Source organism: Macrotis lagotis, chromosome 5, assembly GCF_037893015.1.
Source record: "Macrotis lagotis isolate mMagLag1 chromosome 5, bilby.v1.9.chrom.fasta, whole genome shotgun sequence".
Lineage (NCBI taxonomy): Eukaryota > Metazoa > Chordata > Mammalia > Peramelemorphia > Peramelidae > Macrotis > Macrotis lagotis.
In genome coordinates this window covers 191,399,945-191,543,823 of record NC_133662.1, presented here as the reverse complement: position 1 = coordinate 191,543,823, position 143,879 = coordinate 191,399,945, and the positions used below count along the sequence as shown (strand labels likewise).

Here is a 143,879-nt window from a genome sequence, read left to right as displayed (position 1 = left end):
GAGACAAAATCAATAACTGGATTGTGCAGCTTTCCAAGATCATCCCAGACTGTTCCATGGAGAACACCAAGTCTGGCCAGGTTAGGGGAAGACCCTGCTGGGGCTTCTGGGCATTTCTCCTGATGGTGGTAAGGTAGGGGTCCAGGGCCACTTTGACATCTCTCCCTCATTTCTTCCTAAGAAGTGTAGGGTTAAGAGAGCACTTTGTATTCCTGCGTCTAATGTAGATGCTCCCCTTGTACTCCAGCCTGAGATCCAAAGTAGGGAGAGGCTCTCAGCAGACACTAAGCACCTTGAAATCAGGCACCTAACTCATCTGTTGTTTTCTATAGAGTAAAGGTGGCATCCTGTCCAAAGCCTGTGATTATATCCAGGAACTTAGGCAGAGTAACCATCGTTTGTCAGAGGAATTGCAGGGGCTGGATCAGCTGCAGCTGGACAACGAAGTCCTTCGACAGCAGGTCAGACATCCCCAGGGATGGGGTCCTCTATTCTATCCTCTCCCTTTCCCAGATTCCCATCTGGCCCAAATTTCCAGGGGCAGATACTAGAACTTTTAGAACATTCTTGTGTTGGGCCTAAAGAGACTTATCCTCCTCACCTTCATTTGGTCTGTCAGTCAGAAGGCCTGGGGGTCCCTGGGCCTCCTTCCTAGGAATGGACAAAGTGCTTCCTGATTCTCCTTGGAGTTCCTCTTTGACCTCCCTTTTTCCCCCTGCCAGGTAGAGGATCTGAAGAATAAAAATCTCTTGCTACGAGCTCAGTTGAGGCACCATGGAGTAGAGGTTGTCATCAAGAATGATGCCAATTAAACCCTGGGGAACTTTTGCATCTGGCTTGGGCACCAGAGCCCCTTCCCTAAGACTGCAGGCAGCCTGGGAGCACTGGACTCAACCGTACCTCCTCCTCCCACCGCCCTCCTGTGGAGTGGGCCTGGGAGAGCTGCCGAAGCACCCGAAGGAACTGTGGCCCCGTGACGCCCTGGGCCTTCAAGCTTTTGAGTGTGGCACAAAAGGACAGGTGCATCCCTGCAAATGGCCTGCCTTTTCTCTCCCTTCTTCCCAGGCCCCTGTGCTTGTCTTGCACATGCATGTGCTATTTCTACTCTGGATATCACACTCATGGCCCATTATGTGACTACTCTGAGCATGTAGCTAGAGAGATGGACAGGTGGTAACTCTCTGGGTTGCATTTGAGGACTGGAGCCTCCCTTCTCTGACCTGTTGAGGAGGCACAATTGGAGGCTCTAAGTTCCTGTGATTGAGTCCCCTAAGGGGATAAAGCTTTAGCAAGGGTGGGGGAGCTGAGGTACTGAGTGTTAGAGTTGGAAAAGGAAATAGGGCAGGGATTTAGACCCAGAAATCTCTGGGATGGGAGCAAGAATAGGCAGAGGTGCTGTTCTTTGCTCTCCCTTTCTTGGGGTTCCCCCCCCCTTTTTTTCTGTTTTTCTTTTTTTTTTTCCTTTTTTTTTTTTAGAGAAAGATAAAATTGTTCAGAGCCACAGTTGTCTCTGGTGTTCTGTGGGGTGTTGGGGTGGCCGGGGGAGGACTGGGCTTGGGGGTCCGATGGGAAATGAGTGCAGGGTCTCCTGGAGTTGTGGCACTGCCGCTCCGGGCCGGACTTGAGGGCGGGGAGTGTCCCGTGGGCCCGGCTGGGTGGGCAGGTGGAGACCACTGACCCTGGAGCCGGACTTGAGGCGGGTCGGCGGCCCCCGGGGCCCGCCCTCGGGCCGTCCTGTGTCCTGTGCGCCGGCGCCCGCCCTGGGCTGGGCTGGGCTGGGCTGCGCGGCCGCGGCCGCCGTTGCCAAGGGGACGGGGGCGGGGCTTGTCGGGCAGTGCGGAGCCGGGGCTTTTCCGAGACCAACGCCGCAGTCCGGAGCGAAGATGCTGCCCAACCTCAACTGCGGGGGCATCGAGGCCGGGCCCTTCGCCCTCCCCGAGGGGGGCCGCTGTGCCATGGAGATCCGCAACATGAGTCGAGGTAACGGGGGTGCGGGGCCCGAGCCGGGGGAGGGGGCGCGCCAGGAGGATGCTCACGACCCCCCTCCCTCGCCTCAGCTCCGGCCATGTCGCTCCCGGAGCTCCGCTCCATCCTGGCCACCGACCGGGACCGCGTCCGGCTCATCGATGTGCGCTCCCGCGAGGAGTCGGCGGCGGGGAGCATCCCCGGGGCGCTCAACATCCCGGGTACGGGCCCGGGCCGGGCCGGGGAGGCTGGGCTGGGCTGGGCTGGGCTGGGCCGGGGGGGTGGGGCCGGGCCGGGCCGGGGAGCCTGGGCCGGGGAGCCTGGGCCGGGGAGCCTGGGCCGGGGAGCCTGGGCCGGGGAGCCTGGGGGACGCAGCTGCAGCTCCGCAATGCGGCCGGGCAGTGCGGGGGCGGGGCGGAGCCCGGCCAAGGGGGAGGGGAGGGATGCAGGGATGCAGGGATGCAGGGATGCCCCCGCTTCTCCCGGGGGAACCATGGGTGGCAAGGCAGCTCCCAGGCTGTCTCCAGCTGGAGAGCTGGAGCCTGTTTCTTATGGGGTTTGTGTTTGTGTGTGTGTGTGTGTGTGTGTGTGTGTGTAGCAGCACACATTCCTATCCGTGTGGTTGTGTACAGAAAGAAGGAGAATCTGGGGGGTTTTGGAAGCCATGCACAGACTGATCTGGCACCACCTTGCTTAGCTGTTCCTTCTCCATTCTCTCTTCCCATCTTCCTTCCCAGTGTCAGAACTGGAGAATGCCCTTCGCATGGATTCTACTGATTTCCAGGCTACCTACTTTGCAGAGAAGCCAATACCAGAAGAAGAGAACCTAGTCTTCTTCTGCCAGATTGGCAGCAATGCATGCCATGCCATGCAGACTGCCAGGGAGCTTGAATACTTGGGGTATGGGAAAAGGGTACAGGGGAAGGAGTGGGAAACTTCCAGGGTCCCTGGTTTGAGATGGTGTGTTTCTTTACTCCTTTCCCTCTCTCACTCTCCTGTCATTTTCTTTCCACAGGGCTAATTACGAAGATGCCTATAGGGCCTGGCAGGCAAAGGAGGGTTAGTTAGGAGGAAAGAACATCAATACCCTCCTTCCCTCAACCTTAATGTATACAGGCATAGTGTTGTGCCCTCAAAGTAACCTAATAAAGAGTATTTAATGGAAAAATCTGCACATGTTTTAGTCTGTTATTAAAACTGACCCTTGGTCCTTGTTCCAACAGAGGTGTTTCCAGGCCAGCTCTGGGCTGTTTGTCTTCTCCTCTTCATTTGCTCAGATCCACACATGTACATATAAAATTCTTTGAGAAGTATGATGATTCTTTCCTAGGCACTGCCTCTCCAATTCAGGTTCTCCAGTGGCTGAAAAAATTGCTTCCTAACAAATATATTATGTAGAGATAGATGGCAATAGAACATGTGTATATGTGTGGAGAGAGTTGTTTCAGTCATATCCTACTCTTGTGACCCCCATTTGGGGATTTTCTTGACAAAATACAGGAATGATTCCTGATTCCAAGCCCACTGCTGTAACCTTCCTGCCTCCCTCCTCTTTTTTCCACATACATATGTAATTGAATATTATATACATATACATGCATATAATTGAATATGTGTGTATAAGGCAGTGGAGAGAGTGCTGAGCCTGGGCTTCCAGACTTAAAATCTAGCTGTGTGACTCTAGGCAAATCACTTCACCCTACTTGCCTCAGTTTCCTCATCTGTAAAATGAACTGGAGAAGGAAATGGCAAACCACTCCAGAATCTTTGCCTAGAAAGAGTTGAACGTGAATTAAAAGACTGAATAACAACAAATTAAGTATATATGTATATGTATACTTATAATTTGTGTATGTACATACATACACATACATGGGTGGGGATAGCTATTCTAGGAAAGACTCCTGTAGTATCAAAATAGAACTCAGGTTTCAATCATACCTCTGAAGTTCCCCCAAAATCTCATCTGATTGATTTTTGTTTTGTCTTTAAACATTTCCTCCTCTTACTTAAAAAAGAGAAGTCCAGATGAAGGATAGGATCTAATCTCTGATTTCCCAAGACCCTCCTTTGTCTTGTTTTATTTCCCTTTATCTTCTCTCCCTTGCATAACCATATTTCTGTGGAGTTTTAAGATTTATATTGTTATATGCAATCATTGTTATCCCCATTGGGAGGGGGGGAAACTGAGATTCCAAAGTGCTTTGCCCAAGGTCACCAGGGTAATTAAGTCCGGGTTTGTGACCTGAATCCAGATCTCATGACCAAAACCTGGTACTTTTTCTACTACACCAGCCTCTCCTTTATTCTGGTCCTTTATTTCCTTGGTGCACTTTTGAATTCACTGACTTTTGGAAGCTTTCTCACATTAAGGAAAAAGGAAATTCTACTCCTTTGAACATCTTGCTTTTTTTGTCACATAACTCTTGCCTCTGACTAACCAAAATATAAGATCACCAATTTAGAACTGAAAGGAACCTCAAAAGGCCTTTGGGCACAACACCTTCATTTTACAGATGAGACTTCAGGTTTGGAGTAAGTGACTTAGTCACAACCTTAATCCAGAAGTTAGCCCCAGGTTTTTTAATTAATTCAACATCCAGCACACTTGCCACTGTATTACTTCATTGTCCGATCCTTTCAAAGACCTTCCTTGCTACCCTTAAGACAGCTCCAAGCCTGCCCTAAGTAGAGGGTTCTTTAGACTTCAAATAAGTCCAGAGAGGATGCCACAAGTTTCTGATTTCCTCATTGCTATAATGCTCTTCCTGATACCAAAGTCTCTTGTTTAAATCCTAGAATTTTTTCTTTCTTCATTCGTGACCTGCAAATACTTGCAACACCTTTTTAATTACCTATGCATCATGAACATGGTTGGAGAAAGTCCTAGAACAAGATGATTGAGCAAAATTGTTCATATTCCCTAGCTATAATTATATCCTTTCCCCACTGTAAGATAATGTTACTCTTCCCTGTCTTGCCAAACAAGCCCTTTTGGCTGCTAAAAATGTTAACCGAGTTTTTACTAAGCTATATCTAACCTATTCATGACAAAGTAGGCCAGAGACAGAGTGTTAGTATATCAAAAGCAGTTTATTAATTTGCAAATCATAGGATTACTCCATTCCTTGGAGTTCCTCCTAGCTATTGTGGAGTCAGATATTTCATATATAGAATCATAAGTGGATCGTACAACAATCAGATTTGGGACTTGAGTGATCTTCCCAGGACAAACCTACCATTCAGGACCATGCAACAATTACATCATTTGTGACTATCCAAGTTGGTGTCCTGTGGAAACAGCTGGATTGATTGTATAATTTTGGGGTTGCAAAACAGAACAGACCTGAAACACTTACTTAATCCAGGTAAGCACAATTCAGGGCAGGCCTTGGCATCATTGACAGATAACTTCTGTTCACTGTTTTCCCAGGCCAGAGCTTGTCTGAGAAAAAGATTTCTAGAAACAAAATTATTAGTATTAAATTCATTACACATATCATATTAATATAAAAATAACTTTTGACAAAAACCTAAAATTGAGCCCCTTTCTATCTTCCCTATGGGACCATGAAAACATCAATTCTGAGTTTTCCTTGACTCTCCACTTCTCCATTCCAAAGTTTCTTAAGATTTCCTTCCTTTGGAGGCAGTTAGGTGATGCAGTGGATAGACCATCAGCCCTGGAGTCAGAAGAACCCGAGTTCAAATGTGGCCTCAGATACTTAATAATTACCTAGCTGTGTGACCCTGGGCAAGTCACTTAACTCCATTGCCTTACCAAAGAAAAAAGCAAAATAAAATAAAACAGTAAAAAAAAATTTCCTTCATATTTCCCAAATTAGGTCATATCAATTTATATATATATATATTTTTTTTTTTGTACTAGTTTCCTTAATGGTTTTTCTGTCAACAAAATCTTCTCAATTCTCATCTATCACTGATATTATTACTAAACAAATTTTCCTGTAGCATCCCTTTCCTGTCATTATGGGAGTAGGGAAGGGAATAAGCATGTTTATAATGCCTACCACACATCAGACATTGTGATAACACTTTTTACAGATACCTCATTCAATCCTGTGAGGTAGCTGCTGTTGTTATTCAGAAAAGAAAAAAGATCTATATTGCCTGTTGATTTTATATATCATTTTAATGATTGCAAACATATAGATTGATTTTCCCAATAATGATGTGAGGTAGACACTATAGGCATTAGAACTTTTTGTTTTTTACAGATTAGAAAACAGACTCAGGAGGTAACTTTCTTGCACATGGTCATATGGTTAATAATGAGTATCCAGGTCAGGATTTGATATCAATCGCCATGTCCAGCAAAGTGGATAGAGCACTCAGGAGGACCTGAGTTCAAAATCCAGCCTTAGATACTTGATGCTTCCTAGTTATGTGACCTTGGACAAGTCACATGCCCCCTCAATCCAACAAATAATTTCCTTATTCTATTATCAAAGCCAAATCCATGATTTAGTTCCAACTTCTTTATTCAACCTTATCACCCACTACTTCCCATCATCAGTCCTTTGTTCCAGTGGCCTAGATTTTCTTTCTTTCCCAGTTCAATACCCATGTTTAATTTTCTACCTTTATATAAACTGTTTCCCTTCTTTGGAACAACTCCAGTCTCTTCCCCATCATCCCAAATCCTCTGTTGTATTTGCAGCTTAGTAAATAATTGGGGAACTGGACCTTGAATCTGAACAAGAAAACTTTATACTCAAAATGAGGGATGGGATAAAAATGCCCACTAATTCCTCCAAGCTAAATTTTACGAAGTTGTAATTATAAAATCCAGGAACACTCAATGTTTGCCCTTCATTCTTGAAGAAGACTACAACATCAGGGAAGTGATGCCATGACAAGCACATGAATTGGATTTTAGTTGGGGGAACTGTGCTAGGTCACCCCAGAGTCATCTGGGTCCAGGGGCCAGATATGAATCAGGATGACTGGAGTTGGTCCTGGATGAGAGGCAATCAGGGTTAAGTGACTTGCCCAAGGTCACAGAGCTAATAAGAGGCAAGTGCCTGAGGTGGGATTTGAATTCCATCCTCCAGATTCCAAGGCAGTGCTCTATCCACTGCCCCACCTAGTTGCCCTTCCAGGAATAACAGTAACAATGAAGATTAATGATTTATAGAAGCCAAGAAAAATGGTAGCAATAAAACCTCTAACCTCAGATGCATACATACATGTTCATTAAGTATGGAAGGTAGGTGGCTTAAAGATCTTAAACATTTAGATAAGTTTGATAGGTGCAAAGGGAAGGAAACAATCATTTTTTAAAATTTTAATTTAGTTTAATTTTATCATCCCCCCAGTTACATGCAAAAAAAGTTTCAACATTCACTTCCAAAACCTTGAGTTACAAATTCTCTCCCTTCCTCCCACCCCACTCCCCCTCATTGAGAAAGCAAGTTACTTGATATAGGTTAAAAATGTGCAGTCATGAAAAACATTATTACAATAGTCATGTTGTAAAAGTAAATATAATCTCCCCCAAAAAAAGAGAAACCTCAAGAAAAATAAATTTGGGGGAAAAAACATGCTTCAGTCTGTATTCGACACCATCAACTCTGTCTATGAGATGGATAGTGTTCTTTATCATAAGTCCTTCTGAGTTATCTTGGGTCTCTGCTTTGCTGAGAAAAGGTAAAGCTTCACAGCTGATCAACCTGCAATATTGCTGTTAGCTTGTATCCAATACATTTCCTATTGCATCTGCTTGTGTTGTTTTTTACTGAAAGTATCCTGTTCATCTTTACCCACAACAGAACAGCATTTCATCTCAATCATATGTCACAATTTGTTCAGCCATTTCCCAACTGCTGGGCACCCCCTCAATCTCTAGCCCTTCCACCAGGGAAGAGCTGCTATAAATATCCCAATACATATAGGTCTTTTTCCTTCCTGTTTTTCAAATCTTCTGGAATATAGACCTTTGCAGTGGTATCTCTTTGTCCAAAGAGTAGGCATTTTAAAGACCTTTGATTTTTTTTTTTTTAGGTTTTTGCAAGGCAAATGGGGTTAAGTGGCTTGCCCAAGGCCACACAGCTAGGTAATTATTAAGTGTCTGAGACTGGATTTGAACCCAGGTACTCCTGACTCCAGGGCTGGTGCTTTATCCACTGCGCCACCTAGCTGCCCCTTAAAGCCCTTTGAGCAGAGTTTCAACTTCTACAAAATTATTGAATCATTTTATAGCTCCTCCAAAAGTGCATAAATGTCTCAATTTCTCTACATCCCTTCCAACATTTGTCATTTTCTCCTTCTGTCCTTTAAGCCATTTCAGAACCATTCCAACCTGCATTTCTCTCATTAATAATCAGGACATTTATAAAAATGATTTAAATAGATTGCATTGATAAGCTCATCTGAAAATTGTTTATATCTCTTGTTCATTTATCAATTGGGGAAGGGCTCTCATTTTTTATAAATTTGACTCAGTTCTCTATGTTTGAGAAACTTGTTTCAATATTTTTTCCCACAGTTAGTATTGCTAACTATATTTCCCTACATCCTATTTCTCCCACCTCCATTTATTTTATTTTCTCTCTCCTTTCACCCTGTCCCTCCTCAAAATTTTTGCATCTGACTATCCCCTCCCACAATCTTCTCTCCCTTCTATCATCTACTTCCTCCCTTTCCTCTTCTACTTTCCTAAAGGATAAGATAGATTTCTATACTCAATTGTGTGTGTTGTTCCTTCTCTGAACCAATTTAGATGAGAGTAAAGCTCACTCACTTCCCCTCACCTCCCCCTTCTTCCACTCCAATGAAAAAAGCTTTTTCTTACCTCTTTTATGTGAAAAAACTTTCACCATTCTACTTCCTCTTTCACTTTTTCCAGAACATTCTTCTCTCACCCAACTCCATCAACTCCAACTTTTTAATATAGTATATCATTGAATTCAACTCCCTCTTGTGCCTTGTCTGTGTATATATGTATATATATATATATATACTGTTTTTAATTGCCCTAATGAGAAAATTCATATGAGCTATCAGTATCATTTTCCCATACAGAAATATAAGCAGTTCAACATAAACAATCTCTAATGATTTACCTTTCCTAAAACATTTATTAAGAGTCTACATGTGCCAAGTACTGTGATAAGTGCTTTAAAATATTATACTATTTGATATTAAGTTATAAATAAGTAAATATATGAAAATAACATTTCCTGACATGATTTGTTGTTCAGGCGAGTCCAGTGATTCCATTTGGGGTTTTCTTGGCAAAGATGCTAGAGTCCTTTTTCATTTTTGTCTCTGGATTATTCTACAGATGAGGAAACTGAGACAAGCAAGATTAAGTGACTTGCCCAGAGTCACAAAGTCAATAAGTATTTGAGGCCAGATTTGAATTCATGAAGATATGTCTTCCTGACTCCTGGTCTGACACACTATCCACTATGTCAACTAGTTAAATATCAAATACTTTGCTAAGTACTGGTGATAGTTATAAAAAGATAGTCCCCGCCCCCAAGAAGTCTGTGTTCTAATATGATAGGCAGATCTTAGCCTGTAGTCAACCAATTTATTAATTTTTTTGCAAGGCAATGGAGTTAAGTGGCTTGCCTAAGGCCACACAGCTAGGTAATAGTCAACTTATTTTTTTTTAGGTTTTTGTAAGGCAAATGGGGTTAAGTGGCTTGCCCAAGGCCACACAGCTAGGTAATTATTAAGTGTCTGAGACCAGATTTGAACCCAGGTACTCCTGACTCCAGGGCTGGTGCTTTATCTACTGAGCTACCTAGCCATCCCAGTCATCTTATTTTTAAAAAATATTTTGATAACTTCATTTCACTGTCATTGGCTTTCTTTGCAATTCTATTCTTGATTTTGTGCTAGAAAGGCTGGGTCATAATCCTACATGAACCCTAAATTTAGGCACAGCCAGAGTTTAGAGGAAAAAACAGGACTTTGTGCCATAAGATTCTACAGCTGGCTCCAAGAGGGATGTAAGATTCCAATTCAACAAACAATTGCAGGAAAGAAGAAAAGAAGGAACCCTCTAAAGAGCATGTGGATGGACCTAAGAACCAACTCAGAAATTATTTAAAAAAATATATGTCAAGAAGACAGAAGCAAGGAAAGATGTCTTGTAACAACTTTTTGGTCAATATATAGAGACATAGACTAAATGTTAGGTGAGTGAATGGTTATACCCAAAGAGTAATGATTAATAGAACATAAGTTTCCTGAGGTTAAAGATTGTCTCACATTTGTGTAGACACCCTCCCCCTTCCCACTTAGCACAGTTCTTTGCAGAAAGCAGATGCTTATTGATTGATTACTGATTGCTTGATAGTGTAATAGTGACCTCCTGAAGGTTAGGTGAATTAAATTTCATCTCTTCAGCTGAGAGCAACATCCTGGATTCTATGATCACTTGAACTCTACCACCTGAAAAAGAGTATTGAAGCTGACCAAAATCTCAAGCTCAGCACCCGGAGCCATAGGGCAGCTAAGTGGCACAGTGGATAAAGAACTGGCCCTGAAGGCAAGAGGACCTGAGTTCAAATCTAATCTGAGACATTTGACACTTGGACAAGTCACTTAACCCTGATTGTCACACATCCAGGGCAATGTCCAGTGGTCCTGATTCATATCTGGCCACTGGATCCAGATGGTTCTAGAGGAGAGAAAGTGAGGCTGGTGGCATTGCACAGCACCCCTTCACTCATATCCAATTCACTTGCATGTCATGACATCACGTCCCCGATTCATCCTTTGAGAATGGAGGACAGACAAGAAAAGAAAGGGGGTAGGAAATAGGCCTTCTTCAAAGATACACTCAGGTCAGTGAATCGTGTCTAAAGTTCAGAACACTACCTTCACCTCCCTAGACAAGGCCAAGACTATGGCAGTCAGGCAGTTTTAAAGACACATCCTATACTGGCTATATTCTCAACCACAGGATGTCTTTCACTGAGAAGATCCTTGCCATCTCCCACATGAACACAAATTTTGGTGAACTGCAAAGTTGAATTACAGTATCTTCTAGTCAAGTCAACAAGCAAAGAAAATTTTTAAATGGTCCAAGTTGCTCACATTCTAATGAGAGATATGTAAATAAAGTATAAATAGAAATAGAAACAGAAATATATATATAATATATATATACATATATATTATATATATATTTCTGTATTGGGAGATTGAGAGATTGGTCATTGAAGATGCAATCCTGAGAGTATGTGAAGGGGTCTTATGGGGATTTTTACTGAGCCTACTTTTGGAAGTATTTGATGAGGTAGAACATAGTCTAGATTAGATCTTCAGATCATGGGAAGGTATTCTATGCCTGTTTTCAATCTGATTACTGATTTTTAATTAATTGTCTGCTGAGCCAAGCAGAGATGAAAATAGAAATCACTAATTGGCCAAATTACCTTTCTCCCGCCCCCAGCTATTTGCATAAAGAAGAATCAAACCAGCCACAGCACATGAAATAATACATTTTTTTTTATTTCAAATCACTCCCTACAATCATAGACCTAGTCTCTCCAACATAGCTTTCCATGGTAGGAAACAATGGGCCTATGGTCAAGATACCTCCATTCATTTCCCTACATAATGGAACTATAAGTCTTTCCAAAGACAGGAGGCCACTAATTCCCCAACTCCCTGTAGCTTGAGGGTGGGAATGGGTTAAGGAACTATAAGTAACTCCTTTATGAAAGGGGCACAAGACCCTGATACCGATTCTTCAGTGGGTTTCTGGAACATTTACTTCTCACAGGAATTCGGACTGAATTCCCATCAATTTTTTCAATTAAAGCTATCTCAGCCTTTTGTCTGCCCATAAGTCTGTCCCCTTACTGTGCTTGCCTCTGCTAATAGACCTATATCCTGGGGCAGGCCCCTGATGCTAGGTGTATCCCAAGGACTAGTTCTGTCTGAATTAAACTTCAGATGATCCAAATCCTGACTTTCTACAGCCTGAAAACAGAAGCTGGGGGTCAGAGCCCATGAAGTATGAATCTAATTAGAGTACTGCTAGGGAGACAGCTAGACAGAAGATGGAGCCTGTTGACCTCCAATCTTCTAGCCCTACTCAGAGCCCTTCCCCCTCCACAAGGCCACACGTTCCTCAAATGCATAGGGAAATGACAGTGTTAAGAGGCTGGGATTTTCCAAGTGGCAGGCTGTTGGCTCTGGAGTCCAACCCCTTGCTAATCTGGGAGTGGTAGCTCTAAGCAACTGGGAGTCCAAGAAGAAGAGACTGGGGGGGTAGGATGGAAAGAGATATTGGGAAGGAGGCTTCCATCCCCATCCCCAATACAGGTCTGGGTTCTCCTGATGTCTTGAACCCCCGTCCTTTGCCTCTCTTGTGTTAATACAACAGTAACATCAAAGGAAAGGCTACCTCCATTCCTCCAGAAGGAAAGGGAGGCACAGATCCCATGAACACCCTGTCCAGGTGTTCCATCAAGCCTGCCAGCCTGTGGGCATGGATTTTGCTTCCCAGTGTGCTTGGTATCTTAGAAAACTGTGGCTTGGGGAAATACTACAGGTACATCTTATTTTTAATCTAGGAGGCATGAATGGATTCTATCTTTTTTCATTTTGTCTTATGGGGGGAAGGGGGATCCCAAGTTCTATATCCAAATCTTGCACCTTTCTCACCTACTACCTCTCCTAATACCAAGGAATAGGTAAGAAAGATAGCAAAAAAAAAGAGAAGATAGCAAAGAAACCCTTTTATCCAAATCATAGCAAAACAAATATCAAAGGAAGTTTATTACTGTTTGTACTTCCTTTTTGAAGAGGACCACTGAAAACACAGGCTGATGTCTTGACTCTTTTGTGAATTGTATTTAAATGAGGCAAAAGTGTACAAAGTCATCACCCTTCCAGTCATCCAAGTCCAGTGACAAGATAAAAAATCAAGATGGCTGGCAAAGACCTGGGATGAAGTGGATGTCCTTGGTATCTTCAATATTTATCAAAGAAGCTCTATGCACTCCACATGTCCTGCTTTAGTTGCCTTCATGGCCAATAGAACTAGTTATTCTCATCTGCTCATTCTACTGGGGGAAGTCTTCAGATGCTTGGGGTAGACATCCCTCTAACTCAGCAAAGGGTTTTCTGTCAGTTATCTTCAAACTGGTTTAAACCTTCTACAACAATGGTTTTGTGTGTGGCCACTGCACTAGCCAAAGCTTCTTGGAGCTACAATTTGGAGTTGAGTATTAGGTAGATGCCAAAGATGGATGAGCAGCCCTGAAAAGGGCTCAGCAAGCCCTCAAACCAGAGGTGCCTATTCCTCCTTGAACACTCCATACATCAAAGAAAGTATACAAAGGAGAATATGTATGTGTGTATTACATATGTAATACACACATACATATGTTACACACACATACATACATCTGAAGATTTATATCTCAGACAACAGAGTGTGAAGGAGGTTTCCACTGGAAGCAAGCAAATAGTTCAAACAAGAGACAGGGTCCTGGATCTCATCTAGGGTAAAACTACAGAATTTCTAGCAAGCTGGAACTAGGGACATGACAAAGATTGCTGATTTCTTTCATGTTTTTCCAGAAACTTAGGATTTATTTTTTTATAAGGATTTACTTTGTAGCCTGCCACTTTGCTAAAACTAGTAATTGTGTGCAATTTTGTTGATTCCCTGGGGTTTGTCAAGTAAACTTTCATATCATCAGCAAATAGGCACAGTGTTATCTCTTTACCTATTTTTATCATTTTGATTTTCTGATCTTATTGCTATTCCTAATTCTTTCAGAACTAACTATGTCAAATAACAGTAAGGAGAGTAGGCAAACTTGCTTCACTCCCATATTTAATGGAAAAGGTTCTGGTGTAATTCCATTGTATATCATGCTTGCTTTTAGTTTTAGACAGATGCTCTTTACATTGAAACATCACTTGTACAAAAAATATTTATAGCAGCCCTGTTTGTGGTGGCAAAGAATTGGAAATCAAGTAAATGTCCTTCAATTGGGAAATGGCTTAGCAAACTATGGTATATGTATGTCATGGAACACTATTGTTCTATTAGAAACCAGGAGGGACAGGAATTTAGGGAAGCCTGGAGTGATTTGCATGAACTGATGCTGAGTGAGATGAGCAGAAACAGAAAAACACTGTACATCCTAACAGCAACATGGGGGTGATGATCAACCTTGAAGGACTCACTTATTCCATCAATGCAACAATCGGGAACAATTTTGGGCTGTCTGCAAAGGAGAGTGCCATCTGTATCCAGATAAAGAGCTGTGGAGTTTGAACAAAGTTCAAGGACTATTCCCTTTAATTTAGGAAAAAAAAACAGATATCTTGTCTGATCTTGTTATCTCTTAGACTTTTTGTCTCTTCTCTAAGGATATGATTTCTCTCTCATCACACTCAGTTTGGATTAATGTACAACATGGAAACAAAGTAAAGACTGACAGATTGCTTTCTGTGGGGGCATGGGGGAGGGAAGTAAGATTGGGGGGGATTGTAAAACTCAAATAATATTTTTAATAAAAATAAAAAAATATAAAAAAAGTTTGATAGAATTCTCCAAGGAATCCATCAGGATAAGGAGTTCCTTAAAACTAGAACTAATTCCTTTTCTGAGATTAGATTATTTAAGATCTGTTTGATCTTCTGATAATTTGAATATTTTATATTTTTGAAGATATTCCTCTATTTCTTTTGTGTTCTCAGCTTTGTTAGTATATAACTGTGTATAATATGCTCTGAGCATTCTTTTTATTTCTTCTGGATTTGCTGATTTTACCATGCTTATTTGCAATTTTATCAGTCTGTTTCTTCTGCTCTCTTCTTTTAAATTAAGAATCAAATTTATTAATCTTCTAGATGCTGAAAAGTGAGGACCTTTCACATATTTGAAAACAGTCATTAGTTTTCTCTTAAGTCTTCTTCAGGTAAAAACATGCTCAATTTCTTCAACCTTTCTTCAAGCTTTGATATTGCAAGGATGCCAGTGGAACTGGTGACCTGTCTATAGATCAGCCTTTCAGTTGAACTTTGTGACCAGTCCATCTTTGTTTCTTATAGATTTCTTCCATCCTAGACAACCTTTATACCATTACTTCATAATTCCTTTTTTTTGTAATGTTTTATAGTCAGGGTCTATTGCTTAATATTTAGCACCTGGTTTGGGGGGAAGGGAAAGTTATACATGATACACATTTATATTTAATCTGTATTATATCTGTTTTGTTCTTCAATTTATTAGGTCTGGGTAATCACAAAATGCCCCAATTTGTAGCATTTGCCAGGACCAAGGTATCAGTTTGCACACTGAAAATTTAACAAGTTCTGGAGCCAGTTGGAGCTGGATCCAACATATCACTGGTTTTTTTTTTTTAGTGAGGGGGAGGGGAAGTATGAGATTTTCCCCTCCTACCTTTCCAGTTTCTTTATGCCATGTTCTCCACCACATACTCTTTCACAGTGACAAAGGCCTTTTGGCTGTGTCTCCAAGATATTCCAGTTTTTGACTCTCTGAGCATTTTCTCTGCCTATCTCCCCAGGCCTGGAATGTTCCTCCTCAGCTGTGTCTCCTCCTGGAATGCCCTCCTCATCTGTATCTCCTGGTTTCCTTTCTTTTTTTTTTTAAGGTTTTTCCTAGGCAATGGGGTTAAGTGGCTTGCCCAAGACCACACAGCTAGGTAATTATTAAGTGTCTGAGACCGGATTTGAACCCAGGTACTCCTGACTTCAGGGCCAGTGCTTTATCCACTACACCACCTAGCCACCCCCCTGCTGGTTTCCTTTCAATCCCAACTAAAATTCTTTTAGGGAAAGCCTTTCTCAACTCCATTGCAGTGCCTTCCCTAGGGATGGCTTCTTTGTACTTGTTTGCTAGCTGTTTCTCCCATTAGATTGTGAGCTCCTCAAAGGCAGGGTCTCCTTTTTTTTTTGGTATCTCCAATACTAAGCAATGTTTGCCACATAGGATGCACTTAATAAATGTTTATTGACTAACTGATATTCCTAGAGCAACTCCAGGTGGGGTCAATGAGTCAAAGTGTGGAAATGGCCCTCATGCAGGAATGGAACTCCACTGGAGCAGAGTACAGAAGGTATTACAATACTCAGAGCAATGGAAGTAAGAGGGAGGATTCAGATCAAAAATATATTGGTGGGGGTGGCTAGGTGGCTCAGTGGCCCTGGAGTCAGGAGTACCTGGGTTCAAATCCGGTCTCAGACACTTAATAATTACCTAGCTGTGTGGCCTTGGGCAAGCCACTTAACCCCATTTGCCTTGCCAAAACAAAAACAAACAAACAAACAAAAAAAGAAAATATATAGGTGATTTGAAAGTACTTGAATTGATATTAGGGGTAAAAGAGAGGGAAAAATAAAAGATAACTGAATTTTTGGGAGAGTAGATAGGATGATGGGGCCAAGAACAGAAATAGAAGGGAAAGATTTTGGAGAAGGATGAACTGAGTTGAATTTGAGGTGCTTCTGAAGAGCCTAGTTAAAATTAATAAGAAGTTGACAGGGGCAGCTAGGTGGCACAGTGGATAGAGCACTGACCCTGGAATCTGAGGGGACCTGAGTTCAAATCTAACCTCACACAATAATTACCTAGCTGGTAACCTTGGGCAAGTCATTTAACCCCATTGCTTTGACAAAAAAAAACAAAACAAAACACAAAAAGAAGTTGACAGAATGGCATCTTTGGAAAGACAGTGCTAGGAGTCATTTTCCTAGAGGGAACAATTAAAGCTGTAATAGACAAGAACATTAAGGCAGAGTAGAGGGAGAGAGAGAGAAGGCCCTTTCCAGTCAGTCACTGGACCCAGATGGCTGGCTCTAAACTGAGTAATAGGAGCAGCCCCATAGCTGCAAGTTGAGTTACATAGTTCCCTTCATCCATCCCTCCCTCCCTTCTTCCTTTTTTCCAGTACTGGTTCAGAATGAATGTAAACAGCAATAGTGTGGGCCCAAAACCCAGGTTTTACCCTACCAGCAAGTAGGAAGTTTTTATTATTATGCAAAAGGGGCTCTTTTTGCCTCTTTTGTTTCTTACCAGCCTTAAAGGGCAAGTCACTAAACCCTGACTTCCTCCCATCCGAGGCCACCTCCAGTCATCCTGATCCATATCTGGCCTTTAGACCCAGATGACTGGAGGGGAAAGTGAGGCTGGTGATTTAGAAGAGCCCACCTCACTCAAATCCAATCATCTCCCTGGTGTCTTGGTCTTCTTCAAGAACAAAGGACAAACATCAATCAGAAAAGAAAAGGATTTAGGAAAAAATTTAGGAGGTGGAAGGAAATGAGTTATTCAAAAGGACAGAAAAGAAGGATCAGTACCTGCAGGTAACAAAGAAAATTTACAGAGTATCTGGCTTTTCCTAAGTGCTGGGAGTTAATTACAAAAGAAAAGAAAGTCAGTCCCTGCCCCCAAGGGAGCTGAAAAGTAGGCAAGGGGGTGGAAGAAGAAGGTACAATCAGGGGATGTTAGTGGGGAAATACAAAGACTGAAGGGGAACCTGAGCCCCTCCCCAAAATGGAGGTCGCCTAAGGAACTTGCCAATGAAAGAAAGGTCTGCAGGGCAGAAGGAAGTTCTAGGAGAAATCCCCCAAACACTAAGAGAAGTTCCAAGGAAAGAAGTCAGCTAAGGCATGGTAGTGATGGTCAGAGATTCCAAATCACAGCTATGATGGGAATGAAGTACAGAATCTTGAAAGTCAAAGAGAAGCCAGTATCAACAGGAAGAGAGTAGTTAAAAGTGTAAAACTATTCAAAGCCCTCAAGGAAGTTGAGAACTCAGAAAAGGCATTTGGATTTGTAGATAAGGTTGTACTTAGTGACCTTGGAGATAACAGTTTCTGAGGAGTGGTGGGATGGAAGCCAAATTTCCAAAACAGTGAATGGGTGGAGGGATAGAAGAGAAGGAGAAGGCCAATCTAGATTACTTTCAGAAATTTGGCAGGGAAGGGAGGGAGGGAGGGAGAGAGGGAGGGAGGGAGAGAGAGAGAGAGAGAGAGGTTTATCAAAGCAAAGGTTTATCAAAAAAGCTTATAGGATGACAGATTTAGAGCTGTAAAATTTAGAGTTTGGAGATAATATAATCTAACTCTTTTTACAGATTAGGAAATTGATGGTCTACATTGACTTTGATTTAACTAAGGTCATGCAAATCCTGTAGCAGAATTAGAACTTGTATTCAGGTCATCTGACTCAAGATTCCAATTCTTTTCACTACAGACTCCAGGGAGACCCAAGCATATTTAATAGGTAGAAAGAAAGGAGTCATAAGAGAGAAAATAACCTAAGATACAAGATATAAGAATTTACTACCTATCCCTACCCTCACTCCCAGTGTAAGTGAGAGGATCAAAGGAAATACTATATGTAAAGAATGCTAGGATCATTATTAATCAGTTCTTACATCAGGGAATCCAGAACATCACCTAGTACTCCAGATGAAAATCTAGGATGGGCAGAATTAGGTCTCACTTAATGCAGCCTAAATTTCAATAGATTTTTGGGTGCCATATCATACCATTGACTTATATTGAAATTTCAGTTCACTAAAATTCTATATCTTTTTCAGATGAGCTCATGCATTTCCTGTTCCTGTATTTTCACTGATCTCTTTCATAACTATTACATTCATTCCTATTGAATTTTATCTTTTTTTTTGTTTGTCTGTTTGTTTGTTTGTTTTTGCAAGGCAATGAGGTTAAGTGGGCTTGCCCAAGGCCAGGCAGTTTAGGTAATTAAGTGTCTGAGGTTGGATTTGAACTCAGGTCCTCCTGACTCCAGGACCATGCTGTATCCACTTCACCACCTATCTTAATGGATTTATTCTAGTCTGTCAATTTCCTTTAAAAGTTAAATTATATATGTATATATATTTTATCAACAAAAATATGCCTTCTTTGTCTCCTACCTTTTTATCCCTCTCCTACTGAGAAAAAAACAAGTTATTACAAAAGCTGGTATATTAAGCGCTTAAAGATATGCAAGGTAATTTTCAAATATCTCATTTGATCCTCATAACAATCTTAGGGGGTAGGTTCTAATAATAACAAATAATACAAAATAATAAATAAAAATAAAATAATCCCATTTTATAGATGAAGAAACTGAAGCTGATAGATTGAATGTCTTGAGTCACAAAGCTAGTGAATGTCTGAGACTACATTCAAACTCATGTCTTCTTGAATCTAGGAGTCAGCTCACTATCCACTGTGCCATTCCTGTTTTGGCCCAGTCCAAAAAATATGACTTAATCTGCACTCTAAAAATATCACCTCTCTATTATGAAGTGGTTAGCATGTTTCTTCATGAGTTCTCTGAAATCATGGTTTGTCATTGCATCCATCAGAATTCCTAAGTCTCTCAATGTTGTTTGTCATTACAATTTTGTTGTTATATATAATATATATTTATGTACACATATACATATATGTATATATATGTTATATGGGCAGTTAGATGGTATAGTAGGTAGAATGTCAAGTCTAAAAACAGGAAGATTTAAGTTCAAATCCTGTTTTCAGATACTTACTATCTGTATGATCCTATGCAAGTCACATGGTTTGCTTTTTGCCTCAGTTTTCTCAGCTGTAAAATGAGAATATCAGCACCTATCTCACAAGGCTGTTGTGAGGATTGAATGAGATAATATTTATGACAGTGAAAGCTATATAAAAATTCTTATTCCTATTTTCCCTACATTGACCACCTTAGAGGAGGTTGAATTATCAGTTGTTCCCCAACCCTCTTCTCTTGTTTTGTATAAATTTCTATTTGTATCCCATTGTGACATAATTTCCCATCTCCTTCCTCATTCTTTTTTCATCCAAGTGCATTCTTCTTCCCCCCCCTTTCCGTTTTTTTCATTCTTCCTTGAAGATAATCAAAATATAATAGAGTTACTTCCAGACTGTTGGTCTATTTATATCCCAGTCCAACTATGACCTCTGATGATGATAGGGCTATGAAAGGATACATGTATCATCTCCTATGTTATAACATTTAGTTTTCTTTTTCTTGCTTCCTATGTTTGCACTTTGAAGCTCTGGTCTTTTACTCAGAAATACCTCATTATTCCCCCAAGTAACATTAATTTGGCTTTGCAGGGTAATTTAATCTTAGTTTTACATCTATAGACCTTTGCCTTCTGGAATATCATATTCCAAGCTCTCTGGTCCTTTAAATTGGTAGCTGCTAAATGATATGTGATTATGACTGAGGTTCCTTGGTATTTCACTGCTTGAATAATTTTTTTTTCCTTTGACCTGAACTGGATTCTGGCTATAATCTTGCTATGGTTTTCATTTTGGGTTTGAGTGGTGAGCAATAAATTCCATTTTTACTTTGCCCTCTGGTTCTAAGAGATCTGAGCGGTTTTGTTTCATGATTTCTTGAGAAATAATGTCCAGATTCTTTTTTTTTGTTCAGGTCTTTCATGTAGTCCAGTGATTCTTAAAAGTATCTCTCCTAGATTGGTTTTCCTCATCAGTTGTTCAGTTATTTTTGCTATTATTGTATTTGCTATTATTCTATTGCTATATGTTTTATTCTATTTTTTTCAGTCTTTGATTTTTTTTTTTTTTAGGTTTTTGCAAGGCAAAAGGGGTTAAGTGGCTTGTCCAAGGCCACACAGCTAGGTAATTATTAAGTGTCTGAGATTGGATTTGAACCTAGGTACTCCTGACTCCAGGGCCAGTGCTTTATCCACTGAGCCACCTAGCCACCCCCCTTGCTATGTTGTTAATTCCTATTCCAATTTTTTCTTTCATAGCTCTCATTTCTTTTCCAGTCCCCCCCCATTAGTGCCCTCATTTCATTTCTATAAATCTTAAAAAAAAAACCAAAACAACAAAACTCTTGCTTCATGTCTTTCAAGCTATGTTTTTCTTTAAACCTTTCTTGCAGATGTTTTGGAGTTATTCTCTCTGGATTTCTGTCTTAAGCAAATCAATAGCTTTTATGGGGAGCCTCCAATTTGATTTGCCCATTTGTGGTCTATTTCCTGACTTCAGACTTTATGTTAGGGACAAGCTCCGAGGACTTCTAGAGGCCATGTTTGCATTGATCTTTTGTCCTCTAGATTTCTCTGTTATCTTTCTGGACTAATAAGTATTGCTTTATTCCAGGATCTCTGTGAGAGCTCATGCTAGGCCCTGTAAGCTTTCAGTGCTCCCAAAAAAGTCTCATCCTGGAGAAAGTCATCAGACTTCAGCTCTTCCAGTTTTTGACCTAAGGTGGTTCAGATCAACATATCTGTGAACTTGGCCCATGCTGAAGTTCCAGTAGACTGCTGCTGGACTCTGTTACTCTTAGCCATCTGCAAGGCTCTGATTTTTCAGAGTGACAACACAGTATATTCTGGATTCCTACCCTAATAATTCTTCTAAAGATTTCAAATTGGGCTGAGACCTGGAAATGAGACCCCACTCTGTTCTTAAGATCAGAGTCACAGAGCTTGTTTTGAACAAGTTCCTTGCTCAGTACACAGCCTTGTGTCATTCCTGAAGAAAACTTATCCCCAGCATCAGAAGACTTCTCTTTTGCTTCATCATGCTTACCTGGGCTGGAAAATTCCTCACTTAGCTTTTTCTTAGATTTCCTAATCAGAACTTGATCCGGTATAATTTCTAGATCTGCAACTACCCAGCAAGGCTGAATGTCCTCTTCCAGGGAAAAAGATGGACTTTCAATGAACCAGGGGAATTTCAAATGTTCCTGTTGGAATGGCCAGAGCTGAACAGAAGGTTTGATCTTCAAATACAGGACTCAGGTGAAGCATAGAGATTGGAGAAGGGGAAAATATCTGGGACTTGATGATGAACTGCATGTATTCCTGCATAGAAAAATGACACTGATAATACTCATATGAACCTTTTCAGTTAATAGAGCAGGTAGAGGGAGCTTTTGTAGTTGAAGCACAGGAGAAAGCTGAATTTGAAGATAAAATATGGTGTAAAATGGAGTCAATAGAAAAAATGGAAATGTAATGGTAGAAAGAAAAAGGAGAGGGGGGAATAGTTCAAGATATTTCATATAATAAGATTTTTCTTTATTACAATGAGCTATTGCAATGATATGGAAGGGGGGGAAGGCAAGGGGGAATGAAGGAATCTTTGCTCTCATCAGAGGTGGCTAGGAGGAAACAGCATATATACTCAATTGGGTATAGGCATCTGGAGTAAGAAGGAGAGGGAGGGGACAAGGGGAAGTGGGAGATGTGAGTGATGGAGGAGAGGATGGGGGGGAGAGTGGTCAGATATAACACATTTTCTTTTTTATTTCTTGCAAGGAGCTGGGATTGGAAGGCCTGCCTGGGACCATAGGGTCAGGTGGAAGCTAAGCCTAAGGGGGTGGTATGGGGGCTTGGGGCCTCTTGGCCCCAGGGCCAGGGATCTGTTTGCTGTGCCACTCAGCTACCCTACAGCAGAGTCAGAGTGAAAGGAGAGAGAAAATATAGTACGTGGTAGTGGAGAAATACAAAAGGAGGGAGTTTCAATCAGCAATGGCAATGGTGGAAAAATATGGAAGTAACTTTTGTGATGGACTTATCATAAAGAATGTGATCCACCCATGACAGAATTGTTGGTGTTGGAACAAAGACTCAAGCACATTTTTTATTATTATTATTTTGGGGGAGGGTGCAGGACAAATGGGGCTGGGTGGCCTGCCTGAGGCTGCATAGTAGGGTGATCACTGAGTGTCTGAGGCCAGATTTGGACCCGGGTGCTCTTGGCTCAGGGGCCAGTGCTCTGTCCGCCACCCAGCCACCCCTACTATTATTACTATTTTATTTTATTTTGGGTCTTTTTTTCCTTTTTTTTGGTTTTTGCAGGGCAGTGGGGTTGGGGTGGCTTGCATGTCACATGGCTAGGTGATTGTTGGGTGTACAGGGCCGGATGTGGGCTCGGGTGCTCCTGGCTCCAGGGCTGGTGCTCCATCCATTGCGCCACTTGGCCATACCTACAGTTATTACTATTATTTTTTTTTAATTTTAATTTTTTTCTCTCCCCTTTATCGCTCAAGCGAGCCTATATTTTTTTGGGGGAGGGGGTATTTTGTTTACTCTTAAACAAGAATATTTTATTAATGTATAAAAAGCATTTGTACAAAATGAGAATAAATATTAAATAAGAAAATTTCTAGATCTGTCTGGAGGAGTTGTAGGGTAAAGCCCCCCCCCTTCTTCCTCTACTTCCTGGTATCCCTGCATTTTCACTCAAAATCCCCCATGCCAGAATTTCTTTCTTCTGTCAAGATCTCTGGGGATGCTGACTCTTATCACCTAGTGTGTGTTTTTTAATCTGTCCTAGCTTCTAGTCACATGCAAATTTGATGTGTATACATCAACTATGCTTTTGTCCAAATCTTTAATGAAAAAATTTAATGAAAAAATGGCCAAGGACATAGCCTTGGAGCATTCCATTGAAGATATTCTGCCACTTTGACATTGAAACATGAACTACATTTTGAGTCTGAACTTCAAACCAGTTGTGAATCTTTTTATCTCTCTATATTCTCTTTTGTAACAATATATAATTGGAAAGAAGATTAGGAGAAATTAGGCATGGACTAACACCATACATTATATTCCACAATACTTTCTAATTAGATACACAACCTTAATACTAAAGATACTACAATTAAAAAATTAGAAATAGCTATGTAGGAGATGAATTCTTAAGCAAAAGACAAAGGCAAACAGAAAAGATAAAATAGATAACTTTGATTACATGAAACTTAAAATCATCTGCACAGTCCTTTGCTTAAGGATAATCAGAGAAACTTTCAAATGGGAAAACAGATTTGTATCAAATTTCACTGATAAGGATCTGGTATTCAAGATACATAAACAATTGACTATATATGTCTGTCTGTATGTGTGTGTGTGTGTGTGTGTGTGTGTGTGTGTGTGTGTGTGTGTGTGTGTGTGTTTAATAGCCATTCCCCAGTAGATAAGTGATTAAAGGTGAACAGTTCTCAAAAGAATTGCAAAGTATTTACAACCACATGAAAGAATTCTCTAAATCACTAATAATAAAGGAAAAACAAAGCAAAACAATTTTGTTTAACCTTGCACTCTATAAAATGGCAAAGATGATAAAAATGGCAATAGCTAATGTTGGTGGGATTGTAGTATGATAGGCACACTGATCCATATTGATGGAGCTGTGAATCAGCAAACATTTTGAAAAACAATTAGTAATTACGTAAATAAAGTGACTAAATAGTCTGTACCTTTTAACCTATGGCAGCTATTGATAAAATAAAAAGGTCATTGATATTGAATGTCCCCATTTCAGTAAATTTTATAGCAAAACTTTTTGTGACAGAAAAGAATTGCAAACAAAGTGATTATGTTTGTCCTTCATTCTTAAAGAAGGCCATGACAACAGAGAGGTTATACCATGACAAGCAAGTGAAATGGATTTGAGAGTGGAGGTGTGCTAAGTTACCAACCTCACTTTCTTCTCCAGTGTGATCTGGGTCCGGTTGCCATATATGAATCAAGAGCACTGCAGACAGCCCTGGATGCCAGGCAATCAGGGTTAAAGTGACTTGCCCAAGGTCACAGCTAGTAGTAAGTGTGAAGATCTGATCTAAGGTCTCCTTGACTCCAGGGCTGGTGCTCTATCCACTATACTAAATAACTTCCCAAACAAAATAGATGCCCCTCAAATGAGAAATGGCTAAACAAATTATGAAGTATAATCAATAAATATTCTGTTAAGAAATGGGAAATGTGACAAATACATAGAAGCATGGACAGACCTATATGTACTGATGCAGAAAAGTAAGCAGACTCAATAAGATAATATACACAATGACTCCAACAAATAAACAGAAATAATAAACCACAAAGTAATGAAAACAAATGTTGTAAAAGTATAAAAATAAAACCTGACTTGAAAGGAAATAGGAAAGGACTCTCAACTCACTTTGGTGGATGGAGCAGGTCTATAAGTGCTGTATTTGCACATAGTTTTGAATTATTTCACAAGGTGGTAGGGTTACACAGGTCACACAGCTGGGTAATTGTTAAGTGTCTGAAGTTGGATTTGAACCCAGGTACTCTTGACTCCAGATCTGGTGCTGTATCCACTGTACCACCTAGCTTCCCCCTGAACTTTTTTTTTAGTTTTTTTGCAAGGCAGTGGGGGTTAAGTGGCTTGCCCAGGGCCACACAGCTAGGTAATTATTATGTGTCTGAGACTGGATTTGAACTCAGGTACTCCTGACTCCAGGGCCGGTGCTCTATCCACTGTGCCACCTAGCCGCCCCCCCCTTGAACTTTTTCAAGGGATTGATCATTGTACTGATTTTTTTTCCTTTTTTATCTACTAGTTTAATAATCCTGTCAAAAAAGGAAATGAATTTGGAATGTCAGGGACTGTTCTTTAAAAGCCAAATTAGTTCTTTGTAATCACCACTTCCTTTTTTTAATTATTTGCCAAGCGCCTCTTTTTACATCTGATTTAGATTTTTCCAAGGAATCAAAGGCAAACCCAGCAGCCCATACTTTGCATACTCTGCCCTCTTTCCAGACTTATTAAAAAAAAAACCCAATGGAAACAATTCTCCTTCTCCAATCTTGTGTGAGAATTATCACAAGATTGGAGAAGGGCAAATATCTCCATTTCCAAAAGCAAAGTATTATATTGTAAAGAATGTTAGATTTATATTTAGATGACTTGGATTCAAAGGTCACTTCCTTTATGAAACTGGGAAATCAGTGACTGAATCAACAAGTGGTTTTTTTTTTAAACTTGTATTATGACAGGTTCAGAGGCATACAAATAGGAATGAGAGAAATCCTATTCTTTAGAGGAAGTCACTCACATACTCTGAGCCTAACATTCTTCATGTATAAGATGAGGTTGGACTGAATGACTTTTGGTCGATTCCAGCTTTAGAATAATAATTCTCTGAGTCTATGATATGCCATTCTATGAAGGGGAAAGGTCATGAGACAGGAGAGACTGTGATGATTTGGGTTGGGGATTAGTCACCTTAAGAAACACATTAAGTAACAGTATTAGAGCTTATAAGTGAACTTTTAAAAAAATATTTAATTTTTCAACTACATGCAATAGTGGTTTTCAACAATCTTTTTTCTTTTGCAGAGTTTCTTCCTTTTTTTATTAGAAGCCATCTAATAACAAGTATAACCAATCTAAACATAGATCCATATTAATCGTGTGAAAAAAGAATCAAATCAAAATGGGAAAAACACATTAAGTAGCAGCATTAGAGCTTACAAGTGAACTCGAGAGATTTGACTGAACTTCCGTACTTTATAGAAGAGGAAGGTAAGGGTCAGAAAACTGAAGTTCATACCTCAAGGATGTAGGATGGGTCTCGGAGAGTGACAGAAGAGGGCAGAGTTGAGAGCTAGAGCTGTATGACCAAGAAGCGCTGAGCTGCTGAGAGCCATGGGAACAAAGGTGAATTTGGGAACTTGAAGAGAAAAGGTTTGGAAGAGGTCCTATGAAGAGTGTGATAAAATGAATAAAATGAATAAAATAATAATAATAAATAATAAAATAATTGCTTTGAATGAAGAACGACCTTCTAGAGGTTCTACAGAATAGACCGGTAATGAAAACAGCCTTCTCACGGTCGAAGGGTTTTTTTGTGCAGTATCTAGGAGGTGCCCGGTCCTCCAGGGACGTCACCTAGAGAATTCCCGGAGCTGGGGCTCCTCCCCTACCTTCTCACCTGAAACCTTAGCTAAATCGCCCCGCCTCTTCCCAGCCAACAGGAATACCATCTAGTCGGATTGGCCCTCACCTGGAGAAGGCTCCGAGTTAGTCAGAAGGAGTGACGTTCGCTTACACCAACCAGCAAAGTAGCGGTCTTGGCCCGGTGCCCATCCTTAGGGAAGTTCGTCCTGGGTGGGGTCGCACCTGGCCGCGGTGAGTCACTCAGGGTCCGAGGCAGCTCTGCCCACCAATCAAGCTGTAGCGGGGAGGAGCGTCAGCCAATCGGGAGGGGCGGGAAGTGGGGGGCGGGATCCCACCTGGTGGCCGCGCTTCAGTGCGGGCGCGGCGCTTGGAGAAGAGGCGGCTCGCAGGCTCCGGGCGGCGATCGGAGATCGGATCGGGACCGGGACCGGGACCGGGACCAGGACCGGGATCGGGATGGCGGAGCGGGTCGGGCACAGGCACCTTCTCCTTTTCGTAACGGCGGCGAGCCTATGTGAGTGTGCTGGGCTTTGTGGAGGATCCTTGCGGGTAGGATGGGGGGTCGGGCGCTCCACCCTCTCCCAGGCTCTGCCCCCTCCTAGGAAAGTGTTCTGGCCCCTCCCCCAGAATGCCCAGTCCAGTTCCCACCCCCGTCCCCCCATCTGCAGCCCCACTAAGGGCTTTGTTCCCTTGTTCACTCTCCTTCTGCCTCTCCCCTCCCTTTGCCCCCACGCACATACATGCATACATGCATACATACGTGCACAGCCCCAGACATAGCCTGCATACACAGGGAGTTGTGCCACTCGCCCTGTGAGAGGGCTCTGTGGCACACGAGCATTGTGTCTTCCCACCACCTGGCTGGGGAGACTGGGAGGAGGGGGCCAAGATTTCTGCCCTGTTGCTGAGGAGATCTTTTCTTTAGCCCGCTGCCCGATTTCATGGGAATGCGCCTTCCCTCCCCCCTCTCCTTTAGTGCCTTCACCATTTGAAAGTCACGGTTATTGCTTCTGGGGGCCACTTAATTCTCCAAGTTGGGTTAAAGTTGAAATTTGGAATTCCATTACTAGGCGGAGCTTGCCTAGGTTTCTCTCCTACTGTTCCACCTTGGGAGAACTTTATCTTTGTTGTTGACTCACTGACCCTTCCCTTGGGGAGGGGGGAGGTGTTTGTGGATTGGGCGGACTTTTTTTTTCCCAGCTCAGAAGTACTCTGCCCTTCCTCCACCCTAGGGTCAGAGTTTTTGTTTCTTTCAAACTCTTTCCTCTGGAACAATGGGAAACACTTGGTGGGGCCTAGCCCTTTGCTGTGTCCCTTTCTCTTAGTCTGTGTACTGGTTAGTCTGTATCTATGTACCTGTATCTTATGTGTGAAAAAAGGTCTTGGTGTTAGAATGATCTAAATATTTATCTGTCTTATCTGAGTGTCTGTGGTGGTGGTGGTGGTTGTAAACAGTCTATGATTTTGGTTTTTTTTCCTTCTCTCATTTTTCTCCCCTTTCCCTTTGGTTTCCCTTTCATTTCCTTTTTTTCTTTTTCCTTTTCCTTTTTTTCATTTCCTCTGATTATACCTTAGAATTGGATTGGTTTTGCAAAGTTTCTTGTGCCATAACTTAAAATTCAAGAATTTGAAGGAGCCCTTTCAGACAAAATGTCTTCTCTGAATGACCAAAGGCAACCTGACACTCTAGCCTTCCTCTTTGTCTAGGCAGTCAAAAGTTAAGGGGTCAAAAGTGACTGAATCACAGACTCGTATTTTTTTAAAAAATGGTTATTTATTTTTTTCAACTACATGCAATGGTGGTTTTCAATAATTTTTTTTTGCAAAGTTTTGAGTTTCACATTTTTCTTCCTTTTTTTATTAGATTGCTTTCCCAGAAACCACGTATATAGGTATAACCAATCTAAACATAGATCCATATTAATCATGTGAAAGAAGAATCAAATCAAAATGGGAAAAAAGCAGTAGAGAGGGAAAAATAAACATGATACATAAGATAACTGTTTTAAAAAACTTTTATTTATTTAAGACAATGGGCTTAAGTGACTTGCCCACAGTCACACAGCTAGGAAATTATTGAGTGTCTGAGGCTGGATTGGGCTGGTGCTCTATCCCCTATACTACCTAGCTGCCCCCATGAGATAACTTTTAAAAATTGAAGATAGTTAGCTTTGATCTTCATTTAAACTCCACAGTTCCTTCTCTGGATATACATGGTATTTTCCATCCCAAGTCTTGTAGAATAGTATTTGATTATTGTTCTGCTAAAACGAACAGGCCTCATTTTTTCCTGTTCTTTCCCTCTAGTTTCTTTTACATCTTTTGGGGATGCCTAGGCATTTTGACCCAAGTTGGGTAGTACTGTATTAAACCTTGTAGTCAGGTTATTTATTAACCTAGTAAGATGAAAGAAGGAAAACATGGACTCATGGTCAAAAATATGGCACCTCTTCTTATTAATTTTGCAAAGAACCAGAAACTAAAGGAATGCTCAGCACTTAAAATATATGAATATAAGGGAATATTATTGTGCCATTAGAAATTATGAAAAAAATAGTTTCAGAGAAATCTGGGAGATCTTAAGTCAATTGATGTAAAATGAATTAAGGTGGACTGAAGAACAGAGAAAGAGCTATTGTAGTCTGAGGATCTTCAAGGTAATGGATGAGGTAAAGGGACCTTAAAATTGAGGGGTATAGTTGAGAACAGAACATGTTCAGAGGATAGTGAAACTGAATAGGACTAAGAGTCAGGAGACTAGGATCCTTGAGTAAATCACTTAACTTTAAAAAAAAAATAATGAAACTCAGACATGATTCTGTCCTACCTCACAGATTGGAGGTGGGATGAAATAAGATAATATTTAGGTGTAAATGTAAGATAGTATTATTAGAGGATCACAGCCTCAGAATTAGACTTTTTTTTTTAACTTAGGTTCCTGAAATGGACTTGGCGGAATAATGCGATGACTGTTTGAAATCAGTCTGGGGAGAGCTTCAATGGATATTTAATGGGTGAAGCAGAAGGGGAAATTATATATATTTATTTATTTCTAACTCTTCTCTGGTAAGATGCAGAAAATAGGGATGCTTCCTGGGTTTTTAGTCTGGTGTTTGACTGCTTCTCTATTTTGATTGCTTCAAGCATCTCCTCAGGCCTGTGTTGGCTTTTATTTCCTCATTCTTTAACCCATGCCTTCACCTTAAATTGTCAAAGATGAGTTCTTGGAGGTTCCTATTATGGGTTTATCTGGACCTAAGGTTTTGAAAAGAGCAGGGTTCTATGAGAAGGTCAAGGAAGGAGTTGAAATTCAACAGTGGATAATTCAACCAATATTTATTAATTGCCTATTATATATAAGATACTATACTAGTCACTGGTAATACAACCACAAAAATGTAATAGTCCTCTGGAGCAAGTGGAGAAGATAATAAGCTTGCCCAAGTCTCTTAAATTGCTAGCCGTTTGAAGTATAGGAATTGTGTTGTTATTTGTGCTATATTATTTATTTACAGCAGGGACTTAATAAATGTCTGCTGAATTTCAGTCTGGGAAGTTTCTTTGTGTTTATTAAATGGAGGAAGGGCACCTGCTATTCTCATTTCCTCAGAGGACCAAATTAGAAGGAAAGTTTGGAGATTACAGTAACAGGAAGATTGGGGGCTAGAGATGGAGAAAGTGGGGGCTGTGAACTAGCAGAACTGGTGACCAGATAAGGTTGTTAGAATCTCCTTTCTAGGAGTTCTCTGAACACAGGAGAGACCCCAGTAGGCTGGGCTAGCCTAGGGGAAGTTCTGCCTAGAAATTGGATAGAATGACCTCTGAATTTCTGGTATAATTTTTAATGGGAGAATGTTTTGTGGGATTTAAGGGATTGTAGATAATATGGGGCTTGAAAGAACTTGGACTGAAACTCTAGGACCTGTCCAAACTGGAATAGATAGATAGTTTTCTGTTTCCTGGCATTTCAGGTAGAGGGCTTGCTGCCCAGGTCCTCTGTTAGCTGTGTTGACATGTTTCCTGTTCTGGATATGATTTTTTTGGCCTTATTTCCTGAATTCCATGTAATTGTTATGGAATGTTTTTAGGCTACAGATGGGTTCTCCTGGTCATTCTTACTGGCTGGCTATAAGATGAGAGATAGGGTTAATGGTTCATTAGCTTCATTGCTTTTTTCCTACTTGGAGATGTGGGGGGGGGCCCTATCCTGCTCTGAACTTTTTCCTTGAGTGGGAGGAGACAGGACACAGATGCCAACAGATTAACTAGGAATGAAGGTCTGGGGAGGTGAATTAGTTCTCTTCCTCCCTTCTTCATTCTCCCATTCACTTTTGGCATATCCTTGGCAAAAATTTCCTTAAAACCTGTGGCAAGTAATAAGAAAATAAGGAAACAGCACCTACTGTAGGTCAGGAGCTTTACAAATATTATCTCTTTTGTTCTTCAGAAGAGCCCTGGGAAGTAGTTGCTTACATTTTGTAATTGAGGAAACTGAGACAAGCAGGTTAAGTGATTTGTCCAGAGTCACAGAGCTAATTCACTTGTTGGAGGCTGGATTTGAACTCAAGTCTTCCTAACTCCAGGTCCAGCATTTTCTTCACTGCCACCCTTTCCTTCTGGCTTTTCTTTTCTTTCTGTTTTTCCCTGGTGCCTTTATTCTGTTTTTTTGTTCCAGTTTCCAGTTTTCCTCATGCTCTGGGGCTGTCCAGTTGGGCTCAAATTGGAATTAGCTTTTTAAGCTCTGTCTTGTTAGGAGTTTTCAGTGTGAACAGTCTATTTTAGGCATTTGGACTATAGCTAAATAAAGGTTGTGTTTTGGACTGAGATCTTTGATGATAGAACTATCCCCCCCCTTTCCTTAACCCGCAGACAGCTGAGCCCAAGAGGCAGTGTACAGTCAATCTATATCCTTTCTCATGTTTGTACTTGCTTTGTGGACAACATAATAAGTTTGATACCTCTTCTATCACATCACCTTGTAGTGATGGTTTTAGGAAATGGATAACATGTCATAAGTTAAAGATCAAAATCACTTCCCTCATAAACAGAGGAATTGGGGAGTTATAAGGATTTAGATCTGACTATAGAATCTGTTTACTTTCCAGAAGTTTGAACAAAACCTGAATGGTCATCTTCACAGAGGGGTTTCTTGCATTGAGTAGAAAGTTGGACTAGATAACCTCTAAGGCCTTTTTCAGCTCTCAGATTCAATGTCTGACTGATCTTGGTCAGGAACCATGTGATAGCTGAGTGGCCAGCCCCAGGAACAGTCATGAACTAAAACTAGCCTTCCCTGGGAATTCTGCCTGTGACTCCCTGATAAGTGAGGTTTCTGTCTAAAGTCCAGTTTAGGTAATCTGTTTAGTAAAGGGGGAGGGTGGGATGATGTGGTAGGTTGGGGAGGGGCAGGGACAAACAGGAAGTATGGCGTCAGGCCCCAGGACTGAGTCCTGGGCGGGTTCTCTTGTCTTGATGCCTGGACAGGTCTGTCCTAAACCCCAGGGAGGAGGGGCTGAGCAGGTAGAACTGGAAATTCCACCAAGAGGGTGGGATGGAGAGTGCAAGTGAAAACTCTAATTTTGCTGCTACTACCCTTCTTTGCCATCGACCTTGTATCATGCCAGCTCCTATGTCACTTAGTATGCAGCCAAAGACAGCTTAGACAGCCCAGCATGTTGGCAGGCATGAGTTTTCTCATGATATTCATTCCTACCCAGCCCTGCCCTATACCTTCCTTGTTTTTTTGGAGAGTACCTGTTAGCATCAGACCCTTCTGGCACAATTGGAAGGGCTAAGCCTGGTTTTAAAGAAAAATATTTTTGCAGTATAATTAAGACTCCTGGGAAGGTAGGAGAAGAACAGAAAGACATGATAGAAGGTAAAAACCATAGGTTCAGATCCCAGCAATATTGATCTTCTTGAAATTTCTGCTAAGAACTTTTCAAACCCATGTTATCTTGCTCTCTGGCTCTTACTTTCTCTCTGTTTCATTTACTAGACTTGTATACACACTAATTTTTTTTTTCTGCAAGGAAATGGGGTTAAGTGGCTTGCCCAAGGCCACACAGCTAGGTAATTATTAAGTGTGAGGCTGGATTTGAACTCATGTACTCCCGACTCCAAGGCCAGTGCTCTATTCACTGCACCACCTAGCCACCCCCTACACACTCTAATCTTAATTGTTATTTGGTCTCATTCTCATCCACTATTTCCTCTCTGATTTTTTTTGTTTTGTTTTTTTAACTTGTATCCCTTGATCCCTGCTTTGTATACTTCCTATTCCCTTTGTTTCCCCACCCAAGTCTTTTTTTTTCTTTTTAGTTTTTGCAAGGCAATGGGGTTAAGTGGCTTGCCCAAGGCCACACAGCTAGGTAATTATTAAGTGTCTGAGGCTAGATTTGAACTCAAGTAGACTAGATTTTTGACTCCAGGGCCGGTGCTCTGTCCACTGCACCACCTAGCAGCCCCTGAAGTCTTTTTTTAACTTTTCCAAGAACAGCTTCTAAATAATACCACCCTGCAAGCCAGGGTCTACTTGATTTACTAATATCAAATCTGGTTCTAGACTATTTTTGCCTTGGCAGTTTATTACTCTTTAACCTTACAGATAATAATGTTAGCTAGTTTAAAGAACTAGAGTCCTTTAGAGCTTTAGCTTCATTTACATTCTTTTTTTTCTCCCAAACACTCATATTTTTACCTGAATTTTCCCCTTACCACTGCTTATTCATTATGAAAATGAATATAGGAAGATTTTCTTATAATACAAGCATAATTGTTTACAATATTTATAAAAATGAGTTGTGAGAAATCATCATACTAAAATTTTGTCCTTACTGTTTCATGAATCTATATTGGTTTCAAATGGTCCAGACTACAGGCATCTGGGTGGCCCACTGCATGGCTCTGGGGTCAGGAGGACCTGAGTTCAAATGTGGCCTCAGACACTTAACTGCCTGGACTTGGGCAAGTCACTTAATCCCATTGCTTTTCGAAACCCCCCTCCAAAAAAACCCTCTCAAATGGTCCAGCTTGATGCCTAAAGACATAAGCCCTCTTTTTAGTTTGGCCCCTCCAGTCTGCCTTTATTAAGATTGCTTCAAAAAGGTATATTTTCTTCCTAGGATAATCACAGACTTTTGGCTCTGGTCAGCATTTTAGTCCCTGGATTTAATCTTGGTAGATTTATGATTGCTATTTCATGGCAATAAGGTCCTCAGACAAAATAATTCTATTTGCCTATCTCTAGTTATATAAAATCAAAGCAAAGTTAAGTAATATAACTCAACATTGATACTTTTTTCCTTTGTTGAATTTATGATTTAATTGGTTCAGAAAACTACCAATGCATATTGGTACTTCTCATCCTAAAGAGTTTCCTGGAGAATTAATTGACTTGTTCAGGGTCACACAGTTAATGTTTCTGAGACAAGATTTGAACCCTGGTTTTCCTTACTCTGAGCCTGGCTTTTTAGCCACTTTGCAGTTCTACCTCTCAGAGTCATTAATTGTTCCTCTCCTCTTTTTTCTCAATTCACAGATACCCATGCTACTTTTCTTTATAATCTTTATAATCACTTTTTTTAGGGTCTACTCTCTTTTTATATCCTCTCCTCCTTGGGAATAGAAAAATAAACAAAATTATGTTTCATTAATTTAATAGTCTAGAACCTTCTAATCATTCTGTTTATAGGAGTAAGACTGGGTCAAAGTTAATGTGGTTAATTTGTAAAAATTCAGCCCAGAATAGGATACAGTGCTCTGTTTAATAATTTTAGAGACTTAGAAATTTAGAAACTGAAAGTCAACATTTGAGGTATTGTTTTATACTGTTGTTTGTTGTTGTTATGCCCAGCAACATGAATATGTAGTATCTATAAAGAGTGGAATTTCATAAGAGGAAGGAATTTGAATAATAAGAGGAAGTGAAAATGCAAGAAAGATTCTATTATGATAAACTTCAGGGGAGTACGGGTAGTGTCCAGACTTTTTCTTTGAACCTTTATTTCATTGTTAAAATGCTTACTGAACTTGGAGTTGGTCTTTGGGAATTACCCCAAAGCATCTCCCCCCAGTTCTGAATTTACCTATTATTATAATCCTTTTTTCTAACCTTCACTATATAAAAATAACAAAGTTTTATCTAGGAAATTGTGTCACTTAAGGGGGCAGTTAGATGGCTCAGTGGATAGAGCACCGGCCCTGGAGTCAGGAGTAACTGAGTTCAAATCTGGGCTCAGACATTTAATAATTACCTAGCTGTGTGGCCTTGGGCAAGCCACTTAAAACCCTGTTTGCCTTGCAAAAACCTAAATAAAATAAAATAAAATAAAAAATGAAATTGTGTCACTTCAATTAGTTGTTAACCATTGACTATGTACACTAGTCAGTGAGAAGAGTGAGAAGAAGATATAGAGGAATAAGCTTGTTTTTGTCCTTCCTCAGAACTTGTGGACTAATAGATAAGCAAATGTATATACACAGTCAACTAAGGTAAAACAGTTAACCAGAGAACTATTGATGGGTATGTTTCCACTGCTATGATGGGGATCAGCTCAGTTCTTTCCACCTTCTGTTCTGTTTGGGACACTTTGGAATGAATGATCCCCTTCTTCCCTTCCGATTTTATATCTTTGAATGGACTGTCAGAAATTTTATGATACTTATACAGACACACACACACACACACACACACACACACACACACACACACTTTAAGAGATATTTTTCAATGGTCTGTAAGATAACCAGACTGAAATTCTCAAATCCATATACAATCCTAGTTTCTCTCCTGAACATCAGTTCTGCTTCACCAGCTGCCCTTTGGACAGTTTGAGTTAAAAAATCCCTAAGTATCTCAAATTCAATGTCCAATGCTGAATTTAACTATCTTTCTTTTTTTTTCACTTTGCATTCTTTTTTTGTTTGTTTTTTAGGTTTTTGAAAGGGAATAGGGTTAAGTGGCTTGCCCAAGGCCACTCAGCCAGATAATTAAGTGTCTGAGGCCAGATTTGAACTGAGGTGACACAGGGCTGGTGCTCTATCCACTGCGCCACCTAGCTGCCTTGAAATTGTATTCTTTTAAAAAATTTTAAATTTAGGGGCCACTAGGTGGCCTAGTGGATAGAGCACTGGCCCTGGAGTCAGGAGTATCTGAGTTCAAATGCGGCCTCAGACACTTAATAATTACCTGGCTGTGTGGCCTTGGGCAAGCCACTTAACCCCATTGTCTTGCAAAAAAAAAATTAAATGTTATTTTTGTCCAATTAACATGCAAAGATAGTTTTCAACCTTTATTATCCTTTTGCAAGTTTTTGCAATTTTTCTATCACCCTCCTTTCCTTCCCCCTTCTCCATGGAAGCAAGCAATCTGATATAGGTTGAACATGTACAATCTTGTTCAACATATTTCCATATTAATCAACCCATTATCTTTATTTTAAAACTTACACCTCTTCTGAATTTTCCTATTCCTGTTGAAAGCACGACCTTCCTTTCAGTTATACTGGTTCACAACCTTGATGCCATCTGCCATTCTTCACTCTGGGTCATCTCACTTATCCAAATAGTTGCCAAAAAAGTTTCTTTCTCCACATCTTATGAATATACCCCTTCTCTACTCTCAGTTGTTATATTACAAGATCTTCCTAATTGATCTCCCAACTTCAATTCATTCCCAACTCCATTTTATCTTTCATATGGTGGCCTAAGTAATTTTCTTATGGTGTATGTCTGACCATGTCACCTTTTCCTTTTTTTCCCCACTCAGGAAATTTCAGTGGTCTCAGTAACTCTTAGGTTCAAATATAGCTCTTCACTTTAGTGTTTAAAGTTCTTGACAGCCTGGCCCAGCCCTACTTTTCTAGACTTCATATACATCATTTTTCTCCATATAGTATATAGGCCTGCCATCCTGGTCTGCCTCCTGTTACTACCTTTGTGCTGTCTTTCCCCTATGCTTAGAATTCTTCCCCCTTACCTGCAGATGGCTTCCATAGTTTCTTCTAGCTCTGTATCAGTGATCTCTTTGAGGCATCTCACCTCTGCTTTTTGGAATCTCCAGTTTCCTTTAAGGCTTCCCTCAAGTGTCATGAACTGCAACTCTCTGCTCCTCCCAAGTGCTAATTTCTTTCTCTATTGTTTCCTTGTGTCTGCTTTATATATTAACAATTATACCTATAGATTTCTATGTTGCCTCCTACCTTTGAATGTAAATTATTTGAGAGCATGGACTGTCTTTATTTTTCTCTTCCCAATTGCAAACTTGTTTTCTTGTTGTTCAGTTGTTTCAGTCCAGTCTGACTCTTCATGACTTCATTTGGGGTTTTTTCTTGGCAAAGATATTGAAGTGGTCTGCTTTTCCTTCTCTAGCTCATTTGACAACTGAGGAAACTGAGTTAAACAGGGTTAAGTGCCTTGCCCAGGGTCACACAACTAGTAAGTGACTGAGACTGGATCTGAACCCAGGTCTTTGTGGCTCCAGTTCCAGTACTCTATCTATTTAATAAATGCTTGCTTGGTTGATTGGCCCAATCAACCTCCTAGAAACTAGAGTTATTCTACAGACTTACAGAAAAGGGAAAGTGTACCAGGTATTGAATTCATTTCTACCCTTTAAATGTCTTGACTTGTGGTTATGGTGATGGAAGCCTGATATTTTTCTCCTTTGATCTTTAAAAACTTGTCCACTTTAACTGTCACTTCTACTATCATGAAATACTTTTAAGTATTCACCCTTCCTTTGCACATATTTTCAGGGATTATTTACAAGGGAAGAGTATATTCATACATATTACAAATGGATACCAGGAATCAGAGGGTATAGAAGCTTCTGTAAGATACATTGGTTGATTCTGCAGTTTGTTAAGCCTGTCCTGAGTTAGCTTTCCATCTACATTCTTAATTTTTTTTATTAAAGATTTTATTCATTTTGAGTTTTACAATTTTTCCCCTAATCTTACTTCCCTCCCCCCCACCCCCCACCCTCACAGAAGGCAGTTTGTCAGTCTTTACATTGTTTCCATGGTAAACATTGATCCAAATTGAGTGTGATTAGAGAGAAATGATATCCTTAAGGAAGAAGTGTAAGAGATAGCAAGATCAGACAGTAAGATATCAGGGTTTTTTTTCCTAAATTTAAGGTAATAGTCCTTGGACTTAGTTCAAACTCCGCAGTTCTTTCTCTGCATACAGATGGTATTCTCCATTGCAGACAGCCCCAAATTGTCCCTGATTGTTGCACTGATGGAATGAGCAAGTCCATCAAGGTTGATCATTGCCCTCATGTTGCTGTTTGGATGTATAGTGGTTTTTTTCTGGTTCTGCTCATCTCACACAGCATCAGTTCCTGCAAATTCAGGCTTCCCTGAATTCCCATCCCTCCTGGTTTCTAATAGAACAATAGTGTTCCATACATATACCACAGTATGCTAAGCCATTCCCCAATTGAAGGACATTTACTTGATATCCAATTATTTGCCACCATAAACAGGGCTGCTATGAATATTTTTGTACAAGTGATGTTTTTACCCTTTTTTCATCATCTCTTCAGGGTATAGACCAAGGAGTGGTATGCTGAATTAAAGGGTATGAACATTTTTTTTTTACAAATAATGCTTTTTATACATTAATAAAATATTCTTGTTTAAGAGCAAACAAAATACCCCCTCCCCCCAAAAAAATATAGGCTCCCTTGAGCGATAAAGTAAAGGGGAGAGAAAAAAATTAAAATTTTTAAAAAATGGTAATAATTGTAGGTATGGCCAGGTGGCGCAATGGACAGAGCACCAACCCTGGAGCCAGGAGCACCCAAGCCCATATCCGGCCCCATACACCCAACAATCACCCAGCCATGTGTCATGCAAGCCACCCCAACCCCACTGCCCTGCAAAACCCCCCCAAAAGACCCAAAATAAAATAAAATAGTAATAATAGTAGGGGCAGCTGGGTGGCCGACAGAACATTGGCCCTTGAGCCAGGAGCACCTGGGTCCAAATCCAGCCTCAGACACCCAGTGATCACCCTACTATGTGGCCCCAGGCAGGCCACCCAGCCCCATTTGCCCTGCACCCCCCCAAAAAAAAAATAATAATAATAAAAAATGTGCTTGAGTCTTTGTTCCAACACCAACAACTATGTCACAGGTGGATCACATTCTTTATGAAAAGTCCATCACAAAAGTTACTTCCATATTTTTCCACCGTTGCCATTGCTGATCGCAACTCCCTCCTTTCGTATTTCTCCACTACCACGTACTATATTTTCTGTCTCCTTTCACTCTGACTCTCCTGTAGGGTAGCTGAGTGGCGCAGCAGACAGATCCCTGGTCCTGGGGCCAAGAGGCCCCGAGGCCCCCTACCACCTCTTAGGCCCAGCATCCACCTGGCTCTATGGTCCCGGACAGGCCTTCCAATCCCAGCCCCTTGCAAGAAGTAAAAAAGAAAATGTGTTATATTTGACCACTCTCCCCCCATGGTCCACCCTCTCCTCCATCACTCACATCACCCCCTTCCCCCTGTCCCCCCTTTCTTACTCCAGATGCCTATACCCCATTGAGTCTATATGCTGTTTCCTCTCCTAACCACCTCTGATGAGAACAAAGATTCCCCTCATTTCCCCCTTGCCTTCCCCCCTTCCATATCATTGCAATATCTCATTGTAACAAAGAAAAATCTTATTATATGAAATATCTTGGCCTATTCCCCCTCTCCTTTTTTCTTTCTTCCATTATATTTCCTCTTTTTCTATTGACTCCATTTTTACACCATATTTTATCTTCAAATTCAGCTTTCTCCTGTGCTTCAACTATAAAAGCTCCTTCTACCTGCTCTATTAACTGAGAAGGTTCTAAAACATGGTTAGATGCTGCAGAGTAGGTGGCAATGCCTTAACTGTATATGTGCTGTAAAGGCCACTAGGACCTCTTCCATCCTTATCAAAGGGAGTGCTAACCTTCTTTCCTTTCATATAACACCCATCTACATTAGATTCTGCAATAGTTGAAGGGATTGAAATGGGAAGGAAATAAGGTCATGCTTACCATTTAAGTACATATTTATAGCATAGTTGAGAGGAGAACTATGTTGTGATGACTAAAAAATGATGAATCACGTAATCTTGGCAGAGAATGTAAAGTACTTTCTTAATGAAAAGCTTAGACTTAATTTAAGTCATCTATTCTACTAATGAACTCTAGTTTGAGTCAGAAGACCCAGGTTACAGTCCTTTCTACTGGATGACCTCAGACTAGTCACTTCATCTCTTTGTCTTTATTTCTGCTGTGAAAGGAAATAAAAACATGTTTTGATATTGCCATTATGCTATTACTGCCCTGCCCCTCCGAAAAATACCTTGTGATTATTTTGTATTAGAAGAGCTTGACATACTGGAAAGAGAGTCAGTCTCTAAATCAGGAGAACCTCAGTTCAAGTCCCACCTGTGATATATATATATATATTGACTGTGTGGTCCTAGGCAAGTCACTTAACGATTTTGTATCTAGGTGACTCTCTTAGGCAAGTCATGAAGAATTTATTAACTATATTATTCACCCTGGGCTAGGACTTGGCTCAGCAGTAGAGAAAGGCAAAAAAGAGCCCCTGCTCTCTCAAGGAGCTCACAATTTAATAGGGGAGACAATATATAACACAGAAGTTAAATACAGAATAAATTGTAGATAATTTTTGAGAGAAGGCACTAACAATAAGGGGGATACAAAGGTTTTTTGTTAACATTTAACTGAGACTTGAAGAAAACTACAGAAGTCAGGTGTGGAACTAAGGATGGAAAGGAGGAAGGAACAAGACGGGCACTGTTGGGAGATGACATCTGATGTCTAAGGAAGGAGACCAATGTCATTGGTTGTAGAGTTTGTGAAAGGGGAGTAAAATGTACGGAGACTGGAAAGATGGGGACCAGGTTGTGAAGGGCTTTAAAAGCTAAAGGATTTCATATTTAACCTTGGGAGGTGATAAGTAGTTGACATCTTTGAGACTTTGGATTTAGAAGTAGCTGAACAGAAGATGGATTCCAGTGGAGATAGACTTGGGTCAGGCGAAGCAAACATCAGCCTATTGGAGTAATCAAAATGTGAGGTGAAGAGTGACTTCACTAGCAATGTCAGAGGAGAGAAGGAGGTATATTTGAGAAATGCTTCAAAAGTGAACTGGAAAAGCCTTGGTCATAGATTTTATGGGGCTGTTGAGAAAGTGAGGAGTCAAAGATGATACTACGGTTGCATGCATAGGACCTAAGGGAGGATAGTAGTTCTCTCAGCAGTAAGAAAGCAGCTTGGCAGGAGGGAGAGTTTTAGGGGAAAGAAAATAAGTTCTAAACAAACGGTTAGAGCAGTTTAATCCTAATGTTTAAAACCAGAAATGTCACTACTCTATCTTTAAGAAAGAGCAGAAATTCTTTTTTTTTTTTAGGTTTTTGCAAGGCAAACGGGGTTAAGTGGCTTGCCCAAGGCCACAGGGCTAGGTAATTATTAAGTGTCTGAGACTGGATTTGAACCCAGGTACTCCTGACTCCAGGGCCGGTGCTTTATCCACTACGCCACCTAGCCGCCCCATCAGAAATTCTTTTTAAAAAATTATATAAATATTTTATTTGTCTTCCAATTATATTCAATAATAGTTCCTGCGTATCATTTTTTGGTAAGGTTTTGAATTTTACACTCCCCCTTCTCCCCTCCCCCCAGAAAACAATCTGATAATCTTTTTTAAGTTTATTTTTTTATTTTTTTTAATTTTGCCATCTCTTATATTTAAGAACTTTTTTTTAGGGTTTTTTTTGCAAGGCAAATGGGGTTAGGTGACTTGCCCAAGGCCACACAGCTAAGTAATTATTAAATGTCTGAGTCTGGATTTGAACTTGGGTCCTCCTAACTTTAGAGCCAGTGTTCTATCTACTGTGCCACCTAGCTGCCCCCAGGATATAGTATTCTTTATCATAAGTCCTTCAGAGTTGTCTTGGGAAACAGCATTGCTGAGAAAAGGTAAGTCATTCACAGCTGATTATCCTATGGTATTGTTACTTTGTTTACAATACATTTTCTATTGCATCCTTTCATGTAAGTTTTTTTTTATTGAGAACATCCTGTTCATCATTTCTTGTAACAAAATAGCATTCCACATACTACAATTGATTCAGTCATTCCCCAACTGATAGGCATCCCCTCAACCTCCAGTCCCTTGCCACTAGAAAAGAGCTGCTATAAATATCCTTATACATACACTTCCTTTTCTTTCCTGTTTTTCATCTCTTCTGGAATAAAGATCTAGGAATGGCACTGCTAGGTTAAGGGGTAGGCATGGTTTCATAACCCATTGGACAAATTTGATGCAGTTGTCTGTGTTTGAGAAATGAGGTCTTTATGAGAGAAACTTGTTTCAATACTTTTCTCTCACCATTATTATTGCTAATTGTATTTCCTTCCATTGCCCCCATTTATTCCATTCTCTCCCTCCTGTCCCTCCTCAAAAGTATTTTGTATTTGACTCTTGCCTCCCTTCCATCATCTCCCCTCCTCCTTTTTCATCTGTCCTTTTCCCCTCCTTACTTTCCTTTAGGGTAAGATAGATTTCTATAGATTTCTATATTGAGTGTATATATTATTCCCTCTGAGCCAATCCAATAAAAGTAAGACTCACTCATTCCTCCCCCTCCCTCCTTCTTCCAATGTAGACACTTTTTCTTACCTCTTTCATGTGAAAATATCTTATCTCATTCTATCTCCCCTTTCCCTTTTCCTCAGTCCATTTGATATACATTATTAATTACATATTTTTTCTTTTTTTAAAAACTTATTTTCATTCATCTGTACATGCATATTTACAAGTTACAAAATTTCTCTCCATACTTCCCTCCCATCCCCATCCCCTCAGCAGGGAACAGTCTGGTTAGCATTTTACATACATATTTTGTTAAACATATTTACAAATTAGTAATTTTTGATTTGAGGAATTAGGATTAAGGGAGAGAGATACATAAGAGATAATTTTTATAAATTGTTCATCAGATTCAGAAAGGTTGTTTTTTTTCTGTGTGTTTTGTTTTGTTTTCTTCCTCTGATTGGGGATAATGTAGTCCATAACCAGTCAAATACAATTGTCCTAGCTCTCTGGACTAACGAGAAATTGCTTCCATCAAGGTTGTTCATATCCTAATGTTGTTGATGTGTACATTGTTTTCTTGGCTCTACTCCTTTTGCTCAGCATCAGATCCCGTAAGTCATTCCATGCTTCTCTAAAGTCTGACCACTTATGATTTCTTATAAAACAATAGTATTCCATAGTATTCATGTACCATAACTTGTTTAGCTATTCTCCAATTGATGGTAATTCCATATTTTTAATATATAATTCCTTCATACTCAACTCATACCTTTTCTATATTTGCTCCTTCTAATTACTCTGATAAATGAAAAAGTTCATATGAGTTATCAGTACCTTTTCCCATGCAGGAATAAAGGCAATTCAGCATTATTCAGTTCCTTATGATTTGCCTTTTCTGTTTGTCTTTTTAATGTTTCACTTTAAATCTCATATTTGCAGATCAGATTTCCTGTTCAACTCTGATTGTTTATCAGGAAAGTTGAAAGTCCCCTATTTCATTGAATGTCCATCTTTTCTCCTGAAAGAGTTTGTTCATTTTTAATGTAATTGATTCTTGGTTGTTATTCATGTTCTTTTGCCTCCCGGAATATCATCCCTAAATGTAGAAATTGCTAAATCTTGTGTTATCCAGACTGAGGATCCACAATATCATGTTTCTTTCTGGTTGCTTTCGGTATTTTTCTCCTTGACTTGGAAGTTCTAAAATTTGGCTATAATATTCCTGGCAGTTTTCATTTTGGGATCTCTTTCAGGAGGTGATAGATGAATTCTTTCAGTCTCTAGTTTTTCTTGATAATTTCTTGAAAAAATGACATTTAGGAAAAATATTCATGTTTGTGTTGGCAAAGAATTGGAAATCAAGTAAATGTCCTTCAATTGGAGAATGGCTTAATAAACTGAGATATATGTATATGATGGAATACTACTGTACTATTAGAAACCAGGAGGGATGGGAATTCAGGGAAGCCTGGAAGGATTTGCATGAACTGATGCTGAGCAAGATGAGCAGAACCAGAAGAACATTGTATACCCTAACAGCAACATGGTGGTGTTGATCAAACTTAATGGACTTGCTCATTCCATCAGTGCAACAATCAGGGACAATTTTGGGGTATCTGCAGTGGAGAATACTATCTGTATCCAGAGAAAGAATTGTGGAGTTTGAACAAAGACCAAAGACTATTACCTTTAATTTAAAAAAAATCATTATCTTAATGTAATTTTGCTATCTCATACTTTATTTTTCTTCTTTAAGGATATGATTTCTTTCTCATCACATTCAACTTAGATCAATGTATACCATGTAAACAATGTAAAGACTAACAGACTTCCTTCTGTGGGGGTGGGGGAGGGACATAAGATTAGGGGGAAAATTGTCAAATTCAAAATAAATAAAATCTTTCTTTTTTAAAAAAACAATAAATTAAAAAAATTATGTCTAGGCTCTTTTTTTTGGATCTAACTTACTTTCAGGTAGTCCAATAATTTTTAAATTCTCTTCTGGATCAGTTTTCCAAGTCAGTTTTTCCAAGAGATATTTCATATTTTCTTCTAGTTTTTCATTCTTTTGTTTTTGTTTTATTGTTTCTTGATTTCTTCCAAAGTCATCAGTTTCCTTTTGCTTCATTCTATATTTTAAGGAATTATTTTCTTCAGTGAGCTTTTGTATTCCCTTTTCCATTTACCCAATTCTACTTTTTTTATGGCATTCTTCTCTTCCTTGGTTTTTTTGGACTACTTTTCCTATTTGACCCAGTTGAGTTTTTAAGATATTATTTTCGTCAGGGTTTTTTGTAACTTCTTCACCAAGCTGCTAACTCAGTTTTCATGTTTTTCCTGCATCACATTTCTATTTTCCAGTTTTTCCTCTACCTTCCTTATTTGATTTTCAAAAGTCTTTTTGAGTTCTTCCATGACCTGAGATCAATTCATATTTTTCTTGAAGGCTTTGGATACAGAAGCTTTGATTTTTATCATCTTCTAGGAATGTATTTTGGTCTTCCTTATTCCCATAGTGACTCTATGTGATTGATTTTTTTTTTCTCATTTGCTTAAAGTGGGGCTCTGCTTCTAGACTGGAGAACATACTATCCCAAACGTTTTTGTATCTGTTTCCAGAGATACTTCTAGGAACCTACAGGTTTTCAATTCTTCCAAGGCCTTTTGCTGTAAGGAAGATGTTATGACTCCTTTCGTGATCTGTGTTCTGGTCTGTGGGTGAGCACAAACACTCCTTTCTGCCCTGGAACTGTGAGGAGGGTCCCTCCTCCTTTGGGGCAGTAAGCTCTGTGGTGCTTCTGCTTCTCTTATTGGAACTGGGACCCAAGAGTGCTACCCAGATCTGACTATGAGAAAAGCAAGAGTCCTGCCTCAATAATAACAAAATTTACTTCTGATTCCCTTACTGTCAGTGGACTGAGAGCTCTCTGGAAGCAGCTGCTGCTGCTGATTCATTGGCTCCCAAGGCTTGATTGAATCTACACTGCTGAGATCTGTACTGAACTGTGTGTGGTACAATTTCACCTTGATGCAGCAGAGTTTTCCCGCTGATCTTCCAAGTTGTCCTTGACAGTCTTTGGACTGAGAAATCTGGAAACTGCCATGCTGACACTGACACAGTCACTCTGCTCTTTGTCCCTGGATTACTGGCACTGGTCACTCCAAAGTGACCCCTGCTGCCCTGTTTCTCTTTCACCCTAGTGCAGCTGACCCTTCCTGCCAATCTTCCAAGATGTCTTGGCTGAAAAATTGTTTTCCTCTATCTTTCTGAGGGTTCCTCCACTAGAATTTTTTTGCAGTCATTTTTTAGAGTCAGTATTTATAGTGGCTTGGGGAAAGACCTTGGGAGAGTACCTGTCTTTATGCTATCATCTTAGCTCTACTCCCCTCAGAATCATTATCTATTTTATCCTTGTTTAGTCCTTTATCATTGTTCATTAATATTTACCTTCTTAAGTTGCTCTTCATGTCTGGGTTTGAATTTTAAAATGTTTTCACAGCACTGATCTTTTCATCAGGAATTCTTAGAAATCCTTTATTTTATTTAAAGTCTATTTTCTAATATTCTCACTTTTGTTAGGAAAATTATTCTTGGTCCTCATCCTTTGCTTCCTGGAATAATGTATTCCAAGTTTGCTTCTCCTTTATATAATGATGGCTGCTGTCATGAGTGAGCCCGACTCTGTTTCCTCAGTGCTTGAATTCTTTTTCTTTTCTTCTTGCTGCTTGCAGTCTTTCTATGACATGGAAACTCTGAATCTTGACTCTGCTGTTCCTTGGAATTTTCATTTTGAGATTTTTTTCGTGAGATAAATGGTAGGTTATTTCCCCATCTTGCCTTCCACTTCTAAGAAACCTAGGCAATTAATCTTTTTTTTTGTCATTTATACATAAACAAATTTTTTTTTCATTTTTAAAAATTTTGAGTTCTCAATTCTCTTCTTCCCTCTCTCCCCTTCCCCTCATTTAGAAGGCAAGCAATTTGATATACATTATACATGTGTCACACAAAAACATTTTCACATTAGCTATGTTGCAAAAGAAAACAAAAAACAAGAGTAATAAAGTAAGTTATAAACTGTATGCTTCAATCTGTAGTCATGCATCATCAGTTCTTTTTCTGGAAGTGGATAGTATTTTTCTAATTCAGTCCTTCAGAATTGATTTGGGTGATTCTGTTGCTGAGAATAGGTTAATTATTTACAGATGATCATTGTACAACATTGCTGTTACTGTGTATATTGTTCTTGTTCTGCTTATTTCACTTTACATCAGTTATAATAAGTCTTTCCAAGTTTTTCTGAAGCATCCTGCTTATCATTTCTTATCGCACAGTAATATTCCATCACAATTAATACCACAATTTGTTCAACTATTCCCCAGTTAATGGGCATCCCCTCAATTTCCAATTCTTTGCTACCACAAAGAGAACAGGTATAAATATTTTTGTATTTATAGGTTTTTTCCTTTTTCTTTTATCTTTTTTGTGGTACAGACCTAGTAATGATAGTGCTGACCAAAGTGTATACACAATTTGTAGGCCTTTGGCATAGTTCTAAATTGCTCTCTACAATAGTTGGATCACTTTACAACTCCACTGGCAGTGCATTTGTGTCCTATTTTTTCTGTATCCCCTCCAGCATTTGTCATTTTCCTTTTTTTTTGGCCATAACACATTTGATAGATGTGAAATGGTACCACAGAATTGTCTTAATTTTTCATTTCTCTGATCAATAGTGATTTAGAGCATTTTTTCATATGTATATATAGCTTTGATTTCTTCATCGGAAAACTGCCTACATATCCTTTGACCATTTGTAAATTGGGAAATGATTCATATTCCTACAAAATTGACATAATCCTCTATATATTTGAGAAATGAGACCTAACTTGTAAATTTTTTTTCCAGTTACCTGCTTCCCTTCTTATCTTGGTAGCTTTGATTTTTCTTTTGCAAAACCTTTTTAATTTGATATAATTAAGATCATCTATTTAATATCCTGTAATGTTTTCTTTCTCTTCTTTGGTCATACATTGTTTCCTTTACCGATAAATATGACAAGTAAAATATTCCATGCTCCCCTCTTTGCTTATAATATTACTATTTATTTATTTATTTAGGTTTTTGCAAGGCAGATGGGGTTAAGTGGCTTGCCCAAGGCCACATAGCTAGGTAATTATTAAATGTCTGAGGCCTGATTTGAACTCAGGTATTCCTGACTCCAGGGCCAATGTTCTATCCACTGCACCACCTAGCCACCCCATAATATTATGTCTAATATTATGTCTTTATGTCTAAATCATGTACCCATTTTGATCTTATCTTAGTATAACATGTGAGGTGTTGATCTGTACCTATTTTCTGCCGAACTGCTTTCCAGTTTTCCCTGCAATTTTTGAGTGGTAGTGATTTCTTGCCCCCAAATCTTGGATATTTGGTATTGTCAAACACTAGATTACTATGGTCATTGCTGTATATTATGTACCTAATCTGTGCCACTGAACCTACCACCAGTACCAGAATGTGTCATGATTACTATTTTGTAATACAGTTTGAGATTTGGTACTAAATCACTTCTTCACATATTCCCTTGATATTCTTGATCTTTTATTCTTCTAAATGAATTGCGCTTTTCTCTAGCTCTAGAAATAATTTTTGGTGATTTGGTATTGTAAATGAATAAGTAAATTTAGTTGAATTGATATTTTCATTATATTGCTTTGGCTACCTATGGAATTTATATTTCTCTAGTACTTTAGATCTGAAATGTATGAAAGGTGTTTTATAATTATGTTCATCTAGTCCCTGGGTTTGTCTTGGCAGATAGACTCCCAAATATTTTATAATCTCTGCAGTTATTTTAAATGGAATTTTTTTTCTTTCTTTCTCTTGCTGCTGGATTTTGTGGGTGATATATATAGAAATACTAAGGATTTCTCTGGGTTTACTTTATATCCTTCAACCTTGCTGATTATTACAACTAATCTTTTTTATTACAACTAATCTTTTAGTTTATTTTCTTGAATTCTCTAGGCACTCATATGCAAAGAGTGATAATTTTGCATCTTCATTACCTATTTTAATTTCTTTCATTTCTTTTTCTTGTCTTATTGCTATAGCTAACATTTCCAGAATAATATTGAATAATAATGGTAATAATGGATATTTTTGCTTTACCGCTGATCCTTTTGGAAAGACTTCTAACTTATCCCCATTATAGATTAAGGATACTCTTGCTTTTAGTTGGATGCTATTTGTCATTTTAAGTGTTTTTAATAGGAATGGATGTTATATTTTGTCAAAAGTTTCTTTTGTACCTATTGAGATAGTCAGACTTTTCTTTAGGATGTTTAACCCCCTATTTTTAGTCATGTTATTTAGATAATGCACTGATTCTGAAATTTTTTTCTCCTTAATCTATTTTTCAGTTGTTTTTATTTTCTTCTATATGTTCAGTCTTTTGACTTTGTTAAATATTCTTGTTATCTCATGGAGTTATTGGGTTCTATTTAATCCATTCTAATTTTCAGAAGGTGTGTTTTATGTGCAAGGTTTTGTATCTTTTGTGCCAAGATGTTGATCCCTTTTCCAGTTCTTTCTTCCATAGTTCTCATTTCCTATCCAATTTTTTCCTTTAGTGCTCTCATTTCATTTTTTTAGCTTTCTTTTTTTTTAGTTTTGAATTTAATATTTATTTATTCTCATTTTGTACCAATAATTTTTATACATTAATAAAATATCCTTGTTTAAGAGTAAACAATACCGCCTCCCCCAAAAAATACAGACTCGCTTGAGCGATAAAGGGGAGAGAAAAAAATTAAAATTAAAATTAAAAAAATAATAGTAATAGTAATAGTTGTAATAGTAATAGTAATATAGATATAGTAATAGTAATAATTGTACGTATGGACAGGTGGTACAGTGGACGGAGCACCAGCCCTGGAGCCCGGAGCACCCAAGCCCATATCTGGCCCTGTACACCCAACAATCACCCAGCCATGTGTCATGCAAGCCACCTCAACCCCACTGCCTTGCAAAAACCAAAAAAAGAAAAAAAAAGACCTAAAATGAAATAAAATAGTGATAATAGTAGGGGCGGCTGGGTGGCGGACAGAGCACTGGCCCTTGAGCCAGGAGCACCTGGGTCCAAGTTTGGCCTCAGACACCCAACGATCACCCTTCTATGCGGCCCCAGGCAGGCCACCCAGCCCCATTTGCCCTGCACCCCCCCAAAAAATAATAATAATTAAAAATGTGCTTCAGTCTGTGTTCCAACACCACCAACTCTGTCACAGGTGGATCACATTCTTTATAAGTCCATTGCAAAAGTTACTTCCATATTTTTCCACCGTTGGCCATTGCTGACTGCAACTCCCTCCTTTTGTATTTCTCCACTACCATGAACTATATTTTCTCTCTTCTTTCACTCTGACTCTGCTGTAGGGTAGCTGAGTGGTGCAGCAGACAGATCCTCGGCCCTGGGGGCAAGAGGTCCTGAGCTCCCATACCACCCCTTAGGCCTAGCATCCACCTGGCCCTATGGTCCCGGACAGGCCTTCCAATCCCAGCCCCTTGCAAGAAGTAAAAAAGAAAATGTGTTATATCTGACCACTCTCCCCCCATGGTCCATCCTCTCCTCCATCACTCACATCCCCCCCTTCCCCCTGTCCCTCCCCTCTCCTTTTTCTTTCTCCCATTACATTTCCCTTTTTTCTATTGACTCCATTTTTACTCCATATTTTATCTTCAAATTCAGCTTTCTTGAGGTACTTCAGTGTGAATTTGGTGATGCCCTGGTATGGATCTGAGACCTTGCTTTGGTGTTATGACTTTGCCCTGGACATGTTGGACATGTCCTCCTGGTGAGATCTTGTGGCCAATGTCAGCAAGTCTCCATCTCCCTATGTGGAGCTGGGCTCAAAAAACAACTCACTTGGACTAGAAAATGTACCAGGCCAAAATCTTGATGGATTTCCATATCAAGATTTGGTCTAATACATTTTCTACATATATTTGGAGAGAAGTTTGGCTGTACTGTTTCCTAGTATGCTGCCATCTTGGCTCTGTTTTCTATAGTTCTAATTCAATCTGAGAAACACGGACCAATCATAATTCCAAAAGACTCATGATAAAACATGCTATCCATCTCTAGATGGAGAGCTGATGGATTTAGAATACAAATTGATATTTATTTTCTTTTTTTTTCTTCCTTTCTGATATGGTTAATTGTTTTGCTTGGCTATACATATTTGCAATGATTTTGTTTTTTCCTGCCTTCTCAAAAGGTAGGAATGGGGTAAGATAGATTGAACTAGAACTTTAGGAAATTATTGTGGGTTTTTGTCTTGAGTTTCTCTTGTCATTATAATAACTTTTTCTAGTGGAGTTCCTTTTTTTGTTTATTCTTCCAGTCTATTTCCTGATTTAAGACTTAATGTTTAAGCTGATCTCTAAACACTTTTGGGTGAGGTGGGGTGAATATCTGCTCTGAGCTTCTATTCTCTTCTTTCTTTTGGCTATTTTCGCAGCTCAGGCTGGGACCTGTAAGCTTTTGGAGTGTCAAAAGTGACGATTGTGGATGAATCCTCATTTCCTCTTGGTTTGAACTCTTAAGTGCCTGAACCGGGTTTAGGTAGACTGCTATTCGACTGAACCATTATTAGCCCATTGAGAGGCTCTGTAGGTTCAGAGCCATTGAACTACAGGTTTTGAGTTTCATAGAAGTCAGAACTGAATCCCCTCACTGATCCTGGGATCAGAATCACACTCCCTCCTTCAGTTTCCCTGGGCAATTCCTGGAGTCCTGGAGCACTTGGCTCCCTCCTGACCAGACCCTGACCCCAAGGATCCACAGACCTCTTTATCTCCCCAAGTCACCCAGTCCAGGCAAAATGACTCACTGTAATTCCTAGTTGGAATTCAGTCTCAGTGCATTTTCTAAGTGTGTGTGCACGAAGTTTGGTGGAAGAGTTCAGTTTTACTGTCTCTTCTTCTAGCCATATTGACTCCACCTACAGTATTTAATTGAGTTAATTACTTAAGCAGTCTTGGAGCTAATCAAATGTCATTTAAGAGATGGTGCCTGGGTAATCATTCATTTGAATTTTTGCTGTCATAGGGAGACAAATTACAAATGAAAGACATTTTGTGAAAAGCTGTTTTTCTATCTTCACTGAGGGAAGAATTGACCTAAAATTGTAGGAAATATTTAAGTTTAGGGATAATTTCCTAATGAAAATGGTTGCTGTAAGACTTAGAAAATGAAAGAGAAAGGGATAGAATCTTCTTCCTTGGAAATTTCAGTTTAAAAGAGATTCTTCAACAGATTATTATAAGGGGCAGCTAGGTGGCACAGTGGATAGAGCATTGGCCCTGGAGTCAGGAGTACCTGAGTTCAAATGCGGCCTCAGATACTTAATAATTACCTAGCTGTGTGGCCTTGGGCAAGCCACTTAACCCCATTGCCTTGCAAAAACCTTAAAAAAAAACCCCCAACAAAACAGATTATTGTGGCAAAAAATGTTGGATTTAGAATGGAAATACTTGAGTTCAAACTTGGCACTGATATTTGTGCCCCTGGGCACATCATCTAACTAGCTACCTTGGCTATTTTCTCACCATCCCTTAGGATCTATGATTCTTATACCAGTCCCCCATCTTAGAGTTGAAGGCATAGGAAGAATTGCTGAAGTTACAGGTCTTCTTGGAGTCTGGAGGCAGCAGAATCCCTTCCCTGAACCATATATATAAAACACCAGTAATATACTCAGTACTCTGCTGCGTGCTTTACAAATATGAACTATGGTGATCCCTATAAAAGCTTTGGGGTTAGGTGGTATTATAAATCTCCATTTTACAGATGAGGAAACTGAAAAAAAAACCAGTTTAAATGACTTGCCTAAGATCATACAGCTTAAGTATCTGAGGTTAGATTTGAATTCAGATCTTTCTAATTCTAGGCCTGGCCTACAATAAATATTTAAAATAATAATTTATTTTACCCAATAATAATTAACTACCTGTTTCACAGGTTTGTTTTTGCAAAAAAACACTTTGCAAACTTTGAAGCTCTATGTAAATATGAATTATAAAACTTTTACTTTGTAGATTAGAGATTGGTTTGAATAGTTTGTTAGTGGTTCCTAATGGTTATCATTTCTCTAATTTTTTTGGTAGCTAGTTGCCCTCCCCAACCCCTTTTCTCTCCTTTTTTTTTTTTTTAGGTTTTTGCAAAGCAAATGGGGTTAAGTGGTTTGCCCAAGGCCACACAGTTAGGTAATTATTAAGTGTCTGAGACCCGGTTTTGAACCCAAGTACTCCTGACTCCAGAGCCAATGCTTTATCTGCTGCACCACCTAGCCTTTTCTCTCCTAATCTTATTTCTTCTTTTGAAATGCATTTTCTTCTAGCTCTGATCCTGTTGTCTTTTTCTTCTCCAGGTTGTCCAGCATTGGGCCGAGTCTCAGTTTCTACACCTGCAGGAGAAGTTAGAGTAGGCGAGAATGAACGTGAGTAGAAGAGGCTGGAGGAGATGGAATGGGATGGGAGTAATGGAGGGGTGGGGGCAAAGGAAACAGAGCCTAGTGTGGGGGGTATCAGGGCTTCCCTTTTCTCTTTACTATTGCATCTTAGCTTCACTTGTCATATTCCTATAGCTGTCACACTGCCGTGTCACTACAGTGGCTTCTCAGTGCCCCGTGTGGAGTGGAAGTTTGTCCGGGGAAGCACGACCAGCCTGGTTTGCTACGACAACAAGATTACTGGTGAGTCACTAGAGTCCTCTTGTCAACTTCCTCAAAGTGTTCAAGTCTGGTAGAAGCAATTGTGTCATAATCTCAGAGAAAAACATGAAGCCAATATAGATTCTAAAGTTTTTCTGTATGATATTATGGAGGTGGTTGGTGAGGGCTCTCTGGGCCCTTTGGATTCAGGGATGTTTATTAATTTTTGGATGACATTTCTTTTCGTATTTGGATTTGAAGATTTTTATTTATTTTGAGTTTTTAAATTTTTCCCCTAATCTTACTTCCCCTCCCCCACCCCCACAGAAGGTAATTTGCCAGTCTTTACATTGTTTCCATGGTATACATTGATCCAAATTGAATGTGATGAGAGAGAAATCATATTGGATGACATTTCTACTTTCAGTTTTAATCTTTCTCCTTTCAATGTTATCTCCTGGCAACCACAGCTTCCTATGAAGGCCGGGTGTCCTTTTCTCCAGCTGGTATTTCTTTCTATTCTGTGACCCGAAAGGATACAGGAACATATACATGTATGGTCACTGAAAGTGGGGGAGAAGAGTATGGAGAGGTCAGCATGAAGCTCATTGTGTTAGGTATGAAACAACCCAGGTAAACCTATATCATAATCTCTCTTAACCCTCCTTCTTCAAAGTTCATTGTCTTCTTCCTGTATTTTTTTTTTTTTGCAAGGCAAAAGTGGCTTTCCCAAGGCCACACAGGTAATTATTAAGTGTCCAAGGTCGGATTTGAACTCAGGTACTCCTGACTTCAGGGCACACCACTTAGCTGCCCCCTTCCTATATTTCTAAAGGAAATTCCAGGACTTAGAATGGAGTTGATTGTTGAAAATGCCAAAGGAAGAGGGACTCAGAAATGAAACTTTGGTGCTTGGGGTAGGAAGGAAGAGGGAATCCTCACATCACATAGAAACTGAGGGGCATCAGCTAGAAGTCTAGGGAGACTGAAGAGTGTTATGGATGGAATCTAGAATAACTGGGTTCCAGCTTTCTGTCATGGCTAAGCCTGACATGTCTACAGTCAAGGATAGTCTGTTGTCAAGAATCAAGCAAGATCTTATATGTAGAAATATCTATATCTGTATGTGTAGCTGTATATACACACTTGTTTTATTTTATTTTGTTTAAATTTTATTTATTTTGAATTTTACAGTTTTCCTCCCAATCTCGCTTCCCTCCCCTCACCTCCCATAGAAGGTAGTCTGTTAGACTTTACATTATTTCCATGGCAGACAGTGATCTAAGTTGAATTACACACATTTTAAAAGATAAAACATGCCAATCAAGATCTCATTACTGCTCCTCTTTCCCTTTTTATTTCTTGTCTTTTGGTATGTGTGGGTTTTAGTTACCTAGCCCCCTAAAGGGGCATTGTTTGTCAGGACCAACTATCTTCTCATCCCCCACCTTGTACTTAAGATCAGTGTCCCTCTTTCTCTTCCTAGTGCCACCATCAAAGCCCAAAGTCAACATTCCGTCTTCAGCTACCATTGGGCAGCGAGTTGTACTGACTTGCTCTGAGGAGGATGGTTCTCCACCCCCTGAGTACAAATGGTTCAGGGATGGGATTCTGCTGCCCCAGGACCCCAAGAAGACCCGTACCTTCAGCAATTCTTCCTATACCCTCAACTCTAAGACAGGGGAACTGGTATGAGAATCATGGGTCCTAAGGGATGGTGAGAAAATAGGAAGCAGAAATTGAGGTGAATTCTTTTACTTTTGAGAGAGGCTTGGACCCTCCTTGGAGCAAGAGGCTGACTTATCTCTTTCTCTCTAGGTGTTTGAACCTCTGTCAGCTTTTGATACAGGGAAGTACTCCTGCGAAGTAACAAATGGGATTGGGACTGCCATGCGCTCAGAAGTTGTGTTTATGGAAGCTGGTGAGTAAGGTGATATGGGGATGTAATACCAAGCCACAGTGAGACAGGGCTGAGGGTTCATGGTTAGTGTCTGACCTTGAAGGTGACTAGGTTGTCAGGACTGGTAGCTAGGTTAGTTAATTAGAAAAAGGCCTTGGGGAACAGGTTCCTAATGCCTCCAGTTGTATTCCACAGCGGAACTGAATGTAGGGGGCATTGTGGCAGCTGTTCTTGTGACACTGATCCTGCTTGGGCTCCTGATTCTTGGTGTCTGGTTTGCCTACACTCGAGGCTATTTCAACAGTAAGTACTTACTTTTCTCCATTCTTGTTTTTTCCTTCCCCTCTTTCCCTACTATTCATCCCTACCTCCTATAAGGTGATGGACCTTGTCTTGGATTTTGGAGCAGTTTATATTATCTAGTTCTCTGTGGGTGTTGGGGAGTTGGGGGATAGATATCCATCATGTGGACCTGAAAGACCATCATGCAGAGAGTACTGCCTGATCTTTATGGCCTCATTTTTCTTTTTCTTTTTAGGAACAAGTAAAGGGTGAGTGAGGTGCTGGATTCTCCTCCCCTAGCAAATGCTTTTGGTTTCCCTTAAGCAACAGGAGTTTCTGAAGCTGAGAGCCAGCATACAGGAGCTACAACCTAGACCTGTGATGGGGTTGGGGATGGGAAATGGGGATGACGGGAGGATCCTATCTTGGGAAGGAGGACTACTGAGTTTCAGGGCTTCTGTATATTTTGAAATATTCTATTCCTAATACTCTAAGATTGGAAGTGGGAATTAAAATGACTTGTAAACTATATTTCAGGGGTTAGAGGACTGACCATCTATCTTGGTTGATTTATTTTCAGGAATACCAGTAAGAAAGTAATATACAGTCAACCCTCTGCCCGCAGTGATGTGAGTGTACTGGGTTTGGAGAAAAAGAGTGTGGACCTTTGGGGGAGGAAGGGGAGGTAGGGGTTTTCTTGCCAGAATGGATGGAGTTTCTAATTTATGAGGGTGGGACTGTTTAATCAGTAAGAATTACAAGGAATTTACTTAAAGTTCTGTTTTCCTAGGGAGAATTCCGCCAGACATCATCATTTTTGGTGTGACCTCCAGCCTCTTTTCTTATCTTCTGAGTTTGTCCTTTTTGGATTCTGTTGGACTCTGACCTCCTGATATATGAATTTCACAGGATGCCTTCTTTTCTTAATCCATCTCCTATTAGAATTTTTTTTAATGATGACTCTCCAGCCAAGACTGAAGCAATAATACCCTCTCCTGCCTTTCCTTCCTCCATCACTGATGGGCTTGGCTGGACCATATTGATGCTTTCTAATCCCCATCTCTTTAGAATCAGGCAGGTTGAGTGATACCTGTTCCCCACCACTAACAACTCCTTACCAGCAGGAGTGGCCAAGCTCCCAACAAGGAATAGCTTCCTTTATATGTTCTGAATTTAACCCTAACTTGGGGTCTTAAGATGTTTGGACTCCCTGAGGACTGGGGAAAAACTGGGGCTTAAGGTCAGAACTGTCTTTCTCATATAGTTTCAAGAGACTTTAAGCTGTGGACTCTAAATAGTAGATTGGTGGTAAAATGTCTCTTCTGTTTCTGGACCCTCCTCAATTCCTTCCATGAGAGATGCTTCTAGTGAATCTTGTCGCATCTTCCTGGCTTTGGAATATTTGGCAGTTCAGCCACTTCTGCAAGACTAGCTGGATCTTTTTTGTGTAAAAGGTCATGAGCTCTCAAGGAAAAAAACAACACGATGAGAATATTGAAGACCTACTGATCTACAGAAAGAAAATCTGGGACTGGAGACTCAAAGCATTTAGCCTTTTGACTGGGACAGATAGGCTTGCCTTTTCAGAAAGGTGTATGTGCTTTGGAAAACCTCAGCTCCCTGCTGAAATACAGGGTGTAGTAAGTTTTGTGTATGAATGTCATTTTAAATAAAAATTTTTGTTTTGTCTAAGAATGTTTTGTGCATGTTAGGGGTAAGTGGTCTTAACTTTCAGGCAAAGGACTTCACTGGTTTTCCTGGTTTTTGTTTACTAGAGGGGACATCTTTACTCAAGGATAGGCCTCGACTGCCCTCTAGTGCTCAGCATCATCCCAGCATCATGTTACATGAACATAGCAGTGACTGAAGGAGAGTGGTGGATGTGATTACATATTTTATGCCAGCTTTTGGAAATTGGAAGGCAGGGTTAAAACTTCACATGGTTCCATGAAGCATCTAGATTATTGGAATTGCAAATAATCTTGCAAAATCTTTTGATCTTTAAAAAAATTCTTTGTGAATTTAACAATTATCAACAGACATTTCAAAGCATATAGTTTATATCTATCTATCCATCTATCTATCTATCTATCTATCTATCTATCTATCCATCTATCTATATATATATATATACAAAGAAGAAAAAACTAAATTGTTTTATGAAGTTTTTTTTTTTGCCCTGTGCTTTTAAAATTTTATTTTGAGTCACTTAAAAATTTTTAAGTGGTTCCGTGGTTCTGATAAAAATCATGGATGGCATGCTTATAAATTTCATGAATAATTATAAATCTGAGAAGACCAGTTAAAATGCTGGAGGACAGGATGGGATCCAAAATGATCTCAACAGATTGGAGCAGTACTCCAAATTTAGTAAGATGATATTTAATAGAATAAATGTAAAATTATACCAAAAAGCAACTTCACAAATACAAGATGGGAGGAGGCATGACTAGATAACAATTCATTTGCAAAGATCAGAGAATTTAATGACTATACTCAATGTCAGCTTTCAATCAGCTTTATTGTTAACTTATTTATGATAAAGACTATCCTAGATTCCATTGAGAGGAAATAATAAGATAATGGAAGATATTATTCCTTGTATAGTCTTTCTGGGTTAAATTCGGAGTCTATTATAAAATGGTTATTGATAACCTGAAGAACATTGTAAGGAGGATGATTAGGATAGTGAAACACTTAAGTCATACTAAAATATATATTTGAAGGGAATAGGTTAAAACTTAAAGGGGCCATGACAGTGCTCCTTGGATATATGAAGAATTATTATTTGGAAAGGGAATATAATTCATTCTGTCTGCCTCCAAAGACTAATACTTGGAACAATAGTTGAGAGATGTTGAAAGTCATACTTTATCTCAATCTAAGGAAAAATTTCCCAAGACAAGATTATTCCTAACTGGAATGCTCTGTCTCATTCTTGCTAAAAGTTCTTAATTCAAGTCAGATGACTGCCTATTGGAGCTGTCCTAAGAAGATTCTAATTTGTATCTGGATTAGTCTAAGATTAGCCTGAGATTCTGCGAAAGTATGGACTGAAAAGCATCATTAGTTTTCATGTATTAATGGAGAGGGGAAAAAGGATATTACTAATCCTGAAACAGACTTGAGGGACAGCATATGGACAATTTGGAAACTAAAGTGCTGTCCAAAAAATTAGTAATGGAACTAAAGAAAGACCTCTAGCACATTGAATAAAATTTATAAAAGAAACAACATTGCACAGTATTAGGTGGCATGGAGGGGTTGAAATTTGCATAGTGGGTCTAAATACCCACACCAATATCAATGAGATTGGTATTCAAGAAGAATTGATGTCGGAGGAAGAAATAGGAGTGGCAGGAGTAAAGTCAATAGGAAGTAGAACTAGAATTTGAAATGAGATAATTGGTAGATGTCCAATCAAAAAGTCCCAGTATTTCTATAATCCAGCTCTACTCTTTTACCCAAAAAGGGATGGGCAAACCTGAGACCTCACCATTGTCCTCTTTGAATTAGAATTCTGAAATTCCTAGCTTTGATTAAAATCTTGTCTTTCCAATTCTTTACCACTTTTTCTAAACTTCTTTATCCTCATTATAATTTTAATTTTCTATATTCGTAATGTTTTCTCAATTTATGACTGCTATTCTCCCCTTTTTTTATAGGCTTGACTTTACTGAGTATGAGTATGATACACATACACACACACACACACACACACACACACACACACACACACACACACACACACACACACCCCCTACCCTTTTTAATTTCTCCTCCCCCTAGTCAGAGAGCCATCCTTTTTAACAAAGTATATGAGAAAGATAAGAAAAAAGTAGTTCAGCAGAACTCAACATCAACTAAAGCTAGCAGTATATATGTACACTCTTTCATCCTCAGCTCTTCACCTCTGTCAAAAACAGAGAGGTCCATTTAAAAAAATTAATCTTTAGGGTCAAATATGGTCATCAATATTTAGCATTCAAATTTAACTGAAGAGGGGGAGAGAGTTCTTTCCAATTGCATTATTGTCATTGTATAATTTTCCTGGTTCTGCTTATTTCACTTTGCATCTATTCGTATGCCTTCCTCTGCTTTAGATTTATTGTTTCTTATGGCAGTCATGTTTTTATTATATTTATATACCATATTTTGTTTAGCCATTCTCCAATTGATAAATACCTACTTTGTTTCTAGTCCTTTGCTATTATAAAAAATACTGTAATAACTATTTTCATCTATATGGAACTTTTTCTAATGTGAAAATTTTATAGTCCTCATATATTGGTGATTGTTTAATTAGCATAGGTTTATGGAGTAAATATGTAATAATAAAATTATAATACTTGATGATGGGAAGAAATATGAGAAGTAGGAGTCAATTTAGTGGGGAATGGTTTTGGTATTTGGAGTGAGATAATTGAGAGGTGTCTATTCAAAAGTTTTGGCTTTCCAGTTCTGTTTGGTTTCTCCAGTTTGGTTTCCATTTAGCTTTGTAGACCTTTTGAAATAATTCCAACAATTTCTTAAGTTCTAAATCTCATGTTTCTGAAGCTTTTGATGCCCCTTTTCTCCTGAATATTCTTTCTTCTTATGATCATTCCCTCTTGGTTCTTCTACCTGCCCTCACTTTCCACTGTTGGTTCATCATCCGTCTTGACTCCTAGAGATGTTTCCTAGCACTCTGTTCCAGCTCTCTTTTTTCCCTATACCTTGTCTTAATGAATTCATCTGCTTCTTTAGGTTTAATCATTTGCATGCAAATGATTCCCACATATATAGAGCCAGACCTAATTTTAAAAATTTTTACCTTCCATTCCCATGAGAGAGTCTTCCTTTTTGGAAAAGGCACTGACTACAGTCAGAAGGCCTAGATTCAAGACCTGAGTCTACTTGTATGACCTTAGGCAAGTCATTTTACCCTCATGTGCCTCAGTTTCCTCATTTACAAAATGTGAAATTAGGATTTGATGTCTTCTGAAAGTCCTCTAGGTTTAGATCTATGTTCTTATTGTTCCATGATCTGCGATACTAAATAAAATTAAGCAAAACAAACCAATCTTAGTCATGTTGAAAATGGATGTGCCATTCTATATCTTTATAGTTCATTACCTAATTAAATTATCTCATGATATGCATGCACATCATTTTGCACACTCTAAAGAGCATTAAGAAATATTACATATTAACTCTGTTTTAAAAAAGGAGACACATATCAATGACAGTATATACTTCATTCTACTGCATTAGTTCATGTAAGTCTATAAGTCTTTTTTAGATTCTTCATATTGTTTATTGCAACTTATATTTTATTATATTGTTACATGTATTTTGCTTCCAGTTCTTTACTAACACACACACTCAGTCTGCTGCCACATTAATTTCTTGTGTGAATTCCAAGTTCCTATATCTAAAGGCCTGTTAGATACCTCTTAGAAATTCCATCAGTATATCAAACTCATCTAACATGTTTAAATAAAGCTTATCTTCTGTAAAATAGGCTCCCCTCCAGCTTTTCCTGTTTTATTTTAATTCTTATTTCTTCACTCCCTTCTAGTCAACAAGGTCATCTCAGACTTTCTCTTTAGCCCTTGAGATACTCAGTTAAATTGCTGAATATTAGATTCAGTTTTATTGTCTTTGTTTCACCAGCACAATAGTTTTTATATACACGTTCTTTTTACCTGCAAAACATCAATCACACCCATTCTCTTCTCTATATATAAGTTCTTACTTAGTTCAATCTCTCATCACTACTACCATGGATTATTTGAATGACTTTGTTTCTCTTCTCCCTCCTCTAACCTATCTTCCATAAAACTTCCAACACAATCTTCCTAAACTTTGTTTGACAATACATTTTCCACTCAAACTTTCAGTGGCAAACTGTACAAATTAGAAACTCCTTAGTCTAGCATTTAAGGTCCTCCACATCCTGACAACTCATGAGTAGCTTGCCAGTGGATTGATTACATTAGAGGCTTTCATTGACAGTAGTACTATTGCTCTTTCTAGGATATTGAATGCCTACAGCCTATCTGAATTTTCTGTTGTTTTACACTCAGATGCCAAATCTTTTCCTTTTATACAAAAGTGACTTCTAAAGGTTATGGTAATAATGCCTTTTCTTGGTTTATTCTGTGGGGTGGGTGTCTGTCTTCTAAATTGGTTTGGCACATGGTGAGTTCATAATCGTTTTACCTCCTCACCTCCTGTGATATTTAAGTGAGTGTCTACTAATGTCAGAATCTCCTATTGAGTCCTTTTTCTGAAATGTTCCTCCGATTTTCAAAGTTTTACTTTTGTGCTTAGTTTGAGATTATTTTCTAGGGTTTTGTTTGTATACTTAATTAATCAGTCTTTTCTCTATGTTATTTAAGTACCCAGGGATAAATATTTATTTTTCCCCCAGGATTACTTTTTTTCATCCCACAAATTTTGGTAAGTGGTATCTTTGTTATTTTAAATACATAAACAAACATGTTTATGGTTAATATTTCTCTCAGTGAGAATTAATTATATTATGGTTTGTAAAGGATAAATTTAATTGTAACAGGATGAACTGGCCTGTGGAAGTTCAGTCCTTGGAGCATGTACAGATTTTCTCTTCCTGGTTTCAGCCCAAACAATCATATAGAAACTTGGGGGAGCTGGCATCTGGTCATTTGTGACTGAGGGGCTTATTTATGTGGTGATGAAAAATCTTCCAATTGTTTATTGAAGAACTGATAACTCAGTTGCTGAGATGGAATTGAGTGGTGGGTATAAAAAAGAGGTGACCCATCTTTCTATAACTCTCCTTTTCAGATGGAAAAAAAAAAGGCAGGACTATTTTTAATTGATCACATGAGTCTAGGATAGAGATCCAAAAAGAGGTCTCATTAATGTTTAGAAATGAATGTTAGCATTAGAAGCAACCATCATAGCAATAGTAATAATGTTTGTTCATTTTTTTAAAAAAGTTTTTGCAAGGCAGTGAGATTAAGTGGCTTGCCTAAGATCACTAGGTAATTATTAAGTGGCTGAGGCCATATTTGAACTCAGATCCTCCTGACTCCAGGGCTGCTGCTCTATCCACTGCACCACCCAGCTGTCTTGCATAACAATAGTAGCAATTAGCAGAAAAAGTGGCTCCCATTGGATATGGATAGACAATCACCCAAGTAGAACAGGGCTGGCAATGGGTTCTAGGAAAATACTAAGCCTCCGAGCTTAACAGAAAACTACACTTAGAGGGAAATTCATGAGTACCCTGCAAAAGAGAAAAAAAACTTAGTAATTTGCTATTGTATATTGTTACTTATTTTTGCTCTGTTTCCCTGATCTTTCATTTCTTAACAAATACCAGAGTTTGATAATACTGCTTATAAAATAGTTAGATCTGATACTTCTAAACTTCCCTCTTTGTTTCCTTTGATGTTCTTGTCCTTTGTTTTTCTAAAAGAATTTTGTTATTTTTTTCTAATTCAGTAAAATAATTTTTTGGTAATTTAATTGGGATGGTATTGAATGTACATTAATTTAGGTAAAACTTTCATTTTTATTATATTGGCCCTGCCTACCCATGAACAATTAATATTACTTATATTATTTTTATGTCAGAATTTTTTGGAGCTATTTGATTTAAAGATTACTCTCTTCTTTTCACTGAAAATTTTTTTATTTTTCAAATTACATGCAATGGTAATTTTTCAACATTCATCCATTTGCAAATTTTTATTTACCACCTTCCCTTTCTTTCCCCCTCCTTATGGTGGAAACAGTCTGGTAAAAGATGCACATGTACATTTGTGTTTAACATATTTACATTTTATTCATTTTGTGAAAGAGAAATTAGAATTAAGGAAAAAGGGAAAAAAACCATGAGAAAGGAAAGAAAAACATAAGAGAAGTTTTAAAAAAGTGAACATAGTAAGTATTCAGATTCTGTGGGGAGGGGTTCTCCCCACTCTGGATATGAATAGCATTTCATTGTCCATAGCAGGTCTCAGAGTTGTCCTAGATCTCTGAACTATTGATAGAACTGCATTCATCATAGTTGATCATCTCACAACATTGTTGTTAATGAATATAATGTTGTCTTGATTCCGCTCCCTTTATTCAGCATCACTTCGTCTCAAATTATTTAAATATAACTTTATATGAAAAGTCTTTTTTTTTGTAATTTTGTTCATATAGTTCCTGGGTTTGTTTCAACTGATATACTCCCAGGTATTTTAAACTATCTACAGTTATTTTAAATTTAAATTACTATCTCTTCTTGCAGGATTTTGTTGGTGATATATAGGAATCCTATGATTTGTATGAGTTTATTTTTATATCCTGAGAGGTGATTATTATTATAATAAATTTGGAAGTAGAGAGAAATCTTTTCAAAAGGTCAGAGATATAAAATGAAAGAGTAAAATTGCAATAAATTTTCTAAATAAATGGGGAAAAAAAGGAAAAAATTTTTTTTTTGCAAGACAAATGGGGTTAAGTGGCTTGCCCAAGTCCACACAGCTACGTAATTATTAAGTGTCTGCAATCGGATTTGAACCCAGCTACTCCTGACTCCAGGGCTGGTGCTTTATCCACTGCACCACCTAGCCATCCTAAAAAGAAATATTTTAAGGAAACATTTATTATCCTTTAAACAGATTTTTTTTTTCCCACTGCCAAAGGAAATGACCTTAAGGAATAGCTGGGGGGTGGAGGGGAGGGAAGTAAGAGGAAGTATTAGGGTCTTTGTCCAAAATAGTTTGCAACTTTCCCTAGGGATTCTATTTGTGAATTTTGACTTAGTTGGAGGAAAACTTGTTGAGGATTCTAATGTTAGGGAGAAGTACTAGAATCTTTGTCCAAAATAGTTTTCAGCTTTCCCTAGGGATTCTATTTGTGAATTTTGACTTAGATGGAGGAAAACTTATTAAGGATTCTAATGTTAGGGAAAAAAGAACTCACTTTATATAAAGAGCTATGTACAATATTAATTTGTTTGTACATCCAAAGGGCAACAAAAATGTGCATAGCGTTTGATCCAGTAATACCACTACTGGGTCTATACCCTGAAGCGATGATGAAGAAGGGTAAAAACATCACCTATACAAAAATATTCACAGCAGCCCTGTTTGTGGTAGCAAAGAATTGGAAATCAAGTAAATGTCCAATTGGGGAATGGCTTAGCAAAATGTGTGGTATATATATGTTATATATGTTATGGAAACCAGGAGGGATGGGAATTCAGGGAAGCCTGGAGGGATTTGCATGAACTGTTGCTGAGTGAGATGAGCAGAACCAGGAAAACACTGTGCACCCTAACAGCAACATGGGGGCGATGATCAACCTTGATGGACTTCTTATTCAATCAGTGCAACAATCAGGAACAATTTGGGGCTGTCTGCAATGGAGAATACTATCTGTATCCAGAGAAAGAACTGTGGTGTTTGAACAAAAACCAAGGACTATTTTCTTTAATTTAGGGGAAAAAAATCTTATTGTCTGATCTTGTTATCTCTTATACTTAAGGATGTGATTTCTCTCTCATCACACTCAATTTGGATCAATGTATACCATGGAAACAATGTAAAGAGTGGCAATTGCCTTATGTGGGGTGGCGGGAGGGAAGTATGATTAGGGGAAAAAATAGTAAAACTCAAAATAAATAAAATCTTTAAAAAATATTAATTTGGGGCGGCTAGGTGCCTTAGTGGATAGAGCACCAGCCCTGGAGTCAGGAGTACCTCAGACATTTAATAATTACCTAGCTGTGTGGCCTTGGGCAAGCCACTTAACCCTATTTGCCTTGCAAAAACAAAAAAACCCTAAAAAAAATATTGTTTGCATTCTTAGTGGAAGTCATTTTGTAAGGTAAAATATTAGTGACTATCTTCATATAAATAGGGGTCTAGAACTACAAACCAGTTTTTACGGAATGGATTGCTGCTGTCCTAGTTTTGTGGAGATCAAAATAATGTTTTAAAATGTGATTGTTTTATGAAAAGGCATTGTTGACACTAAATAAGACTTCTTAAAATTCCTATTCCAGTCATTAAAGATCCACCATAGCTCCATTTCCTCACATTTTGTTTAGATCCTTAACTTCTCTCCCATTTCTATTTTTTTTTGCAAGACAATGGGGTTAAGTGGCTTGCCCAAGGTCGCAAACTAGATAATAAAAATAAGAATAATAATTATATATAATTAATTATTAACAATTAAGAAATCAACACCAATATATAATCAATATTAATAATTATAATTATTATATAATCAATAATTTTGCATATAATTAATAATATAATAATTATATTATTAAAACAAATTTTAGTTTTTTTTCAAGGCAATGGGGTTTGAGTTCTAAATTCACTCCCTTCTACCCCTCCTGTCTCCCTTGAGAAGGCAAACAATATATGGATTATAGATGTGAAGTCACACAAAATATATAATATTACCTACTACCACGTGGTCATGTCAATTTTCAGTTCTTGATTGAAATATGTCACCATAAATTTACCCTCATCCATTATGGATTTTTTCCCTTGCTTCCATTTTTAAACTTACTAGCTAGCCGCCCCCCATTTCTATTTCTTTGAGAGTTGTTTGCCTCAGTTTCCTCATCTGTAAAAGGGAATCATAAATGGCAGCTGTCTACAAGGGTTGCGAGGATGAAATGAGAAATGTAAAGCAAGTGGCACGACTGCTAACTGCTAGCATTTGCAGATTTTGCGTGCTGCCTAGATAAGCCCGGTCCCGCTCCGCACCCCGGGAGCGAAGAAGCCCGGAGGGGCGGAGCGGGGCGGAGCGTAATGGCTCTGACCCGGAACCTACAGTCCAACACTCCGGAAGTCCTGCGCGCGGCGGACCCGCTTCTCTGCAGCACGTTTCCGCAGCGGCCGGCCATTTCCGCTCCGCTGCCTTCCGGGGCACGTGCGAGTCGCTCCCGCGGGGTTTCCGGCGACGTTGTCATGGCGTCGGCCGCGGCGCCGACCTCGGCCCCGGCGGTGGAGCTGGGCTTCGCCGCGGAAGCGCCGGGCTGGCGCCTGAGGAGCGGGCAGTTCCCCAGCAAGGTGGGCGGCCGGCCGGCCTGGCTCTCCGAGTGCGGCCTCCCGGGCCCCGCGCAGCTGGCCTGCCCGCTGTGCCGCCGGCCGCCCGCCTTCCTGCTGCAGCTGTACGCGCCGCTGCCGGAGCGCGCCGACGCCTTCCACCGCGGCCTCTTCGTCTTCTGCTGCCGGGAGCCTCCGTGCTGCGCCGGCCTCCGAGGTCAGGGCCCGCCCGCTCCCCGCCCGGTGCCGCCTCCGCCGTGGCCCGGCGCGAGGAGCCCCCCGACAGCTAGGAGCCCTTATTGTGCCCTTATTCCAGCCGAGGAAACCGGGGCAAACGGGGCGAGGGACTCGCCCAGGGGCGCACAGCTAGCACGCTTCTGAAGGCAGACTCGAACTCAGGTCTTCCGACTCCGGGAGCGGCCCCAGAGCAATGGGGGAGACAGTGTGGGGGGTTTTTCTTAGGTTAATTTTTTAAAATTTTTTTTAGATTTTAGTTTTTGCAAGGCAGTGGGGTTAAGTGACTTGCTCAAGGCCACACAGCTAGGTAATAATAATTATTATTATTAATTAATTTTTTAGGTTTTTAAAGGCAGAGGAGCTAAGTGACTTGTATAAGGCCACACAGCTAGATAATAATAATAATAATTATTATTATTAATAATAATTTTTTTAGTTTTTAAAGGCAATAGGGTTAAGTGACTTGTGCAAGGCCACACAACTAGGTAATAATTATTATCATTATTATTATTAATTATTATTTTTAGAAGTAACAGTAGCGATGATAATAATAACAACTAATCAAAATTGTGTAGTGTTTTTAGGTTTACAGAACACTTTAGAAGTATGATTAAAGGCAGTGGGGTTAAGTGACTTGCCCAAGGCCACACAGCTAATCATTATTATTATATTTATCCATTTATTTTTAGGTTTTTGCAAGGCAAATGGGGTTAAGTGACTTGCCCAAGGTCACACAGCTAGATGATGTTGATAATTATTATTGATAAGTGAATAATTTTTTAGGTTTTTGCAAGGCATTGGGGTTTTAAGTGGCTTGCCCAAGGCCACACAGCTAGGGAATTATTAAGTGTCTGAGGTCAGACTTGAACTCAGGTCCTCCTGACTCCCAGGGCCAGTGCTCCACCTAGCCACAGGAGAATGTGTTTTTGAGAAATATTTGGAGGGCTGTGCTGTAGAGTGCGGGCTTGCTTCTTCACTTCACTTTTCCTAAATTATTCTTTTTCATCTTGAAAACAATCTCATTTGCTGGAGCAGCTTGGGGAGGGGGCGAAGTAGATAGAGCACCAGCCCTGGAGTCAGGAGGACCTGAGTTCACATTTGAATTCAGACACTTGACACTTACCTACTACCACGTGGTCTGAGCCAAATCACTTAACCCCATTGCCCCCAAAAACCAAAACCAAAAAAAAAAAATTTAACCCCTTTGGATTTTGACTCCTTAAAAAAAAATTTAATTTCATATGTACCAAGAGTTCAAAAATAGTTGCTACTTTTTTACTTTAGAAGTGAATAAACAGAGGCTCAGAAAAATTAAATGAATTGTCACAGGATCTGACAGTAGCTGGATGGGGACAGCCAATAGAAAGTGCTGGGCCTGGTGATGGAAGACCTCAGTTCAAATTGGACCTCACAAGCTTACTAGCCAGGTGACCCTGGGCAAGTCCCTTAACCTTTGTTTTATCATCTGCAAAATGGGAATAATAATAGCTCTCACCTCCCAGGGATGTTCAGAGGATCAAATAAGTTAAGAATTGTAAAGTCTCGTGCACATAGTTAGTGCTATTTAAAAATATTAATTATATTATTAGATCTCATCTTCATTGGTAGAGTGCATTGTGTTTGTGAGTCTGTAGGCCATGTGGTTTCATTTCAAGAATTTGAAAGGTTGATGTGAAAGAAGTAGCGATGATAATAATAACTAATCAAAATTGTGTAGTGTTTTAAGGTTTACAGAACACTTTAGAAGTATGATTTCATTTGAACCTCAAAACAAGCCGTTGAGGTTGGTACTATTAATACCCTAATTTTATAGATAAGAAGCTAAGCTAAGTGACTTGCTATTAAATGGCTTGAGGAAGAATTTAAACGAAGATGGGGCGGCTAGGTGGAATAGTGGATAAAGCACTGGCCTTGGAGGCAGGAGTACCTGGGTTCAAATCCAGTCTCAGACACTTAATAATTACCTAGCCCTGTGGCCTTGAGCAAGCCACTTAACCCCATTTGCCTTGGAAAAACCTAAAAAAAAAATTTAAGTGAAGATGTGTCTTACAAATCTGTGGCTTTTATCTACAAGTTTGGATTAATTCCTCAGAGGGTATGTCGACTCAAAGGCAGTGCAGCAAAGAAGCAGATTTAGGGTTAAATTTAGAGAAGTAAATATACAGTAATAGTAGAAGCACCAACATGGGGCAGTGAGGCAAGAGTTGCAGGAAATCTTTAGGAAAATCAGTTTGACAAATAGTTACTAGAGAGGAAAGATAAAAGCTGGGAGTCTATTCCGTAGTCCAGGTAAGAGCTGATGAGAGCCTGAAATAGGGTGGTAGTGGAATGGAGAGAATGAGAGAGATGCTGTGGAAATAAAATTCATGACTTGACCACCAAATTGATATGTAGGGTGAGTACAAGGAGAGCGTGCCATTCACAAGGTTGGTGCTTTATCCACTGCACCACATAGCTGCCCCATTTTTTAATAGTTCAAATAGATTAGTTATTTATATGTTGAGCCAAAATTTGCCTCTGCTAAAAAATTGCCACTTGTTTCTCTATGTGACAATATAACAGAATCTAGGAGTTGCAAAATGACCTGTTAGATTATCAATTTATACTTAAGCATGAATTCCCCACTAATATGTTCCTAAAATGTTGCCTAATAAGTGTCATCTCCAGGAAAAAAGTTCATATCAGATGGGGAAAAAATAATATTATACCTGATAAAGAAACAAATGAAATGGAAAACTTTCTATAAAGGAATGTGTGCAATGTAATGTTGCCAGGCTAAACTGGAGGCAAGAGCCTATAACCAAACTCTGTTTGTGATTAAGTAACAGATTCTTTGGCATTATGAGAAACTCCAGAAGCATTAAAGAGCATCAGTGTTTACCCTATTATCAGCTTTCTGTGGATATCATAATTTTTTCTTTGGCATAATTTAGGAGAGCCTCTTTTTTAGTGGCATAATATTTTTTAACTTTATTTTGATTATTTTCATTCTACTTTTTTAGTTTTTAGGAATCAGTTACCCAGGAAAAATGACCATTACTCTTATGAGCCACCATCAGAAGAACCACCAGATGAAGAAGATAATTCTCTATGTGTAAGACTTCAATCTGGTGTTCATCTCTGTAGAGTCTGTGGTTGTTTGGGTCCCAAAGTTTGTTCCAGGTGTCATAAGGCCCATTATTGTAGTAAGGATCATCAGATTCTTGATTGGAAATTGGGACATAAGCAGTCTTGTTCAACATTAGGTAAGTTAAATATTTTTTTTTTAGGTTTTTGCAAGGCAAATGGGGTTAAGTGGCTTGCCCAAGGTCACACAGCTAGGTAATTATTAAGTGTCTGAGACTGGATTTGAACCCAGGTACTCCTGACTCCAGGGCCAGTGCTTTATCCACTACGCCACCTAGCTGCCCCTGTCCCTTCATTCTTGAAGACCATGACATCAAGGAGGTGATGCCATGACAAGCACATCGGATTTGAGTGTGTGTGTGGGGGGCTGTGCTAAGTCTTCAGCCTCATTTTCTTTTCCAGAGTCATCTGGATTCAGTGGCCAGGATGACTGGAGGTGGCTCTAGATGTGAGACAGTCAGGGTTAAGTGGCTTGTCCAAGGTCATACAGCTAGTAAGAGTCAAGTGTCTGAGGCTGGATTTGAACTCCTATCCTCCTGACTCCAAGGCCAGTGTTCTATCCCCTGTACCTTCTAGCTATCCCTTATATCTTCTCAGAGTACCTCTCCCTCATTTCTCTCCCAGAGTCAGACTTCTTATGATAATTAGAAAGAGAAAAAATTATATCTAAGTAGAATATAGAAAAGTCTGATATTATACGAAGTATTTTACATGTCCACTTTCCTTTCTTTTGAATGGGGGGGCACACTTCCTTGTAAAGTGACAATTTGACTCAATGCTGGGGGAGATGATTACTTCCTATGAAATTTGTTATATGATGCAGTTTGATATCTTCCTAGAAATTAAGTGCTTAGAGGTAGATGACATTAATTGAAATTTTAAAACATGGGTTAAAATTTCTGATAACATTCCTTAAGAATTTAAATATGGGGTGGCTAGGTGATGCAGTGGATAGAGCACTAGCCCTGGAGTCAGGAGTACCTGAGTTCAAATCCAGCCTCAGACACTTAATAGTTACCTAGCTGTGTGGCCTTGGGCAAGCCACTTAACCCCATTTGCCTTGCAAAAGAAAAAAACCTTGAAAATTTTAAAAAAAATTTATATATATATTACATTACTTGCTTTCATGGGTGAAGGGAAGGAGAAAAATGTGGAGCTCAATCTTACTCAGAAAATGAATGTAGAAAACTTATCTTTATGGGTAATTGGGAAAAAAAATAAAAGTCTTGATGTTTAAAAATAGGTAGATCTCTTTGAAATCTTAAGGATTAAAGAGGGAGGTAAGGACCTATTCTACTAGGTCCTTTGAAGCCTTTCCTCAATATTCATCATTCCTGAACCTAACATATAGTTTTATTTGAAGGGCTGCAGTATATAGATTGTGAACTCCTTAAGAGTTCCACAGATTCATTTTTCTGTTATTCTTGAGTTGATTATCTATACCTTTATATTCTAACCAATTGCAGATATTTTCTTTTAGATAATTTGAATAGTTCAATCCCAGACCACAAGTTCCTTTTTCCGGAATATGAAATTGTAATAGAAACAGAAGAGATGGAGCCTGATAGTGTTCCTGACAGCATTCCTGAAAGCCTGGAAAAGTGTGAAGGCTCAGAGCTCATAGGAAGTATGGGTAAGAAGTAAATTTTAAAAAGGCAGTTCATTTACAAATAAAGAGACCATCAAGAAAATTTTAATCCGTTTGTCATGCGAAGCATTTTCTAATTAATGGTGACCATTGAAGGTGGTTAGAGAGTTATAATCACCTATAGAAATTAGATATTTTGCTTTAAGTAGTTTACCCTAATTTAACCTATTCATATAACCTAAGTTAATACCTTTTATAAATATCTGCCAGTAATTTGAAAAAATAAGCCATTTCAGGGGCAGCTGGCATAGGTGGATAGTGTACAGCCCTGGAGTCAGGAGGACCTGATTTCAAATCCAGTCTTAGACACTTAATAATTACCCATGGTCAAGTCATTTAACTCCATTGCTTTGCAAATATATATATATATATATATATATATATATATATATATGCGCCATTTCAAGGCAAAAAAAAGAATAAACCATTTCAAGCAAATTTGAGATGAGAGTACAGGTTTAAATTTAGTTCCAGAATTATGTAGAATTGAGAAAAAATTGAGTTTTCTGCTATACAGTGGAATAAAACATTGAACAAAATTATAAAGTATTTGAAAATTACATAGTGAATTACATTTTCATAAGTATTTTTTTTATTGTTTTTTTGGCAAGGCAGTAGGGTTAAGTGACTTGCTAAAGGTCACACAGCTAGGTAATTATTAAGTGTCTGAGGTCGGATTTGAACTCAGGTCCTCCTGACTCTAGGGCCAGTGCTCTATCCACTGTGCCTATAAGTATTTTTTAAACTACTGTGATATGAAGATTATTAGTGCTGAAGATTATTAGTGCTAACTACATATACTTTGAACTTAAAAAGAGCCAGACTTGAAGACTGATTTAGCTTTGATTTTTCTCATTTCAGAATATCAGGTTTCATTTAAGTTCTGTAGGTCTTGGGAATTTAGAATTCTTAAAAGCTTTCCCTCTTATTCTGTTATTGGACATGAGTTACTCATCTTCTATCTTTAGTATTAACATTCTTCCCCCCCCCCATTGATCCCTTTTATCCCATATTTTTGCTACCACAAATACATATATATATATATGCCTATCAATGTTTTTATTTAAGTCCTCCATTTGTCTTTGACCTCCTTGGGGTATATGTCCAGTAATAGTATTTCTGGGTCATAGAGTATATCTAGTATATCGACTTCTTTAGTATACTTCCAAATTGTTTTCCAGAATAGTTGGACTAATTTGCAGCTACCTTAGGAGAATTAGTGTGCTTGTCTTCTTAAAGGTCCTCCAGTATTAATCGTTTTAATTTTTTATCATCTTTACTTATCTGTTGGATGTGAGGAGACACCCCACTTTGTTTTAGCTGTATCTCTTATTTGTGTTTCAGAATATTCTTTCAAGTGACTGTTCATAATTTCTATTTTTTCATTTAAAAACAGTTTATGTCCTTTAACAACTCTTGGGAAATCATTGATATCTTCCCCTGAGTATACAAATATGTCCAAGCTTCTCTCTTGGAGGGAACATTTTATTTCCCTCAGCTCTCAGTCTTTAATCCTTTCATCCTTTTACTGTCAGATTTTTTGAACAAGTAGTCTATATCTGCTCATGGTACTTCTTCACTGCACTGAAATAGCTCATGGTTGGACTGTTATTGTAGTTTGCTAGATCTTTTTCCTTTTTTAATTCCTTTGGCACCTTCATGCCAGCTTAGATGGTTGAATGTATAGAGTGTTGGGCTGGGAGTTAGGAAAACCTGAGTTCTGATCCAGTCTCAGATATTTCCTAACAGTTTGACCCTGGGCAAGTCACTATTAGTCTTGTCTCTTTCCTTGTCTGTAAAATGATGATAATAACAACACCTACATTGCAAGGTTGGTGTAAGGTCTGTCATCATCATTATTAAAGGCAGTTCTGATCCTGTCAATCTCTGATCTGAAAACCTCTAATGGGATCTCATTGCCTGCCCAATAGTCTTGACTTCTTTGCTTTATCATTCAGGTCTTCTCATAAACTATGGGAATCTTCTGCTTTAGCTGACTTGTCTTCCCAGTTTTCCTGAGCTCTCCTTTGTCTCTCAAGCACAAGTTTCTCTTGTGCTGTCACCCCTGCCTGAAGTTCCTCTCAGACTCCCTATTGCCCTTTCTGCCTGTCATTTACCTGTCTCACAGGTCCCAGCTTACATCTTTGCTCTGATCCCCCAGACAGAAGGCTATTGCCTTTGTGAGGTATAGTCTTTGTCTTCTGTTATGATCAGTTTTGTCTGAGCAAACCACTTTACCTCTTTCTTGTTTACTCTGAAAAAATTACTACCTTGTAGGGTCTTAAAGAGTGTAATGTCTTGAGGAGGGGGGGGCTGTCTAGGTGGTGCAGTGGATAGAGCACAGGCCCTGAAGTCAGGAGTACCTGAGTTCAAATCCAGCCTCAGACACTTAATAATTACCTAGCTGTGTGGCCTTGGGCAAGCCACTTAACCCCATTGCCTTGCAAAAAAACTTAAAAAAAATGTAATGTCTATATATTGCTTTGTAAACCTTAAAGTGCTAGGTAAAGGTTAAACCTTCCTGAGACTACATAAATAACTCTTTGAGGCTACAGACTAATATACAGAAGAGAAACAGAACAATTAACTCTTATATTGATCTGCTACTCTATTTACAGTCTTAGCCATTAATATCCAGAAAAGAAAAAAGGCAAATATTAATAGTGGAGGTAGAATTTGATTCATGGATATGATTCAGATTCTGAGGAAGGGAGTGAAAATATCAAGCTTTCAATCTGTAACATGCTTAAAGGAAAATAAAGGCATGACACCTCTGCTGTTTATCCAGATTGGGAGTCTAGAACTTGTATACCCTATTAGCTTCAATTCATATATTGGTTCATTTTGCAGAGTTTTTTTATTTTATTTTATTTATTTTTTTATTCTTTGTTTACAAGGGATGACAAGGGATAGGAGAGAGGTAGGAATATTTGAATCAATTATTGAATGAAAAAGCATTTTTTTTAAAGTTTTTTGTAAGGCAATGGGGTTAAGTGGCTTGCCCAAGGCCACACAGCTAGGTAATTATTATTAAGTGTCTGAGGCCGGATTTGAACTCAGGTACTCCTGATTCTAAGGCCAGTGCTCTATCCACTGTGCCACCTGGCTGCCCCAAAAAAGCATTTTTGATGGAAGGTAGGAAACTTTGATTAAGTGCTTACTACATGTCTGGCACTGTTAATAAGAGCTTACAAAAACACATATGATCCTCACAACAACCCTTGGAGATAGTACTATTTTATTCCTCATTTTGCAGGGAAGAAACTGAGGCAGACAGAGATCAGGGAACTTGCCCAGTCACACAGTTAGTATTTAATTTGAACTTAGATCTTCTGAATTCCAGGTCAACACTATCCACTCCATATGCCTCACTTAAATGTTTAGAAATTAAGGAGATGTAAAAAATAGAAGATAAGATTGTTTAAAAAAAAAAGTAAGTGCATGAAAACTACTTTGAATAGACTTACCATGCTATGGTATATAGGAGGAAGGACTCCCTAACAAGTTACTTATGTAGCCTACTCTGTAAAATGGGAATTAATATCACTAATAGTTACCTCAGTTGTTAAAGCTCTCTAGAAACTATAAAGTGCTAAATAAGGGGATTGTTATTGTTGTATATTTGCTGACAATAGAATTTGTTGGCTTCTTTCAGATGAAGCACTTGAGGCAGAATTGGATTCTATAGCAAAGCATGAATCTAGGGAAGATGAAATCTTCCAGAAATTTAAAGCTCAAATAGCCCTTGAGCCAGACCAGGTAAGGTAGAAAAAGCATAATTTTGTTGTACCACTTACCTTGGAAAAATAGTTTTTGAGTAATTATCATAACAGGCAAAATCTAACACAACAAATATTTTTACAAAGGACTGTGTCTTGGGCAGCCTATAAAAAATGATATTCTGATAATAGGATGTTAATTCTTTGAAATTCATAATCTTTAGCAAAGAGAAGATCATGCACCAACAGTCCCTCCACTTTAGTCTTGGTTTTCAGCCTTTTCAAGTTGAAGAATTTGCTGTTAGTATGGTAGCTGATCTTGAGGCCATGTTTATCCTCAGTGAAGGCATTTGATAACTTGTGAAAACATCATTCTCAAAAGCATGGGAGCAAGGACGCATCCCTGTTTCATTTCATTGGTGACTGAGAAATCTCAAGAGCATCGTCCACTAGCCAGAACCTGGGCATGCACACTGTCATGGAATTTTCCATAAACCCTCTTGACTGACATTATAACGACTGTTCTGCAACCCTTTCTGAAGTCACACTGGCTCCCAGGGAGATGACCATCTTCCAAGTGAAGGATCAGCCTGTTGAAAAAGACTCTGGAAAGAATCTTATCAGCATTGACTATAAAGAAAAATACCTCTAATCCCTTTACCTTTATAGAGATGGACTATGGAGGCATCTTTGAATTCTTGGGAGATAATCTCTTCATGCTATATAACCTGGAAAATTTCAGTCAGTTTTTGGATGAGCAGTGGCCTCCCCCTTTCCACTTCGTAGATCTCAGCTGGAATAGAATCAGCACCAGGTGCTTTTGACTTTTTTTTTTCCCAAGTCCACACAGCTAGGTAATTATTACTTTCTTTGCCTCTTGAAAGGAGTCTAAAGGCATTCAAAACCTCTTCAGTTGGAACTTCAGCTAGGAACTGATTGACTTTAACTTTGAAGTAAATGGCCAGTGGCTTCTGCATTGATTGATGATGATCTGTTCACAACACTAAGGAAGTGTTTAGCCCATCTCTCTTGGATCATGGCCCTATCATTAATCAATGTGGAAATATCAGCACTGAGTAGTTGAGATGCACCATGTCTTTGGCCCATAAATAGACTTCAGGGCATCATAAAAACATTTTAGTTTGTTACTGTCTGCATAAAATTGAATTGTATCTGCCTTCTTACTGAGCCAATAGTCCTGCATCTCTCTAAGCTTTACTTGTACTTTACTTTTGATGGAATTAAATATTTCCTTCTGGTTAACCATGTGGAGTTCTCATTTTTTCATTAACAGCTTCTGTATTTCCCTGTCATTTTCATCAAATCAGTCTTGGTGTTTGCAAATGTTCTGGCCCAGATGAGCAAATGCAGTGCTGTACACCAGATCTCTGAAAGCTATCTATTCCTTTTCTGCTCTACTGTTGCCAACTGTGTGTTGGCCCAGTTTCTCTCCAAGTTAGCAACAAACTATTCTGCTCAAAGATATACTCTAATCTCTTTTTTTAAATTATTTTTTTTGCAAGACAATAGGGTTAAGTGACTTGTCCAAGGTCACACAGCTAGGTAACTATTAAGTGCCTGAGGCCAGATGAGATACTCTAATCTTTTGACATTAATTCTTCTAATATTCATTTTGCCTTGATGCCAAGGCTTTGTTTGAAAGCATGAGTCTGTGATCAATCTGGCACTCTTCACCAAACATTGCTTTTGTCGCTCTCACATCCTGTCTATCTCTTCTTCTTAGGATCACATAGTCTAATAGTGCCAATGTTTGCTAAAGGTGCATCCAGGAAGTTTTATTGTATTTAGGTAAATGGAAGACATTTTTTATGATGAGAAGGTCACAAGATGCACAAGTCTTCAATAGAATATGACCATTGCTTTTACTGTTTCCAGCTCTATTCCTCCCTAGGATTCCCTGCTACATCTGGTAATCTGAGCCTACTCTAGCATTAAAGTCACCTAGAATTATAAACTTGTCCTCTTTTGGTACATTAATGTTAAGGGTTTCCAGGTCTTCATAAAATTTTTCTTTAACTTCATTAGTGTTCGTCATGGTGGGAACATAGGTACTGATGATGGTGGCATGGCGTTTTCCTGGAAGTGATGATCTTATTTTCATGAAATTTGTCATTCCCTCCTTTTGGTGGGCATTCAAGAATGTTGACTAGTTTTGATTGAAAAACCTACCCCAGCTTTACAAATTTCCCCCTCACTGAAGCCACTCTAGAAAAATGTATATCTAGCTCCAACTTCAGTAAATTGTACACCAGATCTTGTATATAGACCTCTGTTCTATTCCTGGCATTTTTTTTTTTTTTTTTTTTTTGCAAGGCAAACGGGGTTAAGTGGCTTGCACAAAGGCCACACAGCTAGGTAATTATTAAGTGTCTGAGACCGGATTTGAACACAGGTACTCCTGACACCAGGGCGGGTGCTTTATCCACTGCGCCACCTAGCCGCCCCTATTCCTGGTATTTTTTCCTGGAGTTTCATTCCAGGGTTTGTTTCACTCGGGGCTGTTATTTGGATGCCATACCTGGTCTATTGGATCTTGTGTTGTCTATGAGAGTGCACTAGTTCCATGTACCAATTGTGAGTGGAATCTTCTTTGAAGAAGTTGTAGATTTTTTTGTGTCTCAACCACACTGGGATTCGCCCACCAGACCAGGGTTGGGCTAGTAGACAGTTTTTAGGGCACCTTTTCTCGCCCCTTCCTCACATCAGGATCAGTGTGATCCTTGGACTGCTTAGACACCCAGGGGGCTCCCAAATCTAACTGCTGCTTTTTTTTTTTGCAAGGCAATCGGGTTAAGTGGCTTACCCAAGGCCATACAGCTAGGTAATTATTAAGTGTCTGAGACCGGATTTGAACCCAGGTACTCCTGACTCTAGGGCTGGTGCTTTATCCACTGCGCCACCTAGCCGCCCCTTCACTACTGCCTTCAATGGGAAAACGACCCTATGGCCCAGACAGGGTTGTTACTATAGCTTCCACTGTATGTTCACCTGCTGATTTGTCACTTGCTTGTTGCCATAGGATTTTGAGGAATGGTTATGAGTGATGTCTTTTGTTGAGGGTGGAAATTAAGTGAGGTAGAGCTGCACAAAGTCAGCTGCCTCACTCTCTCTTCCAAAGTCATTATGATCCAGCATAGCAAGACAGTGGATGGCCTTGGCATCTTCAGTGTCTAACCAAGCTCTAAGCACTTCATGGCACCTGCTTCAGTTGGCCATTGGAATGAATTATTCTCCACCATTCCACCAGTGGAAGATTTCACATGCTTGGGGTAGATACCCCCACTACTCAACAATGAGTTTGAGAGTCTCTCGTTTACCCTCAACCTGGTATAGCCTATCTGCTGAATCAGTTTACCAGGTTGTGGTCACTGTGCATGCTACAGCTTCTTGGAGCCACAGGTGAGAGTTAGGTGGCTCAGGTGAACAATGAAAGGTGGAAAGCAGCCCTCGCACCAAGGTACTAGTCTTCCTTGAACACACACCCAATACTACCCTTTTCACCCTACACCTTTGATAATGAAGGACAAGAACCAATCATGTTGCACCATATTTTCATATTAGTCATACTGTAAAAGAAGAATCAGGACAAAAAAGGCAAAAATCACGAGAAGAAAAAAACAAATTTTTAAAAGGTGAAAATAGTATTATTTGTTTTGCTTTCAGATTCCATAGCTTTTTTTTTGTTTGAATGGGGATGGCATTTTCCATTGCAGGTCTTAAATTGACTTAACATTCATTTTTGTAAGTTTTTGAATTTCAAATTTTTCTCCCTCCTATCATAGTGCCTTTATTACTTTTTTTAGGTTTTTTTTTTTTGCAAGGCAAATGAGGTTAAGTGGCTTGCCCAAGGCCACACAGCCAGGCAATTATTAAGTGTCTGAGACCAGATTTGAACCCAGGTACTCCTGACTCCAAGGCTGGTGCTTTATAACACTACGCCACCTAGCCGCCCCCCTTTATTACTTATTAACTAAGTTGTTTGGTCGACCTTAACATTACAATTTTGTTTTGTTTTGTTTTGTTTTTTTGTTTCTGTTTTTGCAAAGCAATGGGGTAGGTAACTTAAGGTCACACAGCTAGATAATTATTAAGGCAAAGCAATGGGTTAGGTGACTTGCCCAAGGTCATGCAGCTAGATAATTATTAAGAACGCAGGTCCTCCTGATTCTAGGACTGATATCCACTGTGCCACCTAGCTACCCCCAACATTACAATTTTAAGAGAGCGTTACTAGTTCATAATAATGGATTTTTTCTGGGAAATATCAAATACTACATCAGATTATTTCAAATAAATATTTCTGCCATATTTTAGAGGAAATTTTCAAACATCTGTATACTTTTCAAAAACCACTTCCTTGATGAAAAGATCTTTTCCTCATAACTTTTTGTAAGATTTGTGAGTGAATATGTTAGTAAATTTTAGAACTTTCCTGTTTGATTTTTAGATTCTTAGATATGGCAGAGAAATCCCCCCTATCTGGATTTCTGGTGAAAATATTCCTCAAGAACAAGATATTCCAAATTGCCCGTGTGGTGCCAAGAGGATATTTGAATTCCAGGTATGAGTTCTGAAATAAGGAATGATTATGGTTAAAAAGTTGTCTGTTTTCTGAATTATTATTATTTTTTATCTGTGTATCTGTCATTGTCTCAAAAAGGATGAATTTGGATATGGGATATAAAAGTTAGAATCATATGGGATGAGAAAATGTTGGGGAAAAATGATCTGCATCAGGGGAAGGGAGTACAGTAATAGACTATCAGGAATGTTTGCTCTATAGTAGTCAGTTGAAAACAGGATCCTTTTCAAGCAAAAGGACTTCTATGTACAAAAGTATTTTATTTGTGCTGTAAAAAATGATGAAAGGGAAGATTTCAGAAAAACCGGGAAAAACTTAAGAGTTGAAGTGAACCTAAGTAAGAGAATAGCATACAATAATAACAATATTATAAAAACTAGACTAATAGACTAAAGATTTCTAAGCAATGCAGTGACCCATTAGGGCTCCAGAGGACCCTGGAGAAAACATGCCACATACTTCTTGAGAATGGACTTTTTTTTTGGACATGACCAATGCAGAAATTAATCCTTCTTGATGGTGCATATTTGTTATGAGAATTTTGTTTCTTTTTTTTCAATGATTAGAGGCAACTGAGAGGAAGAAAACTAGATCTTAAAAAACTCCCAAGTAGGGATTTTTATATCATATGCACTAATACCATAGAAATCTATATGCATTTAGTAGAAATGCCCTGAAAATAGTTTTGTTATTTGGTGACGAATAGGGATTATTCACACTTTTTTTTTTTTGAGGATTTTTAAGTAGGAATTTTGCTTTTTTCAGAAATCAGCTTGAGACTGATTTTTAAATCACTTCATAGCTTAATCAAGTTGAAGTGTGTCTCCTGGTGGGTTATTTTGGAATTGCAGTGATTTTTAGATTAACAATTATATGAACACAATTTCAAGTAGAACTATACAGCCATAATTCTGCTCTACCTTTTGACTCTCCTCAAAAATAAATCAATAGATCATAATTTCTTTATTTGTTGTTATTAATAGTATTCTTTCCTACCATTAGAATATTTAAAAATTTAACAAAAATTTATTTTTTCATTCTCTAATGTCACCCCCAATGGAGGGGAGATGAAGGCATCAAAATCATTGTAACAAATATACACAGTCTAGGGGTGGCTAGGTGGCGCAGTGGATAAAGCACTGGCCCTGGAGTCAGAAGTACCTGGGTTCAAATCTGGTCTCAGACACTTAATAATTACCTAGCTGTGTAGCCTTGGGCAAGCCACTTAACCCCATTTGCCTTGCAAAACAAAACCTAAAACAAATATACACAGCCTAACAAAACTTTATTTTTGCATTGGCCATGTTTAAGAAATATGTCTCATTCTGTACTCTGATTCAGGAGATGGGTGGCATGTTTGCTTTTGGGACCTCTAGAATTGTAGTTGTTCCTAAGAATTTCAAAGAATCTTTTCTTTACAGTCTTTTATTTTTGTATAAGTAATTCTCTTAGATCTGCTTTCTCAATTCTTATCAGTTCATACATGTTTTTATATGTCACATGCTTTGATTTCTTTTATGTATGTATTATTAATTTGATCCTCAAATGATGGGCATCTCTGTAAGTTTCCAGTTTTTGGCTTTCATAAAAAGCTCCTATATCTGTTTTTGTACATATAGGTCCTTTTCCTTTTTCTTTCATTTTTTGAGTTTTAGTCCTAATAGTGATATCACTGGATGAAAGAGTTTGCATGGTTTAGTAGTAAATTTTAGGTTATAGTTCCAAATTTTTTGTACAGAAATACCAGGCTTATTCATAGTAGCTTCACCAGTAGAGCATCAATTTACCTGTTTTCCCACAGTCTCTTCAACATTTGTCATTATAATTTTTTGTCATTTTTGCCAGTCTGATGGATGTGAGTTTTGGGATCTTAAGAATTGTTTTAATTTGCATTTCTCTATTAAAAAATCTGAAGCATTTTTTCATATGGCCTTCTTTAGGAAACTGCATGATTGTATCTTTTAGTCAGTCAATAACTTGAGGTAACATTTTTATTCATTGTTAGAGCTATTTTTCTGAAAACAACAGATGATCTTTCCTGTGGATTGTGAAGCAGATTTTCACCTCCTTTCTTGACTGCTCCTTCCTAATAAATAGGCATATACTAAGTCAAAGATCACATGGAGCCCACGGCAAGGGAATTTGCTGAAAATTTAGTTATATAGTAACTGATCTTTCTTAAAGGGTTTAGTAATTTAAGATAAAAATGATAAAAATCAAACTTGTTATAATTAACCTCAACCTAAAGAAGAATGGGGTGTATTGCATTACAATTTCATATTGTCTTTTTTTCAGGTTATGCCACAGCTTTTAAATTACCTAAAAGCTGACAGATTGGGCAAAAGTATTGACTGGGGGACTCTGGCTGTATTTACCTGTGCAGAGAGCTGCCACTTGGGCACCAACTACACAGAGGAGTTCATTTGGAAACAAGACTTCACAGACACAACTTAAAATCATGAAAGGCAAATCTCTAGTTGGGTGATTTTGTACTCTCCACATTTTAGAATTTCCAAGCAGTCTTTATGTTCTAATAATCTAGAAAAAAATTCATCACAACAGCACAGTATCAGATGCCAGGCCAACTCTAGTGGACACTGAGTTTAATGTACATGCTGGTGGGCCTGCCAAAGCATGGGAGGAAGGATTTATTATGGTGAACTGCAAAGTGGATCTGTCTTTTCTGTCTTTTCCCATTTATCTTATCTCCTTGTTTCTCCAGTTTGGTTACCGTTCAGACACACTTTCCTAAACCACTCCTTTTTGCCTTAACTGACAGGAAGTTAGGAGCTAAATTCAGCTCTTATGGATTAATGGATCTTAGCACCTCTGTTGCTTTTAAGAGATTAAAAATTTCCTGTCTTTTGTCTTGACGATATACATGGTTTCAGACTGTCCCTGAAAGAAGCAGGGCTGTCAGTCATAAATTTAGAAACATTCTCACTTAGCTTTCTTCCCCCTCCAGTATTGATCATAAAGACTGGATTGGAATCAGTGGGTTTAATCCCTGGCTCTATCATTGGGGAAGCTGTTTAGCCTGTCCAGACCTCATTTTTCTCATTTGTAAAATGAACTGATTGAACTGTGAAACCTGTAAAGGGTTTTAATCCCATGATCTGGGCCATTGTCAGAACCTGTAAGGGTTTTAATCCTGTGATCAGGGCCATTGGACAAATTAAATTCTAACTAGTGTTTTCCCTTAAGTGATAAATTTTTCACAAAATGAGATCATGGCCCCAGATTTTGCTTACTTGTAATTGTATCAGCTGTATCTTGCTACTTAGGTCACTGTTCACAAGAATTTTCTTTTTTTTTTTGTAATTTTTGAATTAGTAATTTTATCAGTTTGAATTTTACCTCTGATATAGATCTGACCTTCTCTTCACTCCCTTATATCTTGTTATCCTGATTACTTTTAACCTTATTCCTCATAAATATTCCAGATGAGCTTATGGTTGCTGGAGGCAAAAAGAAGGAAGCTCATTGGGCTTATAATAAAAGGAAACTTTTGCTATTAGGATTAATGTCTGTCTCTGTGAACAGTTTTTTCTGTTCAACCAGATCAGATGCTATATTTTGATGTATTTCACTCCACTTGAACATAAATTGTCACTGGTAAACATGATATGTGACTTTGTCATGCTTTTATTTTCTGAATTATATTCTACCAACATTATGGTGCTCCCCAATTTACAAGCCAAAAAGTATCACTGGGCAACTAGCTGGCTCATTGTATAGAACATTGACTCTGCAGGCAGAAAGACCTGAGTACAAATTTGACCCTAAGACAACAACCCTTTGCCTTAATTCATTGGAGCAGCAAGTGGCAAACCACTCCAGAGTATAGGTCATTGGACACAACTAAACAATAACAACATAGCATCACCAGAATATTGTTTTAAAGAAATGAGCTTTTAGAGATTTTTAGAACATTGAAAGTACTCCATGGAATTAATGAAGCACACTTCATTTTGATCATCCCTGCTCATTGTTCAATATCTCCTCTTATAAGCATACAGAATTACAGTATTAAAAGTAATTTGGTGAAATGTTTTGTATTTTGAATAAAGGGAAGCAGTTATTGGGGGGGAAACAGCTCCTAAGAATTAGGAGTACATTACTTCAATATTTTAGAGACTGGGGGTTATACTCACCACTGTAACAGATCACATCCTACGTACTTTTAAAAATAAAGATCACTGGTTAACCATCTGGTGATGAGCCCTCAGCACTTACCTGTATTTCCCTATGTATGAGACTCACCTTTTTCCAAAAAATTTGAGGTCTGAGAACTGGGAGCATCTTATACAGTAAGTGTAGATTTTTTTACTTGCGTTTCCTGCTTTTTTGCACTTTTGTATCTTTATGCTCATTGTTTTGCATTTGTTGCCAGTAAATTAGGTTATGTTTTGCCACATTCTGTTTAGCATTGTCTCAGAAAAGATTTTTGTACAGTGCTGAATTCAAGTTCAAAGTGATCCAATTTGCAACAAAAGAATGGAAATCATGCTGCTCAACATAAGTTTGGTCCTCCTCCAAATGAGAAAACAATTCAAGACTAGCTACAGGAAGAAGAAACCCTACCGAAAATGCCACAGCAGAAGGCAGCCATGAGAGGCAAGTCAATCAGATGGCCTGAGGGAATTGGACATAAGAATTGAAGAGCAAAAGGCAATTGGAATTCCTGTGTCCACAAAGATGGTTTAGCATGAGGCAAGAAGAATTATTGATGAAAAGAAGTTACTGCTTTCAAAGGAGACACAACTGGTACTTCAGGTTCATGAAACAGAATGGATTAAGCATGCCTTCATGCACCAGACGTGCAAGAAGATGCCTGAAAGGTATGAGCAGCCCTTGAATTTCATGAGGAATCAAACTTGGGTTGAATAACTTTATATAATGTTTTTTTTTCCAATTTCGGGCCCCAGAATTAAGGTGCATCTTATACATGGGGAAATATAGTACATTGGTTCATCTGAAAATGGATATTCACTTTGTGAAACCTGTTTTGTAAAGTCTAAATGAGGGATTGGGATTTCTTCAGAATTTGCTTTGTGGGCCCCCATCCTTTTATGCAATTACTGATGCATTTTTAAAAAATATCCACCCTGCCTATTTTCCCCAATATCCCATAGATGAATTCTTGTAACAAAAAGCAACCAAACCTTGTAATGTAACATTCTGCATTGTAATCCTCACCTGAGAATAGGGAAGCCTGAATCATATGTTTTTCTAGAAAAGCTTGTCACCCCATCTAGCCTTCATGAACTCAGGGTCAGCTACATTAGGATGATGAGGGAAGTGAGTAGCATCAATTTTAAGATTATCCGGGGCAGCTAGGTTGCATAGTGATTAGAGCACCAACCCTGGAGCCAAGAGGATGGGAGTTCAAAACTCATCTCAGACATTTGATAACTGTGACCTTGGGCAAGTCACTTAACTACCTCACCAAAAGAAAAATTATCCTTGCAATTGGAAGAATGGAAAAATACTAGTTTCATTTTTAAAAATTTTTTTTACTAGTTTCATTTTTAATGGTTTATATTACAATAATTTTGTGAAAGTAAATTTAAACCCTCCTCCCTCCAAAAAAGATAGGAAAAAACCTCAAGAATAGAAAAAAATGTACTTCGGTTAGAAAAAAATGTACTTCGGTTTGTGTTCAGATTTCATCTTCTCAACTCTGGTATGAGTTGCCTTTATCATAATTCCACCAGAGAAGCTGTTTGATAACTTTTCCCACAGTCACTATTAATAGCTGTATTTCCCCACATTTCTATTCCTCCCCACTCTCATTCTATTCTCTCTCATCCTGTCTCTGCTCAGAAGTGTGTTGTATCTGATTACCCTCTCCCAGAATCTTCCCTCTCTTCTATCACCTATCCCCCCTTTCCTCTTCCATCTCCCTTATCCCATCCCTTTCATTCATTTCATTTTTAAAAAGTATCTTTAATCAAAGTAATAAAGATTTTTAAAAATCTCCATAATGAAGAACTGCATAGTGTATGGGATGTATTTAACCCCCTTAAATAAATTTCGGAAATTTCTCAAGGTATGAAGAGAAAAAGCCTTTATATGATTATCAAGAAGCAGGCCCCACTCAAAACAAAGATGGAGAATGAGGCAAAGGGACACGAACCATAGGGGCCATATATCCTAACTCGATACCCCCTCCCCCCACTGACCCATCCTCATTAGTTAAGAATGTGGTCTTAACAATCTAAGCCCATAAGCTAATTTAAAGAAAAGCATATAATTCAAACAAGTTTCTCCTCCAGCCTAATGAACATCTGGACTCAATAGATAAAGAGCAAGGTCAGTTTGGTCTTTACATTTCAGTCATGGTAACATTCACCAACATCCCAGAAGTTGCTTGTCAGGGGAGGAGGGGCAGAAGAGACATAACCTATAGCTCAGCTTATTCCAATCTATAATATCCTCCTGAAGAAATATCAGACTTTATTCCATTCAATAGTAACCACTAAAGTTAAATTTTAACTACTCAAAATTATATAAGACTTCTTGACCATTAAATTGTATTGGTTTACAATTTTTTTATTGATTTATTTTTAATAATCCCTGACCCATTCCATATAAAGATTTTTTTGGAAAGAAGGAAGTGGAAAACTATTTGGAAAATCTGATTTGCAGTGTTTTAAATCTGGAACTCTCCTACACCCTTCCAAAGGCAGCAGGGGGCATATTTCTTTGGAGTCAAGTTTATTATTTTGCAGTTACTTCTATTTGTTAAAATTACTTTGTATTTTTTCCTGAACCCTGCATCAACTCATTTAAGTCCATTCTTCTCTGTAGCGTATCATAGTCAACGGTTTTTAGAGAGTAATTTGTTAACATTGTTACAAATCTTTGGTATTGAAAAAAATGTTGCTATAAATGTTTGAGGCCCCTCTTTTTAATCATTGACCTCCTCTCTGGGTCACAGGGTTAACCAAATTGCTTTTCAAAATGGTCTTATCAAATTCACAGCCTTACCAATAATGAATTCCTGTATCTATCTTGTTTAAACAACTCAAACATTTCCTTTTATTTTTGCCAATTTGCTAGGTGTGAGGTGAGAAATTTGCATTTCTCAGTGATTTGGAACACTTCATGTGATTATTAGTTTGAAGCTCTTGGTACCCTTTGAACACTTTTATGTATGTGTGGGGGGTGGGTGAGAGGAATGACTGAGTTTTAATATTTTCCATTGAATAGCTAGTTAGCTTTCCAATCAATGGGAAAGGATTTAAAAAAATATTTTTTTGATCTTCCCTTAAAAAAAAGGATGGAGCTACCTTTGGAGTTAGGAAGACCTGGGTGCAAGTTCACAGGTTGAGATCAGCTGGATCATTTAACTTGTCTCAGACAAATCTCTTTAAGACTAAATTGATGAGAGCTTGCACCAGGGTAGTGGCAGAATCAAAGGAAAGAAAGAGGCATATAGGAAAGAGATTGCAGAGGTGAAAGACTCAGGTAACAGATTAGACCTGGTGGATGAGAGGTATTGGGGAGTTGAAGACACAAGGTTTCGAACCTAGGGGGACTGGTTGGTACCTTCAGCAGTAATAGGGAAGTTAGAAGTTAGGGAGGGTTTTGGGGAAAAGTTCAGTTTTGCGTATTTTGAGTTTAAGATTACTAGGGAATAGCTAGTTTGCAAAGTCTGAAAGAGGCAAAAAATAAGAGATTGGAGATTAGCAAAGAGACATTAGCACATAATCTTGATAATCCCATTTGAATCAGATGCCCCAATACTGGGTTTTTACCCCCCAAAAAGCCATCTAGTAAGATGACTATCACGTATGCCAAAATATGAATTGATGCACTCAAGTATTGGAAATAAAGTAGATGCCCATCAATTGGGGAATGACTAAAACTAGAATATGGAAGCTCCCAAACATGGAATATTACTGTGCTGCAAGAAATGTGTATGAACACAGAAAATCAGGAAGTTAGCAGAGCCAATGTACTGTAACCCAGTAACATGACTGTAACAATGAATGGAAACAATGATACCAAAAAATAACATTTCAAAACCACCTCTTTGTGAAGGTGGTTGGTCCAGTATTTTTTCCCTCAAAACCCTAATAGTTTTAAGGGATGGCTCTCTGACCATCCCCACAGTGTGTGGAAAAGGAATACTTGGGATAATCAATACATAAGAAACAAGCTATCAATATTTTATAAAAAAATGAAAATGATCATTAGTAAATTTGGAGGGAGCAGTTTTGGTAGAATGAGGTTGGAAGCTGCATTGTAAGGGGTTAAAAAGTGAGAAGGGGGGCCTATTGAATTGTAGAATGCTTTCTCAAGGAATCTGGCCATGAAAGGCAGAAGAGCTAATGGGAAATGGATCAAGTGAGGATTCTTTGAGGTTTGGGGGAGCCATGGGCTGGCAGTAGGGAAGTTCAGCAGACTGGGAGAGGATGAAGATAACCAGAATCATATGATAGTGGGTAATCTGCTGGAGATAAGGTTTAATGGGATTGCTTTTGTAATTGGATGGGTGAACCTTGGTAAGGCTACTTGGAGGCAGCTCACAGCAGACTCTGTAATGTCTCCACTGAGAGTGTTGGAGGTAGGGTAGGGAGGGGAGAATTTGCTAAAGGATGAAAAGGTCTGAAAGAACTGCTATGTAGGAACTGAGTTGATGTGTAATGCTTGGTGGCAGTTTAAGAGCTCAGTTGATTGTGGATCCAGCATGGTTGCATGATTTTCTTCACTTACTTTTAGTAGCACATGTGTCAGAGTAAAGGCAGAAGATAGGATCTGATGCAGAAGCTTGGCAGGGCATAACCGGCAATATGCTGAGGGGGTCCTACTGAAGACCAAGTAAGAGTTTAACTGGCTCAATATGGGGGAAAAAGTGAATGTGGTTAATGCTTGGGAGAAAACAGTTTGAGGATTAGAAATTACAATATGGGGGTGGCTAGGTGTTGTAATGGATAAAAACCGGCCCTGGAGTCAGGGTTCAAATCCAGTCTCAGACACTTGATAATTTACCTAGCTGTGTGGCCTTGGGCAAGCCACTTAACCCCATTGCCTTGCAAAAAATAAAATTATATCAATGAGGAATAGGGTTTCATAAGGGAAAACAGGAAATGAAGCCAATAGTTAATAACTTTTTTTAAAATAAAAGATTTTATTTTTTTACAATTTTCCCCCAATCTTGCTTCCCTCCCCCTACCCCCCCCCCAGAAAGCAGTGTGTTAGTCTTTACATTGTTTCCATGGTATATACATTGATCTCAGTTGAATGTGATGAGAAATCATATCCTTAAGGAACAAAAATAAAGTATGAGACAGTAAAATTACATAAGATAATGATTTTTTTATGGGAGAGCCAGGGAAATGGCTAGCCTTTTATTTAAGGGAAGAAAACAATGCATATATCAAGTAACCAGTCCTGGGGCTCAGTGGCGCAACTGGTGGGGTACCAGCTTGTAGTGAGTTCCAATTTGGGCAACGCTGTGTCTCGCCTTTGTGAAGCCAGAACCAGATGACTGCACTGTTGTCCTCTTCACAGATACAGCCCACTATTTGCTTGTCAGTGATGGAAGGGACCAGGTTGGGCTCCTCCTTAGTTCCTGGAGCTGCCTTTGGGGCTAGAATATTGTATGGATCCAAATCATTCCTGGCAGCCATCATAATCTCTCTCCAAGCCAGTGGCCTGCTCCTCATCAGATGGGATACCTCCTTTGCTTGACATCGAGCGCGCAGCTGCCCGGTCGGGCCAGAGGCCCCCAGGGCCTGGACCACCAGGGCCCTGGCACCCCGCAGTAACCTTGAAGACCGAGACAACCCTGACCAGCTGCTGCAGCAGTGCTTCCGGAATGAGAGATGATTTTTTTTTTAAATTAAAGGTAATAGTCTTTGGTCTTTGTTCAAACTCCACAATTCTTTCTCTGGATACTGATATTCTCCACCAGATACCCCAAAATTGTCCCTGATTGTTGCACTGATGGAATGAACAAGTCATCACCCCCCATGTTGCTGTTAGGGTGTATAATGTTTTCTGGTTCTGCTCATCTTGCTCAGCATCATTTCATGCAGATCCTTCCAGGCTTTCCTGAATTCCCACCCCTCCTGGTTTCTAATACAATAGTAGTGTTCCATCACATACACATACCTCAGTTTATTGAACAATTCCCCAGTTGATGAACATTCACTCAATTTCCAATTCTTTGCCAACACAAACAGGGCTGCTATGAATATTTTTGTACAAGTGATGTTTTTACCCTTTTTTATGATCTCTTCAGGGTATCAGCTAGGTAATTAAGTGTCTGAGGCCACATTTGAACTCAGGTCCTCCTGACTCTAGGGCCAGTGCTCCATCCACTATGCCACCTATCGCCCTGAGAAAGGTTATTTTGTGAAGTAGGAAGGGGAAGAACCTAGAAGCAGCAATGGTGAGCAGAGAGTATCTTCTAACTCCTTTACTTCAACCAGAGAGCCAAGGAGAATAGCTAGAGATGTTTTTGTTGGGGGGCAGGGGAAGGGAACCTAGATTTCATTGCTGATTTAGGATGGAGTTTATCATCTATGGCACAGTGAAAGGTGTGGTGTTTGGTTACACCAAATCTTTGGTGGCTTATTCTTTGAGTTAGTAAATAAATGAAATCCCATTGTTTAGGAAGCATTTGAACAAGTTGTGGTATATGAATATAGGCTATAATAAAATGTTCTAAGAAATCACAAATATGAAAAATTGAATGTAACTTAGACATGTATGAATTGATGCAGACTCAAATATTAAGAACATTTACTTACCATAATATTAAGCAAAAATAATACTACAGTCTCTTCCTGAACTTGTGGGCTCACTGTAGAATATAAACTCTGGGTCCATGCCACACCTTTTCCAGCTCCAGCCTAAACTTCTGTGGACCACGGTGAATTAATAACTGTACTTTGCCATCAAGGCAACTGTCAATCAACTGGGAGACCCAACATTTTCAGCTAGAAGGGATTCCTCTTCAGGCAGCTTCTACAGTTGGAAAAGCCTTGGAATTAGGTCTGAGTTTTCTGAGGAGGGCCTAGTTTGAATCATATTGGGTTCCTTTCCACTGCCTTGTATTGCAGTCAGGAGTTTAGGCACAGACCCTTCTACAAGTGTATAACATCTCTATTCTGAGGAGATGGAGTGTTGTTACTCAGTGTAACCCTACAGTATACTAATGACAGATGTCTCCTTTTGCCCTGACTGTAACATGGATACTTTCTCATGACTCCATATCCATTTCCTACTGTTTTCTGAATTACTACTCTATACTTCCTGTTATCAAATCAGAATCCTTGATATTTAATAAAGAGTTAATAATCTTGAATTTCACCTTACAGGTCATACATCCCAGTGTATCTGAGCACTTTCCTGCTGAACAAAAATTCAACTAGGGCTCCTTTTGGTGGAGTTGATTTCATTACTTCACTCGGCAAGCATTTTTTAAGTACCTATAAATATACAAATGAATATATGTACTATGTAAATGTTCATCAAACTGAACATCTTCCAAAATGTGCAGTTAACTTGGCATATCCCTTGGCCTCCTGGAGCTTCAGATTCCTCCTCTCTGATATGAGGAGATTGAACTAATGTCTCTAAAATCCTTCCCACCTCAGTCATACTGATTCAAAGATGGAAGGCTCAGATTTTTCTTTTGGGGGTACTTAGTGTAGCCATATTAACCGATCTGTGGGGAAGTACCCTAAATGATTTTCTTAGGCTGTTGAAGTTGGCTGGCCACTTGTCAAGTATTGCAATAGGAAATTTGTGCTCAAGCACAGTTTAGGATTAGGTGGAATCCCTTTTTACTTGAATTCATTTCATATGAATAGACCATAATCAGATGCTGTATCTGATAGTTGTTTTTTTCTAATATGAATGCCAACCTTATGAAATAACATTAAGGCAATTTCTCACACTTGTATAAACAGCATTTATTGTACAGAGTGCTCTGAGGAAATATGACAATTCTGGTCTCAAAAGAAGAATATGTACAGCCAAGCTTTTTCTATTAATACATCTATTTTTGTCCTGCAACACTGGAAAAGAGGGAATGTGTGGCACAAAACAAAAACAAAACCCTTTTAAGTTATAAATCAGAAATAAACACTTTTTAAAAGGTTTCATTTTATGGTAGAAATATAAAAATGGTTTATGGGTGAAAGTTTAAAACAAAACCCCCTAACAGCACAAGTTGTTTTTTAATACTTAGTAACAGAGTTTTTTGCCTTTTTAAACCAACTTGTGAATTACAATTGAGGATAAAAGTGTTTTAAAATCTAAACATAAATAAATGCACAGTGCTGCTCCAAAACAGCCCCATAAAAGCAACTCACAGTAACGCCAAATAGATGTTCTTTGTAAGAAATAATACAGTTTCTTCAACAGTGCCAAGAAACAGGCACTAGAAAAGTAGCTTAGTGTTGCAGTTTGCAACTCAAAGTCCATTTCACTCCTGGGCCGTACACAATAACACCATGTAATGTACCAAGACAATGTATAAAAAAAATATAAAGGGGAGAAAACAGTTACGTTGTTTTCCTGAATCCTTTTAGAATAGGGTAGATGTTTTCAAATGCTTCATATATCTCTGCTCTGACTTTAGCACCTGTGGGATTGGTACATAAGAGAAGAAAAGTGGTTGAATGCATATCAGGCAACGGACTGAAGGACCCCCTCAACATTTCCTAAGATGCGACTGTGAAGGGTGACAGAACAGACCCTACTACCTCCCAGAGAATTCTGAGTGTGACTGTCTCTCTTCCCCCCCCTTTTCCTGTCCTACCCCCCCCCCTTTTCCTGCAGTGCATCCCATCAATGGACTACTGTTATCTTTTGCATCCCCAGAGCTTAGTGCTAGGGGCTGTCACAGAGAAGGCACTTAATTCTTGTTTACTAACATACAGTCAGTGATAAATGCAAGAGATACAAATAAATCAGTCTAAAGGAGGGGTGGGAATGGAGGGGAGGGACACCAGGGAAAAGGCTTTTGGGTTTTTAACTTGGGTTCTGTAAACTTTTTAGAAATATGTTGATTTCCTTTGTAACCCTATATTTTTATTCTAAGTATTTATAAACATCATTCTGAGAAAGGTTCCACAGGCTTCCCTAGCCCAGGGGTCATGTGATGAAAAGGTTAGGGACCTTGCTGTGGAAGAGGCAAAAGGAAAAAAGGAAGAACGGCATGAGCCAAAGCAAGGAGGTCCAGCATGTCTGGGGAAATTGGGCTGCAGGGAGGTTCTGCAGGGGAGTAACAGGAGCTAAGGCTAGAAAACAGGGTGATACTTTATGAAGAGTTTTGTTTATGACACTGTGACTGTAAAACACTCAATAATCTTGGAGAAGACATGAGGAAATGCCCTTCCTTGCTTTCTTTGTAGAAGTGAAGGACTATAGTTTATAGGAATATGCTGTCCAGAGAGATCAGTGTATTGAGTGTTTTGCTTAAGACTTCATTTTGTTACAAGAAAAATACTCTCAGAGTAGGAGGAGGGAAGGGGCATAGCTGTAAATACTAATGATTTTAAAACAATGGGCAAAAAAAAGTTCAAAACAAACCTCTCTATACTCAAGTAGATTTAGGAGAAAAGTACATTTAACATATCAATAACAAATTATTTTCAATATTTAATCATTGAGCAATATGGGCTAACCATCAAAATGCTTCTATGCACCAAATACCTTCCAACTTACCAGTTAATACAACTTTTCCTGAAACAAAAATAAGCAGGACAATTCTGGGCTTGATCATTCTGTAGATTAGTCCAGGAAATAACTCTGGCTCATAACTGAAAGAAAATGAAAAAAAGTTTAGTACTACATGTGGTTCCCCATTTAAATATTTTGTTTTGTTTGTTACATTTGCACTTAAAATTTTTGAGTACTAGTGTTAAATTTATTCATTTGCAAATACCTTTGGAATTTTCACAGACTTATAGACAAATTTGTGAGCATGTGTTTAATTCAAGGAGGTAATTCAGTTTGAGTGCAGCACAGAACATATAAAGGAGGGGCAATAGGAAACAGAAGGCTAGAAACTAGACAGTGTGATAGTAGATTTTGAAGGATCCTAAATACAATAATAAGGAGAGTGCTAGAAAATTTTTGAGCAATGGAGTCAATCAGATTAATTCATGGAAGATTTAGTAATGAAGACTTATACTAGAAAGACAGCTGTGAAAATAAAAAAGGATGGAAAGGAGAGCTATCACATAAAAGAAATGAACAAGACTCACAGGTGGATATGAAAGTTAAAGAGAGAAGGAGGAATCAAAGATTAAAAACTAAGGTTTTCAGCATTGGAGACTGGATGTCACAGAAACAGTAAAGCCAGTAAGAAGAGAAAATATAGAAAATAAGGATGATGAATTCAGTTTTAGATATGTTAGGTTTGAGGTATTTGTAATAGCTTAGTAAATATACTAAGGCAGATGTGGATGTGAGTCTGTTGGTTACCATGTAGATAGAATAATTAAGATTTTTAATAGCTGACCATGTGCATGTATGTATGTATAAGAGGGTACTCAGGTCATATTTTTGTAAAACATCCACATTAAAAAAAGGAAAAGGATGAAGAATCAGTAAAGACAGAAGGCAATTGAAAGGTATTCACAAGTAAATTTCATCAATTCACCAAATATTTATCCTGCATCAGAAACTTCCATTCTATTGGGAGAGAAACATGGACACACACACACACACACACACACACACACACACACACAATTAAAGGCAACTTGAGAGAAAAAAACACTAATAGTGAAGAACACTAATAATTCCTTATGGAGGAAAAGTTAGCTGAGCTGAACTTTCTAGGGAAAAACTGAGACAGAATTGAGGAAATATGTTTGAGAAATGGGAATGGTTTGAGAGAATACATTAATGGAAAATAAGACTGCTCTGTTTAGGGAACACTATAGTTTGAATGAAATACAGGCCTGATTAAGAAACAGGTGAAATAAGCCAAGGAAATAGTATCATAAAACAGGGGTAGATGATCAATAGTGTCAAATAATGCAGAGAGGTCACAGTGGATGAGGTCATGGATTTGATGAGGTTTTTTTGCAAGGCAAATGAGGTTAAGTGACTTGCCCAAGGCCACACAGCTAGGTAATTGTTAAGTGTCTGAGACTGGATTTGAACTCAGGTATACTCCTGACTCCAGGGCTGGTGCTTTAACCACTGTGCCACCTAGCCGCCCTAGCTGTGAAATCTTAAGACAAATAATCTTTCCATTCCTCAGTTAACACCTCTTTATCCTTTTATGTGTCATTTTTTTTTTGGGGGGGGGAGGCAAGGCAATGCGATTAAGTGGCTTACCCAAGGCCATACAGTAAGTAAATGTTAAGTGTCTGAGGCCATATGTGAACTCAGGTCCTCCTGACTCCAGGAGTAGTGCTCTATGCCCTGAGACACCTAGTTACCCCCTTTTTCTGTGTATTTTTAAAGGAACAATGTTGATGAAATATTCAGGAAAGTCTTATCAGGACAATGAGAGGACTGGAAACCATATTATTCACAAGCCAGTTGGGAAATTGGTTTAATCTACAAAAAAGATTCTGCTTGGTGGGGGGGTGGGGTAGGGGCCAAGGGCCAAGAAGAGTGGATAGACAGGATGGCATGTAACTGGAATTTTTAGGCTTAATTTATTTGGTACTAAGAAGGCAGAACTAGGGGAAATGAATAAAAATTCTCAAATTTAAAAGGATAAACTTCCTAATGATTAGAGCTACCCCAAAAGAGCAGGAGTTGCTCTTAGAAGTAGCTGCCTTCTCACTACTGGAAGTTTCTAAGCAGAAATAGGATGACCAGTTGTCAGTATTGTGAAGGAGATCCTCACTCAGGTACAAGTTGGAGATAAATACAAAACAAATCAGCAGGATGCAGCAGCAATAAAGAGGGAGTATAGATACATGACAGATGGCCAAAGATGAAAGAGCATTGAAGGACAGTCGAGTACAAAAATGGTGGGTAACTTCTGCACAAGGAATAATTTTCCTTTAGCTGTCTGAGGTAGGAGCAAAAAGTCTTTTATAGACAGGAGGTTGAAAGATGTTGACTAAAAATTTCAAGGGAATTTTAGTTGTGATTATATATAGGGAGTTTTAGGTATTAATGTTAAAAGTTTGTAAAAAAAGGAAAGTACTTTGTAAAAACCTTAGAGAAATGTGAATTATTTGTCTCTCAAACAGGTTCTAACAACTGGAAATGCCCTTTGTCTACTGAATTGCTATCAATTCTTTAAAGTCCAATTAAAATGCTGCCACTTATTTGAAGGTTTACTTGATTATTTATGCCAGAAAGAACATTTCCCTTTAGACTTCACAAGCCATTTTGGTTTGTACCCCTCTATGGCACTTTTCATGTGCTATGAATAGCAGTTATCTGTGTTGATATCTTATATATCCCCATCACATTGTAAATCCCATAAGGAAAGGATTTAGTCAAACTTAGCCAAAATGTTATCCAGTCTTTGTATATCCTTCAGCAGCATATTAAAGATATTTAATATATTTATATAGTACATATTGAATAAATGTTAATCATCTTCTTTATGCTGCTGAAGGATGTACAAAGACTAGATAACATATATAATACATTATGATACATAATGATATATAATTACATAATGTAAAATTAATAATAGGCTTACTGAAATTAATGAAAAGAATTTTAACATGTTAGGATATTTTACAAATATTATTAAATATATACTTAAATATTACATATAAAGATTCCCAAATTACATATATAGTTTTTAAGGGACTACATATAATGAACATCAATAATATTAAAAGACAGTAAAGATGAACAGAAAGAATTTGTTTTTCATTAAGTTTCACCTATCAAAATATTAACTATACAAAATATTAAAATACATTTTTTCTTTAAACTCTCACAATAAGCACAGGTATTATCCTATTGTCTAGGGTATGAAAGAAACTGTTTTCATCACATGCTAAAGATTTCAATTAGACATATTACAGAGTTTCTTCTAAGTTCAAATATATCAAATAATCCTTTTTTTCTTGTTTTTTGTGTGTGAAAGGCAATAGGGTTAGGTGACTTGTCCAAGATCACACAATTAAGTAATTATTAAGTGTCTAAGACTGGATTTGAACTGAGGTCCTCCTGACTCCAGGGCTGTTGCTCTAACTACTGCACCACCTAGCTGCCCCTCAAATATTCTGAAGAAATGATTATGCTATTAAGTTTTCCTAAATTTCACATGCAAATTTTTATTTATCCCTAAATAATCTAGCTAATGAATTCATTTCAAAAATATAAGACACAGATTGGGAGGTCTAGATAGTTTGACAATTAATAACGGAGTTAATAAAAACATTTCTGCTTCAAAAATGATTAATTTTCTTATCTTTTAAAATCAGAATATATGTAAACATTAAAGAAGTAGAAGAAACAATGATGGTCTCCACCTGCATTATCTTATCATACTTTAATATGTACACCAGGGCAGCCAGGCGGTACATTACACAGATTACTAGCTCTGGAGTCAGGAAGACCTGAGTTCAAATCTGCTCTCAGATATTTAATACTTACTTAGTATGTGACCTTGGGCAAGTCACTTAACACCATTGCCTTGCAAAAACAAAACATTAACACACACACACACACACACACACAATTTTGAAATTGATATGAATCTCACTTCCTTCCCCTCCACCCCTCACAGAAGGCAGTTTGCTAGTCTTTACATAATTCCCATAGTATGGATTGAACTAAGTTGAATGTGATGAGAGAGAAATCAATATCCTTAGGGAAGAAACATATAGCATGAGATATAGCAGAATTACATAATATTTTTTTAAATTAAAGGTAATAAAAGTCCTTGGTCTTGTACAAACTCCACAATTCTTTCTCAGGATACAGATGGCATTCTCCATCATAGACACCCCAAATTGGGGGAAAAACTGTAAAACTCAAAATAATAATAGTAATAATAATAAAAAGGAAATTCCCTTGTAAAAAAAAATAAGGTTGATGTGAATTGAGGTTGGCACTGGGCAATAAATGGATAAGAACATTAATGAGATTTTTCCAAAAATGCTTTGTGGTACCCAATTACTCATATGTTGTCAACAAAATCAGAATCACTTCCATGAAATAATGAATAGATCTTTAGTAAAGAAGTTGTATCTGTGGATTGCACACAGTTTCGAAGAAGTTCAATTCTAGTTTTGCACTTTTTAACTTCTTTAACTTTTCAATTCAAATCTCTCCGACTGTTTTCATTCATAGATAGTTTATAATTAAAGGTGAGGAATTATTTTGGAAATCTGCCTGGCAATTGGATTCATGGTAACGCCATGTTGTTTTACACAAGTCTGCCCTTAATCGAGAAAGTTCCTTATTTCAGTTCAAATGTTGTTGTACTGTTTATCTTCAACTCATCTGATATTTTGATCAGTAACAATTTTTCTAAAAATAGTTTCTGCTATAGCTGAGTAATAATTACCCAGACACACAGCTGCACAACTTGGTTCCCTTTATGGCTATTTTTCATTCCTACTCTACAAATCTATTTTTCATATTAGGAAAAAAAAGTGCTGTATCCAGAGAAAGAACTGTGGAGTTTGAACAAAAACCAAAGACTATTACCTTTAATTAAAAAAAAAATCTTTTTATGTAATTTTGCTATCTCTTATACTTTATGTTTCTTCCTTAAGGATATGATTTCTCTCTCATCACATTCAACTTAGATCAATGTATACCATGGAAACAATGTAAAGACTAACAGACTGCCTTCTGTAGGGTTGGGGGGAGGAAGTGAGATTAGGGGAAAACTTGTAAAATTCAAAATAAATATATAAATCTCCTTAAAAAATAATGTGGTTAAAAACCAGAGGAGTGAAATCAAATGAATTAAAATGAAAGAGAACTCTTTCATTTGATGGACTGAACTAAAAGCTAGAAAATTTGATGGAAAATTTACTAGTAGGTAGTAAGAAACTTAAAATTTTAAATATAATCACAAGTGTTAGATCTTGGAAGCATAGTCTTCAACACAAATTTCCTACATTTTTCTCCTTACCTGCTAAATTGTTGATGTGTCAATACCAGTCCTTCTAATCTTATGGGAAACTTCACATCGCAGCTCCCCACCATGTTTTGAATTTTAAAATCCAAGAACTTGGCTGGAAAACCCAATTTTTGTACAACTCTGGCATATTTTCTGGCTGCTAATCGGGACTGTTCTTCACTGAGGAAAAAAAAAAAACACAAATTTTTTTTCCCCCAAGTCCCAAATAATCAAAAGATGAGATCAGGCAAAACAAGTTACTATTAAAGAAACAAAGTGATTCATTTGGTAACTGACTACCACCAGAAAAGACAAACACTATTATAATCTATGATAAAGCATATGACTGTTCTTTAATGTTATCATATTAGAAAATTAACTTAAGCCTTTAGTAAAGGAAGAAAGGAAGGAAGGAAGAAAGAGTAATTCTACTCTTACCAATTCCCAGCCTCATTTTCATTTAGACTTCTCAAAAACCCTGGGAGGCAAGTAACACTGATATAACTATCTCCACTTTACAGATAAAGTACTAGAGAAATAGCTAATTAAAAGTATTTGAGACAGAATTCCACAACTATACTATACCTCTAATACTTTTTCTTTTATACCAGACAGTCTTTGAGATCCTTAAAGTTGATGGTCCTGAAGGCTCTCTTCTCTACGTAACAGACCATTTAATTCATTCACCTGTGACACCTTGAGCTATCTCAATTCCAGAGTCATATACATTTTTAATCTGACATTGCTTTTGGCTGTCTCATTGACAATCAAACACAACATGTATCAAACAGTCCTATCAGCTACTTCATGACATGGGCATTGTCATTTGCCTTCTCTCCCAAGCTCAAAAACTGAATTGTTCTCTTTGCCACTTCCCTCTCCATATCTAATCAGTCACCATATGCTATCAGTATCTCTTCCATCCACACCATTACTTCTGTTTCCACAGCCTCCATCCTGTACAGTTCATCTTTTTTATTCACATTTCAGTTTATGTTATTCCTCTGCTTTACAATTCAATGATTCTTTCCTGCCTCCTCAGTCATGTTCAAACTCCTAGTCTGGCACTGAAGGAATTAATTTTTCAAGACTCATCTCATACTCCTGCACTCCACTGACACTGCTCACTGGGACCATTCACCATCTTCCTAACATAGCTGTACAGTCCTTGTACCTTCTGCTCCTGGGTTCCTTTCTCTTATAAGATTGTGCTCTAGCCATTATATCCATTTAGCTACCCATTAAAAAAATGGCAATAGAGGAATGATAAAAAAATGTATGGAAGTAAAATATAAACATCATAAATATCACACTGCATATGTATATGAATTTTCCTGTTCTGAAAGAAGTCTGCACTTTAATCAATACAACAAACAACCCTGATTTCAGAAGACAGTTGGTGAAGCATCTCTCTTCTCTTTTTCACTTTGTTACTCTGGACCATTTATTTTCAAACATGACCAGTGCTTTTCTGTCTTCCTTGACTAAATATATTTGTTATGGGGCGGCTAGGTGGCGCAGTGAATAGAGCACCAGCCTTGGAGTCAGGAGTACCTGGGTTCAAATCCGGCTTCAGACACTTAATAATAATTACCTACCTGTGTGGCCTTGGGCAAGCCACTTAACCCCCTTTTCCTTGCCAAAAAAACCTAAAAAAAAAACACTAAGGAAGTGGTGGCTAGGTGGCACAGTGGATAAAGCACCAGCTCTGGAGTCAGGAGTACCTGGGTTCAAATCCGACCTCAGACACTTAAGAATTACCTAGCCGTGTGGCCTTGGGCAAGCCACTTAAACCCCACTGCCTTGAAAAAAATCTAAAAAAAACCAAAGCAAAACTCTAAATAGAAACAAACACTGAGGTAGCATATTTAGAAAACCACAAATGAACATTATATTGTATTACATTTTATTAAGCATTTCTCAATTACATTTTAATCTGTTTTTTTTTGTGTGTGGGAGTTTCATACTTCTGCTCTATTCTAAAGCATTCTAAAAGGGGACAGTCATTCATGATAAGGTCAAAGTGGAGTGAAAAACCAAATTATACTATTTTTCTTTTATGAAAGAGCAAAAATCAAAATGCCCACAATACTTCCCTGCCTTTTTTCCTACATATTACCATATTTGTGTATTCTGAGGAAAAAATATCTAATGGCCACATTTGTTAGGAAAAGAAGGGCCAATACAAATATCCATATTATGACTCTTACCAAATACAGACTGGGGGAAGTGGGAGGGGGAAGTTGGGGGAAGTACTGTTTATAGTGTGCATCTATTCTTGATGATGGATTTGTGATAGTAAACAGAAAATAGATGTTATTTATGAAAACATGTAATTGGGTTTTTTTTTAGTTTTTTTTTTTTTGCAAGGCAAACGGGGTTAAGTGGCTTGCCCAAGGCCACATGGCTAGGTAATTCTTAAGTGTCTGAGACCGGATTTGAACCCAGGTACTCCTGACTCCGGGGCCGGTGTTTTATCCACTGTGCCACCTAGCTGCCCCAGTTTATTATTATTTTTAAATTAATATTTTAAAATATTTTTCAGTTTTCATTTTAAATATGGCAAGTATTGATAGATAATAAACCACATAAAAACTCTTTGGGATTCTTTGTTTTTGTTTTTGCAAGGCAATGGGGTTAAGTAAGTTGCCCAAGGTCATACAGCTAAGTAATTATTAAGTGTCTAAGGCTGGATTTGAACCCAGGTACTCCTGACTCTAGGGCTGCTGCTCTATGCGCCACCTAGTCGACCCTACTCTTTGGAATTCTTGATAATTATATAGGAATCCTGAAATAAAAATTTTTGAGAACTATTGGCCTAGACCTTGGAAGCTAATTTTACTAATAGAATGATGTTTAAAACAACAAATTTTTATTTCATCCTAACAGCTCCCAAACCCCAACTTTATAGTCTTTTCCCCTAAATGTTTACCAAGATGAAAGTGACACCTGTTCTTACCTTTTAGCTCCTGTGCATACCATCTTCCCAGAACTGAAAATAAGGGCAGTAGTTCTCGGCTCTCTTATTCTCATGATGACCGCAGCAAAACGCTGAAATGTTATCACAGAAAGTCCTTAGCAGTGTTACTAAACAAACAATACAGGGTTTGACTTACAAAGCACTCCACCAAAAATATCAATGCTTCTTTCTGAGATCTTATTCTACAAGACCTTTCTGAAACAAAATAGCAATTAGCTGAAGGGTATTAGTGTTGTGAATCATAAATTTTGCTTAGGGCCTCATTTAATTTTTAAAAATATTTTTTTTTGTTTTAACATTGTCTAAATTTCTTTTGCATTCCTACCCTTCCCAAAGATCCATCTCTTATAACAAAGAATTATTTAAAGAGAGAGAAAAAAAAATTCAGCACAAGTGACCAATATAATAATAAAAAAAAAATCCTGACAGTATATTCATTATCTCATATCCATGGTGGTCTCCCTCCCTACAAAGTAGTAAGGGGAGAGTCTTCTCATGTCTCTTCTTGTCCTCTGCAATTATGCAACATTTATTTTTGATCACTGGGTATAATTTTCTTTTTACTTCACTCTGCATTATGTGAGTCTTTCCATGCTTATCTGTGTTCATTATATTCATCATTTCTACAGTACAATAATATTGTATTCCATTCATGAAACAAAATTTGTTTAGGCAGTCTTCTACTGAGAACTAGTCCTTTGCTACAGGAAACAGCCCTGCTAAGATATTTTGGTATATATGGAGTTATTCTTTTGACAACTGGAAATATATACTTTGCAGAGTATATGTTTTACATCCAAGTAGGATACGTTTTGATATAATTTTAACTTTTGAGAATATCAAAGCAGTTTTTACCTTGGGATTGTATTCAGCATTACGAGCACGAAGTGCAATGGTTTTTAGGTCAAGTTTACAACCAAGGTTTACTGTGGATACGATGTTCCTACAAGCAGTTCAAACAGAAAATGTGAATAATTTACACAATTATTTAATCACTAGAATTTACTAACATGCAGAATGGACTAGGATTAACAGCTGCATAACAATACTGAACTCTTAAGCCCTATCTTAAAAAAACACCAATGAGTTTAATATACATAAAGACAACAAAAGAGAACTTATTCACAAATTGGAGCAATACAAGTAAATAAGATAGACCAAATTTATCTTCCAAAGTAAAAGGTGATAGATTCAGACTCCATGTTACTATCTTCTATTTAGGACAAAAGACTGATTCTTTCCTTGATCAAGTGGACTACCACTGACTAAAGAGAAAAAAAGTTTTTCCATGAAATGAAGACTGAAGGGGGAAAGAATATTTAAAGCAGCCTCTGATCAATAGATTACTATTTTATTTACTATTTAGGCAACTAAACAAAGGACTCCCTTGATTTCCATTATCTCAAATTTACACAATCACTTTCATTCAATAAATATTTATTTAGATGCCTTCTCAGCAGTGCAAAAGTAAAGAGAGTTAGAGGAAAATTGCCTGTTGAGGCAGTTAAAATATGAATAACAGTCTTTTTACTAAAACTCCCTTACTGAGATTTCTTTGAGATTTATAAAAAATAAGCCAAGTTTAACTAAGATATTACTAAAGACACCTTTAAAATGAATATATAAACCTCCAAAAGAAATACTTTTCCTACTAATTCAGTTAAGTAGATAGATACGTTTAATATAGACACACTTACTGGAGCTGTGGTACAATCCCAGAGCTTTCAGATGCAGGTGTGGCTGGTGTAATGGGGGTCATAGGGGTCATTGGGGAGGGATACAAAGGTGTAGTGCCTGGCAGAGGTGCTGTGGTAAGAGTCTGTGAATGGAAGAGCTGTGGGGTTTGGCTGGAAGTCCCCTGCGTTGCTTGTTGAGATGCAGACTGTTGGGCAGCTTGCTGCTGCTGCTGCTGCTGCTGCTGCTGTTGCTGCTGCCTCTGCTGTTCTTCCAGAATAGAAAGGCTGCTTGTGCTTTGGACAGGCTGGGGAGTCAGTCCTGTTCCATAGGGCATCATTGGGCTAAAGATAGGAATTCCAGGAGTCATGGCACCCTATAGAGGGCAAGAGTAAAATAAGTTATGCAGGTACTGGCTGAGTGTATATGATTTGATTGGCATTCGACATTAGTAAAATGTAGGGAAGAGGATATGTCCTCATTTTAGTGTTCAGCATTTTCAGTCGTAGTTATAAAAAAATATATGCTCCAAGGTCCCTTCTGAGATACTGAGAACAAAAAAAGAGACCACTCTCAAAAATTACCAAAAATCATTATTTTCTGTACCTAAAAAGAAAATCCTCACAAAAATTAAATCAACAATTTTCCATCAACTTCCTGAATATCCTGCAATTCTAAAATGCTTTCTAACTTTTCAAATCATATTCATGTAGATTATTTCATCTTCACAAATACAAAGCTACTGAAGGAACAATATTATTACAGTTCCTTCAAGATTACAGAACTGATTAGTGGAAGCATTAAGAAAGTTTAAACCCAGGTCTTCTGGTATTAATACTGGAGATTTGCAACTCTTCCTTACCTGCAACATAGGTAAAGTATGAACTATTCTTATTTTATAGGAATAGAATATTTCTTTTAAAAAGTTTCCACCACCCAATATACAGGTAGAAACAATTCAGACCAGAAACAGAAAGGAAAAAAGGGCCACAGTTCTAATACATGCATTTTCCTACTTAACTTTCTACTTAAGGGTTCTTAAACACACTTACAGCATGCAGAACAGCTTGATTCACACATCATTTAGAGCAGATGCAAAGTAATCTTTACTACTAGATTTTAAAAAATAGGTCTATGGATTTTAAAATGTATAGGCTTAAGGATAAAATTACAAAATTGATATACAAAGCTTCTGAAAATCTGACTCTATGATCATTTGGTATACCTTCATGATTTATCCAGAAATTAGGTATTCCCCTTATTAAAAATACTTTTATTAATTTAAAATGAAATCCTGACTATGACAAAAGCTTTCGTAATTTCTATTCAAAACATGGTGGAATTGGCTGAACAAAGAGTAATAACACAAGCTTCTAGCAATAAATGCAAATCCATGCCAATATTTTAACAGTTCACCTCCCTTCCCTCCCTCTTACCTGTCCCTTACAATGCAGCTTTCTACCCATGGTCCAGCTGTATTACCTGAGGAGAGGCCAAGCCCTGGGCATAAGGCGGCAAGCTGTTGTTTTGATCCATGATGTTCACTTCCTTCTTAGACAAACCAAAGAGTTCCGCTCCCTTTGCTTCAGTTTGTCCTTCAAAGCATCACAAGTATTTATGTCTTAGCTCCTTTCAAAACTCTTTGGGTTATATCCACTTCAAGGAAATGTGATGTCTCTTGGGGGGGGAAAAAAATCTCAAGCTTAAATGGAGAAACAATGAGAAGTAAACAATATCTTAAAACCAGGCCTTACAAATAGCAACAATTAATAACGAAGTCCTCTGCACCTCATCCTGCTAGATGCCAAACTCTTCCCACATCTTCAAGCTTGCCATTTCTGTGAAAATGTTAGTATCACATAGAAAACCCTCATCTGACCAAATTCATTATCTGTCACAGTTAACTCACGTTATTGAAGCATGTCAAGTATACTATATACATTAAGGTGGTGACCACTTTAACAAAAAAAGATGAATTTTTGCATTCTAAGACTTATTACAGGCAATGTGCATTTACTGGTCTCAAAATACTGAGCAGTCATTGTGAGTTTGTTGTTCTGTTAGATACCGACCACAATGCATGGACCCTACTTTTTTTTTTTTTTTAAGGACCTACTAATTTAAAGCAAGGGTTTCTTAAGTCTTTTCTGGAGTCCTATGACAGTCTGGTAAAGTTAATGATTTTTTTTTCTCAGAATGACATTTCTCTTTCATTTATTTATTTAAGGCAACAGAGTTAAGTGGCTTGCCCAAGGTCACACAAATTATTAAGTGTCTAAGGCTGGATTTGAACTCAAGCCCTCCTGGCTCCAGGGCTAGTGCTCTAACCACTGTGCCTCCTAGCTGCCCCCATGAATATTTCTCAATACATAAAACACACAGGATTACAAGGAAACAAATTATGCTGAAACAGTTATCAAAATATTTTTAAAAGTTTCTTGGACCTGGGTAAAGAAAACAAATTGATTCAGAGGTGTATATAATCCTAATGAAACAAACACATCTATATGTATATGTAGTTTTTGGTTCCCAAACTATGATTTTATCCCTATAGGGAATGTTCTATCCCTCCAAGCAGATAAGCAATTGGTGCCTGGGATATGGACAAATTAAGTGACTGGTCCATGATCATCTAGCAGACTTGAACTTAGGACTTCATGTTGCTAAGGTTGTTGCATTACCCATATTAGTGTTTCTTGGACCTATTTTTTTTTGCAAGGCAAATGGGGTTAAGTGGTTTGCCCAAGGCCACACAGCTAGGTAATTATTAAGTGTCTGAGACTGGATTTGAACCCAGGTACTCCTGACTCCAGGGCTGGTGCTTTATCCACTGTGCCACCTAGCCACCCCTCCCTTAGTGGTTTTTTTAGTTTTTTTTTTTGCAAGGAAAAAGGGGTTAAGTGGCTTGCCCAAGGCCACACAGCTAGGTAATTATTATTAAGTGTCTGAAGCCGGATTTGAACCCAGGTACTCCTGACTCCAAGGCTGGTGCTCTATCCACTGTGCCACCTAGCTGCTCCTTCCTTAGTGTTTCTTAAGTAAAATACATACACATTAAAAAATTACACATTTTGCAATTTGCTTCTTTTTGAGCTTTCAAAAACAGGTTACAACTTTTAAGATTGTGGTATATATTGTGAAGAGAAATATTGTAAATATAGGTATATCTAAATAAGGGTTGTAATAGAGAAAATTACGAAATCAGACAACTGGAAAGTCTGGTGAAGTTGGGAAAAGATGCTTCAGAGATAGCTGTGAGGGAGTAGGTTAGTCATTTCTAGCCTATAGAGGAGGCTGGATTTAGAAGGAAAAGATTCTAAGAAAGGTGCCAATATCTTATGTTTCTGTAATGGCCCATAAACTCTTTGATCTGGATCTCAGCATGGAATAGCTAAATCATTTACAACTGTCCCTTCAAATTACTAATTATCTCCAGCTTCAAAGGAAGGGGAAAATGCTCATTTTTGTTTATGTTGAAATTTATACATTTGAAAATATTTTCTATAATTTGAATTTTGGAGCAGCCACTGGACAAATTGAAGGTCCCTTCAGATTAAAAGCATGTACTCTTATTGCAAGAAAACCAGGAACCATTTGCAAGTTTATAGTGAATTTGGAATAGCTGGTTTTAGATCCCAGATATGTGTACTCCTGACTATCTTTTTAAAATTTTTTTTAGGTTTTTGCAAGGCAAATGGGGCTAAGTGGTTTGCCCAAGGCCACACAGCTAGGTAATTATTAAGTATCTGAGACCAGATTTGAACCCAGGTACTCCTGACTCCAAGGCCGGTGCTTTATCCACTATGCCACCTAGTCGCCCCATCGCTCTTGACTATCTTGAACAAGTTCCTGACACTTTCTGGGCATCAGTGTTTTCATCTGAAAAATATAGGTGAAATGTCAGGTTTTTTTCCCCCAGCTCTAAAACTTATATATAGTTTAGCAGTTAGAATCACTGAGGTTCCATATTGATGTCTAAGAATATAGTGAATATCACCAATCAAAAGAGGAAAGTTGGGAGGTCTGGCAAGTTTAGGAGTAAAGAAGATGGATCAGTTTAGTTTCGGACAGATCAACTTTACTGGGAGGACAGCCTGGTATATGATGCTTTATATTTAAGAGTCACTTTAGGAGGTAGAACTCGAACTCAAGAGAGCTATCTGGATTGGATACTTAATTTTTTGGAGTCAGAAGTGATAGCATTGCCAAACAAAAGAAGAAGATCCAGGACAGAGTCTTCAGTGATACCCATCATTTAGGCAAAGATGGTACTCAATTAAAAGATTCTGGAGACCATGGCTATATCCCTTGTTGCTGTTGTTCAGTTCCATTAGATTCCTTGTGATCCTGTAGAATATATTATCCATGAGGTTTCCTTGACAAAGATACCAGAATGATTTGCCATTTCCTTCTCCAAATAGAAGATAAGTGACTTGTCCAGGATCACAAAGCTAGTGTATGTTTCATGCAAAAATGAACAAGATAAAACCAATAGGGACTTAATAAGCAGGAGAGATTAAGAGGTGGCAAGAATACACAAAAGCACTATACAAAAAAAATTCTTAATATCACTGATGACCATGATGGTGTAGTTACTTATCTGAAGCCAGACACCCTACAGAATGAAGTCAAGTGGGCCTTAAGAAGAAATCAGCTAGTGGAGGGGATGGAATTCCAGTTGAACTACTTAAAACTCAAAAGATGATACTGTTAAAGTGCTACACTTAATATACCAGCAAATTTGGAAAACTCAATGGTGACCATTAGATTGGAAAGATCAGTTTATGTTCTAATCCTAAAGTTGTTCATCTTTGTTCTTGAAGAGAACTATGATATCAGGAAGGTGATGCCATGGCAAGCAAGTGAAATAAGATTCAAATGAGGGAGGGGCTTGTCAAAGTCACCAGCCTCACTTTCTTCTCTGAAGCCATCTACACCTAGTGACAAGATATAAGATAACCTGAGATGTCCCTGAATACAGGGGGAGATTTTCGCCTTTTTAAGCTAAGGTCTTTCCCAAGTCTCAGTGTGACTGAGGCAATGCCCATTTGGTGATTAAGCTCAAGTTAAAAAAAATATCAGTGAAGAGTAAGGAAAGAGTTTAGGGTTTCTGTTCAAAACAGAAACAACTGCTATTTACAGCTACTCTGAGCCAATCAGGACCAAACTGGACCAAGTAGAGTTTGGACTAGACTTATTGTTAGCAAATCAATGCAAGCCTGATACTTAATCCTAAGGACAATGTCCAGAATGTACAAATTATTGAACAACTGCACTCGTTTCACACACCAGCAAGATTCTTTCTATAAGCTAGACTTCAGCAATACGTGAAACAAAAACTACTAGAAGAGCAGGCTGACTTTCAAAGAGGCAGAGGAGGGAGAGACCAAATTGCCAACATTTGCTGGATTATGGAGAAAGCAAGAGAGCTCCAGAAAACATCTACTTCTGCTTCCTTAATTACACTAAAGCCTTTGACTGTGGGGATCACAACAAAATGTTGCATGTCCTCAAAAAAAGGGACTACCAGATTACTTGACTGGTCTCCTAAGGAACCTGTATGAGGGCAAAGAAGCAACAGTTAGAAATGAACCTGGAACTGTGGATTGGTTTAAGATTAGAAAAGGAGTATGATAAGGTTGTATATTGTCTTTATATATATATATATATATATATATATATATATATATATATATATATATATATATATATTTTTGCAAGGCAATGGGTTAAGTGGCTTGCCCAAGGCCACACATCTAGGTAATTATGAGGTGTCTGAGGCTGGATTTGAACTCAGGTACTCCTGACTCCAGGGCTGGTGCTCTATTCACTGCGCCACCTAGCTGCCCCTGTATGTTGTCTTACTAAAGGTACAGTGGTAGAGTACCAATCCTGAAGTCAGGGAACCTGAGTTCAAATCTACCAGCTGTGATCTTGGGGCAAGTCACTTCACTCTGACTGCCTTACATCTAGAGCCATCTCCAGTTGTCCTGATCCTGGCCACTGGTCTTATGGCTCTGGAGGAGAAAGACAGGCTGGTGACTTAAGCAGCGCCCCCCCCCCACTCAATCCAATTCATTTATGTCATGGCATCATCTTCCTGATGTCATGGTCCTCTTCAAGAATGAAGGACAAACATTATTATCATTATTGTCTTAAATGCAGAGTCCATTATGCAAAATGCCAAGCTGAACGAATCAAGAGCTGGAATTAATAAGGTTGCTGAGAAAAACATCAATATTCTCATATATGCTACCATTCTGATGGCAGATTTTATATGGCCTGGGCTCAAAGATCTCTGCAAATGGCGGCTGCAGCCATGAAATTAAAAAAGGTTTGCTCCTAGATAGGAATGCTTTGGCAGGTCTGTACAGCATACTTAAAAAGTAGAAACAGTACCTTGCCAACAAAGGTCTACAGAGTCAAAGCTATGGTTTTTCCAGTATGGCTGTGAGAGTTGGACTATAAGGATATCTGAGCACTGCAGAATTGATGCTTTATGACTTTGGTTCTGGAAAGATTTTTGAGAGTTCCTTGGACAGCAAGGATATCAATCAGTCAATTCTTAAAGAAATCAATTCAGGCTATTTATTGAAAAGTCAACTATTGAAATTGAAGCTTAAATACTCAAGAGTATTTAATGAGAAGGGGAAGATGGGACATATTGGAAAAGACCCTGATGTTGGGAAAGATTGGAGGTGAAAGGAAATGGGGACAGCAAAGGACCAGATGGATAGTGCCATAGAAACAATGACCATAAACTTCGCCAGACTTTGAGAGATAAATGGAGGACAGGAGGGCCTGTAGAGTTATTGTCTATTGGGTCATGAAGAGTTGAATGTGACTGGATGATTGAACAATTACTACTACAACTACTATTACTACTTCTTTCTGACTCCAGGCCCAATTCATTGAGTAAACTAGTTTCTTGCTATGTCACTAGCACAGTATTTTTTTTTATGTAATAGATACTAATATGAATATATGAAAAAGATATTGCTTAATGAAAGATTTCTCAAGGAAAGGCTCAATTTAAGAAGTTAACATTTAGTATGTATTTTATACTCTGCTAGGAAGTATGAATAATACAAGTTAAACAAACGTGGCCTATCATTCAACATTTATTAAGTACCTACCATGTTAAATGTTGCATCTACAAGAGAAAATCTGTCAACAGCTACAGAGAAATTTAAGTAGTGTTTCTACTTGGGTTATCTCTGTGGCATGGCCTTAGGACCCACAAATTACAGTTTTGGAAGTAGCATTTATTTCCTAAGTTTTACAGGTCCCCAACAGGATGCTAATGCTGAGATTTTTCCAAATGAGGGCATCTCACGATTTCTGCTCCAGCCTGAAAGTTAATATCGACATATCTGCATTTCAGCCTTAATTCAAATGAAGAGATATTTGGGGCATGCAGAAGGGTTGGGTGGGATCTAGGATAACCCCAAGCTCCTCTAAGGTAGGCCAATTTTTAAGAGAGAGGAAAGGAGAAGAGGTACTTTACTGTGTTCTCACGCTTGCTTAGGTCATCCGTTCCCATACGTTCAGTTATTATCTCTATTGAAAAAAGAATCCCAGATATCACCCTAGGCTTTCTTTTAAGTTCTATTTGTTTCAAGAAATGCTTACCAGACATTTCAAATTTAAGCATCTCAGAATAAGAGTCCAGAACAGAACTTCCCTCCCCCAATCAACCTCTCTTCTGAGTTGCCTGTGGCTGGGAAGGGCAAGTCTTGCCGCAATCACTTCTCCTTCATCAGCCCCGGCCCCATTAGCTCCCGCAACTTTTCGGTTTCCCTTCCTGTGCCTCTAGCACACCCGGTGCCCTTCGGCCACCCCACGGCGCCACCCGGCCGGGACGGGTTCCACTAGCCGGTCCCAGGTACCTCTCCGTCCCCCACACGACTGCCGGGGCCCGGGGCCCGCCTCCGGCCCAGCCCCCCGCCCAGGCCCCGGCCGCCGGCTCCCCCAGGCCTCCGGGCGGCCGCTGCCGTTACCTCGCGCGGGCTCCGGGCATCCTCGGGGCCCCGGGGCCGGCCCGAGCCCTCCCGGAGCGCCGTTACCGGCCGAGGCCACCGACTACGGGACGAGGCTTACAACCGCGCACCGCCGAGGACGCCGCCCCGGAGGCAGCCCCGGAGCCCGAGGTCCCGCGCTCGCCCCGGGCCGGCCGCCAACGGGCGCCACCCGTCACCCGCACGTGCGCGACCCCCCGGCCCTCGCCCCGGGGCCCGGGCCGGCGCGGCTGCGGGGCGGATCGAACGGCGGCGCCCCGGGCCCGGCAGGCCGGCCCCGCGCCCGCGCCCCGCCGGCCCGCCTCCCATCCCCCCAGGCGGCCCGCGCGCGGCTCGGCGGCCGCCGCGGAGGCTTCCCCCGCGGAGGCCGCTGCGGCGGCGGCGTCACCCCACCTTCCGACCCTCCGGCCGAGGGTCCCGGTCAAGAGCGCTGACGCCCGGGGCCGCTGTGGCCGCCGCTCCGCCGCTGGGCCCGGAGCGGGCCGGAGGCAGTGACTGCGGCCGCCACGGCGCCCCGAACCTACCCGGCCCTCCTCACCTCCCGGCGCGGGGAGTGACGTCACTTCCGCCATCTTCGCGTTCGGCCTCACTCTCGCCGGCGGCCACGGGCTTACAAAGCCATGTTCGGTGTGGGCAGTCCCCTCACTTCCGGCAGTGCGGGCACGTGACCGAGGGGCGGGGCTTCTGGGGGGTCTCGGGGTTTCCGCCCCCAGGCTCTGGGCGGGGCTGACATGAGCACGACTTCCCTCACCTGACGCCTGCGGAGGCACGTGTTCCGCCAGGCCCTCCCGCTCCCCGCGCGCCCGCGGGTTACGCCTTGCCTGGAGCTTCCAAACACCCTCCTAAAATGCTTTGATTATTATTAACCCCCTTTTCATAAAACCATCAGGCAAACAAGTGCTCTGTAAAGCTTTTATACCAATAAAAATAAGGAAAACAATTAACTGCTCCATCCTCTTTTTGAAAGGCCATGACTCCCCTAATTAGGGTTTTAAACCAATAAAATTAAGAAAAAATGACTGCTCCATTGCACCTCTTCATAAAATAAACCCCCCTTTTCATAAAATGATCAGGCGTACAACTGCCTCTGTAAAGGTTTGATACAAATAGAATTAAGGGAAAAAAATTAACTACTCCATCCTCTTTTTGCAAAGCCATGATTCCCCTAATTAGGGTTTTAAACCAATAAAATTAAGAAAAAATGACTGCTCCATTCCACCTCTTCATAACTAAACTTCCTTTTCATAAAATTGTCAGGCAAACAATTGCCTCTGTAAAGGTTTGATACAAATAGAATTAAGGGAAAAAAAATTAACTACTCCATCCTCTTTTTGCAAAGCCATGATTCCCCTAATTAGGGTTTAAAACCAATAAAATTAAGAAAAAATGACTGCTCCATTCCACCTCTTCGTAAAATAAACCCCCCTTTTCATAAAATGATCAGGCATACAATTGCCTCTGTAAAGGTTTGATACAAATAGAATTAAGGAAAACAATTAACTACTCCATCCTCTTTTTAAAAGGCGAATCAAGTACATGATTCCCCTAATTAGGATTTTATACAAATAAAATTAAGAAAAAATGACTGCTCCATTCCACCTCTTCATAACTAAACTTCCTTTTCATAAAATAATCGGTAAACAATTGCCTCTGTAAACATTTGATACAAATAAAATTAAGAAAAAAATTAGCTACTCCATTCTCTCTTTAAAAGGCATATCAAGTACATGATTCCCCTAATTAGAGTTTTATGCAAATAAAATTAAGAAAAAATTACTGCTCCATTCCGTCTCTTCATAAATAAGCAAAGTGCCTTAGTTCATATTTTATACAAATAAAATTAAGAAAGTATTACAATTTTTACTGCAACACAAATATTAAGCAATTTTGAATGCTGGTTAGGCTCCATTCCTTTCTCCCCTAAAGAGCTTCCTTTGCTCTACACCCAAGTATGTGATTTTTTTAAAATTTTTTTTTTTGTATGTGATTTATTTTTGCAAAGCAATGGTGTTAAGTGACTTGCCCAAGGTCACATATTCAGGCAATTCTTAAGTGTCTGAGGTTGAGCTTGAACTCAGGTTCTCCTGACTCCAGTGCTGATGCTCTATCCACTCCACCACCCAGCTGCCCCACAAGTATGTAGTTTGGACAGGGTTCAATCCCAGACTTCATCTAATGAGCCCATCCCCCAACAAGTATTTCTGTGGTTTCCCCTAAAGATGAAATGTAAAAGCTAATTAATAGAAATAAGTAGCATTTGTATAGCACCTATGCCAATTTTGATCCTCCCAACAACCTTTGGGCAGTGGATTTTTTTCTTTATCCCTTCTTTACTGATGAGGAAAATGAAGCAGACAGTGACTTGTCTACGGACACACAGCTATTGTGTTAAGTCTGCTGCCACACCTTGCTTCCTCATGAATCAGATATGGGACAAATATGTTATTCCTACATATAAAACATTCAAATATTTTTCTATAAACACATTTAAAATAGGATTTGATAATTTAACATACAATTTATTGGGAGAATTAAACTTAAACTACATTAGAACACAGTTTGGGGGGTGGCTAGGTGGCACAATGAACAGAACACTGGCCCTGGAGTCAGGAGTACCTGAGTTCAAATCCAACCTCAGGCATTTAATAATTACCTAGCTGTGTGGCCTTGGGCAAGCCACTTAACCCCATTGCCTTGTAAAAACCTAAAAACAAAACAAAACAGAAACACAGTTTGTGATATGGCTGATTAAGCATACTACATTTTACCTTATCTCTGCACTATCCAAGCAATTCCCTGCAGGTACCTGTGGGCAAAAGACAGGCTTGGCCCACTCTCTTGAGGGTGATCGATTTATCCAAGCCCTAGAGTAGTCTACCCTGAGACTATCAGTCAGTTCAAATTCAATGGACAAAGAATCTAAAGATTCATCTACTTGGAACTATTGCACATGGCAATTTTAGTGGGGTGGGGTAAAATCACAACATATTCCTCCATCCTCTTTATCAATAATCTAGAGATAGCTCACTACTTGCCAAATGGGAGATTTGGAAGCAAAGAGACTGAAATTGAAGCTGTTTTTTTTCTTTTAACTAATATGGCACCTCAACTCCTGCTTCTGTTTTATGGCAGCTGGAAAGAACTAAGAAACCATCCTAAGGTCATCCACAATGTCAAGTTCTTTTTTTTAAGGTTTTTGCAAGGCAAATAGGGTTAAATGGTTTGCCCAAGGCCACACACAGCTAGGTGATTATTAAGTGTCTGAGACTGGATTTGAACTCCGGTATTCCTGACTCCAAGGCCGGTGATTTATCCACTACACCACTTAGCTGCCCACAATGTCAAGTTCTTTCAGTGCTAAGACACCCCGTGACCAGAAATAGGCCCTAAAGCTCTCTACTACTATCAACCAGAGGGCACCTAGATAGTTCAGGCGATAGAGTTCTGGGCCTGAAGTCATGAAAACCTGATTTGAAATCCAACCTCACATACTAACTGTGTGATCTTGGACAAGTCACTTGACCCTCTTTGCCATCTCAAAAAAACTAGAAATATTTTTGTTTTTGCTTAGAGTTTGTTTTAGGACTAATCCCTCCCTTAATTTCTCCATTATCATCTTTCTTTTCCTTTCTGTTTCCCAAGGGAGTGAAATATATTTCTATACCTCACTATATGTCTCTCTATATATGTTTTCCCATCTTTTTGACCATTCTCCCTTCACTCCTTCTTCTTGTTTGTATAGACATCTGGTTTCGTTTCCTGGTTATGTGTGATCATTTCCCCAGACTTTCCTCCCCCACCCCCAACACCACCATGTATTCCTCTTCCCCTCTTTTCATTCTTCTCTTCAGCACATCTAGACTTAACAGAATCACTCTCAGACCTATCTCATTAGATTTCCTTTATGATTCCTGATTATGAAAGGGTTTGGAGAAGACAGTATATCATTTTCTCATATTCAAAAACAGGTGAGTGGGATATTCCTTCTTGAGTTAATATTCCTAGTGAAGTCCTCTCAGGGTTAAAAATCATTAAAACAAAGACAGACTATTACTCTTAGAGTACTCTTAGAAGAAAAGGGAGAGAGAGACCTTGCATTTTTTAGTCATCTATTTGATGATAAAATTGTCTTAACTGGTAGAACAGTAGACTGTTCCCATGAGAAAAACCTTGCATTCCAACAAAGCTCATAAGTCTCTTTTTGTCTGATGTTAAGTAGATTGTTACTTCAATAAGATAGTTATAATCCTGAAGGTTATTCTCACCATCTGGATGGTGAGGTAATATTTTATGAAAATCTTTCATTCTTTTCTTTGTTGCTGGGGTAGATTTTCATAAGCAGAATGTAACTGAAGACTAACCAATGAGTTGACAGAGAGGGATGATAGGGGGGAGGAGGGGATGGCGTTAAATCATATAATCTTGTCTATCAATTGGGGGCAGCTCCTTGATCTTCACTAGTGAGACTTGGAGTGTGCCCTTTTCCTCTAGAAAAGTCAAAATAAACTCTCTTTTTTGGTTAGAGGAGTCTATATTTTTTTAAGTGGATTTTTATCTCAAACACAAGCATTTATACTTGTTATGTCCTTTACTCATTGTTTTTGTTTTTACCTTTTTATGGTTTTCTTAATTCCTGTGTTTGAACTTCAATGTTTCTACAGTCTTTTCATTAGAAATATCTGGAAGTCTTCTGTTTCATTAAAGATCCATCTCCCACCCCATAGTCACTTTTATTGAAGAAATGATTCTTAGATATTAAGATCATATCTTTTATCTTCTGGAAAATCATTTTTCAGGTTTTCTGTTCTTTTAAGTGGTAGATGCTAAGTTGTGTGCTATCCTGACTATGGTTCCTTGGTACTTGAATTCTTTCTTTCTTTACAGTATTGTTTCTTTGATTTGGAAATTCTAGATTTTTGACTTTGTTGTTCATTGGGGTTTTCATTTTGGGGTTTCTTCAGGAGGTGATTGATAGATTCAGTTTTTTGAAATTTTTACCCTCTTGTTCTAAGAGATCTAGACAGATTTTTTTTAATTTTATTTTTTCTATTACATATAAAAGTAGTTTTCAACATTCATCCATTTGCAAGTTTGTGAGTTCCATATTTTTCGTCTCCTTGCATTCCCTTCTTTCTCTACAGGCCAGTAATCTGGTAAAAGTTGCACATTAACAATCATGTTTAATATTTTCATATTAGTCATGTTGCAAAAGAGGAATTAGAACTAAGGGGAAAACATGCATAAGAAAGAAAAAATATAAAAGAAGCTTTAAAAAGCAAACATAATATGTTCTGCTCTGCAAACAGATTTAATACATTTTTTTCCTATAGATGTGAATAGCATTTTCCATAATAGGCTTCTCAGTATTGTCTTTGATCACTGAACTGCTAAGAGAAGCTTCATCCATCATAGTTGATCATCTTATAGTGTTAAAGTGTACTATGTTGGCTCATGTAATTCTTTCCATGCTTCTCTAAAGTTTGTCCATTTTAAAAAACAGTTTAACATTTTATTTGTTTTCCAATTATATACAATAGTAATATGTACCTACCATTTTTGGGTAAGGTTTTGAATTTCACAATCCCCCCCCCCCCCCCCCCCCCCCCGCCCCCAAGGCTGTCTGATAGTCTCTACATTGTTTCCATGCTATTCATTGATGTAAATTAAATGTGTTATAAGAGCAAACATAACTCCCCACCCCAGAAGATGAGAAACCTCAAGCTGAGAGAGAGAGAGAGAGAGAGAGAGAAATTATACTTCAGTCTGTCTTCAGATTTCAATGGCTCTGTCTCTGGGGTGTGTTGCTTTCTTTGTCTTAAGTCCACCAGAGAAGTTGCTTCAACATTTTTCCCACAGTTGCTATTACTAGCTGTATTTCCTTCTACTCTATTCCTCCCCATTCTTATTTATTCTATTCTCTCTCTCCTTTCATCCTGGCCCTGTCCAAAAGCGTTTTGAATCTGAGAACCCTCTCCCTCAATCTTCCCTCTCTTATATCACCTATTTTCCCCCCTTTCCTCCCCCATTCTTCTTATTTTTCTCTAGGGTAAGATAGATTGTGTATGTTATTTCTTCTCTGAGTCATTTCTGATGAGAATGAAGGCTCACTCTTTCCCCCTTGTCTTCCCCCTTTCCACTCCATTGACAAAGCTTTTTCTTGACTCTTTTGTGCAATCTCTTAGCTTCTTCATCTTTTCCTTGCTCCCTGTATTTTCCTTTATTACCCATTGACTCCATCTTTTTACTGTATTATACCATTATATTCCCTTCCTTCCTATACCCTGTCCGTATATGCTCCTTTTAACTGCTTTTATAGTCCTTCTCATCCCTCTCTATGTTTCACCAGAGTCCTGTACTTGGAGATCAAGGTTTGTCCATTCTTTTTTTCTTATAGCGCAGTACTCCATAATATTCATTTATTAACTAATTGATGGGCATCCCTTCAATCTCCAGTGCTTTGCCACTACAAAAAGAGCTGCTATGTTTTTGAACATGTAGGAATTTTCCTTTTTTTTCCTGATCTCTTTGAGATTTAGACCTGGTTTGCACAACTCCACCAAAATACTTTGTGTCCCAATTTCCTCACATCGCCTCCAACACTGATCATTTTTTTTTTGTTATCTTAGCTAATCTGATAGGTGTGAGGTGGTACCTTAATGTTGTTTTAATTTCTCTTTCTCTAATCAATAATGATTTGGAGCATTTTTTTGAAATGCCTATGGAGGGTTTAATTTCTTCATCTGAAAACTTAGGTAGTTTATCTTAAGAATTCTTAAAATTTGGGGTGGCTAGGTGGCTCAGTAGATGGAGCACCGGCCCTGGAGTCAGGAGGACCTGAGTTCAAATCCGACCTCAGACACTATTTACCTAGCTGTGTGGCCTTGGGCAAGCCACTTAACGCCGTTGCCTTGCAAAAAAACCCCACAATAAATAAATAATAATAAATAAATTAAAAATAAATAAATAATAATAACAAATAAATAAATAAATAATAAGAATAAAAAAAAAGAATTCTTAAAATTTGGAGCAGCTAGGTGTCACCTGGACCCTGGAGTCGGAGGAGCCGAGTTCAAAACTGGCCTCTTCCCACCCTTCCCCAATTCCGCTGAGTCAGAGGAGTGAAACAAATCGGCCGAGAGCAAAGCTGCGGCTTTTCTTTCTCTTAGCTTTCACAAAAGGCTACTTTTATGAAGAAGATGTAGGAAATAGAACACAAACACAAGCAGGGTCTGTCACTCCTCCGTAGTTAAGTGTCTCCCCTCCGAGTCCACCTCCTCCGCCTCTTAGGTCCCCGCCCCGCCCCCTTCCGGAAGGCCGGGAGCCCCGGAGAGGCTCCGACCGCCAGGGGGCAGCAGCGAGCGCAGGAGCGCCGCCCCGACAGAGCGGCCCAGCCGGAAGTCGGAGGGCCGGGATCCGGAAGTGACGACACTTCCGGCGGAACAGCCGCCTCCGGGTGAGACAGCAGCCGCCCGGACCCTGCCCGCCGCCTCGGCCTCGCGATGCTGTCCGCTTCCCGCTTCGCCGCTATGTCGCCGGGGCCCGGGGCCGAGCGGGAGCTGGAGCTCCTCGGCAGCGCGGGCCCCGCGCAGCGCCGCTTCTCGCCCTACGCCTTCAACGGAGGGTAAGGGCTCACCGGGCCGGGCCCCGCCGCCGCCTGCCGCTTCGGGGTCGCTTCCGGCCTCCGCACCCGAGGCCTCCCCCCGACCCCTTCCCCCGGAGCCTCAGCGCTCCTGGTGGCGGCCCAGACCCCTTGTGGGCCGGGCTTGGTCCGAAAGGGCCTTGGCAGCCGCCTGGGAGCCCGGCTTCAAGCTCCCTTTCCTCCCTGGGGAGCCCCCCATGGACCCTCACCAGGCGTGTAGATGATGGCTTCAGTTCGGCTTCGCGAGGTAGCATTTACAGACAGCCCCCACGTGCGCTACCTCAACAGGAAAAGGATCTAGTTGGAGCGTGTTGCAAGCTTGGGGTTGTAAGAATGATGCCATTTGGGACCCGAAAAGGGCCGCTTATTATCACATTACACTAGCTGTGCACGGCACTTTGAGGGGAGAGGCGGCCTGGTGTAGTGGAAAGAGCCGTCTTCAAGCCGAGAGCACCTGACCCTGCGGCTGTGTGGCCCAGTGCTCTAGGTATCTCTTAGGACCATCAGCTTCTTTGGTAGGGAGAGTTTCTTCAGCTGAAAATTGATGAAACCACAAGGCCAGAGCCCCTCTTTAAAGCTGCCAATCAAATTGCCCTTCAGTGCAATCTCTGAAAATTGAATGAGAATCCTCAAGTTGTGGTAAATGTTATGTTGTCTAGAGACACCCATACATTTGTAACTTCTATTTAGTTAACATGAGGTTAAGGTCTTCACAGTATTTCCATGAAGCCTTATTCCTATGTTACAGATGTAGAAAATGGGCAGAAGTACCTATCTACTAAACTAAGTAACTATCATGGTCACTTGTCTAATAGGAAGGGAGAAGATTCTCTGATTCGAGTATAGAATTCTGATATTTAGGTTTTGAACAGTTATGTGAAGCACAAATCAAAAGTAATGACTTAAAGTTTTCCATCCATTTGTGTGTACTTCTTTTCCATCCTTTTATCATAAATTTTTTTTAGTCAGAAAAAATAACTAGGTCATTGTGATTTTGAAAATTCTATAAAGTTTTTCACATGTATATTTACCGCATAACTACAATTGTTTTTCTTTTTGGTAGCAACATGATACAATAGAACCCAATACCAAAGCTTACTATATAACAGTAGTAACTGTAGTATCAGTCAAATTGCCTCCCTTGGATAATTATACATTTGGAGTGAGATATAAAAGGGTCATAGAATTATAAATTTAGAGTCAGAAGGAATGTTACATCTAGTTCAACCCTCTCATCTTAAAGGTGCAGAAAACTGAGGCTAATAGAGGTAACTGACTTGCCCTTGGTTACACAGTTAAAAAGTATCAGAGGTGAAATTTGAAGTCAAGGAAGGTCTTTGAAACTTTGAGTTTAGAACATTCTCTCTAGTAGGTTGAGAGTTCAAAACTTTTTTTGGTTTCAAGACCCCATTATGGTCTTAATTGTGGAATCTATCACCTTATAATTATTACCTCATACCAGTTTTTGTTTCTGTGGGAGACACATTCTTTTTCTCTCTCTCACACTTACTTTCTTGCTCAGAAATGAAAACATATTAGTCTAAGTTTAGAAAGTAGTTTTGAACTGGCAGATTTCCTGAAGGGGTCCTGGGGATTTCTTGGGTCAATCGCTCATGCGTCTAAGAACCACTGTACTACCCTCCATTATTTGTAGGTATCTTTTATGATGACTGATAAACCTGCTCTCTAATATCAATATTATAAAGGAATTCCAGTGTATTTCTTTAGGTTTTGAAATAGAACAGCTATTTGCACTTTGATTTTTTCATATCTACTGCTCTTGAAAGCTATTAATGATCTCTTAATTGTTAAATCTGATGACATTTTCTCTTAAAACTCTACCCTTGACTTCACAGTGACTCTATTCAGTCTTTTGAGTTATTCTGTCTCTGCTTTGTTTCTGATCCCTAAATTTGGAAATACTCCCCCCCCCAACTCAGTCATTGGTCTTTTTTTTTTATTCTTTGTTCTCGGTATGTTCATGAGTGTTGACTTAAGCCTTATGGTAACATTATACAAACTTTTGCTAAAGGCTCATCTCTACACAGCCTAAACCTCCAATCAACTGGGTAATAGCACTGTCCACTCCTTTACTTACTCTGCAAAGTGACTGCAAGCCTTATATTGTGAGTAATTCCGAGCTATACTTCTATTTATTTATTTATTTGTTTTTGCTAGGCAATGGGGTTAAGTGACTTGCTCAAGGTCACACAGCTTGGTAATTATTACATTTCTAAGGCTGGATTTGAACTCAAGGCCTCCTGACTCCAGCAGAGCCTGGAACTCTAGCCAATGCACCATATAGCTGTATACTTCAGTATGACTCAGATGCTTAAAAACTCAAAGTCCAACTCTGTGGCTGAATTTTAGGTCTGTGTCTTAATGCCTTGACACTTGGGCATTTGTCATTCCATCATCCTTGAATAATTGTACATTTATTCCTCAAAAAGGGGGATAAGCATTAGATACACTTTATTTATAATTATTGTACAATGCAACAAAGTATAATGCTTGGCAAATAGTATGTTTAATAAATTTGCTTGTTGTATTTCTCTAATAGACTACTTTCATGGAAGAGAATTATAAGCAGGTTCCTTCCTATACAGAAAAGTAGAAAGGAAAAGGAATAAACATTTCTATATACTATATAGCAGGCACTGTACTAAGTAATTTTTACAAATAATTTATTTCCTCCTCACAATATAACCCTGTGAGGTATTATCCCCATTTTAGAGTTGAGGAAACTGAGGAAAACAGATATTAAATGACATGCCCAGTATGTGTGAACTAGTAAGTACCTGAGATTGGATTTGAACTCAGGTCTTCCTGACTCCAGGCCAGTGTTCTATTACTCCACCAGCTGCTTGTGGAAATTAGAGATCCTAATTTAATTATGGACTTAGTTTAGCCATTGCTTTTGAATAGTGATAGACAAATAAGAACAAATAGAACTTTGTGCTTCAAAGGCAATCCCTCCCCTCCTCCACAAGTTGCAAAGATTTAATAAGTAGACTTTTCCCATTATTTAATATATTGATCATTTGATATTATAATAAATCTTTTTAATAAAGTGTGTCAGTTGCAACTGAAATAATTAAACAGAAAACATAATTCTGTTAGTTTAAACATAACCTATCAAATTAGGACTATTGAACAAAAGTTTTAAATGACTATTTGTGATCTAGATTCTCCAGTTGATGCCTTCTTAAATATAGTAAACTTTTTATATACATAGACTCATTTAAGGGATGACTTTTTTGTTATAAGTAAGACAACAGATAGCTTTTTTGACATATGCTATCAAGTCTAATGCCACTGAATTTTGTTTCTAGAGATATATTTATTGGGATTTTTCAAGTACTACATCAGTGAATTTTCCCCACAGATGTCGCCTTTGCTTTTTGTTGGCACTTGTGCAAGAGAGTCTTGGAAACTGACCAGTCTCATCTACCATTCACAGATTTGGTTTAATCTTTTCAACTATGGAGCCCTGTGCACACTTCCAAACAGACATTATTCTGCCCTTCTAATCTTTCTTTGTGAATTTTTCCTTGATCTCAAAACTCCCAGCTCAGTTTTCATATTTTTGAAATTTCTCTGTCATGACTTTGTTTAGTATCTTTACACAAGCAGTCAAAATTTACCTTTACAATTTCAATTCATATCTTCAGCCCTAATCTCTCTTTTAAACATATTATGTATCTTTTGTCTCCCACTGATTATTGGACATCACTTGGAGGTCCTGGTATCACCTCAGCATTCCAAATTCAACATCCTTAAAACTAATTGTTTTCTTCAAAAATTTGCCCCTTACATTTCCCTTTTGCTGTCATCACTCTTCTTCAACCTGTAGTCACTCCTGGGTTCCTTTTTCTTCCTTTTACTTGGCCATTCCTTTTTTCTTGTCTCCTCACTTCTGTTCTATTCCCTTATGACAGAACCATTGTAGTCATCTCCTAATTAAGGGAGGGGGACAGTCAAAGATGACTCCAAGATTTTGAGTCTTAATATAGAGACTGAGAAATAAGAAAGTTTGGAGGAGAGACAGCTTTATGTATAACCTAAGTTATAAGTTTTGCTTTTTTTCTTTTTGAGATGCTGTCACTGTTATATCCCTATAGAGGAGTTTGGTAGACAGTTGACCCTTAGAAGAATCCCAAGTATAGTTTTGAGAATTCTCTATATAGAACTAATAATTGAAGATCAGGGAAGAAGAGGTGAATAAATAATAACACCTTGGGGGGACCTCACTGATTTTACCTTCTCTTTTTTTTTCTAGAACTGTTTTGGCAATTGCTGGAGAAGATTTTTCCATTGTTGCCTCTGACACACGACTAAGTGAAGGTTTTTCGATTCATACTCGGGATAGCCCCAAATGTTATAAACTGTAAGTAAATTTCTGAAAAGATCCAGCATATATTCATCAAGATGAAGGCAATTTCAAATTTATGTATTCCAAAACTCTTTAAAGAAGTCTATTAGTAATAATTATACACATTTATGTTATTTTATAGACTACTTTCCTCCCAACATTAGTACAACCTAAATCTCCCATAGAAACCATTTTAAATGATGATTAGGTTCCTAAGGTAATGCATTAGGAACCTATTTAATTCATAATGTTACTGAACTTTCATGAACTTGAATTCTTAGACCTTAAAGAAGTGGAAAGTTCAGTGCAGGAGGACAGAGGGAGAATAAGATGACACTTTTCTTCTCCATTCTTGGCAACAATAGATAGTCCTTAGAATTTACCACCCTTCCTATATCCCCTTTTATATTTTCGTTACTCCTTGGTGTCCTTTTCCATTCTAAGCCATCTATTTTTCTTATATTGTGCTTTTCCTTAAAGGGCTTTGTGTTCTAAAATTGCCTTCTACTTAGAATTAGAGAAAAACTCCCATTACTTCAACTGTCCATAGGTCATAGGAGGCACAAATCTGACAGCCATTTATCATATCTAGTAACTTTCTTCTCAGATATTACACTAACTCTTCTGTTTGTCATTTAAAGCACTTTACAGTTCACTTCTAAATCATCCTTCTAGTACAATTATACATGACTTCCTTTAGGCATTCTATGATTTGGCCAATTGATCTACTTGATGTTCTTCATAAGTAAAGTTCTGTGCTTTGGCAGACTGTCCATCATACCTGAAATATTTTTTTTTTAGCTATGCCTTTTGGAATCCATATCACCCTTTAAGAATTACTTCAAATGCCAAATCTTAATGAAAAGTCATTACTGATTACTCCATTGGGCATCTTCTTTCTCCTCCAGTTAATTTGTATTTATTATTCTTGTATGTATTTTTTTTTCTCCTAGTAGAATGTAAGCTCTTTGATAGCAGGGATTTTTTTTTTGTCTTATATCCCTGTACTGTGCTGTAGTTCCTTGTTTAATAAATTCTCATTGAATTATTAACCCATTACTAGGATATGAGTGAGTGATCTTCTGGAGATATTTACATTTTAAATAGAACATTTCTTTGCAGGCTTCATCTCCTTGTCCCCTTTTTGCTTTTTTATATCTTTCCTTTCTCTCTCATTCCCTTCTCCCCTACTTTTGACCTTCTCTCTTTCCCTGCAGTGCAAATAATACTATTTTTGAATTTGTATTTTACAGGACAGACAAAACAGTCATTGGATGCAGTGGTTTTCATGGAGATTGCCTTACACTTACTAAAATTATTGAAGCAAGATTAAAGGTAGAGATGGCCTTAAGTGACACTAAAGCAATACCATTTGAACTACAGCTCAGCCATTACAAGAAATACCATTAGCAAACATCTTTGTACCAAATAAGTAGAGTTGATAATCTTTTTTTCATTATATAAATATTTTGTTTCCCATTACATACAATGGTAGTTTCTACTTATTTTTTTTTGCAAGGTGTTGAGTTTTACAAATTTTTTTCCCTCCCTTAAGTCCTTCCTGACTCCAGGGCTGGTGTTCAATCCACTGGGCCACCTAGCTGCTCCTGATATAGTCTTTACGTTTGCATCAGTGATGTGCATATATCAGAGTTGAATGTGTTATGAGAGAAGAAATAGCTCCAAGACAAAGAAAGAAAACATTAGAGATAGCACAATTATATTAATACATAAGACAGCTTTAAAAATTGAAGATAATAAGCTTTGGTCTTAAGTTTAAATTCCACAATTCCTTCTCTAGATACAGATGTATTCTCCATCACAGATCCCCTAAAATTGTTCCTAATTATTGCACTAATGGGGTGAGCACCATGTTGTTATTAGTGTGTACAGTGTTCTTCTGGTTCAGCTCATCTCATGGAGTCAATAAGTAGCGTGGTAAGAGGGTGCAGAGGGCATGGTAAACACTTAGTTTTTGTTTTTGTGAGGGAGAAAGTGATAGTTTTAGTTTTTCTTTGCTATGTGAGGGAACACAAGAGCTTAGCTGGGTCCCTGGAGAAGAATGCTTGCCCAAACCTGGGGGTTTTGGATTGGAGTAGAACAGGAACCATTTTTTTTTTTTTTTAAAGATTTTATTTATTTTGAGTTTTACAATTTTCCCCTTAATCTTACTTTTCTCCCCCCCAACCCCCCCCCCCCAGAAGGCAGTTTACCAGTCTTTACATTGTTTCCATGGTATACATGTTTCAAATTGAGTGTGATGAAAGAGAAATCATATCTTAAGGAAGAAACATAAAGTAAAAGAGATAGCAAGATCAGACAATCAGTTTTTTTCCCCTAAATTAAAGGTAATAGTCCTTGGTCTTTGTTCAAACTCCACAGTTCTTTCTCTGGATACAGAGGGTATTCTCCATTGCAGACAGCCCCAGATTGTCCCTGATTGTTGTAGTGATAGAATGAGCAAGTCCATCAAGGCTGATCATCACCACCATGTTGCAGTTAGGGTGTACAGTGTTTTTCTGGAGGAACCATTCTTAAAGAGGTTCACACTTTAACCCTAATATCAATATAACAGTTATGTTATATGTTAGAACACTAGCAAGAATTAGATAAAAACCAGAGAAGAACAGGACGGGTTTTCAGGATTTTGGCATTGTGAGAAAGAAGAAATTTCAGTTTTTAAAGTTGTCTTATGTATTATGTAATTTTACTATTTCTGATGTTTTCTTAATTCGTTTTATAACTGTTCCTTTTCTCACAACACATTGAATTTTGATCTATGCCCATAGTTAATTCTGACCATTGTTAGCCAGAATTATCTCCTACCACTCTAGGTTGCTGGTGTAGTCCTGTTAGCCTTATTTCAAGTAACAAAATTCAACTGCAAGAAAAGAATTTGAGAATAACCCTTTGGTATTTGTAATACAAATATATAGATATCAAATTTTGAGTTTTGTAATACAATATTAAAGTTCCATTCTTTGGCTACTTAAGATAACATAGATACATAAACTCAATTTTTGGCAGTTTATTTTTTAAAGAAGCTACCAATCTAGCTTAAATAAAAAAAGCTACTAATTATATAGATGCTTTAAAACCTTTTGTTTGCTTTGCCTCAGAGTGGAGGCAGAATGGTTACTTGAGTTTTTAAAAGTTTTATGGCTATCTCTTTTGCTTACTTTATTTCTCTTTATATAACAATTCCCTCCCTTACCTAGAGGTTGAACTTTGTTATGAAAGAGTTAAAAAAAAAAGAGCCATACTTATACATTTAGTGTAAGTGCTTTGAATTATTAGATGCTAGCTACATTTCCTTTATGTGGCTTTCTATGACACTTGACATTTGCTATTATGAATGTAAAAATTATCATGGTTATAAGTTTTTCTGTCATCTCTGGATTTTTGAGTTCTAGATCTGCCATTCTCTTTTTTTCAAAGTCAAGATATTTGCTATTTTGATTTGTTTGGTAATTTAATTTCTATCCTTCATTTTTTAACTGCTTCTCTGAAACAGTTTTGCTCCTGTTTCATGATCATTTTTTTTTTTGAAGGAGGGGTCTTCCTCATAGCCTACCACAGTGCTTGCTTACAGTGCTTTGCACTTGGTAAAACACTTAACAATTGTTAATTTTATCATTTTTATAGTTCTTAGTTCAAAATTTTCCCTTATAGCTGGGTTTTTTTTTAAATTGCATTTGTTCTGTTGTATTTATCCATTTTTAGAACTTCTTTTTGGTTGTTTTGTTTTTAAAAAGTATGGTTTTGTGATCCTTTGTTTCCTATTTTATCTTTATTTTTGTTGTTTTATGCTTAATTTTGGTGTATTTTTGGTGCTATTTTGTAATGCTGGAGAGAAGCTGGGTTTAGATACTATGTAGAACAACCTTTTACTCATCTATGTTACTAGAGGTCTGCCCTTCACAGTTGTGAGAGAACTCAATGTCTTTACAAATTTTAAGACATGTTTTGAAATGAAAAGTTATTTTTTCATTTCAAAATATGTATATCTTAGAAAAGTATTGTAATTAATGTGTATTTTAATAGTGATTTTTGGTAGCAGTGACACCTATTGTTTGATTTTGGTATCAATTCAGATCTCTTAGAAATAGGAATTTAAAAAAAAATTAAATTTAACTAAAAATCACCTTTGGAATATTCTGGAGAATTACCTTTTAGATAATAAACAGTAACCCTGGGATGTTACAAAACCAGAATCAGTATAATGATTTATTTTGTATAGGTCTGTTTTCCAAGGGGATAGTCTTAAGTGTCAGGGCTGCTGCCATGGACTATTCTAGATTTATCCAAAATAAAGGAATGCCTTGTAGACTTCCATTCCCCTGTTCCTCCAAATGGTTGATGTATATGACTGCGACCTAGAGATATGGTCATGTATGCAGAGTACTGTGTCCCTGGATTTGTGATATTCTAGATTATCTAATGCCATATGAGGTCTTTTCTGTATATTCATGTGCTAAGATGAAACTTTGTGGCCTAGAATGTATTAAAAAAATGAATATCTGCCTTGGAAACTATAGACTTGCAAAATTAAACTGTTCTATATAAGACTGAAAAGTCAGCATTTTTATAGTGTCTTTATTAAAAAGATCTAGTTATCTTAATTATAACTTCTGATAATTCTCTTAATTATTTTTTATTTAATGACAAAATTATCTTGTATTTGTCAGTTATTCTGTATAATAACATTTCTGTTTTCATGAATAATTTCAGATGTATAAGCATTCCAATAATAAAGCCATGACCACAGGAGCAATTGCAGCAATGTTGTCTACAATCCTCTATTCAAGACGCTTCTTTCCTTATTACGTTTATAACATCATTGGTGGACTTGATGAAGAAGGTTAGAATTTCTTTCTAGAGAAAAAGGGAGAGTGAATGATGTTTCTCATTTCTTCAGCTATCTGTTACTAAAAATGAATAGCAGTATCAGTTTCCTGTTATACAGTAAAGGAGGTAGAAAGTATTTTGATCTCAGATCTCAGAAAACAGGTTCTGAAAAATTAAAGAATCCTATCTATATAGGATTGTAAAGTAATGAAATATTTTAAATAATCATCTCAGAATTTTCCTACATAACTGATGTCTTGCCACATAGTTCTCTTGGCATGCTGTACTTAGCATTCCAGCATTGTTGCCATTGATTTCAAAATACTCTTGGAATTTTTCAGGAGTCATTGATGGTGTAAGAAATCTTGGAGTCTAACTCTTTTGTTGGGAGACTTTTGAATATCAGGCTGGATGATTATTAAGTGTGTGGTCTCAAGCAGGTCACTTCACCTGGCTGAGCTTTGATTGTCTCTTCTGAAAAATGGACCCGATAATATTTGTACTTCTTAAAGGTAGTGGGGAAAAAAGTACCCTGTAAACCTGAATGTCTAAATTAATATATTTGAAATTTCCATGGAAGCCAGTTTCCTGAATATAAAAATCAGTCTTCAAACTTTATTAGTTATGCTTTTAAAAAATACCAAAAGTGGAATGTATTGCTCAACTAAGGGGATACAGCACTAGGATAAGTGGTCTAATTCAGCTCAGCGTCTCAATGGAAGGAACATAACTTCTGTGGACTTTGGGTTCCTCAAATAAAAATGGATGTAGATAATTACTAAGGTCCTTTTTAGTTCTCAGATTCTGTATTTTTATACTTTTGGCTGTTGCTGATAATCAAATCTACTTTAGACAATGCAGAGTGTCAACTCTGAATATTCAAGAAGAGGGTACTCAGGTTCTGAATGAGAACTTTTCCAAAAGATGCATTCTAGAAAATAACCTTGAGTAATGGCAATTTGTTGACCAGATATATTTTTACTGTTTCTTTGCCTGAGACCATGATTGACTCCTGATTTTGGGTTTCACTTGAAGCATAACAGATTCTCTTCTAGCATCTCATCTTCATTTCATGAATAGTTGTTTTAAGTTTTTTTCTTGTTAGTATAATGATATCATTATTGGTAATAGTATCATAATCCATTTCACTTTCTCTTGTTTTATAGGTGAGTTTATCCATTTTATATGGATAGTTTAGATTGTTAAATTTTTTTCCCCTCTACCCTGTTGTAATATTTCTTCTCTTTGGTCTTTCTTTTACAAAGAAAAATAAAGTGGTGAAAGAGAGTGGGGTCAAACCTAATAGCCTATGGTACTACTCCTTTGCTCTTTCTCTCTTCCTTCAGTCAGACATAAATTGTTTGGTTTTGCCCTTTGTTTCTCTCCTTTTAATCTTCCCTTTATAATCATTGTTCTGATAACATTTTGGGAATAAAGCAAGTAAATTTAAGTTAAATGTATTTTGGTAGTTTAAAAATCAGCCAGTAATTACTCTTTAGTAATGCCTTTAGTAATACATAATTCTTTACTCACAGTGATTTGTAATCACTCTTTATAATTGTGCTGTGGAGTCTGGAATAGAGACTTAGTATTAAGGAATTGGCATTTGGAGTATATAAATGTTGAGCTTTATTTCCCCTAATATACTCAGTAGAAATTTGATAGAAACCAGGTAATATATTTTCCAAGTGAGGAAGTTTCTTTTTGATAACCACATTAAGCCCTTTTGAGGTTTGAGAATAGACAGATCAATTAAGCCTATCCAAACCAATTTCAAAAATTAATAAAAGGATGTGGAGTACTAATTTATACATTATAATTATGATTTGGAATGTTTTTGCAACGTAAAATTATTAAATTATATAGTCATTTCAACTCCTAATTCATATGTAGTTTTCTGAGAAAAAGCACCTATGTGGTATATGTGTGTGTGTGTGTTTAAGTATTAACTAATTGTACAAAAAGAACCCAATAAAATTGGAAGTCCCCAAATCATAATCTAAATGGATGGGCCAGTTTTTTCGTTACCTTAATTGACTTTGACTTGGAAGAAATAGGTAATATGGAGGACAGTGAGGAAAATTTAACTAGGAAGTCTTGTCTATCTTGTTGCCACTTTCCTTAAAAAGAGCTTTTGGGATTTTCTCAGGAGATGGAATTAATGCAGTAATGACTATATTTTTGTGTAAAAAGTTCCAGATAGTCTTAACTATAATTTAAAAATACTATAACCTTTATTAACATTATAGATCCTAAGTATTCATATCAGAGAATAGTGAACATTTAAATGAACAATAATTTTCTAGTTTTTAATGCTTTTCTAGTATGAAATCAGTGAAAACTTATTATTTTTTTTAAAGGGAAAGGAGCTGTGTATAGTTTTGATCCTGTAGGATCTTATCAGAGAGACTCCTTCAAGGCTGGAGGATCAGCAAGTGCTATGCTTCAGCCTCTGCTTGATAATCAGGTAATGAGCCTGTATTCAATTTTTTATCCTGTCCAAAAAGAAATACCTTCCTTTTATTTTATACCACATTTGAAAAATAGTTTTCACATTTCATGTATAAGACTTGAGAAATCATAATCTCTTTATACTTTGTGAATTGGTTTAGTTTCATTTACCACTTTATTCAATGAACACTAATTGATCACACATTGTATCTTATAGAATTTTTAGGAAGTGACTATGTTTGAGAAGACTCGTTTGTACTAGGAGAGGTGCAAAGAAAGTCTTCTGAAACTTGGAGAAGTGTTTGAAAGTGTTCATTAAAATGTATTCACCTTCATATGTAATGGAAATTACACTTTTTAAAACCATTGGGGTCTTAGGCATAATATTTTTAAAAGTCTTTTTTTCTAATATTACAACCTGCACTAATCACCTAGTTGTTTTCTTTTTTACTCTAGGTTGGTTTTAAGAACATGCAGAATGTGGAGCATGTTCCTCTGACCTTGGAAAGGGCCATGCAGCTAGTGAAAGATGTCTTTATTTCTGCAGCTGAGAGAGATGTATACACTGGAGACTCACTGAAGATTTGCATTGTTACTAAAGATGGCATTAAAGAGGAGACTGTTCCATTAAGGAAGGATTAATTTGTATGCTATTACCCTTCATCATTTGGAAACATTATTTCATTTTTTGCAAGATTTAGTCTACTTGCAACATTGTATGACTAATTTGTCTTATTAAAATGTCTTTTGAAAAGTTGGAAAGTATTTGGTTTTATGGTTTGCAGCTTGGGTGACAAATGGCTTCATGAGAGATTTACTGAACTAAATAAAGATGTATTAAAAGACATATAAGGTCAAGTAGAAATTAACCTTATAATTTATTCTCTCTATTCCTGATCTGACAGTCTCCATTAAGCATGACTGGGCCTGAATTTCAATTTCTTTTACTCTGAGGTCTGTTTAGGTCCTCTCAGCCTTCACCAATTCTTTACTACATCATAGATGCCCTGGGTAGGTGGATGGGGTTTGAAGGGGAAGGAGGCATTTTTTTTTTAATATTGCAGAGGACACTGTATGGAAAAATCACTGATAGTATTCCATCTCCTGGGAAAGCGCAAGACACCTCATGGAGGAAAAGAGAAGAAACTTGTGACATCTTAGGGTTAGGGACTTTTACAGATAGGATTATGTATATACTTAATTCTTCTGACCACTTCTATGACTTCCAGCTCTTTCTAGACAAGATTGATCTAGGGGATCTTTACTTTTTCCTCTCCATTCTAAAATGGTCATTTTTGCAGTTGTAGATAGCCCAGAAAGAGCTGGAAGTCATAGAAGTGGTCAGAAGAATTAAGTATATACATAATCCTATCTGTAAAAGTCCCTAACCCTAAGATGTCACAAGTTTCTTCTCTTTTCCTCCATGAGGTGTCTTGTGCTTTCCCAGGAGATGGAATACTATCAGTGATTTTTCCATACAGTGTCCTCTGCAGTATTAAAAAAAAAATGCCTCCTTCCCCTTCAAACCCCATCCACCTACCCAGGGCATAGGTGAATCACAGTTTCAGAGTAGGAAGGGATTTAAGAGACCATCTAATTCAATCCATACTTGACCCCAGAATTCTCTCTACAATATCTGATATTTTCTTTCATTTTTCTACTTGATGGAGACCTTCAGATAGGGAGTTTAGATTAGTGACTCTTGATGCTACCTTCATGAAGGATGAGTCTAATGCTCCCCTTTCTTTCATATGCTCAGTTTGGCAGCTTCAAAGTTATTTTCAGTTCCTCATTATAGAATCTTTAATATCTTCATTTCCTAATCATAGAATTTTAGAGTTGGAAGGACTCAGTGACCATCTAGTTCCAACCTTTTCATCCCCAATTTCCCTCTAAACATGCCTTATGCTTTTTTTTTGTCTTTTCCCTTTGATAAAAAATTGCCAATGTTCCTAGAGGTAATTAGTTTATCCAATTTCTCTAGAGGTTTTGTATTGGAGTAGAAAATGCTTTTGGATATTAGTTGCCAAACCTTTTGTAGTACCACCATTACTGTGTCTCTCTTATATGTCACCTCTTCAATTACCAACCCTAGTTAAGGTCCTTATAACTTCTCACTTAGACTATTGAAACATGAGCATAGTTAAACAATGAATCAGCACAGCAGCTGTGTCCAAGACAGGTCTGCCTTTTCTGTCCACTTTCTGTCATGAGGTGGCTAACTTGTTTCATCATTGGTCCTCTGGAGACTTGTCTGATCACTGCTTAGAGCAAGGTTTTTCCCTTTTCAAAAGTGCTGTTATCTTTGTATAAATTTTTTCCTAGTTCTCCCTTTGCTCTGAGTTGAATCATTATCCACTTCTCTGAAGTCATGTCTTCTGTCATTTCTTATGGTATAATTTCATGTGTCTCAATTTGTTCAGCCATTCTCCATTTGTGTAAGAGACAAGAATACCTCTATAGATTTATGTTCTTTTCTTTACCTCCATGCCTTCTTTTAATCCTTCCTTGAGAATCAGTTGTTTTGCTTATAACTGTTCCCTTCCTGGAATTTTTTCAACACTCACTGGAGTGTCAGCACTGATTGGAATTCTAGTCATAAAAATTCTAGCAGAATGCTGAATGCAAGAAGCCAGGACCCAATACCTGCAGTCTTTATAGACTGGATAAAAGACTTCAAGAGGAGAGAGGCAAAAGGTTCCAGTGAACATCACTGTTCACCCTCTTAGCTGTATCCTGAAGTATTTGACTTTGGGGACTCTCCAGTACCCCAGGAATAGTAGTAAATTGAGGCTGGAACTCAGCAAGATGACAAGTGTGTTCTCATTGTGTGAATGGGATATAAGATGTGCTTGAAGTACAATCTATAGAATCCAACTCAACAATTCCAGACCAGAGGATTCCTTTGTTTATGATGGAAGATTCCTATCTTAGAATGAAAAAGAAATGGCATCATTCTAGAATTCAGCAAGCCTTAGTATTAATCTTGGTGGTGATTAAGAAAAATGGAAAGATAAGGATGTTTATTAATTACTGAACTTTGAATAAAAAAACCAAAGTGGTCTAATAACAGTGGATTATGGGTTCAAGATGCCCTGATTGTTGGGCAGCCAGTGTTTTTTTCAGTCTTGCATAGTGGCTCCTGCCATATTCTTCTGTTTGGGGAAGATAAGGAAAAAGCCACTTTCATCTGTCCAGTTGTATTTTACCAGTTTCAGAGACTGGGTGACTTGCCTGTTTACAAAATGGCTCCATAGAATGGAGGGGTTCCTAGCAGGACTGTTCATTCATTGCAACTTTCTGTTGCTGAGTGTAGATCAGTTCTCTCCATCTGCCCATTAGTTCAATCAACTCACCTAGGCAAAGACCAAGGAAAAGAAACTGTCTACTATATACATATATGTGAAGACATTCTGAGCCAAATACTGGTATTGAAAAATGATGTATTTAGTGAAAGAGACTTTATTTTTACAGGGTAGGAGAATTGAACCAGAGGAAACTGCCTTCCTGCCCAGAACTGCCACAGAGACTCCTAGGATCTCTGTAGTCAACCCACAGAGCTCAAACATATCGATAGCTAACCTGCCAGCCCACATGTAGCCACTTAATGATCCTGATGATTAGCCCATACTGACTGCTATTTCTAGCATAGGAGCAGAGAGAGCAGTGACAAGAGAACTAGACCAATCACTAGGTTGTTACCATGTTGCATGTTTACTGCTGTACACATACATGAGTATGCTTGTTTTTGACTGTTCCTTTCATGTTTTGTTTTATATGTATACTATAACATTTATTTCTATTTTTTGCATGTGTGCTACTGCATATAATTAAGTTGTATATTGCATATATAATTTATATATGTAAATATGTATATATTATATATGACTATACATACAATATATTGATTAGTGTTGTCACACCTAGCTAACATTGCTTTGTTAAAGTACTATTTTTGATTGACTGTTCTATGGATATGCAAGTACTTTGAAGATGGGTATGTAGTAGTAGTATATGTAGTAACTAGGCATGTTGTCACTGTAGTCTCCTCCCAGGTGATGATGCTCTGTATAAGTGCTGTGTTGAATGCCTGAACTAACATGCATTAATTTTATTTCCGTTTCAATGGTCTCAAAAGCTAGTTATTTGGAACAATAGGAAAATCACCCTTGTGAAGTGCTGATGTTTATTTTTATACTGTATGATTATAGGTTTTAGATTTTCCCTTGCTGATCTTTGCAAGAGACTTGAAAGAATTTTGGCCCAGGGGAAGAATGACACCCAAATCCTAAAGTCTAGTGATATAGGATTCTCTATTATAAGAAATCAATGGGGGGGGGGGTGGAGCCCAGATGGCAGTGTGAAGGCAGCATTTCCTGGGAACTTCTTTCCCCCAAAACTCCAAAAGCCAACAAATTATGACTGTAGCCAAAATTTAGAGGGGCAGAACCCACAGAAAGATTGAGTGTTACATTTTCCCAGTCCAAGCTAACTTAGAAGTTCCATGGGGAAAGGTGTTTCACTAGAACCGGGAGTTGGAAAAAGTTCCAGTTGCAGCACAGCTTGGGAACAGCTTGAAGGGGTGGGGAGAGAATTCTGCTGCACCAGAATGAGTGTGGAGTGAGGGAGCACTGGTGACATAACTTGTTGGAGAATCTAGAGAAACCAGCCTGCACCTCCAGAGCATAGTCCACCAGATGGTAAGGGGGTCAGGGAAGACTGGAGAAATTTCTCTGCTCTCCCTCAGGGTAGGACTCTGCTGTTTGCCCACACTGAGATCCAGGTTGCAGTTTGGGCTTCCATTCCATGATACACAAGCAGGACTCCTTACAGCTCCAGGGCAGAGGGGAGTGCTGTGGTCATCTACATATCAAAGCACAGGCAAGAGCATAAGACCTTGGAGGAATAAAGGTCCCAGTGGGGTGTCCCCCCCCAAACCTTGGAAGTGCTGTAATTAGTCTTGGTCTGCGGAAATGAGTAAACAACAGAAAAAGAAGAATCTGACCATAGATAATTACTTTGGTCCCATGGAAGATCAAAACACGTACTCAGATGACGACAAAATCAAAGCTTCCATATCCAAAACCTCCAAGAGAAATAGAAAATGGGCTCAGACTATTGATGAGCTCAAAAAAGACTTTGAAAAGCAATTAAGGCAGGTGGAGGAAAAATTGGGAGGAGAAATGAGAGCAGTGCAGATAAATCATGAAAACCAAATCAACATCTTGGTGAAAGAAATACAAAAAAATACTGAAGAAAAAAAAATAATGTGTTAAAAACCAGTTTAGGCCTAATGGAAAAAGCAAAACAAAAGGCAAATGAGGAGAAGAATACCTTAAAAAAGCAGAATTGACCAGCTGGAAAAGGAGATAAAAAGCTCTATGAAGAAAATAACTCCTTCAAATGCAGAATGGAACTAAAGGAAGCTGATGACTTTACAAGAAATCAGGAAGAAATAAAACTTCCAAAAAAGCCAAAAATTAGAAGAAAATGTGAAATATCTTAGTGGAAAAACAACCAACCTCGAAAACAGATCCAGAAGAAATAATTTAAAAATTATTGTTCTATCTGAAAGTCATGATCAGGAAAAGACTCTAAACTTCATTTTTCAAGAAACAATACAGCAAAATTGCCCTGAGATCCTAGAAGCAGAGGGTGAAATAGAAATTGACAGAATTTACCAGTCACCTCCTAAAGGAGACCCCAAAAGAAAAACTTCCAGGAATATTATAGCCAAATTCCAAAATTCCCAAATCAAAGAGAAAATTCTAAAAGCTTCCAGAAACAAACAATTCAACTATCGAGGCTCTGGTCAGGATTACACAGGATCTGGCAGCATCTACATTAAGGACTCATAGGGTTTGGAATATGATATTCTGGAAGGCAAAAGATCTTGGTTTACAACTGAGAATCAATTACCCAGCAAAACTGAACATCCTCTTTCAGGGGTAAAGATAGACTTTCAATGAAACAGAGGACTTTCAAACTTTCCTATCGAAACAACCAGAGCTGAGCAGGAAGTTTGATCTCCAAGTACAGGACTCTGGTGAACCTTAGAGGGAGTGAAAGAGGACTAACTATGAGGAACTTAATGATGTTGAACTGTTTGTATTCCTGCATGGGAAGAAGATACCGATAACTCATGAACCTTCTCATTTATAAGAGCTGTTAGAAGGAGCATATATAGACAGGACACAGGAAGGAGCAGAAAATAACGGTACAATATAGTAAAAAGGTGGAGTCAATGGGTGATGAATGTACTGGAAGGAAGGGAATGGATATCAAGAAGCTAAGAAATTTCGCCTAAGAGTCAAGCAAAAGCTTTGTCAATGGAGTGGAAAGGGGGAAGGCAAGGGGGGAATGAGGGAGCCTTCATTCTCATCAGAAATGGCGCAGAGAGGAAATAACATGCACAATTAATAGGGTGAAGAAATTTATCTTACCCTAGAGAAAAAGAACAAAGGGACAGGATAAGGGGGAATGGGGGTAGGGAAAGGGGGAATAGGTGATAGAAGAGAGGGAAAATCGAGGGAGAGGGTACTCATATTCAACATACTTTTGGACAGGGCCAGGATGAAAGGATAGAGAGAATAGAATAAATAAGAGTGGGGAGGAATAGAGTGGAGGGAAATACAGCTAGTAATAGCAACTGAGGGGAAAAATACTGAAGCAACTTCTCTGGTGAATTCATGATAAAGAAAGCAACTCTCCCCAGAGACAGAGCCATTGAAATCTGAACACAGACTGAAGTACATTTTTTTTTCTCTCACTATTCTTGAGTTTTCTTATCTTCTTGGAGGGGCAGAGGGGGGTATATGCCTACTCTTATAACAATTAAATTAAAGTTCACTTACAAAAAAAATTTAATATTAAAAAAAATCAATGGTGGAGATCAATTTTCTTCACCTACATGAGGGGCAGGGCCAGGAGAGTAGAGAATTCCAGTTTTTTCATTCTCTGGATTCTGTTGTTGCTCCTGACTTCCTATTTTGAGAGAGAAGGATTATGCGAATCCCACATCAGAGTACTGAAGGGAGAATAAATTCTGGAAAGAAGCTGATGTGAGAGAAACTGACAGTCTCCATCATGTCCCTGGCCCAGTTTTCTATAATAAAGACTTTGGGAGATTTTGCTTTGGGTGAGAGCTGATACCTCACAGTGGAGCTCTTTGTGCTTGGGCTGTTTTGATCCTGCTGATGCTATCTCAGGTTTTTTTTAGGGGAATACTCCACTCTCACTTCTGGATAAAACTTTGGAGGATCCATTTGTTTCTGATCATGCCAGTGTTCACTTTGCTTGCAGGAGGAAGGTGTGTGTGTAGGGGAGATGGTCATTTTTCCTACTGCCTGTGTCTGACTTTGTGCATTTTTGAGGTGGAAGTTATATACTATAGATTTTCATTGAATTTGTTGATCATTCTTTGCTGGAGTTGGGTAGCCTACTTTCTACTCACACAGCCAGTTTAACCAGATGTTTCTAAATAATTTTTGTCTAGCCCATGTTAATAATCTTTTTCTTTTTTAATTAAAATTCTAATTTTTTGACATGTTTTATATTTACATTACTTTCATTTCTGAATATCCCTCCCCTATTACCCTGCCCAGAAAGCTGTCCTTTGTAAAAGAGAGAAAAAAGAGCAATTCTGTGAAACAGACCAATGCATTCATTGAGTTTTACAATATATATAATGTCTCACAACCATAGTTTCCTTGCTTCCACAAAAAAAATCTATCTTGTCCACAAGGATAAGATCTGCCTGAGGAAAATTAATTATCTCATTTGAAATTTTGTCAAAAAATCCTTCATATAATGCAACAAAGATCAAATTCAAAGAAGAGATGTGTATCATGGACTGTGTGTAGGTCTCAAATGGAAATGGTCCAAGGTTTCTCACTTTATAGCAATATTTCCCTCACCCAAACAGTGCCTAAGCAGATAAGAAACCCAAGTAAAACAAGGATTGGTTTACCTTGCTGACTAATATCTTTTGCATATACCTCACTTCTGGATCCATTGCCTATCAAAAAAATCCTTCTTGGGGCAGCTAGGTGGTGCAGTGGATGGATCACTGGCCCAGGAATATCTGAGTTCAAATCAAGCCTCAGACATTTAATAATTACCTAACTGTGTGGCCTTGGGCGAGCCACTTAACCCCATTTGCCTTGCAAAAACCTAAATTAAAAAAAAGCCCTTCTTCACCATATGATAAATGGATTGGAACCAGTTACAGAATATCTAAACATAATCAAATCAGGGACTAAGGTTTTTCCATTTCAGATCTTCCATGTGGGGATTGTATTAACTCCCCCATTACTGTCAGAAGCATATCCATACAGGAGATCTCAAATAAAGATAGAAATCTTTGTATATTAAATAGAATGTATTGTAAATAATAGCTTCATTGCTATATTCTTGATCATTGTAAAAAAAAAGGCTTCACTTTAAAAGATATAACCTGCCTAACTATGTGAGCATAAAGCTTATGTGGACAAAAAGTCTTTAATTTATATAGTTCCAAGTAATGAGCCACTTATATGCTTATACAATGAGGATGCCCTAATCTGAAGCATTGAAAATTAGATCTGAAGACATTTGAGAAATCAGCTAGAGAAGACACAGAGAAACTGATGAGAAGAACTGTTTAGAGAAGCTATTCTTCTAAATGACATCTTCTCACAGACATCAGAAGACAGAAACCAAAGGAAATGAGAAGCCATTAGAGTTGTGTAGCTGACAAAACCAAGATAGAAGCACTGCAAATAAGCTTTGCATTTGAAGCAGGGAGATGATCTGATTGGAGTAAAGCTTTGATGATGAAAGCTGAGTGGAAAAAAATTCTATGTTGTTTGGAGAGCTGATTAGGGAAAGGCAGCATTGCCCTCTACTGCTTCTATTACCAGAGAGGGGAATCTTCTCCCAAATCCCCAAATCCAGTTTTCTTACATTGTCTTTTCCTGCACTATTTGATTAGGAGGGAAAAATTCCTCAAAAACTGTAGAAAGCAGATCAGAATAACTTTGCAGATCCCACAACTCATGTTGTCTTCACGTGTAGATAGAGTTGTACTGAATTTTCACGTAATCTATTAATGTAGAAATTTTTATATAATAGGTGACCTTGATGTAAGCCAGCACTTACCAAACTAATTTAGCTACAGAACTCTTGGGACTTGCAAATATGCTAGCCAAATGAATAAATAATGGTCTGGAGAGATCTATTGGTATGGAATTAGTCCAGGTATAATGGCATGGTGGGATGGTGGGGAGGAAAATTATGGCACAAATCAAAAGTAGTGAAATCTTTTTCATAGTGAAAAATCATCACTTTTTTTTAAAAACAGAAGTTCATGGCCAATATTTTGGAATAATAGTAAAAAATAATTCCAACTTCTCTTTTTATAGCATGTGAAGGTCATAGATATAGAACTGGAAGAAAACTAAGAGATCACCTAATCTAACTCGTCTTTCTATAGTTTGAAGAAATTGAGACTCAGGGAGATCAGTCCAAAGTCTTTCTGGTAGTAAGCATTAGAGATAAGATTTAAAGCCATCTCTTTTAACATCAGAGTTTGTGCTCTATCATAATATTCTGGGGTTTACAAAGCACTGCCCTTCATATCAACCTTGTGAGATAGGTAATTCAAAGAGTATTTGATAGTTCAGAAAATAGGTTCAGTAAAGGTTCATTGATTTGCTTATAGTCCCCTAACTAATAAGATTTTCTGTTCTGAGGGCAGTTTTAGAAGGAAAAAGTAATAGCATTGAAGTTAGCATTGGGTTCCTTATGGAGATCATGCAGAACATTAATGTTTTAGTATTTGTTTTTTTTTTTTTAGGTTTTTGCAAGGCAAATAGGGTTAAGTGGCTTGCCCAAGGCAACACAGCTAGGCAATTATTAAGTGTCTGAGGCCAAATTTATTTGTGTTTTTTTCTACAAATGTTTAAAATTGACCTTAGAAATCACACACATTGCTACATAAAAAATGTGGATCCTTTTACTGTGTAGACATAGATAATATATAAAGATATCTATAATGTTTGCATATATATAAATGTATACACATAAAGAGGCATTCATGTTTCTATATAGATGTGTTTATATTTCTAAGAATAAACATTTATTGATAAATATACAATAAATTATATAAAAGGGTACAAAAACTGTTTAAAATTCTCTTCCTATCATATCTATTCCATCTAAGTGCATTATAAATATTATTGGACTAGATACCTTTTAAGGTTCCTTCCTTCTCTAAACCCAAGTTCCTAAGTAATTATTGATTTAAAAAAATCTTATTTTTAAAATGTCTTCCCCCAATTACTTGTTAAAACAATTTTAGCATTCTTCTTTAAATTTTGAATTCCAAAATTTCTTCCTCTCTCTCTCCCTCTCCACCACTAAAATGGTAATTTGAGTACATGTGTGGTTCTGAAAAAAAATTTTTCATGAAAGTCACTCTGTGAAAGAAAAAATGACCAAAAACTCAAGAAAAATAAAGTAAAAAAATATTTTTGATCTGTATTCTGACTCCAGTGACTCCAGTGGTTTTTCCTCTGGAAATGGACAGCATCATAAATTCTTTAATATTTACTTTCATAAGTCCTTCAGAATAGTCTTGGATAATTGTATTACTTAGAATAGATAAGTTATTCACATATGACATCATACAGTATTGATGTTACTGTGCACAATGTTCTCCTGGTTTTGCTCATTTCACTTTACATCAATTCTTGTAAGTCTTTCCAAGTTTTTCTGAGATTATTCTGTTCATCATTTCTTATAGCACAATAACATTCCATCACAATATTGATTTATTTTTTAGGAAGCAGGAGACATTTAAAATGGTTTTAGAAATTATTTGATAGCTAATCAATAAACATATATGAAGAACTTACAATGTAGGAGGTGCTGCTCGAAGAATGGGAGTTGAATGGAAAGGCAAAAGTATCCCTTATTCTCAAGCAGCTCACAGTTTAATAGAGGATACAACTTTCAAACAAATCATATAGATGATATATTGGAGATAATTCTCAGAGGAAAGGTTCTGTCACTTCTACATTTGTTTTCAGTCTTTCCTCTTGCAGTTGTTTGGAGATACAGTTTCTTTGGACAAACCTGAGCAGAGACAAAAAATGGCATTGTGACCACCAGATGCCACTGTTGTCCCTTAGAAGATAGCCAATTTTCATATTCCTTGAAGGTGCCTTTTTAATCAACTATTGTTAAGAAAGCAGCATCTGTATAAAAGGCACCATAGGAAGAACATACAAATCATTTGGTTCAAAGATACTATCATTTAGTGTTTTAAGGTTTTAAAAGCACTTTAAAACATCTTATTTTATCCTTATAACCTGGGAGGTAGATTCTATTATGATCCTCATTTTATGGATGAGAAAACTGAGGCAGGAAGAGGTTAAGTCATTTGCCCAGGATCAAACAGTAAGTGTATGAGACTGGATCTGAACTCAGCTCTTTCTGACTATAGGTCTTGTGCTAGAGCAATACTAATTAGATAATACTAATGTCAATAACGTCTTAGATATACTTTTTGCTTAAAACTGCAATATTACCTTTGGTTTGGGGGTAAAATATTTTTTTCATTCCAAAATCTAGGCTCTCATCACCTTTTTTCTCTATTATTTACTATACCTCCTTCCTGGCCAGTCTACTAGTCCCCACTCTTTCTATCACCAAATTACTTTCCTAAAACATTGTTCTTATCATAAGCTTTCCTTGTCCAAAAAGTGCCAATGAAAAAAAAATGCATAGAACCAAGAGAAATGAAAAGATCACTAAAAGAAAACTGAAATTTGAATCATAGAAAAACTAGTGCAGCTCTAGAAGAATAAAGATGGCAGAGAGAAGCCAGTCACTATGCTAAGGACTCCTAGTTTTCCCTTAGAAATAATATGAAATAAACCTCTTAACAGAAATTTGATCGACAAAACCGAGAAAAAGAAGCTAGGAGAACAATCCCCTGTGTCTGGCGATTGTGTGTGAGCTGGGTACAGAGAGCAAAGAGCCAACCCAGGGGTAGTGGGGTGATGAGACTAACCTAAGATCAGCCACAGAAGCTTTGGTTGTGGGAGCAGTGGTCTGGGGAGCCCCAGAAGGGCTGTAGGGTGAATTCCAGCACAGAGAGTTACAGAGTGCAGCTGGACATCAATCTTCTTGGGTCTGGCTGTGAGCTCCATACTTTCATCAGAGCTCTCTTCCCAGAACAAATACAGTAACAACCCCACCCCCCCAGCTCATGTGCGGGCAGCAGAGCCCCCTCAGCAGAATAGGGAGATTAACATTCTCACCCCAGAGCCCAGCCCACATTGTTCAAGGATAATAGTATCCAGTTGCACCACCCACCTCCTACAGGCCTAGGGAGTGGGCCTCAAATCAAGGTCATAGACACTCTAGAGACATCCCCTACTGGCCAGTCCACTTGGAGTTACTAAATCCAGTGGGTGAAGCCTCTAGGGATCTCCACACCAAAGATCTGTTAACCAACCCCCCCCCCCCCACACAACAAGATCTTAGGAAAATGAAGAAAAGCCAGTGGAAAGGGGGGTACATAGAAAACTACCTAGAAAGCAAAGACCCTAATTCAGAGAGATCTAGAACTTCTGAGCAGAATATAATTTGGTCTCCAGCCCAGAAAGACTTCCTAGAAGAAATCAGGAAGGAGGCTAAAAATCAATTGGAAAAATTGGGAAAAGAAACTCAAGAGAAAATTAATACCTTGTAACAAGAAAACAAATTTTGGTGAATACAATTGGACAAATGCAAAAAAGAATATAATTCTCTAAAAACCTCAACTGGGAAAATGCAAAAAGAAAATAGCTCTCTCAGATCCTCAATTGGGCAAATGGAAAACTTGTTCAAAAATAGAACTGACCAACTGAAAAAGGAGTTACAAAAGGTAAATGAAGTAAATTCTTCTCTTAAAAAGAAGAATGTAGTCTGAGGAAACTAATGACTTAATGATTCAACTAGAATCTGTTAACAAAACCAAAAAATCAAAAAAATGGAAGAAAATATAAAATACCTCATGCACAAAACCACTGACCTTGAGAATAGATGCACGAGAGACAACTTAAGAACATTGTGCTACCTGAAACACTGAAGAGAAAAAAAAAGCTATTACAGGATTTAGTGGTGGAAAATTGCCTTGATATCATGGAACGAGAGGACAAAATAGTTATTGAAAGAATACACCAGGGGCGGCTAGGTGGCGCAGTGGATAAAGCACCAGCCCTGGAGTCAGGAGTACCTGGGTTCAAATCCGGTCTCAAAAAAAAAAAAAGAAAGAATACACCAATCCCCTCCAGAAAGGG

The 143,879-nt window shown here is 38.3% G+C and overlaps 6 protein-coding genes, 1 non-coding gene and 1 pseudogene across 13 annotated transcripts in view; 5 read left to right on the top strand and 3 right to left on the bottom strand.

Moving 5' to 3' along the window:
• The window catches only part of USF1 (upstream transcription factor 1), an 8,322-nt gene extending 6,802 nt beyond the window's left edge, over positions 1 to 1,520 (top strand). For both annotated transcript variants that reach the window (XM_074188129.1, XM_074188130.1), the window contains 3 exons: positions 1 to 80; positions 333 to 461; positions 723 to 1,520. The exon at positions 1 to 80 is cut by the window's left edge and continues 15 nt beyond it. In XM_074188129.1, the coding sequence (XP_074044230.1) occupies positions 1 to 80; positions 333 to 461; positions 723 to 812 (299 nt within the window). In that variant the 3' untranslated portion in view covers positions 813 to 1,520. The remainder of the gene's footprint in view (positions 81 to 332; positions 462 to 722) is intronic.
• A 271-nt stretch (positions 1,521 to 1,791) lies between these two features.
• Positions 1,792 to 3,133, top strand: TSTD1 (thiosulfate sulfurtransferase like domain containing 1). The gene is made up of 4 exons (XM_074188131.1): positions 1,792 to 1,980; positions 2,058 to 2,186; positions 2,703 to 2,865; positions 2,981 to 3,133. Exons 1-4 carry the CDS (start codon positions 1,884 to 1,886, stop codon positions 3,027 to 3,029), a joined length of 438 nt encoding a protein of 145 aa, XP_074044232.1. The 5' UTR covers positions 1,792 to 1,883; the 3' UTR covers positions 3,030 to 3,133.
• Positions 3,134 to 27,006: 23,873 nt separating this feature from the next.
• Positions 27,007 to 56,124, top strand: F11R (F11 receptor). Its single transcript, XM_074188121.1, has 10 exons — positions 27,007 to 27,166; positions 52,707 to 52,775; positions 52,923 to 53,030; positions 53,459 to 53,605; positions 54,475 to 54,677; positions 54,807 to 54,909; positions 55,084 to 55,191; positions 55,427 to 55,439; positions 55,751 to 55,799; positions 55,961 to 56,124. The coding sequence occupies exons 1-10, from the start codon at positions 27,109 to 27,111 to the stop codon at positions 55,994 to 55,996; spliced, it is 894 nt and encodes a 297-aa protein (XP_074044222.1). The 5' UTR covers positions 27,007 to 27,108; the 3' UTR covers positions 55,997 to 56,124.
• On the bottom strand, positions 39,501 to 39,625 carry LOC141490346 (U6atac minor spliceosomal RNA). The gene has a single exon (XR_012469183.1). It is a non-coding gene; the product is annotated as a U6atac minor spliceosomal RNA (small nuclear RNA).
• A 9,965-nt stretch (positions 56,125 to 66,089) lies between the features above and the next one.
• Positions 66,090 to 83,157, top strand: PDCD2 (programmed cell death 2). Of its 2 annotated transcripts, XM_074188113.1 has the most exons (6): positions 66,100 to 66,414; positions 69,437 to 69,679; positions 71,041 to 71,193; positions 74,864 to 74,967; positions 79,396 to 79,509; positions 81,826 to 83,157. In XM_074188113.1, exons 1-6 carry the CDS (start codon positions 66,120 to 66,122, stop codon positions 81,982 to 81,984), a joined length of 1,068 nt encoding a protein of 355 aa, XP_074044214.1. In that variant the 5' UTR covers positions 66,100 to 66,119; the 3' UTR covers positions 81,985 to 83,157. The 2 variants fall into 2 exon arrangements, with proteins under 2 accessions (XP_074044216.1, XP_074044214.1); XM_074188115.1 differs by lacking the exons at positions 74,864 to 74,967; positions 81,826 to 83,157 and having other exon boundaries at positions 66,090 to 66,414; positions 79,396 to 79,489.
• Positions 83,158 to 88,723: 5,566 nt separating this feature from the next.
• LOC141488215 (cytochrome c oxidase subunit 5B, mitochondrial pseudogene) lies at positions 88,724 to 89,360 on the bottom strand (annotated as a pseudogene).
• A 2,088-nt stretch (positions 89,361 to 91,448) lies between these two features.
• On the bottom strand, positions 91,449 to 111,857 carry TBP (TATA-box binding protein). 5 transcript variants are annotated; one of them, XM_074188118.1, is made up of 9 exons: positions 111,224 to 111,462; positions 110,360 to 110,574; positions 104,706 to 104,900; positions 103,247 to 103,599; positions 102,405 to 102,492; positions 101,529 to 101,620; positions 98,582 to 98,749; positions 93,223 to 93,317; positions 91,449 to 92,137 (listed from the first exon to the last, which is right to left on the bottom strand). In XM_074188118.1, the coding sequence occupies exons 3-9, from the start codon at positions 104,757 to 104,759 to the stop codon at positions 92,058 to 92,060; spliced, it is 930 nt and encodes a 309-aa protein (XP_074044219.1). In that variant the 5' UTR covers positions 104,760 to 104,900; positions 110,360 to 110,574; positions 111,224 to 111,462; the 3' UTR covers positions 91,449 to 92,057. The 5 variants fall into 5 exon arrangements, with proteins under 5 accessions (XP_074044219.1, XP_074044220.1, XP_074044221.1 ...); XM_074188119.1 differs by lacking the exons at positions 110,360 to 110,574; positions 111,224 to 111,462 and adding an exon at positions 111,780 to 111,857; XM_074188120.1 differs by lacking the exons at positions 110,360 to 110,574; positions 111,224 to 111,462 and adding an exon at positions 111,635 to 111,773 and having other exon boundaries at positions 104,706 to 104,898.
• A 6,809-nt stretch (positions 111,858 to 118,666) lies between these two features.
• PSMB1 (proteasome 20S subunit beta 1) lies at positions 118,667 to 131,313 on the top strand. The gene is made up of 6 exons (XM_074188112.1): positions 118,667 to 118,862; positions 123,160 to 123,267; positions 124,506 to 124,587; positions 127,984 to 128,113; positions 130,461 to 130,567; positions 131,008 to 131,313. Exons 1-6 carry the CDS (start codon positions 118,741 to 118,743, stop codon positions 131,191 to 131,193), a joined length of 735 nt encoding a protein of 244 aa, XP_074044213.1. The 5' UTR covers positions 118,667 to 118,740; the 3' UTR covers positions 131,194 to 131,313.
• Positions 131,314 to 143,879: the final 12,566 nt, after the last annotated feature.

Coding starts and splice junctions, on each gene's coding strand:
- TBP (XM_074188119.1), bottom strand. CDS start 104,759: ATGGATCAAAACAACAGCTTGCCGCCTTATGCCCAGGGCTTGGCCTCT. Junction 102,493..103,246: donor GGGATTGTACCACAGCTCCA/GTAAGTGTGTCT, acceptor AACTGCTTGTAG/GAACATCGTATCCACAGTAA. Junction 98,750..101,528: donor GTATGCACAGGAGCTAAAAG/GTAAGAACAGGT, acceptor TTTTTTCCTCAG/TGAAGAACAGTCCCGATTAG.
- TSTD1 (XM_074188131.1), top strand. CDS start 1,884: ATGCTGCCCAACCTCAACTGCGGGGGCATCGAGGCCGGGCCCTTCGCC. Junction 1,981..2,057: donor GATCCGCAACATGAGTCGAG/GTAACGGGGGTG, acceptor CCCTCGCCTCAG/CTCCGGCCATGTCGCTCCCG. Junction 2,866..2,980: donor AGGGAGCTTGAATACTTGGG/GTATGGGAAAAG, acceptor TTCTTTCCACAG/GGCTAATTACGAAGATGCCT.
- PDCD2 (XM_074188113.1), top strand. CDS start 66,120: ATGGCGTCGGCCGCGGCGCCGACCTCGGCCCCGGCGGTGGAGCTGGGC. Junction 69,680..71,040: donor GCAGTCTTGTTCAACATTAG/GTAAGTTAAATA, acceptor ATTTTCTTTTAG/ATAATTTGAATAGTTCAATC. Junction 79,510..81,825: donor AGAGGATATTTGAATTCCAG/GTATGAGTTCTG, acceptor TCTTTTTTTCAG/GTTATGCCACAGCTTTTAAA.
- PSMB1 (XM_074188112.1), top strand. CDS start 118,741: ATGCTGTCCGCTTCCCGCTTCGCCGCTATGTCGCCGGGGCCCGGGGCC. Junction 123,268..124,505: donor AGCCCCAAATGTTATAAACT/GTAAGTAAATTT, acceptor TGTATTTTACAG/GACAGACAAAACAGTCATTG. Junction 128,114..130,460: donor TGGTGGACTTGATGAAGAAG/GTTAGAATTTCT, acceptor TTTTTTTTAAAG/GGAAAGGAGCTGTGTATAGT.
- F11R (XM_074188121.1), top strand. CDS start 27,109: ATGGCGGAGCGGGTCGGGCACAGGCACCTTCTCCTTTTCGTAACGGCG. Junction 53,031..53,458: donor CTACGACAACAAGATTACTG/GTGAGTCACTAG, acceptor TGGCAACCACAG/CTTCCTATGAAGGCCGGGTG. Junction 53,606..54,474: donor CATGAAGCTCATTGTGTTAG/GTATGAAACAAC, acceptor TTCTCTTCCTAG/TGCCACCATCAAAGCCCAAA.